This window comes from Stegostoma tigrinum, chromosome 3 (assembly GCF_030684315.1).
Source record: "Stegostoma tigrinum isolate sSteTig4 chromosome 3, sSteTig4.hap1, whole genome shotgun sequence".
In the NCBI taxonomy this organism is placed as follows: Eukaryota; Metazoa; Chordata; class Chondrichthyes; order Orectolobiformes; family Stegostomatidae; genus Stegostoma; species Stegostoma tigrinum.
The window spans coordinates 101,338,529-101,472,782 of record NC_081356.1 but is presented as its reverse complement, the minus strand read 5'-3'; the positions used below and the strand labels follow the sequence as shown (position 1 = coordinate 101,472,782).

General features: G+C 43.2%; 3 protein-coding genes across 8 annotated transcripts in view; all 3 read right to left on the bottom strand.

Moving 5' to 3' along the window:
- The window catches only part of smn1 (survival of motor neuron 1, telomeric), a 19,209-nt gene extending 15,789 nt beyond the window's left edge, over positions 1-3,420 (bottom strand). The window contains exons 1-2 of the mRNA XM_048527548.2: positions 3,291-3,420; positions 3,045-3,116 (exon numbers count right to left, since the gene is read on the bottom strand). Of these exons, the coding sequence (XP_048383505.1) occupies positions 3,045-3,116; positions 3,291-3,347 (129 nt within the window). The 5' untranslated portion in view covers positions 3,348-3,420. The remainder of the gene's footprint in view (positions 1-3,044; positions 3,117-3,290) is intronic.
- Positions 3,421-13,820: 10,400 nt separating this feature from the next.
- On the bottom strand, positions 13,821-76,006 carry gtf2h2 (general transcription factor IIH, polypeptide 2). 4 transcript variants are annotated; one of them, XM_048527795.2, is made up of 16 exons: positions 75,900-76,006; positions 67,658-67,744; positions 64,579-64,656; positions 59,085-59,121; positions 58,063-58,149; positions 55,254-55,304; positions 36,248-36,302; positions 34,214-34,319; positions 33,930-34,020; positions 33,031-33,118; positions 28,209-28,316; positions 26,999-27,062; positions 20,975-21,078; positions 19,251-19,353; positions 17,932-17,971; positions 13,821-16,953 (listed from the first exon to the last, which is right to left on the bottom strand). In XM_048527795.2, exons 2-16 carry the CDS (start codon positions 67,711-67,713, stop codon positions 16,840-16,842), a joined length of 1,182 nt encoding a protein of 393 aa, XP_048383752.1. In that variant the 5' UTR covers positions 67,714-67,744; positions 75,900-76,006; the 3' UTR covers positions 13,821-16,839. The 4 variants fall into 4 exon arrangements, with proteins under 4 accessions (XP_048383752.1, XP_048383754.1, XP_048383753.1 ...); XM_048527797.2 differs by having other exon boundaries at positions 13,821-15,263; XM_048527796.2 differs by lacking the exon at positions 75,900-76,006 and adding an exon at positions 75,716-75,737.
- Positions 76,007-88,964: 12,958 nt separating this feature from the next.
- Positions 88,965-122,292, bottom strand: oclnb (occludin b). Of its 3 annotated transcripts, none has more exons than XM_059644789.1 (9): positions 122,220-122,292; positions 121,848-121,973; positions 116,042-116,729; positions 114,618-114,779; positions 96,878-97,014; positions 95,405-95,614; positions 95,128-95,296; positions 92,861-92,902; positions 88,965-90,120 (listed from the first exon to the last, which is right to left on the bottom strand). In XM_059644789.1, exons 2-9 carry the CDS (start codon positions 121,904-121,906, stop codon positions 90,019-90,021), a joined length of 1,569 nt encoding a protein of 522 aa, XP_059500772.1. In that variant the 5' UTR covers positions 121,907-121,973; positions 122,220-122,292; the 3' UTR covers positions 88,965-90,018. The 3 variants fall into 3 exon arrangements, with proteins under 3 accessions (XP_059500772.1, XP_048383821.1, XP_048383820.1); XM_048527864.2 differs by lacking the exon at positions 122,220-122,292 and adding an exon at positions 122,073-122,213; XM_048527863.2 differs by lacking the exon at positions 122,220-122,292 and having other exon boundaries at positions 121,848-122,213.
- Between the last annotated feature and the right edge of the window lie 11,962 nt (positions 122,293-134,254).

The following is a 134,254-nucleotide window of genomic DNA, read 5'->3' as shown; positions in this document are numbered from 1 at the left end:
CTTCTATCTCATACTAAATTTCTCTACTCTGGATCATAAACTAATCCAATTCCAGTTCGTTTCAATGGTCAGTCAATCTACATGTACAAAATATTTCACAAAATAAAGACACTAAGGCAACAGGAACACACTCCACAAGACCAGAAAATGTACAATCATTGCTACAAAGATCAGTCACTCATTTCAATTACTGGTTTATAAATCCTATCCTCGGTTTCTCCTATTGTTATTTCTATTTCCCCTCACTAAGTCACTAGTCACCAAAATTGCATGCATTTTTGGAGGCTTTCTGCACCTTCAGCAGATGATTCCAAAAGATCATAAGATACAGGACCATAATTAGGCCAATCAGCCTCAGTCCGCATTACCATTCGATCATAGCTGATATCTTTCCCAATCCCACTCTTCTGCCTTCTCCCTATAAGCCTTGATCCCCTTACTAATCAAGAATCAATCTCTCTGTCTCAAATACACTCAATGACCTGGCCTCTACAGCCCTCTGTGGCAGTGAGTTCCACAGAGTCACCAGCTTCTGGAAGGGTCATCCCTAACTCTGAGGCTGTGCCCTCAGGTCCTCGTCTCTCCTACTAATGGAGAAATCTTCTCCAAGACAACTCTATCTAGGCCTCTCAGTATCTTGTAAGTTTCAAGTTGATCAACCTTCATGCTTCTAAACTCCATCACGTACATACCTAGAGTCCTCAAATGCTCTTCATATGACAAGCCCCTCATTCAAGGGATTATTTCTGTAAACCACCTCTGAACCCCCAAAGCCAAAACATCTTTCCTTACAAACATGGCATAAAACCGTTCACAATATTCCAAATTCAGTCGGACCACAACTTTATGTAGTGCCTACATTACATCTCTGCTGTTATATTCTAACCCTCTTGAAATGAATGCCAACACTGCAACTACCGTCCTAAACACCAAGTGAACCTGTATGTTAACCTTAAGAGAATCTTGTACTTGGACTTCAAAGCTGTTCCCCATTTAGAAAGTAGGGTGTACCTCTCCTCTTCCTATCAAAACATATAACCTCATAATATGATAAGTTTTAACTTTTAATCTGCAGTTTCTTTCCTTTCAGAATAGCAGGTAGTGACCAGTGGGGTACCACAAGGTTCGGTGCTGGGACCGCAGCTGTTTATGAGATACATTAATGATATATACAAAGGCATTAAAAGTAATATTAGTAAATTTGCTGATGACACAAAGCTGGGTGGCAGTGCAAAATGTGAGGAGGATGTTATAAGAATACTGGGTGACTTGGACAGGCTAGGTGAGTGAACGGATGCATGGCAGATGCAGTTTAACGTGGATAAATGTGTGGTTATCCACTTTGGTGGCAAGAACAGGAAGGCAGATTACTATCTCAATGGAGTCGTTAGGTAATGGGGAAGTACAACGAGATCTAGGTGTTCTTGTACATCAGTCAATGAAAGCAAGCATGCAGGTACAGCAGGCAGTGAAGAAAGCTAATAGCGTGCTGGCCTTCATAACAAGAGGAATTGAGTATAGGAGCAAAGAGGTCCTTCTGCAGCTGTACAGGGCCCTGGTGAGACCACACCTGGAGTATTGTGTGCGGTTTTGGTCTCCAAATTTGAGGAAGGACATTCTTGCTATTGAGGGAGTGCAGCGTAAGTTCACAAGGTCAATTCCCGGAATGGCGGGACTATCATATGTTGAAAGGTTGGAGCGACTGGGTTTGTATACACTTGAGTTTAGGAGGATGAGAGGGGATCTGACTGAGATGTATAAGGGATTGGACACTCTGGAGGCAGGAAGTATGTTTCCACTGATGGGTGAGTCCAGAACCAGGGGACACAGTTTAAAAATAAGAGGTAGGCCATTTAGAACAGAACTGCAGAAAAACTTCTTCACCCATAGAGTGGTGGATATATGGAATGCTCTGCCCCAAAAGGCAGTGGAGGCCAACTCTCTGGCTACTTTCAAGAAAGACATAGATAGAGCTCTTAAAGATAGTGGAATCAAGGGTTATGGGGATGAGGAACAGGATACTGGTTGTGGATGGTCAGCCATGATCATAACGAATGGTGGTGCGGGCTCAAAGGGCCAAATGGCCTACTCCAGCACCTATTGTCTATTGTATTTCATTTTCTGTTTATTTGCCCACTCACCAACATGTCTATGTCCTTCTGTAGCCTCCCCATTCCTCAACACTACCTGTCCCTTCACCTATTTTTGTGTCATCTGCAATTCTTTGGCTTTCAGGTAAATTCACTGAATCTGAGCCCCTTAGCAGTAGATCTGCTAAACAGATCTTTTCTTCTGAATTCAACCTGCTTCTGGATTCTGAGCCCCTTCTATAGGTCATAAGTTAGTAAACACCTCAGCAACAATCTTATCAGATACCTTGTGTGGTCACTTTAATGTTATTTTGACTCTGCTTACAAAAAAGGGAGTTTCTGAGCTTTTAAGAGAAAAAAAATCATCCTCACAGAACTGAAAAGCAAAAATCCATTCACCTCTACTTTAAAACCCATGTTTCCAAATAATATTGTAAAATTTCATTAGAATTTAGAAGTATGTTAGGTGATCTCATTGAAACATATGGTCCTCTTCAGAGGCTTCACAAGGTAAATTGTTTTGAGGTCAAAACACCTGAAAATGTTAACTTTTTCTCTCTTTCCTCTCTCAACCCCCAACTCCCTCCCCCATACAGTAAGAGAATTGCTGCGTATTTTTGGAATTCACTTTACTGGGAATTCACTGCCTCAAGAAGTAAACCCACGATCTCCTACTCAAAAATAACTTCCAATCTTTAACTGAAAACCCTAGTTAGAAACCGTCATACGTTGACCTTTTCCTAAATCATGATAGAGACAGAACTTCAGAACTGAACGTACGATCAGTTCTGAAGAAGGGTCGCCGGTCCCGAAACGTTAACTCTACTTTCTCTCCATAGATGCTGCCAGACCTGCTGAGTTTCCCCAGCAACTTCTGATTTCTTTGGGGATTTTGTGTTGAAACGTTTGATCTAAACCAGTTCCCTGTGACTTCAGTGCATGAAGCGAGCTTACTTTGAAGGAGGTCACCGCCTTATCGTAGGCTTTTATCAGCGCCGTGTCATCCCAAATATCCGAGTCGTCGCTCTGAAATGAGGAAAAGGACAGAATGAGCGGCCGGCTGGACTAGGAGGAAACTGAACAAGCAGGTAAGCGGGATGTCAGTCCCCGGGCTGAAGAGAAGACGGAGTCCCACCCGCCCCCGAAGCCCTGTCCCACTCAGTCACCGATCGCCAGGGCCAGGCCCAGAGCCGCCATTACCTGCCCACAGCCTCGCCTGAACACCACCTCTCCGACTCGACTTTCCTCCCCCATCATCGGCGCCCAGCTCCTGCACACGGCTCACCACCTCATCAAACTGCGACCGACACGCTGCTGATTGGCTCAAACCCCCTGTTTGTGTCATCTTCAGGCGACCTGGCGATTGGAACATGGCGTCCCTTCATTGCTCCCTCCAGGGGTTGAGACCCTCTTTCCCTGGTTTGCTGATTATTATTTGTCATTTTTTTGGTGCTTAAACCCCAGCCCAATTATTACTCTCCCTGATTCACATATGATTAGGTTTCTTTTCCCCAACATCTCCTCTAAGGCACTGTCATAACAGTTCGCCTTCAGCATTTGGTAACTTATAAACCTGTTGTGATTACTGTAGCATCAAACAGACAAGATGAAGGGTCTAGGCCCGAAACGTCAGCTTTTGTGCTCCTAAGATGCTGCTTGGCCTGTTGTGTTCATCCAGCTTCACACTTCGTTAACACTATTATGTATATCTGTTACACTCACAAGCACATCAAGTGTCGAGGTGACTATTAAGCAACAGGTGTAACTACAGAAGGGCGTGCTTGAAGTGACCTCACTGTTAAACGGAGTACCGGGTATTTATAAACTGAAAGAACTGCAGATGCTGTAAATCAGGAACAAAAACAAAATTGCTGGAAAAGCTCAGCAGGCATGGCAGCATCTGCGAAGGAGAAAACAGTTAACGTTTCAGGTCCGGTGACCTTTCATCAGAACTGATAGTGGCTTGGAAAAGGACAGTTTATATGTAGAAAATAGGGAGGTGGGTGGGGTAGGGAGTAAATAATAGGAGAGAGAAAGACCGAGATAATGGGAACTGCAGATGCTGGAGAATCCAAGATAACAAGGTGTGAGAAAGACAGTTGGACAGACAAAGAGTTGCCAACGATCAGGCTGGGAGGGTGAATAGTTGTTAACGGGGACTGTTAGTGATGAACAACAGGTGGTGTGTACTGGCAGGCTATGTGGTAACAAAGCCTGGTGTGTGGGGTGGGTTGGGGGACTGGGACAGGGGAGAATTTAGGTCCTAAAATTATTAAACTCAGTATTGAGTCCAGAGGGCTGTAGGGTCCCCAAGCGGAGGTGTTTCTCCAGCTTGTGTTGGACTTCACTGGAACACTCTAGCAAGCCAGAGACAGAGATGTTGGCCAGGGAGTAGGGTGGTGCATTAAAGTGGCAGGCACAGGTAGTTCAGAGTCTTTTTTGCGAGTAAAACGTAGATGTTCTGCAAAGCGGTTACCAAGTCTACACTTCATTTCCCCAATGTAGAGGAGACCACATTGTGAGCAGTGAATGCAGTAGACTAAATTCTGGGAAGTCGAGGTGAAGTGTTGCTTTGCCTGGACGGTATGTTTGGGCCCTTGGATACTGGAGGTAAATGAGCAAGTGTTGCACCGTCGCCCGGTACAGGGGAAGGTGCTGGAGGGCTGTGGGGAGGTGTTGGGGGTGAAGGAAATGTGAACAAGGGTGTCCCAGAGGGAACAGTCCCTGTGGACAAGGGAGGGGAGAGGAATATGTGACAGGTGGTGGCATCTTGCTGGAAGTGGCAGAAATGGCACCTGATGATATTCTGATTGTGGTTGCTGGTGGGATGGTAGGTAAGGATAAGGGGAACCCTATCGCTGTGGCCTGACCCTGAACTACCTGTTGCCTGCCACTTCAATGTACCACCTTGCTCCCTGGCCAACATCTCTGTCTCTGACTTGCTACAGTGTTCCAGTGAAGCCCAACGCAAGCTGGAGAAACAAAACCTCATTTTCTGCTTGGGGACCCTACAGCCCTCCGGAAGCGATATTAAGTTTAATAATTTTAGGGCCTAAACTCTCCCCTGTCCCAGCCGCCCATTCCACACACCAGGCTTAGTTACCACACCTGCTGTGTTCATCAAGCCTCACATTTTATTATCTTTGTTACCGCATAGCCTGCCATTACTCCTGTTGTTAGTTACTAACATTCCCCATTAACAACTATTCACCCTCCCAGACTGATCATTAGCAACTCCTTTGTCCGTCCAACTGTCTTTCTGTCTCTTCGGGCTCTATCCTATCGTTTACTTCCTACCCCACCTACTTCCCTATTTTCTGCAAATAAACTGATGTTTTCCCAGCCACCATCAGTTCTGAGGAAAAGTCACCGGACCCAAAACGTTAACTGTTTTCTCCTTCACAGATGCTTCCAGACCTGCGGAGCTTTGCCAGCAAATTTGTTTTTGTATCAGGTATTTATACCCTAATGTCATGTTATGACACAGTGATAATATCATGCGCATTTCTATTAATGATATCCCGACCTTGAGGCATGATGTATCCATTTTTTCTTAAAATGAAGGAAATTCCAAACAGTTAGTAAGTAATAAAGAAACAAACAAAGAAACCTACAGCACAGAAACAGGCTCTTCTGCCCTCCAAGCCTGCGCCGATCAAGATCCTCTGTCTAACCTGACATCTATTTTCTAACGGTCTGTGTCCATTTGCTCCCTGCCCATCCATGTACCTGTCCAAATATATCTTAAAAGACGCTAACGTGTCTGTGTCTACCACCTCCGCTGGCAACGCGTTCCAGGCGCCCACCACCCTCTGTGTAAAGAACTTTCCACGCATATCTCCCTTAAACTTTCCTCCTCTCACTTTGAACTCATGACCCCTAGTAATTGAGTCCCCCACTCTGGGGAAAAAGCTTTTTGTTATCCACCCTGTCTATACCCCTCATGATTTTGTAGACCTCAATCAGGTCCCACCTCAATCTCCGTCTTTCTCATGAAAATAATCCTAGTCTATTCAACCTCTCTTCATAGCTAGCACCCTCCATACCAGGCAACATCCTGGTGAACCTCCTCTGCACCCTCTCCAAAGCATCCACATCCTTTTGCTAATGTGGCCACCAGAACTGTACACAGTACTCCAAATGTGGCCGAACCAAAGTCCTATACAACTGCAACATGACCTGCCAACTCTTGTACTCAATACCCCACCTAGTGAAGGAAAGCATGCCATATGCCTTCTTGACCACCCTATTGACCTGCATTGTCACCTTCAGGGAACAATGGACCTGAACACCCAGATCTCTCTGTTCATCAATTTTCCCGAGGACTTTTCCATTTACTGCATAGTTCGCCCTTGAAATTGATCTTCCAAAATGCATCACCTCGCATTTGCCCGGATTGAACTCCATCTGCCATTTATCTGCCCAACTCTCCAGTCTATCTATATTCTGCTGTAATTTCTGACAGTCCCCTTCACTATCAGCTACTCCACCAATCTTAGTGTCATCAGCAAACTTGCTGATCAGACCACCTACACCTTCCTCCAGATCATTTACATATATCACAAACAACAGTGGTCCCAGCACAGATCCCTGTGGAACACCACTGGTTACAGGTCTCCAATTTGAGAAAGTCCCTTCTACTACTACTCTCTGTCTCCTGTTGACCAGCCAGTTTTTTATCCATCTAGCTAGCACGCCCTGGACCCCATGTGACTTCGCTTTCTCCATCAGCCTGCCATGGGGAACCATATCAAACGCCTTACTGAAGTCCATGTATATGACATCTACAGCCTTTCCCTCATCAATCAACTTTGTCACGTCCTCAAAGAATTCTATTAAGTTGGTAAGACATGACCTTCCCTGTACAAAACCATGTTGCCTATCACTGATAAGCCCATTTTCTTCCAAATGGGAATAGATCCTATCCCTCAGTATCTTCTCCAGTAGCTTCCCTACCACTGATGTCAGGCTTACCGGTCGATAATTACCTGGATTATCCATGCAGCCCTTTTTAAACAAGTGGAAAACATAGTTGCCATAGTCCTACCAGACCATAGCTGATCTCTCATTAGAGACAGACAACCAGTAGTGGTTTAATCAGAGGGGCACTACACCTCAGGTGAGAGAAGTTGAGGAGGAGCGTGTTCATGGTAATCTCAGCCAGGTTGGAGATTGAACTCAAACCCTGTTGCAATCACTTTGCATTGCAAATGAGTTATCAAGCTAGCTGATGCCCTTCATAGTTTTATGCAGGCACATAATATCAATTCAGTAATTATATAGACAGGTAAAACAGAGTTTACAAGACCAACATTTCAAAAGAACTCAGTGTAATGCTTTTCTCAGGAACAAAAGTGTCTGGGCTAGTATTAAGCTAAGTTTATCATAGAGTAGCATGCCTTGCTTCAAGTGATCCCATAAGATGGAGTACAATATCTTTAAACCCTCAGGCCATATGCTATTGATACAGTGATGATACAATGAGCATGTTTTTAAAGGCATACTGACTACAAGACATAACAACATCTCAATTCCATCTTCAATACCTGTCATTTCCCCCAATACCATTCCTACTTTTGCTCCCTTGTGTGAGGGTTGAAAATGTGCATTTACCACTGGATCACAACAACCTATTGCAAAAAGGGTCATCGGACCCAAAACGTTAACTCTGTTTTTTCCTTCACAGATGCAGCCAGACTTGCTGAGCTTTTCCAGCAACTTTGTTTTTGAATCTATTGCAAGGTTTGGATTGATGATGTTAGTTGCTTTTGCCAGAATCATTCACAGCTCTGTTGTCATCCCTGTTGAACCCTTTTTGAATCAATTTCTCTGCTCTCATGGTAATTGCTGTGGTGACCAGCGTGTCCTTGCTGGTTTTTAGCTGCTACTTGGATTTATTATCTTTAATGCAGGCGTCTCAATGTCTTTCTGTCTTTGCAGCGCAGAATCTAGAGCACCACTTCTTTTTTGACCTCAGTGATCTGTACAGATATCATTCACCGCTTCCGTGTGGTAGCTTATTTGCAGCTGGCCACCTTTGTTATAATTTTTTGCTCTCATCATGGGTGCCGTTCACAGTGCAATTTCTTAGATCTTTATCAGTCGTGTTGTGAGATCATATTAATGTTGTGAAGAGAGAGAGGAGTCAGTTTTCATTTCAGTGAACAGAAACTTTTTAACAAGTATACACAGATAATTAGGCAAAAGACAGCATTCCTAGAACCTTACTGGCTCCTAGTTCCAAATGTGACAGGATTCACTGGTGATGTATACCATTTAGGAGAATAATAGAGCTTGACAATTATCACAGAAACCATCATAAATTGCTTGCCCACCTCCATTAGTGACTCATCAAATGCTAAACTGACCAAATTCCTACTTCCTAACCCTTACAAATTCTAGCTCATCCAAAATTCTATCTGCATTTCTTTTGCACACTAAGTTCTATTGAACACCTGTTAAAGTTGGCTCAGCGATCTTGGGTTGTAAATTCAAGAGATTCAATTAAAAACCAAATATCCTTTGTCTCCTAATTAAATGTCTAAGTTGCAATTGACATACTTCATTATTAATAGCAATTTGATATGCATGGCAATTTGCTGGGCCATGTCACAATCAACTAATTGGAGATATGGATTTGTTTTTATCCATTCATTCATCCATCCATCCATTCAGGCCAGCATTTTCCGGCCCTCACCCCCATCCCCACCCGTTGATGAGAAGGTAGTAATGAGCTGCCTTCTTGAACTGCTGCATTTCATGTGGTAAACATATAGCAGTGGAATGCTAAAACCTTTGAGCCTGCTGCACCATTTGATATGGTCAACTGATCATCCAGCACAGTAGCCAGTTCCCACTTTCTCCCCAAACCCTTTGCCTCTTTAATGCTAAGAACTATATTTTGGGAACGTTCAATATTTTGGCCTCAACTGCTTTCTGCACCAGAGAATTCACAGGCACTCCACTCTCAGGGTGAAGAAAGTTCTTCTCATCTCAGACCTAAATGGCCTTGTATTCTTAGATTTGACCTTTAATTTTAGTCTTCAGATCATTGAAAACATCCTTCCTGTGTTCATCCTGTCCAATCCTGTTCAAATTTTATAACATGGAGGTGCCAGTGTTAGACTGGGGTGGAGAAGGTCAGAAATCACACGACACCAGGCTATGGTTCAATTGGTCTATTTGAAAACTCAAGCTTTCAAAGCCTCGGTCCTTCTTCAAGCGTTAGTGAGAAACAGAATTTACGAGTAAAACATCAAAAGGTCACACTACTGCTGAGGATATATTAAACAAACCTAAGATGCTGTTAAATCTTTAATCAGTTCGGAAGTTTTAATTGATTAATGTGTATACAAAATCCCCAAATTCCTTTCAAGTCACTGTCCTGAGAGAACTAAAGGTTTTGCCAGTCTAATAAAATGTGACATTACAGATCAGAGAATACATGTTAGGTGTGAGGCCTTGTTTAGAATTTGTTTGTGTTTTGGTTTGAAGGCAGAATGGTTTTATTTCTAAAGTAAGAATTTGTTAAATGCCACTGACTGTCCATAAATTGTGTGTTTTTTAAACTGTGTCTGTGTGTGTGTCTGAGAGAGTGAGCGTGAGTGTCAGGAGAGGGCGTGTTTTTGTGTGTGACACACACGCTGAGAGAGAGTGTGAGTGTTTTGGGGCTGGGGGAGAAGAGACAGTGAGTGAGAGAGTGTGTGTATGTGGGAGTGTGTGTGAGAGAGAAAGAGAGCGCATGTGTGTGTGTCTGTATGAGTGTGTGGTTGTGTGTGAGAGAGAGAGTGTGCATGTGCACGCGAGCGAGTTTGTAGTGCGCTGGAGTCACCTGTAGTGCGACATGGACCCAAGATGCTGGCTGAGGCTATCCTCATGGGTACCGAACTTGGCTATCAGCCTCTGCTCGGCCTCGGTGTTGTTGTCTACCCTAAGTCCACCTTGGAGGGCATTTACCCGAAGATCAAAGGCCGAATGCTCTTGACCACTGAAGTGTTCCCGCACTGGGAGGGAACATCTCTGGCGATTGTTGCACAATGTTCATTCATCTGTGTTTGCGTCTGCATGGTTGCGCCAATAATACCATGCCTTGGGGCATCCTTGCCTCCAGCATATGAACTACACAATGCTGGCTGAGTCACATGAGTATCTGCCGTAAATGTGGTAGCTGGTGTTCCCCACGTGTGATGGTAATGACCATGTCAAAGATCTGACATGTCTTGCAGAGGTTGCCATGACAGGGCTGTATGGTGTTGTGGTCAATGTTGTCCTGAAGGCTAGGTAGTTTGCTGTGAACAATGGTCTGTTTGAGATTTGGGAGTTGTTTGAGGGCAAGAAATGGAAGCGTGGAAGATCTTGGCAAGGTGCTTATTGTCATCGAAGGCTGTGAAGAACATGGCGTAGTTTCTCCACTCCCGGGAAGTATTGGACAACAAAGGCTACCTATTGGACATATCCTGTGTCTGTCTTCTAAAGAGGTTTTCTTTCCTTTATTTATTCATGGGATGAGGGTGTCACAGAGCAGGCAGCATTTATTGCCCATCCGTAAATTGCCCAGAGGGCAGTTCAGAGTCAACCACATTGCTGTGGGTCTGGAGTCACATGTAGGCCAGAACAGCTAAGGATGGCCGTTTCCATCCCTAAAGGACATTAGTGAAGCAAATTGGTTCTTCTGACAATGGATTCATGCTCATCATTAGAGTCTTAATTCCAGATATTTATTGAATTCAAATTCCACCATTTGCTGTGGCAGGATTCAAACCCAGGTCTCCAGAACATTATGTGGGTCTCTGGATAACAATCCAGCAATAACACCATGAGGCCATTATCGTTTTTTGCTGTGGAGGTTGGAACTGGCAACCGATGAGTTGAGCATCGTATCCTGTTCCTACGAGGGTGTCCTTTAACACTTGCAGGTGTCTGTCACGTTCCTCCTGACCTGAACAGATCCTGTATATATGTAGGGCTTGTCTCTAGGGGATGGCTGTTTTAATATGTTTAGGGTGGAAGCTAGAGAAGTGCAGCATCATCTGGTTATCTGTGGACTTGCAGTAGAGTGAGGTACTGAGGTGCCCATCCCTGATGGAGACACGTCCAAGAATGAGACTGATTCCAAAGACTAGTCCATGGTAAGTCTGACAGTGGGTTTCCATGAGATGCCCTATTCCATAAAACACACACAATGCTGTTAAAGCAGGAGTTCGAGGATTTTGACCCAACAGCAATGAAGGAATGGTGATACAGTAAATAAATCAGGATGGTGGGTGGCCAGTGTCACTAATTCTCATTCAAAGAACACTCTAAATGTTTCAGATCTGAAGATATATTATGTTAAGCAAGACAATGAGTCTAATAAAGAGAAACCAAAATTGGAACTGTGTTCAAGTCAGAAGGATTGAGACTACAGATTTGAGGTTTGGTTGCTTCATAGTTGACCTCCCATTATCAATTAATTGAAGTTTCAGAGAATAGAGTCTCAATTATAAGTATTTCAGTCCTCAAAGCCTACTAGAAGCTATGTGCATGCATTGGTGTCTCCAGAAATCGAGCAAGATACAATCCCACGTCCCTGAGATTATGGCTTGTAGAGACTGCTTATGTGAACTGGCTTGTTACTGGTTGTTTAGAAAATAGGAACCATTGGGGTCAATTTTGAGGGTCATTGAATGTTAATTTTATTACGACTACAGGAATAAAGACAACACTTGGCTGTCTGTCTGTGTTGTAACACTTAACTTAAAAGAAGACTGTGATAATGAAAACAAAGAGGGGAAAAAAACTCAGTAGGTCAGAGAGCATCTGTGTGGAGAGAAACAGAAATAACATTTCAGGTCTATGACATTCATCAGAACTGAGAAATATTACAGACGTGATAGATACTGAGCAAGAGGAGAATAGGCCAAGAACAAAAGGCAGGTCAATGACAGAAGAAAGGAGACTTGACTGACTGAAAACTTAGTCCTCCTGGTCCAATGGAACTAGAGATTGAGCAAGTATAGAAACAAATGTGTCTAGAGGAGGTGTGCTGCTAACTAAAAAAGGAAAGAAAAGAAAAAGAAATGGGTACAGAATTTACAACATGAAATTGTTGAAATCAAATGTCCAGTCCAGAGGACCATGCCTAAGTGAAAGATGAGGTGCTGTTCCTGAAGGTCACATTAAACCTAATTTTAAATGATGCAATAGGCCAAGGACAGTTCTGAAGAAGGGTCACTGGACCTTTAATGTTAACTCTGCTTTCTCTCTACTAATACTGCCAAACGTGCTGTGTTTCTCCAGCAATTTCTGTTTTTTGTTACGGTAATAAGACCGTAAGACATAGGAGTGCAAGTAAGGCCATTCAGCCCATCAAGTCCACTCCGCCATTTAAATCATGGCTGATGGGCATTTCAACTCCACTTCCCTGCACTCTCCCCGTAGCCCTTGATTCCTTCTGAGATCAAGAATTTGTCGATCTCTGCCTTGAAGGCATCTAATGTCACGGCCTCCACTGCACTCCATGGCAATGAATTCCACAAGCCCACCACTCTCTGGCTGAAGAAATGTCATTTCATTTCAGTTGTAAATTTACCCCCTCTAATTTTAAGGCTGTGCCCACGGGTCCTAGTCTCCCCGCCTAACGGAAACAACTTCCTAGCATCCACCCCTTCTAAGCCATACATTATCTTGCAAGTTTCTATTAGATCTCCCCTCAACCTTCTAAACTCTAATGAGTACAATCCCAGGATCCGTAGCCATTCATCATACGTTAAACCTACCATTCCAGGGATCATCCATGTGAATCTCCGCTGGACACGCTCCAGGGCTAGTATGTCCTTCCTGAGGTGTGGGCCCAAAATTGGACACAGTATTCTAAACGGGGCCTAACTAGAGCTTTATAAAGCCTCAGAAGCGCATCGCTGCTTTTATATTCCAACCCTCTTGAGATATACGACAACATTACATTTGCTTTCTTAATCACGGACTCTACCTGCAAGTTAACCTTTAGAGAATCCTGGACCAACACTCCCAGATCCCTTTGTACTTCTGCTTTACGAATTTTCTCATCGTTTAGAAAACAGTCCATGCCTGTATTCTTTTTTCCAAAGTACAAAACCTCACATTTGCTCACATTGAATTTCAGCAGCCATTTCCTGGACCACTCTCCTAAACTGTCTAAATCTTTCTGCAGTTTCCCCACCTCTTCAATACTACCTGCCTCTCCTCCTATCTTCGTATCGTCGGCAAACTTCGCCAGAATGCCCCCAGTCCCTTCATCCAGATCATTAACATATAAGGTGAACAGCTATGGCCCCAACACTGAACCCTGTGGGACACCACTCATCACTGGTTGCCATTCTGAAAAAGAGCCTTTTATCCCAACTCTCTGCCTTCTGTCAGACGGCCAATCCTCAATCCAAGCCAGTAGCTCACCTCGAACACCATGGGCCATCACCTTGCTCAGCAGCCTCCCGTGAGGCACTGTATTGAAGGCCTTTTGGAAGTCGAGATAGATAACATCTACTGGGTATCCCTGGTCTAACATACTTGTTACCTCTTCAAAGAATTCTAACAGGTTGGTCAGGCACGACCTCCCCTTACTAATGTCAGTGTGAGTGCAAGATGGAGAATTAAACTGACAGGCCACCTGAAGATTGGGATTGTCCGCCGAAGGCTAAGAAAATCAGAGTAATTTATCTTTTTATAAATAACCATTTACTTTTAGAAAGATTACAAAAAACAATACCAAATGTTCACTTTGCTCAAAGTGATGTAATAAAAATACAAATTGTCTCGAATACATTAGTTTTACAAAACTTAAGTTGATTTAGGAAGACAATTTTGTCACAGTTTACACAGTACTGGGCTGGTAAAACAAACATAATATTTAGCAACCTTACAAACTAATCTCTTGAAACTAACATAAACCGTTTGCAATTGCATCAAGAAACAAACTACTCCTAATAAATATTAAATGCTTCAAAAAGATGGGATCAACTTCCGACAAATTAACTTATGTGGAACATGTAATTTTAAATTTTCCAACGATCAATCTTCTCAAAGGTTGACTGCTTATACAGTTTAGACTTTAATGGTCCACCACAAAAATGTGTCCATTAAAGTGTAAGAATTGTTAGAATACAAAATATTAATTTCTAACATTCCTGTAAAATAAATCTTTTATTTCCTCACAAACCTAATCTAAATTAACATCCATGGGTAACAGATATTTTAAAACCGTCTAATCATCAAAAATACACTTAGATTTTGAAAACATTTCAATTCTGTCATAAAAGTGATTTCGATGACTCTTGATAAGTAAATTATATTTTCTCTTTCCTGTCCATTATTCCAATTATGTGGTGCTTATTTGAATTAAAAAACACTTCTATAGAATAAAGGATATGACACACAATAACTTATTAGATATTACCAATCATTAATATTTTCAAAATGTTACAGCAGTATTTCTATAAGATTGCATGAATTCCAATATGGTGAAACAATGAAACAACAAATTCACAAAGCTGCTGAAAAAGCTCAGTGGGTCTGGCAGCATTTGCGAAGGCAAAAAAAACAGAGTTAACATTTCAGGTCTGGTGACCCTTCCTCAGAACCTGGACTCAAAACGTTAATTCTGATTTTTCTTCACAGACGCTGCCAAACCTGCTGAGCTTTTCCAGCAACTTCTGTTTTTGTTCCTGATTTACGGCATCCACAGTTCTTTTGGTTTTTAAGCAAATTCAGTTTTCTTCATAATCTCTGAAAGATTAGAATGCCAAGTGCTTAAAAAGGGTGTCAAATTATAACTTCAACAAAGGAACCACATGTAAAAAAAGTAGCAGTTGTAACCACTTTTTCCTCAAACAAACATGGATTTTATGGTATTAAATTTTTAATAGCTTTCAACAATTTTTTTAATTTCCCAAATATGTTTTAAAATTTCAGAAAGCTTTAATTCCTGATTTTCTTATGGATAGAGGCATTGCCTTGTATTGTAGTAAAGCACACATATAACAGGTTCTCAGATTTAATTAGCACTCTGTCAATTTAATTAGCTAAGAGGTGCTACAAATTGGTCATGGGTACAAAGACTGGAGGAATTCCACTGTGGCTTTAATTCAGACTGCTATTCAGTGCTTTAACCGTATGTACACGTTTGTCAGTCCAGAACCACACTGAGTTCCATGGTTGCTGCAGCAGTGAAAAAAGCAAATTAAAAATGGTAAATTTAAGTGAAATTAAAATTATCCATTTCTCAGTGAAACTAATGAATTTCAACAAAAAAAAAACTTGCATGACTTTGTCACTGGGTAACTTTCTTATTCTAAAAATTAGAAAGTAGGACTACCACAAGGATATATTGTTTACTCTTCAAGGTACAGCAGAGAATAATGCAGCTGATGGGTACCAACAAAGAAAGTTTTTGATAAATTAGTCTGACTTTGATGTTTTGACTCACGCTGGGCTGCATAAATGCAAGGAGTTTTTAAACCTGCCCAGATCAATTTTTCTTTATTCATGGGATTTGAGCATTGCTGGTGGGGTTAGTACTTCTTGCCAATTACCAGTTGTCCCCATGCACTGAGTGGCTTGCTCAGTCATTTCAGAGGACAGTTATTAGTCAACCACATTGCTGAGAGTCTATAGGTCTGTAAGGACAGCAGACTTCCTTCCCTAAAGGACATTAGTGAACCAAATGGCTTTTTATGACCCAGATTGTTTCACAGTCGCCATTAATGAAACTTGCTTCCAATTGTGAGTTCATTAACTGAATACAAGTTCCACAAGGGGTCATGGTAGGTTTTGAACCTACGGTCCCAGAACCTGTGTGTGTCTGGATTATTGGTTCAGTAACATCACAATTATACCACCATCTCCTCTACCCACATGGCTATTCTCCATGACCTAAACAACTGCTGATCATTATGATTTTGGAGCACGAAAGCCAATCCCAGTTCTGTTCACTGCATGTAAATTCAAACAGAACTCACTGAGCAGGAAGACTAGCTGATCTTATTTCTGAGGTACACAGAAGCCATTTCTAAAATCTTTTCGTTGTTTCTGAAGCTACTCCAACCAAAATCAGCTAATTCAACAGTAGAGAGAAATTGTGGTCATCAAGTTAATAAGACATATAAGGAGCAGAAATAGGCCATTTGGCCCATCAAGTCTGCTCTGCCATTAAATCATGGCTGAAATGTTGGTCAATTACACTGGGTCAATGGCATTGAGAGTCAACCTACAGTAGGTGGACTGCAGCAGTTCAAGAAGGCAGCTCACCACCAACTTCCCAAAGGCAACTTGGATTGGGCAAGGAATGCTGGTCAGCCAGCAACACCCACTTCCCACAAATGAATAGAAAAAAAATATACAATGTTCAATGTAACATTGTGCAAAGTATTGACCAACTGATCCAACAGGTACATTCCAGCTCATTATTTTTCATGTGAAAATTGATTTTAAAAATCCAGAAAATAAATTTGTAAAATTATGAATGAAGAAGCAATAAAAACTAAAAAACAAAGCATGTTAACTTGTAGACCACGTATGTGAATGACAACGTGACCAAGACCAACTGACTTATGTAACTGATAGAATTGCAAAACTATTTATTTTGAATAAAAGCAGTAATTGTAAAGCTTCTTGTCAAAAATCACATTTCCCAGGTCGACTGTTGTACATACAAAGTATATTTCAGTGAATGAGGCTCTTAGCAATGGGTACAGCTGATATTCCTCCAGCAAAAGTTAAAAGATATATTTGATGGTTATTGAGGATTGGATTGGTTGTGAATACATCCAGGACAACAATGCAAGGTATCATGAACAAATATATCACATTCCACACAATAGATGTTCTGGCATGCATTGCATTTGTATACCTGCAAGTAAACAAAGACAATGTCAGATACTAATTGTAAAATTGTGCAAGCATATTGGCTGATTCATTTTCTCCTTCAATACCACACACCCATCTGTAAAATGAAAGGGCAAGTCCAGCATTCTATCACATTTGTCAGTAATATTATTAAGTCAACTGCAAGGATTCAAATACAGCCCATCCTCCAACTTCCCACCTGCAAGCACTTCTTTTAAAAGATGAATCATTTAACTGAATCTAACATTGAAGGAGAAGGAAACATTTGATTAAGGCTGCAGAACTGCTGAGGGCATGACACCAAAGTCCTCTCCTATCATCATCCACTAATCACAACATTCTTCCTGCAGGGAACACTAATTAGTGGCTAGAAACAGGTTCCTGGTGGCTTTTGCCTGCAACCCCCAAACAACTAACTATTACAGAAGTAACCACAGAAGCCAGTTGCTGCCTGGCTGAGATTAGCATAGTCTATATGTTTTGATGAAAGAGTGTTTTTGAACTTTTCCATAACCATTTTCTTTGAATAACTGGCTGCCGGAGATCCAGCATCAATAGATCAAACAAATGGTAAATACCTAGGCACATGATTTATTTGGTAAGGCTATATGCTCAAGACTGTCACAATGTCAAATAACAACTGATATCCTAACATTCAAAATTAGATCCAAAAGCTCAGCCCTGGATTGGACTTAATGATTCACGGCACATACTATGTTTGCGACATTCTACGTAATTAATTAAAAGTCTGTTTGTCCAAATTAAATAGATTCCATGATGAAAAAGTTACATTTGTTTGAATAAATTGCCAAGTCACACACATATATTAAAACACAAGTCAGTATCATTACTGAACAATACAAATGTATCCTAGGGAGGGCAATTTCTTCAATTCTAATATTAGACATGGCTGCAGCACTGACAGGGTCCAACTCCTTTCCAAATTTTGAATCTACCTTAATCTTTTATAAGTAATACTTACATTTATATCCTTCAGTTCTCCCTGGCAACCTTGGCAATACCTACAAAAAAAAACACAATTTTTTTTTCCCCCTCTGACAATCTTGTTTTCTTTCTATTCCTGTCCTGAAATCATGGATTCCTTTCTAAGATATGGTGTTAGAGGCCTTCAAATTCATTTCCCAAATGCCACTTCTTGCGTGTAACCTCAATTATTAGCATTGGCAAAGTATTAACATATCATAGCCAAACCTCCTGCTATCTGCCTCAAATGTGTGGTGTCCACTCTTCCAGTAAAGGTGCAAAAAACTGAGATGTATGAAGATCGGTTTGTAAAATTCCATTCTGTGAATACAAATTTGTTCATGTACTTCTAAACTAGGGCATGCATAAACACATTGCAGATTTTCACACAATACAATATACAACTTTTGTAGCAATGTGATAATAACAGATGTTGAATTCTGTGCAATCTGTAAATGATCTAGAAAGAGAAACAAATTTGCAGTTTTCTTAATTTACGTAAAATACACATATAGACAATAGAACTGTCCACCACTGGTTTGAGACCTTCAGCCCACGGTTCTGACTGTCAACCCTAACTATGCATCTCATGACTTTATAGACTTCTATCAAGTCTCATCTGAGCCTGCGCTGCTCAAGAGAAAACAACCTGAGTTTTCCTAGCTCTCTCCTTAAAGCTCATATCCTGTAATCCAGGCAGCATCCTGGTAAACCTCTTCTGCACATTCTCCAAAGCCTCCACATTCTTTTTGTAATATGGTGACCAGAACTGAACACAATACTTTAAAGGTGATCATTTAATTTCAGTTATTTTGTTAAGAATTCTATTATTGCACACAAAATAAAATCTACCGCATGCTGTAAAGTACCTAAATTGTGCCCTATCATATTGCGATCAGTTTTTTTTTAAGGCATTGTTGTGGAAGAAGTGCTAGATCTTCTTTAAAAGTGCCTTAGGAATACTTAAATGAACCTTAACAGGAAGCCAGAACTACAGTTTAACATTGCACTAAAGACTGCAATTCTATCAGTGCAGCAGTGTCTCAGCGATATGTTTAAACATCAATGTGGGCCATGCATTCAAATCTCTATTAGAATTTGATCCCACAACCTCCTGATTCAGAGGTGAGAACGTTACTGAGATGAGCTATCAACAGAGCCACACAGGCATGATTCCTGTATTACTGCAGTAAATGTAAAAGATGTTTAAAGAGTTTTTTCAGATAAATGATAACTGATTTTAGGAGGAGGAGAACAATACTAACCACTATTTTTTGCTGAACAAAACCACTAATTTTTTTTTAAATTACAACATACGTTTCTCCCCGAGTCTCCTCCAAGGATGTTTCTGTGAATGCTTCCAGTGGGAACAGGTGGTGGTAAGACCTGGCCAAGTGAGGAGCAGACACTAATGTAAGACCTAAAAGAAATGAAAGCAACTTAGTTATAGATAAGACCTTCCCTTCAGATACACAATGTCCATCTACAAGATTTATTATAACACAGAATGCCAAAAACAATTTGAACCATGTGTGTAACCTTCACTTATTTTTCAAAATATCATCACCAAAAAAGACAAGGGAACACACAAGAACACAGAACACCAACCAAACAGCAAATATATATCAGGAAGGATTTACAGCTGCATGAGGGCACGTCCCTACACATTCTTTTGGAATACAATATGATATAGATGAATATAGAACTTACTTTCTGTAATCTATGCTAAACATTCCCAATAAATTAGGATTTCACTGCATATTGCAGCCACAATTCACGGTGCAGCCCATGAAGCCTATCTGGCTAACAAAACGACCGACAAAGTCAAGTAATAATGCTAAACAGAGAAGGTTTTTTTTTAAACTTGAGATTTCTTAAATTGTGTTCCTTATTAATTGCTTCTTTTTCAGATCCATCCACTCCATTATTCAACCTACCGTCAGCACCATAATTAACCTCAAAGTTAATACAACTCTTGACTGTGACATACTGCCTGTTTTAGACTAATATCGATCACGTCAACTTTTTCTGCTATCACTCCTCCAGGGCATTGCTTTCCTCAAGGATTGATTATCACCTATGTAGCATAGTAAATATATAATCTCAGATAAACAATACGTTCTACCATCCTAACACGATCACCTCCCCAGGACTGCAGCTTTCCATGCTTGGTTTTATAAAGAACAATACCGCACAGCAACAGGCCCTTTAGCCCTCCAAGTTTGCGCCAACACATTTTGCTCTTCTAAACTAAAACTGTCTTCACTTACAGGATCCGTATCCCTCTATCTCCTTCCTACTGGTATATTCATTCAGGTGGTTCTTGAATGCTGCCATTGTATCTGCTTCCACCACCTCCTCTGGCAGTGCTTTCCAAGCACTCACCACCCTTTGTGTGAAAAACTTGCCTTGCACATCTATCTTAAACCTCCCTCCTCCTCCTTCTCTTCCCCCCTGCCAAAAGTGTCTCTCCTAATAAGTGACTCCTCCACCCTGGGAAAAAGCCTCATACTTCCCATGCCATTCATGATCTCATAAACTTCTATCTGGATGCCCCTCAACCTCCTGCATTCCAAAGAAAACAAACCCTGTCCATGCAATCTTTCTTCACAGCTAAAATCCCCTATACCAGGAAACATCCTGATAAACCTTTTCTTTACCCTATCCAAAGCATCCACATCCTTCTGGTCGTGTGGTCACCAGAACCATTCTTTCCCATTTGTTATTTCATATTACCAGTTTAACATCATCTACAAGCATTGGATTAGCTTGCATGTGTATACGCAACACCGAGCTCCATCTATCCAATTGGCTCCTTTGAGTGATTTACTCCAGCCTGAGGTTTTACCTCCACCATCTACACTTTTGATCCCCAGATTACTGGCCATTTCCAATTTCTTCTGTCCTACTAATAAAGCACAATGACTGTTGTTCATAGTTCATCCCAAAAACCACTTCACTTCACTATTCACTAGTCCACCTTCAGATATATAAAATAATCTGATTTTGTTCTACCATAGTTCAAAAGTGAAGGTACTCACCACATACTTTGCATTCCACGGGCAGCTCGGTATATTTGGCTCTGCACTGAGGACAATAATATCCACCAAGTGTTAAGATTGGTCCACTATTGCTATCTAAATGACTAAAAAGACGAGAAGGTAACACAGAAAATTTAAATTAATTTCCCTGTAATCATTACATTTAAATTACATCATAAAGTTTGTAAATTTCCAAAACCTTGAAGGAAAATTGCGATAACCAGCACAGTTCAAGGATGGATAAAGATTAATGTTCCACTCTAAGTTTGAGATCCCAGCTTCCATTGCATAGAGAAACACAAAGAGAACACAGCAACATGTCCCAGAAAGAGAAAGAAATAAGGAAATTTGCCCTGTTATTAAAGGGTGCAACTTGCTCAAATCCTCAGAGGCACATTTACTGGGCAAGTTGGAAATCAAATTACGGTCATAGAATGTTTGCAAAAAAGTGAAAGACGCCACATAACTTTTATTCCACATAGCTCAATATGTCTATGCCAGCCAACCCAGTCCAATCCTTCTTTCCAGCAATTCGCTGCGGTTATAGCACTCAAAATCTACCTCTGGACCCCAATTAAATAAACTGATGGCTTCTGACTGTATTACACTTACAGGCAGTGAATTTCAGTCCCATATCATCCTCTTGGCAGGGGGGGGGGGGAAGAATTTTCCTCATCTCCCCTCTAATCTTTCCAATAATTACTTTAAATTGACACTCCCTAATCACTAGTTGCCCTGCGAAGGTGAATGGGTCCTTGCCATCCATTCCACATCGGAACCACAGTTTCCAATCTCAGTCAAATCTCCACCTTTTCCATTTCAAGGAGAACACCACCAATCTATCCAAACTTTTGTCACAGTTACATTTTTGCAGTCCTGGCAAAATTGTCATAATTCTTCTCTGCACTGTCTCGTTCAATTGCATGCTTTTTGTAATGAGATAACCAAAACTGCACACAATTCTCAACTAACGGCTTTACACACATTCAGCACAATCCACCTGTGCTCTTACATCTTACACCATGTTTAACAAGTCTTATTCAGGAGACGTAGGAACAAAAACGGGAGTTGCTGGAAAAGGTCAGCAGGTTCGGCAGCATCGGTGAAGAAAAATCAGAGTTCATGTTTCAGATCCAGCTCTGAGGAAGGGTCACTGGACCTGAAACGTTAACTCTGATTTTTCTTCACGGATGCTGCCAGATCTGCTGAGCTTTTCCAGCAATTTCTGCTTTTGTTCCTGATTTACAGCATCCGTAGTTCTTTTGGTTTTTATTCAGGAGATATGGGCTTTGTTAGTTGGGCCAGCATTTATTACCCAGCCCTAACTGCCACTGGGAAGCTGCTATTGATCCACTGCAGTTTATGTGGTATAGGCACACAAGTCATTGTTGGGGAGTGAGTTCCAGGAGTTTGATCCAGCTACAGTGAAGGAAAAGCAATATTTAAGTATAATGTGGAGGCCAGGAGGCAACAGCATGACAGGTGTCTGAATCCTGAGCATGTAGGTAGCTTGTAAATGAATAATATGAAGGCAGGTCTCCAAGATGCAAGAGACAGCATCTCATTTTTCCTTGCTCTGTAGCGAAGTAATCAAGGACTGAGAGAAAGCTGACCTTTGCCACCGCTTGTTATAAACTGTTGCCTGTAAACAATGACTAAGAGACTGAACAAGGGTGGAACAGAGTTGCTAGGCAAAAACTGTTCCCACTCAAACAGCTGTAGAACCAATAGGCGCAGTTTGGAAGTGTTTTACAAAAAGAAGGAACTGCTATGTGTGAAAAGCAGCAAAAAGGATCCAGAATGCACAGTTTTGAAGCTGGTGGAGGCAGGCTGAATTGTGGCATTCAAAAGGACACTGGATAATTATTTAAATAGAAACAATGTACAGTATTACAGTGAAAAGGCAGGATATTGGCAATTGTAAAAACCACATCTTTCTACCTTACTTTATTTTGGATTATGGACCAAAATGGGAAAAGGACTGCCTAAAACTGTGGAATGAGTTGCAGTGCATTTTGAAAAACAAGTTACTGGAACTCATTGTGAGATGTGTTTCCATGTTACCTTGTTCAAGCAGGAGGGGATAATGTTTGAGACTCAGTGACACCATGGATGAATGTGTGTTCAGGGCAAACCTCACCCAAAGACAAATTGCTGATTTTTTTTTCCCCCCCCCCCGATTAAAACCAGATGGGGAGGCCAAGAGTCATTATCATGACATCAACTCTCTGGTCGGTTCCTGGACAAGTAGGTAGTTTCTGCATGGATAACACAGAGACAGCAGGCCTCCAGAATGTGATAGACAGTCTCTCTCTTTTTTACTCTCTCTGTAGTGAAGTAACAAAGAATTGAAAGATAGCTAATCTCTCTTACCGTTCACTGTAAGCTGTTGTCTCTAATCCTTGACTTATCAACGGAACAATTAATATGTCAAGCATGAATGTGTGAGAGAGAGATTGAAGGGGTTAGAGTTTCGGCTAGTAGAATTGTGTGTTTATATTTCATATTTATTTATGTTTGCCTGTGGCGTGAATTGATTTATTTGTAATAATTACAATTCACATTAAGTACTGACACCTAGTCAGAGTTTTCTGTTAACCAAGACTACCAGACTGACAAATTGGGTACTATGAGTAATTTGTCTAAATGTTTAATTTTTGTGACTGCGAGTAGTGGGACACAGGTATCAGTGTGCTTCTCAAGTCGGTCCTGACACATGACGTTAAAGTACTGAGAGAACGGATGTGAATATGACGGGCTGAACAGCCTCCATCTGAACTGTAACATTTCTATGTATTTGTGAAGGATTTATGAAAATTTGAAGAGGGTGAGAGCAATGCAATAACTAATTAACTAAATTATTTAGGTTTCTAATTCAACTTTCTTTTGTTCCTCAGAAATCAGGCAAGTCCCAATTTTTTTAGCTGGTCTGTTGCAATCTCCCGTCAGACTTCTGCCCTGCCACAATACCAATTGGGTCTTTTCAATGTGAAACAGTACCCTGCAAAAATATGTCAAGGTAAACTTTCCCTCCTCATCCTTCTCAACCTGTCTGCAGCCTTTGATGCAATTCACCATACCATCCTCCTCACATTCCTCTCCACTGACACCCAGCTGGAAGGAACTGCTCTCATATTCTTCCAATTGTATTCAGTGGTCAGAGAATCACTTGCCTTGTTCCCACGCCATTGCCTCCAATATCCCCCAATGGTTTGGTCCCCTCCTATTTCCTATCTGTGTGCTGCCCAGCTATGTAGTAATATCAACTGAACGCATGGCGTTAGTTTTCACACATATACCAATGACATTCAGCTCTAAATCACTACCACTTCTCTCAATCCTTCCGAATGATAAAACTGTTTATCTGACATCCAGTGTTGGGTGAGTAGAAATTTCCTCCAATTTGGTATCAGGAAGCAACTGTTTTTGGTCTCTTCCATTCCCTAACTACTGAGACAAAAAACAATTGCTCAGGAACAAGACATTGTTCAAAACTCTCTACTAATAATAAAATGATGAGACACTTTGCTTAAAATGTTTTTAAATCAAATTTAAAACTTTAGTATCTAAATCCCATGTGACTTTATTCGTCTAGTCATTTTTTTCCTTAACAGTGTGATGTCTACATCTTCTTCCTATTTGCCTCACATTTTTGTTCCAAATTTAATACCTAACTCCCCAATCTACAATTAGGTGTTAAAATTAAAATACATTCACTGGTCTATGTGGCTATTTATCATTCATTTGTTACTTAATTATTGCAAGAGAGCCATGAAGTCAAAGCTTTTAGCTTTGCCGCGGACAAGACCAAATCACAACAAAAAGCAACTCTGGAAGGAAACAAATCACTACAGCATAAGAGGATTCTAATCGGGTGGGCAATGGTTGGAATATGAATGAAGCAGCAATTGTTAATGGTTGTCATTATATGATTAAATTCAAATTTGATTTGTCAGGCCCTCACTATGGGGATGCAGCAAGAACTGGTTGCCTTAGAGTCATACAGAGAAACAGACCCTTCAGTCTACATTGGGGAAACCAAGCGGAGGCTTGGGGACCGCTTTGCAGAACACCTCCGCTCAGTTCGCAACAAACAACTGCACCTCCCAGTCGCGAACCATTTCCACTCCCCCTCCCATTCTCTTGATGACATGTCCATCATGGGCCTCCTGCACTGCCACAATGATGCCACCCGAAGGTTGCAGGAACAGCAACTCATATTCCGCCTGGGAACCCTGCAGCCATATGGTATCAATGTGGACTTCACCAGTTTCAAAATCTCCCCTTCCCCCACTGCATCCCTAAACCAGCCCAGTTCATCCCCTCCCCCCACTGCACCACACAACCAGCCCAGCTCTTCCCCCCCACCCACTGCATCCCAAAACCAGTCCAACCTGTCTCTGCCTCCCTAACCGGTTCTTCCTCTCACCCATCCCTTCCTCGCACCCCCAGCTACCTACTAACCTCATCCCACCTCCTTGACCTGTCCGTCTTCCCTGGACTGACCTATCCCCTCCCTACCTCCCCACCTACACCCTCTCCACCTATCTTCTTTACTCTCCATCTTCGGTCCGCCTCCCCCTCTCTCCCTATTTATTCCAGTTCCCTCCCCCCATCCCCCTCTCTGATGAAGGGTCTAGGCCCGAAACGTCAGCTTTTGTGCTCCTGAGATGCTGCTTGGCCTGCTGTGTTCATCCAGCCTCACATTTTATTACCTTCAGTCTAACTCGCCCATGTTGACCAGATATCCTAAAATGATCTGGTCCCATGTGCCAATATTTGGCCCATATACGTCTAAGCTCTTTCTATTCACATGCCCATTCCATTAATGTTGTAATTGTACCAGCCTTCACCACTTCCTCTGGAAGCTCATTCCATATGGGCACCACCCTCTCCGTGAAAAAGGTGTGCCTTAGGTTTTTTTTAACTCTTTCCCCTCTCACCTTAAACCTATGCCCTCTAGTTTTGGACTCACCTGTTCTGGGGAAAATGCTGACATATTGTTTTTGCTTTAAAGAACAGGGTGCTGTGTGTGATGAAATGTAGCATTTAGCACAGGCAAATGAATCACACTGAGAATCTGACTGATGATCCTGAATTCATCTCCAGTGTAATCCTTAGCAGAGTCAGGAGTTTTAAAAAAAAAATTCTGTTCATGGAATATGGGCAGTACTGGCTATGCCAGTATTGATTGCTCATTTGTAATTGCCCTCAAAGAAGTGGTGTTGAACCATCTTCTTGAATCACTTGTCATCCTTCCTGGTGGTGTAGATAGCAGAGGGAATTCTAGGATTTTGATCCTGTGACAGAAAAGGAATGGCAGTGGTGTACTTCCAAGTTAGAATGATGAGTGACTTGGAGGTGAACTTGCAGCTGGTGGTATTGTGGTGTTCCTGGGCATCTGTTGCCCACGTCCTTATAGGTGGTAGTGGCTACAGGGATGGTAGGTGCTGCCTGGAGTGTCTTGATGAATTTCTGCAGTGCACCTTGTAGTCAGTACACAATGTGGCTACTGAGCAGGAATGATGAATCGAGTGAATGCTTATGGCTGTAGTGGCTGCTCTAGCCTGAATGGCATCAAGCTTCTTGACTGTCATTGCAGCTGCACTCAACCCAGGTAACATGACAGTATTCCATTAAACCCCTGATTAATGCCTTATGGACAGACCTTGGGCAGTCAGATGGTGAGTTACTCACTGTGGACCCCAAGTCTCTGATCTGCTCTTGTTGATAAGAAGGCATATAAAAGAAACAAATTTCATTTACCTATTTGCCTATTAAGGAAAGCTGTGACCATTTAAAAATGACAAAAACTAGTAAATTGCAGAAAATTAGTGTTAGCCAACTGACTGACATAATCTTCAAAACAATGTGCAACAGCCTAATTTACCACTGTATAGTTAAATCTGCAGCGTCACTTCCTTTCATTGTTAATAACATACCAACTTCCTATCTAACCAAAATGCTTTGGTAAGCCAACTACCAAATTAACAGTTTACATTAAATAACATTTATTATACTTACGCCATGCTGAAACATGGCTTTGCATCCTGATCTGATAAGGATACCATTGTATGCTGGGGAAAACCTGACAATTGAAAGAAAATGAGCATTTCTATTTCATAATCAAAATATTTAATGCCAAACATTTTTTTTAAAAACTGAGTAGATTTATCAAGAAACCACTATTATCATCAATGCTGACACCAGTGTAAATGATATGCATCTTAATGGAATATCTGCAGCATTAAATAAAAAAGTGTAATTCTTTCTCACAAAGACAAAATCATTTATGGGTAGAGGGGCATTGCTTCAGCAAACTAGATATACAGACCGACATCCCCATCATTCTTTTAAGTTTGCAAAATTTTGCTCTTCATGCCCAAAATCCAAGGCTTTGTTGTATTGTTGTTAATCAACTTTCACAGAGTGTCAGTGTCATCCCAGTCCTTATGAACAGTCCTGACCCCAAACATCAACTCTCCTGCTCCTGTGATGCTGCCTGACCTGCTGTGTCCCTCCAGCACCACACCGTCTTCAGAGTGTCAGGTTTGCTAATACTATACGTATGTTTCATTTAAGAGTTTAGCTGGACAAATATTCTAAGCTTTCACTCAGCTATGTTTTAAAAAAATTGATAAATTGGAATGTCTCCTTTGATTCATTATAAACAGTTGAAGCATACAGGTTATGAACATCTTGGTTCATTGCCTGGTTTTAGCAGATTTCGCAAATTTAGCAGGGGGTCACTGTAGAAGGTTTCAACATCCTTGGATAGGGAGTAAGAATGAAGAGAGCTTCCACTTCTCATCATCATCCAGTCATTGAACACCAAGTGAGAGCAAAATAGTAGAATATTCAACAAATAGTTTTTAAACCCTTAGAAATAAAAATATTTGAATAGAATTGTTCTCAACCCCTACAGCAGATGACAACTATCCTCAGAATGCTTTTCTTCACTCAGAATACAACCTCAGCTGTCTGTTAAAATGACATCTGGCAATTCCTTCCATGGCTTAGCAATAAACTTCATATTGGTGTGGAAGTGTTATTAATGAAAAACAAATTCCCCAGTATTCAGTACCTTCCTTGTCAAACTTAAAATAGTCTGAATTCAACTCAGAAAATTACTTCATAATTATTGCATGCAAAAAATTCATATCTATATTCCAAATAGCAAAGAACATAAACAGCATCACATACTCAAGCACGAACTGACTAAAAATGTACTTACCCATACGAATGAGAGAACACTCTGAATTGGAACTGGCAGGTGGTGGACTCACATGATAATAGAGCAACTCTTTAAAATGGCTCTCATCTAAAATAACATGGTATGTACCTATAAAAGGGGCCACAAGAAAATAAAATCACACCAAAAATTCTACCTGTTTTATGAACTAGATCATTTTATTTTTAACTTTTATATTCCTGTGTCATTGTTGTGACTTCAATTTTGTCGCTGCCACTAAGAATTAGTTAGCAAAACATTCAAAGGGGTGACTTCACCCCCTCACACAAACTCCGCTGAGAGTGACATGACTGGTGCAGGAGTCAAATCCCAACCCAACGTTCACAAAATACATATGATACTGCGTTTTGGGTATGATACCATATATACTCGTATAAAAGTCCAAAGTCAAAGTCAATGTAGTGTAAAGTCAAATTGACTGAGCCTTTAAAAAATTAATTTTCATAACAATGGATTTTACACCACAAAATGGATCGGATCAAAGCTCTGCGGTCCTGTCACACCAGCTACTTCATCAATGATCATGCCTCCATTAAAAAAAAAGTTAGAAGTGGAGATTTTCGTTGATGATTACACAATGTTCTGCACCCTTCACAATTCCTGATACCTCAGCAACAGGGGAGCCCAGCACCTCAGTGCAAAAGTCAAGAGTGAAGCATTTGTATATAGAAGTGCCGATAATAAGTGCCGATAAGATAATAATTTTAACTTCTGCGCGAGATTGCTAGCATCACAAATGTCAATATTCAGCCCATTTGTTTCGCTGTATGTGATATCCAATATGACCAAAAGTACTGGAAACTGAAAGGGCAATAAATCTGACAATATTCCAGAAATAGTACCGAAGAGAAGTGCTCCAGAACTAGTCATGCCACTAGTTTAGTTGTTTCAGTACTGTTACAACACTCGAATTCAATCTAGTATTCTCCCCATCATTGTTTCAGAAAGCAACATTGTATAGCACAGCTCAACGTTATGTAGAACATTCATTTGCAAGTTTAAAACTCTCTTTGTATTTCAATTATATAACAGTCCAGCTTTCATTTCAGCTTTATCGTCCCAAATAAGAAAAAGTAGTCTCTTACAGTACAGCTAACAGTACAGGTCACAAGAAGCCACAGCTGACAGTGGTCCATCTTGTCTGGCACAAAATCAAAGCCAATGGTGATACTCATGTTGAAAGCTCTCCCAAAAAACAAATTTAACAAAGTTTTATTGTCTGTTTCTGGAATATTTTAAGGTAGAAGTGAGTAGATTCTCAGTAAGGGGGTGAAGAGTTATCAGGATCAGTGGGAATGAAGATTTGCAGTTAAATTCAGATCAGCCATGATTTTATAAAACAATCGAAGAAGTGTTGAGGGGCTGAATGGCCTACACTTGCTTCTTGTTTGCATGTTCCTATGTTCCATATTCACAAGAAAAGATAAATAGAAGGGGTGGTTGCAAGAAATTAACCAAAATTGCGTCTGGATGCACAGAATGAATTTGATCCCATATTTTCAAAAGCCATGTTTCTAAAATGAGGAATATCAAATGTGTTCAATGGTACCAACTAAAATTACTTTTGAAATGATGGTGCTGAAGTTACTGGTACAAGCAATGATGAAGACAATGAATTTTCATACGATGTATTCCAACCAAGCTTTTAGGACAAATTGTTCAGTCATAAAGTCATAGAGATCTATAGCACAGTACAAGAACCTTTGGCCCTTTGAGTCTACAGTGGTCCAGTGATCCGGCTGATTTTGAAGTATTTCATTGTGAAGTGTTATTGCTAATTTGTTATCATAATCTCTCACATACTGCACTGTATGGTGTATATATAGTTGACATTTTATGAAATAAGCGTTAGCGTTATGAATTCATTCGTGTTGTTAGTTTTAAAACTTAATTCCTTTGCGGCTGATTTTCTCGGGCCAAAGTCAAGCAATTCCTCATTACTCATGTAAACGTTAACCCCACAACTTTCAGCTTAAAGAACTAGTCTCAGAGATTTTATGCGGGTATATATGGCAAATTAATTTCCAAATGGCAATACTGACTAAATATTTTGAAGTGCACAATGAGATGTTGCACAATAATATCAGATCTACTGATTTGATTGGAAAAACTGTATTAGCATAGATAGAGATTTGGTTAACTAACAAGAAGCAAAGAATGGGGATAAATGAGTGCTCCTCTGGTTGGCGATCAGTGACTAGTGGTGTGCCTCAGGGATCAGTGTTCGGACTGCAATTGTTTGCAATTTACACAGATGATTTAGAGTTGGGGACCACGTATTACACTAAGATTAATGGTAGGGCAAAGCATGCAGAGGACTCTGAAAGTTTGCCAAGGGATATAGATAATTTGAGTGAGTGAACAAAGGCCTGGCAGATAGAGTACAATGGTGAGAAATGTGAAGTCTTCATTTGGTAAGAATAACAGTAAAATGGACTATTATTTGAATGGTAAAACATTGCAGCATGATGCTGTGCAGAGGGACCAGGGTGTCCTTGTGTATAAATTGCAGAAGGTTGGTTCATAGGTGCACCAGATAATTAAGACGACAAATGGAATTTTGTCCTTCATTGCTAGGGGATTGACTTTAAAAACAGGGAGGTTATGTTGCAGCTGTATGTGGTGTTTGTGAGCACTGGAGGAGGTGCAGAGGAGATTCACTCGGTTGATCACAGAGTTAAGAGGGTTGGCTTATGTGGAGAGACTGAGTTGACTGGGATTATATTTGTTGGAATTTAGAAGAATGAAGGGGAGATCTTATAGAAACATATAAAATTGAGCTTGTAGACTTGCTCGCCAAGCCGGTTTTGCCACCCTGCTAGGTAACATTGTCAATGAACCTCCAGTGAAGTATCGGTGTTCTGTCCCACTTGTTACCTATACGCCTTGGTTTGCTGGATTGGTTGGCATTACTTTTGGTTCCATTTCTCAGTGGTTTGTACACAGAGTCTAATTCAATGTGTTTGTCGATGGAGTTCTGGTTGGAATACCAAGACTTCAGAAATTCCCTGGCAGAAATGGCGTCTGATGATCTTCTGGATGTGGACACTGGTGGGATTATAGGTAAGGGCCCAAACACACGTACCAGGTGAAGCAACACTTCACCCGCACTTCCCACAATCTAGTCTACTGCATTTGCTGCTCACAATGTGGTCTCCTCCACACTGGAGAAACGAAGCATTGACTCAGTCATCGCTTTGCAAAATATCAATGTTTTGCCTGCAAAAGAGACCCTGAGCTTCCAGTTGCCTGCCACTTTAACTCACCACCCTGTTCCCTGGCCAACATCCCTGTCTCAGGCTTGCTGCAGTGTCCCAGTGAACGTCAGTGCAAGCTGGAAGAGCATCACCACATTTTCCACTTGGGGAACCTAGAGTCCTCCCAGACTCAATATTTAGCTCAATAATATTAAGGCCTAAACACTCCCATGTCCTAGCCCCCAACACCACAGACCTTGTTATCACATAGCGTGCCATTACACACTACCTATTGTTAATCACTAACAGTCCCATTAATAGCTATTCACCTCCTAGCCAGATCATTATCAACCCATTTTCTATTGAATTGCTCTTCACTCTCTTTGGTCTCTATCCCCGCCTATCATTCGCTCCTTACCTCCTCCCCCTCCAATTCTTCACATAAGCCATCATTTTCCTAGCTACCACCAGTTCTTTACAGATGCTACCAGACTGCTGAGCTTTTCCAGCAACTTATGTTTTTTCAACCCCTATTTATCCATGTACCCCTGCATTTCCTATGGCTAATCCACCTAGCCTTCACATCCCTGGATGCTATGGGTAATTTAGCATGGTGAGTCCACCTAACCTGCACATCTCTGGATTGCGGGAGGAAACGCAGGCATGAGGAGAATGTGCAAACTCCATACAGACAGTCACCCAAGGCTGGAATCAAACCCAGGTCCCTGGCACTGTGAGGAAGCAGTACTGACCACCGAGCCACTGTCTGCCCCAGTTAAATGCAATATTCTAAAAGTGGCCTCACTAATGTCCTGCACAGCTGCAACACAACATCTCAACTCCTCTACAAAATGCACAGACTAATGAAGGCAAGCATACCAAACGGCTTCTTCACTACTCTGTTTACCTGCAACTCCGCTTTCATGGAAGAATGCCCATTTCATGTTAAGAACTTTGCTTAAATATAGAGTTAAGTTGGTCATAAAAGGAAGGCAATATTACAGAGTTAAACAGTCCCTTTTGCATTGAGATAAAAAACATTATACAAACCACCTTTCGACATAATCCCACTTTTGATTGGTGGTAAAAATGAGTTAAAACATTGATCATTAACTGCCAGTTTAAATTCATCATAATTAGCTTTTTGTCACATAAGCAAATAGATAATAAAACAGATTCAACTTTTTTCCCCATTAGTTTTCCCATCCCTTCTTCTGAAAGATTGATTTATTGCTAGGATATTTGCCCTCAGAATCAATCACCTTCCAGGTTTGGCATACCATACCAGAGTCTAATTCTCCAATTATTCAATGTTCAGATGCAGACTTTTAACTAAGAGTTCTAAATCGCAACCAGAAGCAGGAAAACATTCCACAGTTCCCTTTCTTAATACACAGCACAAACAATAATTCTAGTACACTAACTGCTTCAGCAACAAGTCAGGACAGACCAAAAATCAAATCTAGGACTCTCTTAGTCTACACTGTTGAGCCACGTTTTGCCTTACGTCCACTGATTAAGAGAGATTTAAAGCAAAACTTAGAAAAATATTTTTCATTTTCTTTACTAACATGAACAGGATGAGTTGTATAGTTCAGATTACCTACCACCAGTCTCGCGGGTGAGAACAGTGCAAACTCGAACTTCTGCAGATAGGCCAATCACAGACACTCTGATTTTAGCAGCTTTCAAGCACTTCAGAAAGTAAAACAAAAACGAACAGATTAGCATAACTATATCAAAAGCCTTAGAACACCAAAAGTGAATATGTAACAAAATTAACATAAAACATTTTTCCTTCTTAAGTTTTCTGCCAATTCTTTCTTCCATCCACTCTCCAGTACTTCACAATCATGGTCATTATTCATGTGCAAAATCAACAAGCTGTTCAACCACAGTGAACATAACAGTTGTACAAACTGTACTTCCTCACTATCCATATTTACAACTTCCAGCAGACATATGTCAAATAGCAATTAGAAACAGAAACCTTGCTTGACTTTCTCCTCCATGACCCTTGGCACTCAAGTCAAAAGTAATATCTTTTCCATCACCCCAGGTATGATCACCAAATCAGCACAAGGCAGGCAATAAAGTCTCGAGAATTCCAATTATTGAAGAAATCAAAAAAGATGATAAATATTATAAGTGTATCTCTGCCTAATCTCAAAAGGACAATGCACAATCTCATTTGCTAGCCCATTCACCACATCACAAAATTACAACAATTGACCTTAAGCTGAGAGCAGAGTGCCAGATTTTGGAGGAGACGTGGAAAAATAGCAATTCGAACATTCCTTCTATTCAATTGGCCAATGAAATGTCCAATCCAGATAATAACTTCACTAAAAACAGCTGCTCGTAGAGAAACTATCAAGTAAATCAAAGGCTGGAATCCAGACTCTGAGGTACCGAAGAACAGGTACAGACATGTGCACACATATACCAGGCAGGTACACATGTGTTACCTTCTATCTCGTAGGATCAAAAAACATGAAGCATTTACCTTCACAAGGTCATAAATGTTGGATGGGTCACATGTTGTAAGACTGCTAAAAATGACAAGTATTTCACGGCTGGTGTGTCCTGGCATGTGCCTTTTGGGGAGAAGAGTCAAAACAAAGACTGTCATCTCTACTGATCTAGTCCAAAATCTGGTAAAATACAGCTCAAATCATCTCAGACAGAAAAAAAACAAAAATACAAACAGAAATAAAACCAAACAAAACAAAAGGATGGCATGGGCTGGGTTTGTTGAAAGTTTGTTGAAATCAGTCCAAAAACACTTACTTCAAAGTTTCCATGGCCAAACTGAGTGAATTGTAAAGAGAAGGTTCTCCACTGCATGACAAACCTACAGCTTTCTTTAAGGCTTCTTTATGCTTTTTTGGATTTCCTAACACAGAAACAATGACAAAACCAGTCTCAATTGGAAATAAGAAATAACCTTTATGCAAAGGAATGGAAAAACTGTATGTCACAAATGAAAGAAATAGTGCAATTTGCATACTGCATTTGTTTTAAATAGTTATGAGAAACAACATGACAGTCATGGATTCCAATTAGACTAAAAGGCATTGCTAGACTAAATCAAATTTCTTCTGGGATAAAAAGGGAACAAAATGGAGACAGCTTGCTCAAACAAATTTTGTTTTCCAATGATTCAGGTGTCCACCGTATGCTAAATAATAAAGACTAATACTATTAGGATTACCTTGTGTGAACCATAAACCAAAATAATGCAATGTACCAAACTACTTCCAAATAAAGAAATTATCAACAAGATTTCACTTTTTGTAACTTAGATCATAACTAATGAAAATTAAACAATAATTAATAGGCAATGATATTTCAAATAAAAAAACGTAAATTTCACTTTCATAGATGAAATAAAGATACATTTTCACCGACTGAAAGTACACACATCACCATTCACACAAATATGGTATCATGCACAATCTCTCAGTCTTTAAAACTCAATCCATTCAGCCCTCACTGACCAACCATATCTCTTTATAATCAACCAGTGAACATATGGCAACCTTCTCAGTTGGATGATGTCAGTGTCAATGATATATTTTTCTAGAATTCCTTTTCAACTGTCCACCAACAATGCTTGGTTCACAATCTGATTCCCTAATATAAACTCTCAACTTTTCTGCAGGCTTCCTTTTGCATACTACCTTTTAGGATTTGGTTCCTTTTAGCATGCTTGTTCATCACTTCAAAAATTCTGGGAAATCAATTTTTCTTACCAGGAAACACAAGCCAACCTTTTTAATGGAGCTTTTCTGACATTTATTTACACAAATTCATCGTATTGCTTTTTCTGTTTCTGTCAGCTTTCTATTTGTATCTGTAACTTTGTGCTGATGGCTTTCATCCTCCAGTTTTCCTGCTTATAGTTTTTCTAGCCATGTGGCCTCTGTCTTAACTTCCTTTTGGTGGCACTGTTTCCAGGCCAAGGGTACTCAGGTAAAATGAATTAGAGTTTTTATTATCCAAGAAAATTCCATTGATGCTTACAATTGAGGCAAAATCAGAAAAGTCAATTTCACACAAGTGTTGTTGAAAATAACTACAGGTACCAACAGACTATTTAAAGAAATTACAAATTTTCTTTGAGCAGTACGGCTTCTGGGTCAAAGGCTATCACAACACCACTCTTTGTAATTTTCCCTGATATCATTTTCACAGCATGCAAATACACTACACGTTATCATTCAAAATTGAAGACAGTGGGAAACATGACTCTGGGAATGCAAACAAGATGACTGATTTGTACAACGATCTTTTTTAAACAACATAGTTACAAAGTCACTCGAATGCTATGCAATCCACGAATAACATCCGAGAGATATATTACAAAGCTTCTTTCACAGTGCAAGCATGAATACAGAAATGGAAGAACGGAAGAGGTGAGATCTAGGTTCCAGTTCTTTTGAGTCCTTAGCTAGACTTTTTAATCTGACTAACAATAGGCAAGAATTTCTTGTGGGCTGCTCCACTCTAGCATGTGACTCAAACTGCAATCTGAAATCCTCAATCAGTTTCAATAGGCCTTTAATTACCTTAAATTGGCTACCTGCCACTTTCAGACAGGTAATCCCACTGCTCTTGCATCTTGTAAAATGGTTCAGGGACAGAATAGAGCAGAATCACTACCACGTATGCTGTCAATGGGAAATCTGGAGGGTGGAGCTGATCAAGCTGATTAACAGTTTGCTACTGAATGCAGTGTTATACAGCTGATTTCATACTTCATACAAATTGCTTCAATGTGGTCTTAAAATATAAAACACATATGGTACAAAATTATATTACCGGCAAGTTCAGTAAGTTTTTCTGCCCTTTTGTTTTTTGTAGTAACAATACCAATCTAAAAATAAAAGAAAGTGCAATTACCAACAGACATATTTAGCTGTCATGAAAAGAAAAACGAACAAAATACTTAATCCTTGGCTAAAGACTCATACGGAAATAAACCACCACCGGACTCAACGTAAGGCAGAAAGACAAAATACCTTACGAGTCCCACAAAACAAATTTCAAAGTGGTGCATACTGTTACATAAATTGTACTTGATTGGAATCCAGAAGAAAATGCATAGTAATAGTCCAATGTATTTATTCATATGGCAAAAGGAACAAGAGAATATGTTTTTGGAAGGGTCAGGAGAAACTAGGATTGCATTCATTACAGTAGAGGGGATTAAGGGGATCAAATGAAAATTTAAAATAAACTTTGCTTTACATAGTACCTTTCGTTACTTTGGACTTCTCAAATATTTCATCAGCTGTGAGATAATTGGTTGCTATTATGTAGAGAAATGCAGTAGTCAATTTATGCACAAGGTCCCAGATAATGACTAGACGATATGTTTTTAACTGATATGGATTCGGAATAAACTATTCACCAAGATTACATCTGGGCTAGGTTTAACTAGGTTGCACAATCTTGAGTGGTATTGCCTGAAGTTCTAAAGGCTGAGAAGAAGTGGATGTAATATATTTGGGTTTTTAAAAAGGTGTTCATTACACATTAGATTACTTAATAAGATCATAATAATAATAAGATTGTAATAAGGTATCGGACATAGTATGTTAGCATGGCTAGAGGACTGGCTAACTAATAGAAGTCAGAGTTGGGAAAAGGGGATGCATTTTCAGAATGTTAACTTGTAACTAGTGGTGTACCACAGGGATCAATGCAAGGACCACAATTATTTACAATATATATCAATGTCTTGGATGAAGAAAGTGCATGTACTATATGGAGTTTGCAGATGACACAAGAGTAGATGGGAAGGCAAGTGGTGGGGATAATATTAAGACTCTGCACTGATGCAGACAGGTTAAGTGAATGGGCAAAAATCTGGCAGATGGAATATAGTGTGGGGAAATGTGAGGTTATACACTTTGGCAGGAAAAATAGAGGAGTGAATATTATTTAAATGGACAAAGAGTGCAGAATTAGACGGATTTGGGAATCCTCATCCTTAAAATGCAAAATGCATGCATCCAAGCTTAGCAAGTAATAGGGAAGGCAACTGGAATGGTGGCATTAATTTCGAAGGGAATGGTGTATAAAAGTAGGGAGGTTTATCGAAAAAAAAACAAGTTTCTAGTCAAATGATGGCTGGAATACTGGGCTTCTTATCTAAGGAAAGATAAAATGGCATTGAAGGCAATCCAGAAAAGGTTCACTCGGCTGATAGCAGGTACGTAGAAACTGTCTGGTAAGAAGAGGTTGAGTTGATTGACATCTAGAAGAATAACAGGCAACTTTATTGAAAGATACAAGAATCTTTCAGGACTTGACAGGGTAGTTGTGCAAAGGTTATTGCCTCTTAGCAGGAAAGTCGAGGACCAGGTGACATAATTTCAGAATAAGGACTTGCACATTTAAGGCAGGGACAAGGAGGAAATTCATCTCTCAGAAGATACTGAATCTTTGAATTTTTTAAACATAGAGGGCTGAGAGACAGGGTCATTAATGTATTGAAGGTTTAGACAGACAGATTTTTAATCAGTAGGAGAATGTAGGATCATGGGGAAAAGCAGAAAGTGGAATTTAGTACTATCAGATAAGACATAACCTCATTGAATGGTGGAGATGACTAGCGAGTTTTGAGAAGATTTGTAACTCAGGTTGAGGTTCTGGATATGAGTTTGCTTGCTGAGCTAGAAGGTTAGTTTTCAGATGTTTCGTCACCATTCTAGGTAACATCAGCAGTGAGCCTCCGACAAAGCACTGGTGTTATGTCCCACTTTCTATTTATCTGGTTAGGTTTCCTTGGGTTGGTGATGTCATTTCCTGCGTTGGTGATGTCATCTCAGGCTATTTTCCTCAGGGGACGGTAGAGAAAAAGAACAGGAAATGACATCACCAACCCAAGGAAACCTAACCGGATAAATAGAAAGCGGGACATAACACCAGCACTTCGTCGGAGGTTCACTGTTGATGTTACCTAGAATGGTGACAAAACATCTGGGGACAAACCTTACAGCTCAGTGAACCAGCTTACATCTCGAACACAATAAAGACCCACTCTCTTGTGGACTGAGAGGACGAGAGTGCTGTCTTGGAGGTGAAAGGAGGACGTCGGGTTGGCTGTGCACCCTTGCGACCAGTGGATCTTAATGCTGGCTTCGGCCTAACGCTGGTTCAGGGGAGCAGCCAACCTGCAACGATGGCTGCGGCAAGTGCTCGTGCCCCAGGTCAGGGGGTCCGGAACACCATCCGTGTTTCTGTAAAGAAGGTGGATGAAGGTGCACCTGTGGACCGCACCTTCTTCGTGAAGAGGGTCCTGTTGGACTGTTGTGGGTTCGCTGCTGCGGACATTTACTGCCTGCAGGATTTCCCCGGAGGGGGTTTTTACGATGTGACCTTCCGGAGTGCCAAGCTTTGCGAGCGCTTCCTGGAGGTTTTCAAGGAGAAAGGAGGTGAGGGCCCCCTCTCTGTATTGACCGCTGTCCCACTGTTTGTGATGCCAGCACAGAGGAGCCGTATGGTGACTGTACATATGTACAACCCGCATGTGCCAGCAGTTGATGTCCTGACCTTCCTCGGAAGGTATGTGAAGGTGGAAGGGGACCTAACTGACATGGTGGACCCCTTTGGCATCTGGACGAGTAAGAGGCAGGTCAAGGTGACGCTGAGGATGGGCGCAGACGGGAATGTCGCACACCCACCGTCCAGCTTCGCGATCGGCGGGAGCAGGGGCTACCTGACCTATGCAGGGCAACCTAAAGTCTGCCATGCCTGTGGTAGGTCAGGTCACATGGCGGCCGACTGCAAAGTCACCATCTGCAGGAACTGCAGGGAGGAGGGACACCTTGCAAAGGATTGCCCACGAGAGAGAAGCTGCAACCTTTGCGGGGAAGCGGGCCACTTCTATAGGGCATGCCCGCGGCGGGGTACCACCTACGCCCAGGTCGCCGGCAGGGGAAATGTGGGGCCAGCCCCCCCGGAGGAGAGGAAGGCACCAGGGCCCAGCAAGGACCCCACTAATGTGCAGGAGGGCCAGGCCGTGCAGGAGGGCCCAGCCCTGCAGGATGGGCCCGAGGCCAGCAAAGCACCTCTGCAGGCTCCGATCCCCCCTGACAACCCGGAGCCAATGGAGGCGGCGACAGGCGACCCAGGGGAGTGGACTACAGTCCGGAAAGCGAGGAGGAAGGTGCGTCGACGGGCCCAGGAACCGCAACAATCAGGAGGGAAGAGACAGCTACAGGGGGGCTATAAGAGCTCCACTGACGAGGAGGATTCGGAGAGGGCCCACCCGAAGCAGAAGTTAAAGGTCTCGAGGGGGAAGGAAAGCAGCACCCCACTTCCAGGTGACGGGAGGCGTCCTGAGGCTCACTCCGACACCCAGTCAAGTGCCGCTGGAGCACTGGAGGGCCCCCCGGAACTTCCAGGCGGGAAGGGGGAAACAGCACGTCCCCAGCCTGATCCGGAGCCGGACCCTCCTGCCTTCGCACCCCTGACGGGGGGATGCCACCCGGAAGGCAGCACAGACGGTTTCCTGAGCCCAGAGAGCGTCCAGCAGTTAGCCCGGGCAATGGGCATGAAGGGACAGATGGAGGGGCTGGACCTTGGACTTGGGGAGGGTACTGCGGTCACTGCCCACAATGGGGGTACGAATTGCGAGCATTAATGTGCGCAGCGTCAAGTCAACCGCGAGATGTGTGTCCACGTTGGCCTACCTGACCACCATCAAGGCGGACCTCCTGTTTCTGCAGGAGTGCGGGATACCGCACCTCGGCAGGTACGGGAAATGGTCCGGCGCCTGCACCTGTGGGCCTTCGATCTGGTCGGGGGGTAACGACTGTCGCTCCTCGGGTCTGGCTATTCTGCTGCGGGGGCACAACTTCACCATCTCTCAAGTTCAGGAGGTGGTGGGTGGGCGCCTCCTAGTGGCTGACATCACCTACAGGAACGCTCCCCTGAGGCTGATCAACGTGTACGCCCCAGCGGTACGGAGTGAGCGGTTGGACGTCCTGCAGCGGCTTCCACCCCTGCTGGCTACGTCCAGGCCGGTCATCCTAGGCGGAGACTTCAACTGCATCATTGATGCAGATGGAAGATCCGGCGTGGGGACAGCGGGTGGGGGGAGTCAACTGGACGTCACGTCCAGATTCCTGATGGGCACGGTGAAGGACGCCAAGCTGCTCGACGTCTTCAGCACCCCTGCAGACGGAGCGCAGCAGAGGTACACCTGGTCGCGGCCAGACGGGTCTATCCGCTCAAGGATAGACTTCCTGTTTGTGTCACGGACGTTCTCGGTCAGATCCACTGGTGTCGAGCCGGTGTTCTTCTCTGACCACTGCCTCCTGTTGGCCGACTGTCACTTACAGGACGACCAGCCGGCCGGCAAGGGGACGTGGAAGCTCAACACGACTCTGTTGACCCCAGAGAATGTCGAGGAGCTTAAGAGGGAGTACACCGGTTGGAGAACCGTGAAACCCCTCTTTGAGTCTCCAGGCGACTGGTGGGAGACGGTGAAGGAGAACATCAAGAGGTTCTTTGTCCTCAAGGGTGTTCAGAAGGCAAGAGAGAGGCGGGGAAAGCTGTCGCGACTCCAGAAAAGGGTGCAGAACCTGCTCCTTCTGCAGTTGATGGGGGTCGATGTCACGGAGGACCTCCGCGAGGTGAGGGGCCAGCAAGCCTCGCTCTTCGCCGCGGAGGCCTCCAGGATAATCTTCCGGTCCAGGGTCCGCTCTGTGGAGCAGGACAAGACGTGCTCGCGTTTCTTCTTTCAAAAGGTGCACAAAGAGAGCTCTGTGCTTAGCCGGCTGAAGGAGGACGACGGCTCGGTGACGTCGTCTCGGCCCGACGTTTTGAGGATCAGCAGATCCTTCTATGCCGGACTGTACGACACGAAGCCCACGGACAGCACGGCCTCCGAGTCGTTCCTGTCGTCTATCACGGAGGTCTTAGACGACGGCACGAGGGAGTGGCTGGACCGGCCGATATCCCTGGACGAGCTGACCAGAGCCCTCATGTCCTTGCAGAGGAATAGGACTCCCGGAAGCGATGGCTTACCAGTCGAGCTGTATTCTGCTCTGTGGGGCCTGGTCGGCCAGGACCTGCTGGAGGTGTACGATAGTGCACTTCGGGCAGGGGAAATGTGCAAGTCCATGAGGAAGGGCATCATCACCCTCATTTACAAGAGGAAGGGGGAGAGGGAAGAAATTAATAATTGGCGTCCCATTTCACTATTGAACGTGGACTACAAAATCCTGGCCAAGGTCATAGCCAACCGGGTCATGTCTGTCCTGGAGTCGGTGATTCACCCTGACCAAACCTGTGCTGTGCCGGGCAGGAAGATCGCTGAGAGCCTCGCGCGCATCAGGGATACGATCGCCTACGTACAGGACAGGCGGGTGGACACCTGCCTCGTCAGCCTGGACCAGGAGAAGGCCTTCGACAGGGTCTCTCATGCTTACATGAGGGACGTCCTCTCCAAATTGGGGTTCGGGGAGGGCATCTGCAATTGGATCCGGCTGCTATACGCCAACATCGTTAGCGCAGTCTCGATCAACGGGTGGGAATCAGACAGTTTTCCTGTTAGATCTGGAGTCAGGCAGGGCTGCCCGCTCTCTCCTGCCTTGTTCGTGTGCTGTGTGGAGCCCTTCGCCGCCTCCATCAGGAAGGACGTGAGCCTGAAGGGCGTGACTATCCCAGGCAGTGGAGGCCTTCAGGTCAAGACCTCCCTGTACATGGATGATGTCGCCGTCTTCTGCACCGATCGTCGGTCGGTGAGTAGGCTGTTGGACATCTGCGGCCAGTTTGAACTGGCCTCGGGTGCCAAAGTCAATAGGGGTAAGAGCGAGGTCATGTTCTTCGGGAACTGGGACGACCGCTCCTTCATCCCCTTCACCGTCAGGACAGACTACCTGAAGGTGCTGGGTGTTTGGTTTGGTGGAGCTGGGGCATGCACTAAGACTTGGGAGGAGCGTATCTCCAAATTTAAGCAGAAGCTGGGCAGGTGGACGCTCCGGTCCCTCTCCATCGCGGGTAAGAACCTGGTTGTCAGGTGCGAGGGGCTTTCGGTACTGTTGTATGTGGCGCAGGCCTGGCCTATTACCTGGACCTGCGCCGCTGCGGTCACCCGGGCCATCTTCCACTTCATTTGGGGGTCGAGGATGGACCGGGTCCGCAGAGATACCATGTACAAAGACCTGGGAAATGGGGGAAAGGGCGTACCGAACGCCACCCTCACCCTGACGGCTACCTTTGTGTGTGGCTGCATCAAGCTGTGCGTAGATCCTCAGTACGCAAACACCAAGTGTCACTACTTACTGAGGTTCTACCTGTCCCCGGTGTTGCGAAGGATGGGCCTGGCCTCGTTGCCGCGGAAAGCTCCGAGTAGTTGGACCGTTCCGTACCACCTGTCCTTCGTGGAGAAATTTTTGAAAGGAAACACCTTTGACCACAAGGCCGTCAGGCAGTGGTCAGCACGTAGTATCCTCAGGACCCTTCGGGAAAAGGAGAGGGTGGATCCCGTCGTGTGGTTCCCCACGCAGACTGCCAAAGTCGTTTGGCAGAATGCCTCATCGCCAGAACTTTCAAACAAGCACAAGGACATTGCTTGGCTGGCGGTGAGAGGGGCTCTGCCAGTGAGATCCTTTATGCATGCCCGGAATCTCTGCACCACCGCACGCTGCCCTCGAGGTGGCTGCGGGGGGGACGAGACTGTCGATCACCTCCTTCTGGAGTGTGCCTATGCGCAGGAGGTCTGGAGGGGGATGCAGTGGTATTTGTCGAGGTTCGTCCCGAGCAGCTCCGTGACGCGGGACTCCGTGCTCTACGGGCTGTTTCCGGGGACGCACACCGAGACCAACATCAACTGCGCCTGGAGGACCATCAATGCGGTGAAAGACGCTCTTTGGTCTGCCCGCAACTTGCTGGTCTGCCAGCTGAAAGAACTGACCCCGACCGAGTGTTGCAGACTGGCGCACTCCAAGGTCCAGGGCTACGTGCTGAGGGACGCGCTAAAGCTTGGGGCAGCCGCCGCCAAGGCGCGGTGGGGAAAGACCACCGTATGAGCCCCCTCGTCCAGAAAAGGGAAAAGAATCCTATCTGGTAATTGGGCCCAGCTGGCGCCTTCCCCAACTGGTCAGGGGGCAAACTGGGACTGTGCGGGGTGACGACTGCCGGGGCGGTTTCTTTGCTTGGTTTCTTTTTTCTCTGTTTTGTTTTTTTTTCCCTTTAGTTGGTGTACGTACCCCCAGGTAACCCGGAGTGGCTTGCATGACTGGGTAGGTGTATAAATGTTTTATTTTTTGTACATTCTATGAATAAAGTATATTTTTTCAAATAAAAAAAAAAGGTGACAAAACATCTGGGGACAAACCTTACAGCTCAGTGAACCAGCTTACATCTCGAACACAATAAAGACCCACTCTCTTGTGGACTGAGAGGACGAGAGTGCTGTCTTGGAGGTGAAAGGAGGACGTCGGGTTGGCTGTGCACCCTTGCGACCAGTGGATCTTAATGCTGGCTTCGGCCTAACGCTGGTTCAGGGGAGCAGCCAACCTGCAACGATGGCTGCGGCAAGTGCTCGTGCCCCAGGTCAGGGGGTCCGGAACACCATCCGTGTTTCTGTAAAGAAGGTGGATGAAGGTGCACCTGTGGACCGCACCTTCTTCGTGAAGAGGGTCCTGTTGGACTGTTGTGGGTTCGCTGCTGCGGACATTTACTGCCTGCAGGATTTCCCCGGAGGAGGTTTTTACGATGTGACCTTCCGGAGTGCCAAGCTTTGCGAGCGCTTCCTGGAGGTTTTGAAGGAGAAAGGAGGTGAGGGCCCCCTCTCTGTATTGACCGCTGTCCCGCTGTTTGTGATGCCAGCGCAGAGGAGCCGTATGGTGACTGTACACATGTACAACCCGCATGTGCCAGCAGTTGATGTCCTGACCTTCCTCGGAAGGTATGTGAAGGTGGAAGGGGACCTAACTGACATGGTGGACCCCTTTGGCATCTGGACGAGTAAGAGGCAGGTCAAGGTGACGCTGAGGATGGGCGCAGACGGGAATGTCGCACACCCACCGTCCAGCTTCGCGATCGGCGGGAGCAGGGGCTACCTGACCTATGCAGGGCAACCTAAAGTCTGCCATGCCTGTGGTAGGTCAGGTCACATGGCGGCCGACTGCAAAGTCACCATCTGCAGGAACTGCAGGGAGGAGGGACACCTTGCAAAGGATTGCCCACGAGAGAGAAGCTGCAACCTTTGCGGGGAAGCGGGCCACTTCTATAGGGCATGCCCGCGGCGGGGTACCACCTACGCCCAGGTCGCCGGCAGGGGAAATGCGGGGCCAGCCCCCCCCGGAGGAGAGGAAGGCACCAGGGCCCAGCAAGGACCCCTCTAATGTGCAGGAGGGCCAGGCCGTGCAGGAGGGCCCAGCCCTGCAGGATGGGCCCGAGGCCAGCAAAGCACCCCTGCAGGCTCCGATCCCCCCCAACAACCCGGAGCCAATGGAGGCGGCGACAGGCGACCCAGGGGAGTGGACAACAGTCCGGAAAGCGAGGAGGAAGGTGCGTCGACGGGCCCAGGAACCGCAACAATCAGGAGGGAAGAGGCAGCTACAGGGGGGCTATAAGAGCTCCTCTGACGAGGAGGATTCGGAGAGGGCCCACCCGAAGCAGAAGTTAAAGGTCTCGAGGGGGAAGGAAAGCAGCACCCCGCTTCCAGGCGATGGGAGGCGTCCTGAGGCTCACTCCGACACCCAGTCAAGTGCCGCTGGAGCACTGGAGGGCCCCCCGGAACTTCCAGGCGGGAAGGAGGAAACAGCACGTCCCCAGCCTGATCCGGAGCCGGGCCCTCCTGCCTCCGCACCCCTGACGGGGGGATGCCACCCGGAAGGCAGCACAGATGGTTTCCTGAGCCCAGAGAGCGTCCAGCAGTTAGCCCGGGCAATGGGCATGAAGGGACAGATGGAGGGGCTGGACCTTGGACTTGGGGAGGGTACTGCGGTCACTGCCCACAATGGGGGTACGAATTGCGAGCATTAATGTGCGCAGCGTCAAGTCAACCGCGAGATGTGTGTCCACGTTGGCCTACCTGACCACCATCAAGGCGGACCTCCTGTTTCTGCAGGAGTGCGGGATACCGGACCTCGGCAGGTACGGGAAATGGTCCAGCGCCTGGACCTGTGGGCCTTCGATCTGGTTGGGGGGTAACGACTGTCGCTCCTCGGGCCTGGCTATTCTGCTGCGGGGGCACAACTTCGCCATCTCTCAAGTTCAGGAGGTGGTGGGGGGCGCCTCCTAGTGGCTGACATCACCTACAGGAACGCTCCCCTGAGGCTGATCAACGTGTACGCCCCAGCGGTACGGAGTGAGCGGTTGGCCGTCCTGCAGCGGCTTCCACCCCTGCTGGCTACGTCTAGGCCGGTCATCCTAGGCGGAGACTTCAACTGCATCATTGATGCAGATGGAAGATCCGGCGTGGGGACAGCGGGTGGGGGGATTCAACTGGACGTCACGTCCAGATTCCTGATGGGCACGGTGAAGGACGCCAAGCTGCTCGACGTCTTCAGCACCCCTGCAGACGGAGCGCAGCAGAGGTACACCTGGTCGCGGCCAGACGGGTCTATCCGCTCAAGGATAGACTTCCTGTTTGTGTCACGGACGTTCTCGGTCAGGTCCACCGGTGTCGAGCCGGTGTTCTTCTCTGACCACTGCCTCCTGTTGGCCGACTGTCACTTACAGGACGACCAGCCGGCCGGCAAGGGGACGTGGAAGCTCAACACGACTCTGTTGACCCCAGAGAACGTCGAGGAGCTTAAGAGGGAGTACACCGGTTGGAGAACCGTGAAACCCCTCTTTGAGTCTCCAGGCGACTGGTGGGAGACGGTGAAGGAGAACATCAAGAGGTTCTTTGTCCTCAAGGGTGTTCAGAAGGCAAGAGAGAGGCGGAGAAAGCTGTCGCGACTCCAGAAAAGGGTGCAGAACCTGCTCCTTCTGCAGTCAATGGGGGTCGATGTCACGGAGGACCTCCGCGAGGTGAGGGGCCAGCAAGCCTCGCTCTTCGCCGCGGAGGCCTCCAGGATAATCTTCCGGTCCAGGGTCCGCTCCGTGGAGCAGGACGAGACGTGCTCACGTTTCTTCTTTCAGAAGGTGCACAAAGAGAGCTCTGTGCTTAGCCGGCTGAAGGAGGACGACGGCTCGGTGACGTCGTCTCGGCCCAACGTTTTGAGGATCAGCAGATCCTTCTATGCCGGACTGTACGACACGAAGCCCACAGACAGCACGGCCTCCGAGTCGTTCCTGTCGTCTATCACGGAGGTCTTAGACGACGGCACGAGGGAGTGGCTGGACCGGCCGATATCCCTGGACGAGCTGGCCAGAGCCCTCAAGTCCTTGCAGAGGAATAGGACTCCCGGAAGTGATGGCTTACCGGTCGAGCTGTATTCTGCTCTGTGGGGCCTGGCCGGCCAGGACCTGCTGGAGGTGTACGATAGTGCGCTTCGGGCAGGGGAAATGTGCAAGTCCATGAGGAAGGGCATCATCACCCTCATTTACAAGAGGAAGGGGGAGAGGGAAGAAATTAAGAATTGGCGTCCCATTTCACTTTTGAACGTGGATTACAAAATCCTGGCCAAGGTCATTGCCAACCGGGTCAGGTCTGTCCTGGAGTCAGTGATTCACCCTGACCAAACCTGTGCTGTGCCGGGCAGGAAGATCGCTGAGAGCCTCGCGCTCATCAGGGATACGATCGCCTACGTACAGGACAGGCGGGTGGACACCTGCCTCGTCAGCCTGGACCAGGAGAAGGCCTTCGACAGGGTCTCTCATGCTTACATGAGGGACGTCCTCTCCAAATTGGGGTTCGGGGAGGGCATCCGCAATTGGATCCGGGTGCTCTACGCCAACATCGTTAGCGCAGTCTCGATCAACGGGTGGGAATCAGACAGTTTTCCTGTTAGATCTGGAGTCAGGCAGGGCTGCCCGCTCTCTCCTGCCTTGTTCGTGTGCTGTGTGGAGCCCTTCGCCGCCTCCATCAGGAAGGACGTGAGCCTGAAGGGCGTGACTATCCCAGGCAGCGGAGGCCTTCAGGTCAAGACCTCCCTGTACATGGATGATGTCGCCGTCTTCTGCACCGATCGTCGGTCGGTGAGTAGGCTGTTGGACATCTGCGGCCAGTTTGAACTGGCCTCGGGTGCCAAAGTCAATAGGGGTAAGAGCGAGGTCATGTTCTTCGGGAACTGGGACGACCGCTCCTTCATCCCCTTCACCGTCAGGACAGACTACCTGAAGGTGCTGGGTGTTTGGTTTGGTGGAGCTGGGGCATGCACTAAGACTTTGGAGGAGCGTATCTCCAAATTTAAGCAGAAGCTGGGCAGGTGGACGCTCCGGTCCCTCTCCATCGCGGGTAAGAACCTGGTTGTCAGGTGCGAGGGGCTTTCGGTACTGTTGTATGTGGCGCAGGCCTGGCCTATTACCTGGACCTGCGCCGCTGCGGTCACCCGGGCCATCTTCCACTTCATTTGGGGGTCGAGGATGGACCGGGTCCGCAGAGATACCATGTACAAAGACCTGGGAAATGGGGGAAAGGGCGTACCGAACGCCACCCTCGCCCTGACGGCTACCTTTATGTGTGACTGCATCAAGCTGTGCGTAGATCCTCAGTACGCAAACACCAAGTGTCACTACTTACTGAGGTTCTACCTGTCCCCAGTGTTGCGAAGGATGGGCCTGGCCTCGTTGCCGCGGAACGCTCCGAGTAGTTGGACCGTTCCGTACCACCTATCCTTCGTGGAGAAATTTTTGAAAGGAAACACCTTTGACCACAAGGCCGTCAGGCAGTGGTCAGCACGTAGTATCCTCAGGACCCTTCGGGAAAAGGAGAGGGTGGATCCCGTCGTGTGGTTCCCCATGCAGACTGCCAAAGTCGTTTGGCAGAATGCCTCATCGCCAGAACTTTCAAACAAGCACAAGGACATTGCTTGGCTGGCGGTGAGAGGGGCTCTGCCAGTGAGTTCCTTTATGCACGCCCGGAATCTCTGCACCACCGCACGCTGCCCTCGAGGTGGCTGCGGGGGGGACGAGACTGTTGATCACCTCCTTCTGGAGTGTGCCTATGCGCAGGAGGTCTGGAGGGGGATGCAGTGGTATTTGTCGAGGTTCGTCCCGAGCAGCTCCATGACGCGGGACTCCGTGCTCTACGGGCTGTTTCCGGGGACGCACACCGAGACCAACATCAACTGCGCCTGGAGGACCATCAATGCGGTGAAGGACGCTCTTTGGTCTGCCCGCAACTTGCTGGTCTGCCAGCTGAAAGAACTGACCCCGACCGAGTGTTGCAGACTGGCGCACTCCAAGGTCCAGGGCTACGTGCTGAGGGACGCGCTAAAGCTTGGGGCAGCCGCCGCCAAGGCGCGGTGGGGAAAGACCACCGTATGAGCCCCCTCGTCCAGGAAAGGGAAAAGAATCCTATCTGGTAACCTGGCCCAGCTGGCGCCTTCCCCAACTGGTCAGGGGACCAACTGGGACTGTGCGGGGTGACGACTGCCGGGGCGGTTTCTTTGCTTTGTTTTTTTTTTCCTTTAGTTGGTGTACGTACCCCCGGGTAACCCGGAGTGGCTTGCATGACTGGGTAGGTGTATAAATGTTTTATTTTTTGTACATTCTATGAATAAAGTATATTTTTTCAAATGAAACAAAAGTTGACAAAACATCTGGGAACAAACCTTCAAGCTCAGTAAACCAGCTTACATCCGGAACAAAATAAAGACCCACTCTCTTGTGGACTGAGAGGAGGAGAGTGCTGTCTTGGAGGTGGAAGGAGGACGTCGGGTTGGCTGTGCACCCTTGCGACCAGTGGATCTTAATGCTGGCTTCGGCCTAACGCTGGTTCAGGGGAGCAGCCAACCTGCAACGATGGCTGCGGCAAGTGCTCGTGCCCCAGGTCAGGGGGTCCGGAACACCATCCGTGTTTCTGTAAAGAAGGTGGATGAAGGTGCACCTGTGGACCGCACCTTCTTTGTGAAGAGGGTCCTGTTGAACTGTTGCGGGTTCGCTGCTGCGGACATTTACTGCCTGCTGGATTTCCCCGGAGGGGGTTTTTACGATGTGACCTTCCGGAGTGCCAAGCTTTGCGAGCGCTTCCTGGAGGTTTTCAAGGAGAAAGGAGGTGAGGGCCCCCTCTCTGTATTGACCGCTCTTTGTGATGCCAGCGCAGAGGAGCTGTATGGTGACTGTACATATATACAACCCACATGTGCCAGCAGTTGATGTCCTGACCTTCCTTGGAAGGTACGTGAAGGTGGAAGGGGACCTAACTGACATCACGGACCCCTTTGGCATCTGGACGAGTAAGAGGCAGGTCAAGGTGACGCTGAGGATGGGCGCGGACGGGAATGTCGTACACCCACCATCCAGCTTCGCGATCGGCGGGAGCAGGGGCTACCTGACCTATGCAGGGCAACCTAAAGTCTGCCATGCCTGTGGTAGGTCAGGTCACGTGGCGGCCGACTGCAAAGCCACCATCTGCAGGGAGGAGGGACACCTTGCAAAGGATTGCCCACAAGAGAAAAGCTGCAACCTTTGCGGGGAAGCGGGCCACCTCTATAGGGCATGCCTGCGGCGGGGGACCACCTACGCCCAGGTCGCCAGCAGGGGCAATGCGGGGCCACCCATCCCGGAAGAGAGGATGGCACCAGGGCCCAGCAAGGACCCCACTAATGTGCAAGAGGGCCAGGCCGTGCAGGAGGGCCCAGCCCTGCGGGATGGGCCCGAGGCCAGCAAAGCACCCCTGCAGGCTCCGATTTCCCCCCCGACAACCCGGAGTCGATGGAGGCGGCGACAGGCGACCCAGGGGAGTGGACAACAGTCCGGAAAGCAAGGAGGAAGGTGCATCGACGGGCCCAGGAACCGCAACCATCAGGCGGGAAGAGGCAGCTGCAGGGGGGGCTATAAGAGCTCCTCTGACGAGGGGGATTCGGAGAGGGCCCACCCGAAGCAGAAGTTAAAGATCTCGAGGGAGAGGGAAGGCAGCACCCCGCTTCCAGGTGACGGGAGGCGTCCTGAGGCTCCCTCCGACACCCAGTCAAGTGCCGCTGGAGCACTGGAGGGCCCCCCGGAACTTCCAGGCGGGAAGGAGGAAACAGCACGTCCCCAGCCTGACCCGGAGCCGGACCCTCCTGCCTCCGCACCCCTGACAGGGGGATGCCACCCAGAAGGCAGCACGGACAGTTTCCTGAGCCCGGAGAGCGTCCAGCAGCTAACCTGGGCAATGGGCATGAAGGGACAGATGGAGGGGCTGGACCTTGGACTTGGGGAGGGTACTGCGGTCACTGCCCACAATGGGGGTACGAGTTGCGAGCGTTAATGTGCGCAGCGTCAAGTCAACCGCGAGATGTGTGTCCACGTTGGCCTACCTGACCACCATCGAGGCGGACCTCCTGTTTCTGCAGGAGTGCGGGATACCGCACCTCGGCAGGTACGGGAAATGGTCCGGCGCCTGGACCTGTGGGCCTTCGATCTGGTCGGGGGTAACGACTGTCGCTCCTCGTGCCTGGCTATTCTGCTGCGGGAGCGCAACTTCACCATCTCTCAAGTTCAGGAGGTGGTGGGGGGGGGGGGGGCGCCTCCTAGTGGCTGACATCACCTACAGGAACGCTCCCCTGAGGCTGATCAATGTGTACGCCCCAGCGGTACGGAGTGAGCGGTTGGCCGTCCTGCAGCGGCTTCCACCCCTGCTGGCTACGTCTAGGCCGGTCATCCTAGGCGGAGACTTCAACTGCATCATTGATGCAGATGGAAGATCCGGCGTGGGGACAGCGGGTGGGGGGAGTCAACTGGACGTCACGTCCAGATTCCTGATGGGCACGGTGAAGGACGCCAAGCTGCTCGACGTCTTCAGCACCCCTGCAGACGGAGCGCAGCAGAGGTACACCTGGTCGCGGCCAGACGGGTCTATCCGCTCAAGGATAGACTTCCTGTTTGTGTCACGGACGTTCTCGGTCAGGTCCACCGGCGTCGAGCCGGTGTTCTTCTCTGACCACTGCCTCCTGCTGGCCGACTGTCACTTACAGGATGACCAGCCGGCCGGCAAGGGGACGTGGAAGCTCAACACAACTGTTGACCCCAGAGAATGTCGAGGAGCTTAAGAGGGAGTACGCCAGTTGGAGAACCATGAAACCCCTCTGAGTCTCCAGGCGACTGGTGGGAGACGGTGAAGGAGAACATCAAGAGGTCCTTTGTCCTCAAGGGTGCTCAGAAGGCAAGAGAGAGGCAGGGAAAGCTGTCGCGACTCCAGAAAAGGGTGCAGAACTTGCTCCTTCTGCAGTTGATGGGGGTCGATGTCACGGAGGACTTCCGCGAGGTGAGGGGCCAGCAAGCCTCGCTGTTCGCCACGGAGGCCTCCCGGATAATCTTCCGGTCCAGGGTCCGCTTCGTGGAGCAGGACGAGACATGCTCGCGTTTCTTCTTTCAGAAGGTGCACAAAGAGAGCTCTGTGCTTAGCCGGCTGAAGGAGGACAACGGCTCGATGATGTCGTCTCAGCCCGACATTTTGAGGATCAGCAGATCCTTCTATGCCGGCCCGTACAACACGAAGCCCACAGACAGCACGGCCTCCGAGTCGTTCCTGCCGTCTATCACGGAGGTCTTAGACGACGGCCGAGGGAGTGGCTGGACCGGCCGATATCCCTGGACGAGCTGAACAGAGCCCTCAAGTCCTTGGAGAGGAATAGGACTCCCGGAAGCGACGGCTTACCGGTCGAGCTGTATTCCGCTCTGTGGGGCCTGGTCGGCCAGGACCTGCTGGAGGTGTACGATAGTGCGCTTCAGGCAGGGGAAACGTGCAAGTCCATGAGGAAGGGCATCATCACCCTCATTTACAAGAGGAAGGGGGAGAGGGAAGAAACTAAGAATTGGCGTCCCATTTCACTTTTGAATGTGGACTACAAAATCCTGGCCAAGGTCATTGCCAACCGGGTCAGGTCTGTCCTGGAGTCAGTGATTCACCCTGACCAAACCTGTGCTGTGCCGGGCAGGAAGATCGCTGAGAGCCTCGCGCTCATCAGGGATATGATCGCCTACGTACAGGACAGGCGGGTGGACACCTGCCTCGTCAGCCTGGACCAGGAGAAGGCCTTCGACAGGGTCTCTCATGCTTACATGAGGGACGTCCTCTCCAAATTGGGGTTCGGGGAGGGCATCCGCAATTGGATCCAGCTGCTCTATGCCAACATCGTTAGCGCAGTCTCGATCAACGGGTGGGAATCAGACAGTTTTCCTGTTCGATCTGGAGTCAGGCAGGGCTGCCCGCTCTCTCCTGCCTTGTTCGTGTGCTGTGTGGAGCCCTTCGCCGCCTCCATCAGGAAGGACGTGAGCCTGAAGGGCGTGACTATCCCAGGCAGCGGAGGCCTTCAGGTCAAGACCTCCCTGTACATGGACGATGTCGCCGTCTTCTGCACCAATCGTTGGTCAGTGAGTAGACTATTGGACATCTGCGGCCAGTTTGAACTGGCCTCGGGTGCCAAAGTCAATCGGGGTAAGAGCGAGGTCATGTTCTTCGGGAACTGGGACGACCGCTCCTTCATCCCCTTCACCGTCAGGACAGACTACCTGAAGATGCTGGGTGTTTGGTTTGGTGGAGTTGGGGCGTGCACTAAGACTTGGGAGGAGCATATCACCAAACTGAAGCAGAAGCTGGGCAGGTGGACGCTCCGGTCCCTCTCCATCGCGGGTAAGAACCTGGTTGTCAGGTGCGAGGGGCTTTCGGTACTGTTGTATGTGGCACAGGCCTGGCCTATTCCCTGGACCTGCGCCGCTGCAGTCTCCGGGGCCATCTTCCACTTCATTTGGGGGTCGAGGATGGACCGGGTCCGCAAGGACACCATGTACAAAGACCTGGAAAATGGGGGGGGGGGAAAGGGCCTACCGAATGCCACCCTCACCCTGACAGCTATCTTTTGTGTGCGGCTGCATCAAGCTGTGCGTAGATCCTCAGTACGCAAACACCAAGTGTCGCTACTTACTGAGGTTCTACCTGTCTCCGGAGTTGCGAAGGATGGGCCTGGTCTCGTTGCTGCAGAACACTCCGAGTAGTTGGACCGTTCCGTACCACCTGTCCTTTGTAGAGAAATTTTCGAAAGGAAACACCTTTGACCACAAGGCCATCAGGCAGTGGTCAGCACGTAGTATCCTCGAGACCCTTCAGGAAAAGGAGAGGGTGGATCCCGTCGTGTGGTTCCCCACGCAGACTGCCAAAGTCATTTGGCAGAATGCCTCATTGCCAGAACTTTCAAACAAGCACAAGGACATTGCTTGGCTGGCGGTGAGAGGGGCTCTGCCAGTGAGATCCTTTATGCAAGCCGAGAATCTCTGCGCCACCGCACGCTGCCCTCGAGGCGGCTGCGGGGGGGACGAGACTGTCCATCACCACCTTCTGGAGTGTGCCTATGCGCAGGAGGTCTGGAGGGGGATGCAGTGGTATTTGTCGAGGTTCATCCCGAGCAGCTCCGGGACGCGGGACTCCGTGCTCTATGGGCTGTTTCCCGGGACGCACTCCGAGACCAACATCAACTGCGCCTGGAGGACGATCAATGCGGTGAAAGATGCTCTTTGATCTGCCAGCTGGAAGAACTGACCCCCACTGAGTGTTGCAGACTGGCACACTCCAAGGTCCAGGACTACGCGCTAACGCTTGGGGCAGCCGCTGCCGCCAAGGCGCGGTGGGGAAAGACCACCGTATGAAACCCCTCGTCCAGAATGGAAAAAAGGGCCCTATCTGGTAACTGGACCCAGCTCTCTCCTTCCCCAACTGGTCAGGGGGCCAACGGGGACTGTGTGGGGTGACGACTGCCGGGGTATTTTCTTTGCTTTGTTTTTTTTTCTTTAGTTGGTGTACGTACCCCCTGGGTAACCCACAGCGGCTTGCATGACTGGGTAGGTGTATAAATGTTTTATTTTTTGTGCATCTTATGAATAAAGTATATTTTTTCAAATTTAAAAAGAAGTGACAATATCTGGAAAACTAACCTTCCAGCTCAGCGAGCAATCTCACATCCAGGTGGAGATGACTGGATGAGCTAAATGGCCTAATTCAGCTCCCATGTCTTAAGGTCTTCTTAATCTCAAAAGTATTGTAAATTATAAAGTGAATTTAACAGGGTAAAATATGATAATCATTTTGTTTACTGAAGGAATATGTAAGAAGAGGAGAGAAATCTAAATTAAAGGTGGAAAAATTTAAGAGTTAAATTAATAAGTGTTTGTTCATACAAATAAATGCTTTGGACATGGTAAACTCTCTTCCTCAAAAGGTGTGAATACGAGGTCGACTATTATTTCTAAGTGTGAGATTGATAAGTTTTTTTTTTGTTTTTTTTTAACCTGATGGTTTTTTTTGAAGGATATGAAACAAAGACAGGTTTATACAAATGAAGTAAAGAGAAAACACAATCAAATAGTGTGGGCTCAAAAAACTGAGTTAGCCTATTCTTGTTCCAATGTTGGAATAAAGCTAAATACAAATTAAGGAGGCATTAATACGTTCAAGGATTTGAGAGGAAAGGCTCTTTGGAAGTTCAGCTGTGAAGACAAATGTTTTGGAGTGTGCTTTCTTCGAAGAGAAATTTAATGTCAAGTTTTAAAAGTGAGATTGACGTTGTATAGGGAGAGGAACCATTTACCATACAACTAGCACGGGTACCGGAAACAGAAGTTATGTAACCAACATTTTAATGCAAATGGAGCAAGATAGTAAGAAATTTGTCATATGAACAACGCCAAATTAGCCATTAAATGAGAAATTAGGAGAGAAACTAGCATGGGAAGGAGTAGACTTGTTCTGATGCATAAATGTTTGTGTTCATACCTGACTAATAGGATTTTGATCAAAATATTCTTCTACAAAGTATTCCAGCAACTGCAAAATGGAAGAAAGAAAAAGGAAGATCAAAACAAAGTATTACAGATGCTGAAAATCAGAAAGGAAGCTATATGCTCAGAGAATTAAACTTTCAGGTTGATGACCTTTTAAGAAATTTATATTCCAACGAACGGCCGGTGACTGAAATATTAACTTTGTTGCCCAAGGCACAGATGTTGCCTTAACTGTTGAGTATTTCCAACACTTTGTTATGTATGATTTATGTTGTTTGCTTCCTAAACTGTAATATAAAGCCAAATGTATGTGTAGTCAATCTAGCAAAACCACATGTCCGTTAATACTAATGTTGCTCAGCCTCATTGCAAACTTCTGACAACAGCATACAAACTAGTATGTTGACAAATACAGGAAAGAATATGTGACTCTAGATTTAAATGACCAGCCCTATTCAGAACAGAGCATTTTAACCTGGCCAGACTTCCTTAATAACATATAGTAGGCTGTACAAACCACAAATATCTAGTTTTGTTCCCTAGTCATGGGATGTAGGGAGAGTGTGGGAGTATGGTGTTGTGAGAGAGAATTATACATGATCATGATGAATGGTGAAATGAGCTTGATGGGTTGAACAGCCTACATCCATTTCTATATTCTATGTTCTATGTTTTCTATCCAGTGCATGCATATATATTATGAGAGGTCAGAGCTATGAAGCTGTCTTATTGTGAAGTAGTTTGACAACAAGCACCACAACAAAAGCCTATTTAAGTAAGGTACCTGGGGTACTGTATCTGATTCTGCAGAACTGGAGTTAAAACCTGCAGAAATAGAATGGCTGGGAAACAGTCAGCACCCTGAATTAAGATCTTCAAAATTTTCTGGAAATTGTTGGTCCTGCATCAAGTGCTGATCTTGTGCTAACTGTTGTTGCTTATCCATTGTTGCTGTTGGGAACAGTGGACCTCTGGGACCGATAGTCAGTTCTATGCAGATGGTGAGATCATTTCTTTCTGACCCACTACCTGCAGTGAAAGAACAAGTTCTATTCTTGTAGGTACATGGCTACAATTGCAACAATATATTGTATTGCTCATGTTTACTGCACATGATCGCAGTGAAACTGCTCTGAGTCTCAAGTTGTCACATGAGTTAACGTTTGTTCAGAACATTAAATATTTGTTCTGTGACTGGCTCCCCAGTGCTCTGCTCTAACAATGACAATGCAGTTTTACCAAATTTAAACTTGCCTGTCAATTCACTTTTATTTTATCAATCATCCTTATTACTGCTTCTGACTTTGGTAGCTTTTCACTAGAAGAATAGTTTGAGCTTAACACAACATTAGTCTTAGGAGTGGACTACTTTCTATGCCTTCAGTACTCAACTCCACTCAAGGACTGCCTTGTACAAATCCTGGATTTGCTTGACTTCTTTATACTTTTTTGCCACTTTTCACTGTTACCCCAGCTTTTCCATTTGACTGGGGATGGTGTGGAGATGCTGTGTATCGTTGAAGTTCCCAATATTTTAATGAAGAAGATGAACATTTCATGAGTTAATTGAGAGCCATTACCAGTCATCACAATGTCTGGAATGCTGAAATTACTGCACTTTCCAACATTCTACAATCTCACTGGAAGTCACTGAAGCTAAATGGTCTAACTCTCTAATCAGAACAGAAGCCAATATTGACAACATAATCGGTTCATGCTAAAGGAGAGTCTAGGTAAATCTTCACTCATTGTCTACCAGAGAGGTTTGCATCATTATGTGGCTCTTTAGCTGGCTTATCTCGGTATCTGTTACAAACACTAATGGCATGGTCCTTAAATTTCATAGCTCATATTTCGTTGACTGAGTACTTCTCTTGCCTTCCTCAGTCTCGACTCAATTCTTTCTTATATATTGCACTGATGCACTTCAACATCACTTTTCTTATCTCCACATGGATAATAACTTTATTTGCTTTGTACAAGGTGCCATCTTAGGTTGCCATTTCATCTCTGTATGCCTAATCTCTCACATAGCAACAGGCATGCCCTTGATACTTCTGGGGTATTCCTTCATCACTATGTCTGATACAGCTTGGAGAATTATATTTTGTTGCATAGTTTCATTGATTTTGAGCATGTTATTTTGTCTTTCAGATTCAATGTTACTGATAACTTCCACAGCATATTAAGCTGTTCTTCTCATTGAAAGTGGAAGATTTCACACACTGTCTTAGGATCCTCAACTTTCTAAACATGGAGTCCTGCCCTCAACACGATGTACATTGTTGACATCTGTTTCCCATGCTTGTACGTCATATCCAAATGAAGTAATTCTTTGCGGATACTTTGGAACGGAGAGAGACAGATGCAGGATGATACTTTGAAGTGGTTTCTGGTCATTGTCTCTCCCAAAGAGGCAATTAAAATACTCAGTAGCAAAGACAACAGTCAGGCACTTGTTCTCAAACTGAGCACAGACTTGTTCAGTTTGTGCTAACAGCCTGCATGCAGATGCAACTGGTTCCCTATGCTGCGTTAGAGTTGCTTTGAAATCCTTTCTTCCACTGCCAGGTGACTTCATTATTGATATTGTAGTATCTCTGGACAGGCATTGTCATCATTAGACGTTTCAGTCTCGTGGAAGTGGTGCATGTAGCACAGAACAAGAAACCAAAGTACATACTTAGTGGTAAGTTTCTGTAGAGGTTCTTACACTGCTTTCATATCTATGAAAATAATTTATGAAAACTTTCTGATCTGTCGAAGTTACAATGTTGGGAGGCAAGGTGTGTTTAACTTACCTTTAATGTTGAGGTAAGTCGGTTTGGTTTCAAGTCCTGATCTTCCATTGATCTTGACATGTCTATTATCACATACAAGTGTCGCATCTATAGATCAGAAGATAAATCCAAGGGCAAACAATATTCAGAATATTGTACAACTGTAACAACAAAACCATAAATGCAAAATACTGCATGTGCTGGAGATCTGAAACAAACAGAGAATGCTGGAGAAATTCAGCAGGTCTGGCACCTGAGGAGAAAGAAACTGAGTTAGGAGAGAAAAACAGAGTTTATGTTTTGATTATAGTTTAAATGATGCCAGACCTACTGAATGTCTTCAACATCCCCTGTTTGTTTAATAACAAGAACAAGTTTTATTTACACAGCATTATTAGCATAGTGAAACTTGCCCAGGTGCTACACAGGAATTACAAAACTAAGTCTGACAAGCTACATAAGGTGATGTTAGGACACGTGACCAAAATCTTGGGTGGCTAGCTAATTTTATCAATCATCTTAAAAGGTGTACAGAATAGCAAAGAGGTTTGGTTTGGAAATTTTAGGGCCTTTGCAGGTAAAGGCATAGCTGCCTAATGGTGGAGTAATTAGGGTTGGAGATATGAAAGAGACAAGAATTGGACGAATTCAGACGTCTCAGAGGACAGCAGAGCTTGATGTGATTAGAGATAGGGAAGACTGAAATTAAGAGAATTCAAAACCAAGGACAAGAGTTAGAAAACACAGGTACCATTTAACCAGGAGAAAATGAATCGGCCCACTTATACTTACAAATGGTAGAACACGAGAGACTGGCCAGGGAAGCATCAGTGTAGTCTAGTCTAGAGTTAATAGACACTTAGGAGGGTTTCAGTAAGCAGGTGTGCTGAGGTAAAGTGAATTTTAGCGATTATGCAGCTTTCACATGCACAAATGCGATGAATTTAATAAAATTCCATTTTTGCAGAAAAGCTGATGACAAGCTACTCAATTATCATTCTAATGTCTGCAAAAAAATTAGAAATCACATACAAAACACTTACCATTCCAAGTCTAACTTGTCCATGGTGCTCAAATACCCTACAAGGGAAGGCAGAATATGTAAAAGGAAACTTCAACGAATCAAAATCAGAACCATGCACCTGCATCTTGATTAAATAGAGCCATTTAAAAATTACAAAGGATTCAACAGGCATGAAGAGTCAAAAACAAACTCTGGTTTGTTGGAGAATCAATGAGGAAGAAGGTCTTGAGAGATTAGAACTTCACAACACAGAGTGAGCCCATTGTGCCTCCCTGAAACAGTGATCCAGACAGTACCATTCCCATGCCTTTTTTCCACATTCTTTTTTGCCTTTCTCAAAGATTCACACACTTTGAAAAACTATGCTGACATCTGGATCCCTGTTTCTGCGCTTTAGATTCCTGGGACACTGGGACTAGCTCTGGGGAAGACGGCACCTATACAAGCTAATCAGGTTACTTCTAAACAGAGCCAAGACTGACTTCCTTGTGGGAGTTTACTAGTGCTGTATTGGAGAATTAAACTAATTCAGTCAGGGTGCAGAGCAGGAGTGATTATAATAAAATAGTATTAAACAATAATACCAGGGTGCATGGAACACTGGGACGGAGAGAAAACACTAAAATAGAGAATATTAAGTTAACAGGAGAGAAAATAATGAAATCTAAATCAGAGTTACACTGCACAGAGTACAGCTAATAAGAAACAAAAACAGGAATTGGTGGAAAAGCTGAATAGGTCTGGGATCATCTGTGGAGAAAAACCATTTGGGGTCGCATGACCCTTCCTCGGAACTGGACATGACTCCAGTTCTAAACTGGATTTAGAACTAAATCCAGTTCTAAGGAAGGGTCATACGACCCAAAACGTTAACTCTGATTTCTCTCTACAGATGCAGTCAGATCCGCTGAGCTTTTCTGGCAAATTCCTGTTTTTGTTTCTGATTTACAGCATCCACAGTTTTTTTGCTTTGTACAGCTAATAAGATTGGGATCTACAGGCACAGATTGCCTTGAGGGTTTATGACATTGTGGTGATAACAGAGCCCTACTTTAAGGGAGGACCGATCTGTGTATTAAATATTCCTGGTTAAAAGGCATCCAAAAAACATAGGAGCGGGGTAAAAAAAAGTGGTAATTTTGGTTGAGGAGAATATTGCAGTGCTGAGAAAGAGGATGTTTCAGAGAGTTCTAGGATAGAAACAGTTTGGCTATTGCTAAGGAGTAAGAAGGTAATTACATTGCTTGATGTAATTTACAGACCACAAACTCGTTGGAAGGATACAGAGGAACAAATCTGCAAGGAAATTACGGAGAGGTGTAACTATCGTGTGGTGTTATAACAGGGGCCTTTCACTCCTCATATAACAAAAAAAGGTCAGTGGTAGTTGTATAAGCAGAAGGGAAAAGGCATTCTGAGACTGTTCAAGAGAATGTCCTACACAGTGTTGTATCCATCCAACAAGAAAGCAGGCACTGCTAGACCTGTTTGGGGAATAAGGAAAACCAAATAAATCAAATGACAGTTGCAGGAACTTTTAGGGGACACAGGGTTTAGGATGACAATGGTAAATGACCTTGGTCAATTCCAAACAACTGGCAGAGTACAGATGTTTTGCTTTCCTTCAGCAGTTGTTGTAAGCTGTGACTTGTTAAATTGATCAGAGACCTTTTTATAAGCGAAGCAGCCATGCTGGCCTTTTGTAAACCAGAGGAAGCATTTGGAAAAGGAAACCTTCTGATCAGTTTAAAACAAAACTGCTCAACAGACTTGTGAACAAAGACTATTGATCTGCTTTTCTGGCGTTCCCTCTGTTCATGTATTTTTGCCTGTCTGTGTTTATGTAAGGGGAAATTTATAAGGGGATTAATAATTAAATTTGTGGTGTTATCCACTGAGATTTAAAGCTATCTTCCAAAATCTACTCCTAGGTTCTCCCACAACAGGAGATGTCCTTCCACCAAATCAAATCCCCTCAGGATCTGTGCGTATTCCAGGTAGTAAACCCTTCTCTGAACTGCTTCTAATTCACCAATGTCCCTCTGTAGGTATGGTTTATAACTAACTAGAATCTAAACACTTGTAATAAATAAGTCTTGCTAAATGCAGCTTTCATAGAACATAGAACAGTACAGCACAGAACAGGCCCTTCAGCCCACAATGTTGTGCCGACCATTGATCCTCATGTATGCACCCTCAAATTTCTGTCACCATATACATGTCCAGCAGTCTCTTAAATGACCCCAATGACCTTGCTTCCACAACTGCTGCTGGCAACACATTCCATGCTCTCACAACTCTCTGCGTAAAGAACCTGCCTCTGACATCCCCTCTATACTTTCCACCAACCAGCTTAAAACTATGACCCCTCGTGCTAGCCATTTCTGCCCTGGGAAATAGTCTCTGGCTATCAACTCTATCTATGCCTCTCATTATCTTGTATACCTCAATTAGGTCCCCTCTCCTCCTCCTTTTCTCCAATGAAAAGAGACCGAGCTCAGTCAACCTCTCTTCATAAGATAAGCCCTCCAGTCCAGGCAGCATCCTGGTAAACCTCCTCTGAACCCTCTCCAAAGCATCCACATCTTTCCTATAATAGGGCGCCCAGAACTGGACGCAGTATTCCAAGTGCGGTCTAACCAAAGTTTTATAACTTTGGTCAGAAAATCAGGTAAATTGGGGCATTTTGCAAATCTTCAACATTTTTGACTAATCTGGGAATAGTGAGGCTTGATTTCCAATGTAATACCCCATCAGTGGTGACAATGTTTGGTGGCTCGTCCGGGATTGGATTTGAAATGAAGGCAATGAAGATTTGCATGTTATATTAGGAACTTAAACATATGAACAAAAGCACCAGATTCTGGTCTGTATTTAAGAAAAGACATTGAAAGCAGCAAAGGATTTCCTACAATTGGCTAGGGTTCACTTTGGTGGTCTTAAAGGAACTTGAAAGTCCAGGTTGATTGAGTTGGTGGGTAAACTGGAGGTTGCCCTGCCTGCACAACTAAAAAGGCAGAGATAACTGAGGGGCACAACACTTGGGTTATGAAAAAATAAAAGGAGGTTGAGTATTTTGGCTATGAAATGTTAAAATCAGGAGATATTCATTTACAAATAAAGCAGCTTGAGCAATCAAGAGCGAATATAGGAAAAAGTAAAAAAAAGGCAGAGAAAGACAAAGGGAAATGAAATTGAGACAAAGGAAATCAGAACTAGAACTAGAAGTGCAAGTGAAAGATATAAACATATGACCAAAGAACAAATGCAGGCCACTTGGCCCTTGATTCAGCTCAGCATTTGATTTAATTTGATTTATTATTGTCACATGTGCCAAGATTCGGTGAAAAATATTATTTTGCATGCTGACCAGACAAATCTTACCTTACATGAGTACATCAGCATAATAGAGCAGCATGTAGAATGTAGTGTTACAGCTACAGAGAAAATGCAGAAAAAGATCAACTCTAATAGATGAGAGGGCCTTTCATTAGTCTGAAAACAGCATGGAAGAAGCTGTTGTTAAATCTGCTGGTACACATTGTCAAACTTTTGAATTTTCTGCCTGATGGAATAGGGTGGGAAAGATTATAACCGGGGTGTGAAATGTCTTAGATTCATGTTGGCTGCTTTCCTGAGGTAGCAGGAAGTATAGATGAGGTAAGTGAGATGGAAAGCTGGTTATTGTGATGGTTTGGACTGCATTCACAACTCTCTGTAATTTCTAGCGGTCTTGGGCAGATTAGGTGTCATACCAAGCAATGATGCATTCAGAGAGGATGCTTTCCATGGTGCATCTACAAAAATTGGTAAGAGGCATTGTGGACATGCTGAATTTCCTTAGGCTTCTGAGGAAGTAGAGGCATTGGTGTATTTTCTTGACTGTAGCTTTGACATGGATGGACCAGGACAATTTGTTAGTGAAATTTACTCCTAGGGACTTGAAGTTCTCGACCACCTCCACCTCAACACCACTGATACCGACAGGGGCATGTCCTCCTCAGCTTCCCAAAGTCAATGACCAGTTCTTTCATTTTGTTGACATTCAGGAAGAGATTGCTGACTGATGCCATGCCACTAAGCTGTCTATCTCTTTCCTATACCCTATCTCATCATTGCTGTTTGAGATCTGACCTACTACAGTGGTGTCATCGGCAAATTTGTAAATAGAGTTTGAGCTGAATTTGATTTTAACCTCCAACTCTCATTCCCACATGCCTCAAATGATCTTTCATCCCTTTGGTAATTAAGAATCTATTTACTTTTGCCTTTAAACATATATGGAATTGCAAAGACTCAACCCTCAGAGAAAAGCTTTTTTTTTTCATCTGTCTTAAATAGGTTACTCCCTGTTTTTAAACCAAGACTCTGTTTTATTATTTTATTTATATATATTTATTTATATTTATATCCGCTTATTCGCAGGAGACAATGTTTATGACTATTTGGAAAAACACAGTTTGATTAGAAATAGTCAGCATGGCTTTGTGAGGGATAGGTCATGCCTCACAAACCTTTGAATTCTTTTGAGGATATAACAAGACACATCGCTGAAGGTAGAGCAGTGGATGTGGTGTACATGGATTTTAGCAAGGCATATGAAAAGGTTCCCTGCAGTAGGCTCATTCAGAAAGTAAGGAGGCATGGGATTCAGGGAAATTTGGCTGTTATTTTCCCTGAAGAAGTGTCTACACCCGGAATGTCAGTTTTCTTGCTCCTGTGATGCTGCTTGGCCTGCTGTGCTCATCCAGCTCGACACCTTGTTGTCTCAGATTTTCCAGCATCGGCAGTTCCTACTATCTCTGACTTTTTTTTCACCTGTGAAGAATAGGGCACCACGTATGATGAAATATAGCATCTAGCACAGCAAACGGATCGTACTGTGAGCCCGACTGATGATCCTAGATCTATTCAAAATGTGTCCCAGTTAACACTGGGCCCCTACTTACAAGATCACAAATAAGCATCATCTCGTAATATACAGGATTGTCGGAATTCTAGCTTATATATTAACTAATGAATGTAGACTTGCAGTGGGTAATAGTACAAAACTCCTTGGCAGCTTTCTCAACTTGTACATTGAAGAAATGGAATTGCTGCTCCTTTTTTAAGGTGATTTCGATTTTCTATTAAGATCATAGAATTCACATAATTATTATGGTACAGAAGGTGGTCATTCGGCCTACTGCACCTGCACCACCTCTATTCTCTACTGCCAGCCTCCTACCTTTTACCAATATCCCTGGAAACCCATCATGTCCCAAAAAAATAAACCAATGACCTCTTGAACGCCAGAAGTGAGCCTGAGATGCATAGGAACTGCTTTTTTGCAGCTGCAAAATCAAACATAGCAAACAAATTATCTACATATTGAAAGCACTCATTTGTTGTGTCATTTTAAAGTCTTGTTTGAATCAAGCACGCAGAAAATACTCAATTCTACAAACATAAAATGAATTCTCATACTGTTATCCATCAATGAATAAAAGTATAATAACTTGGACCTATGTTACCTTTTCCTTTTTTCTTTGAAGAGAAGGTCATCAACAGTAGCTTTAAGAGAACCTGTCTCATCTTCTTTCAGGACTTCCCTGTGAACGAAAGAAATAGACAGTTGGAAGGAATTTCTATCATTCAAGCAAGACATTCTATGAAAAGACAAAGCATTCAAATACTGCTGTGTTGAGAATCACCCGAGATGGCTACAAAACATTTAACGCGGGGGATATTAAATAAAGCAAATAGAGTCAATGTCTGAAGTTGACAAGCTATTTGCTAATAGTACTGCAATTATTAGCATCACTGCTGGAAATTTGAAGATTATCTTGGAGAGGCAAAGGCTTAATGGTATTATGACAAGACTGCTAATCTAGAGACTCTGGTAATGTTCTGTATTTGAATCCCACGACAGATAACGGATTTGAATTCAGTGATGAATATGCTATCAAAAGTCTAATGATGACCATGAAATGTTGTCACTTGTCAGGAAAAACACACACACACACACACACACACACACAAAATCTGGTTAACTGATGTCCTTTAGGGAATAAAATGGACATCCTTACCAAGTCTGGCTTACATACGAGTCCAGCGGGTAAGTGATAGCCTGTTGGTATTATTGCTAGAAATTGAATTCAGAAACTCAGCTAACATGCTGGGATCTGGGTTTGAAACCCACAGTGACAGGTGGTGGAATGTGAATTCAACAAAAATATTGAGAATTAGGAATCTGCTGATGACCATGAAATCACCATCAATTATCAGAAAAATCCATCTGACTCACTTACGTCCTTCAGGGAAAGAAGGAATCTGCCATCTTCACCTGGCCTGGCCTACATGTCACTACAGTGCAACAGTAATGTCCTTGACTCTCAACCATCCTCTGAAATGGCCGAGCAAGCCATTCAGTTGTATCAAATGCTACAAAATCTCAACAAAGAAATCAAACTAGAGGCCAACCACCTTCTCAAGGGCAATTAGGGACAAACAATAAACGCTGGGCAGCCAGTGATGCCCTTTTCAAATGGATTGAAAAGAAACACAACGTGGTTAACTCTTGACTATCCTGAAAGCAATTAGGAATGTGCAATAAATACTGGGTTGGGCAGTGGCTCTCACATCAATGAATACAGGTTCGGTATAAACTCAGGTACATAATACTGATTGACACTTCAATTCAATATTGAGGCAATGGTACATTCTTAATTTGCAGTAAGGATAGAGGCCACTCGGTCTGCTGTGTCTATGTCAGCGGTCCCTCAGAGCAATGACACTATCTCCACTCTACTAACCACGCATTCATCACTTTCAGGTAGGTAATAATTCAATTTCCACCTGAATACCTCGATTGAATCTGCTCCTACGATATGCTGGAGTGGCGCATCCTAATCATTCAATGCATGAATAAGTTTTCCTCATGTCTCTAATGCCTTGCATCAATTTATTTATTTCACATAAATTTGTGCCCTCTTGTTCTTGATCCATCCACGAATGGTAACATTTGTTTCCTATCTACTCTGACCACGCTGCTCATGATTTTGAATACTTCCATCAAATATCCTCTCAAACTTTTCTTCTCCAAGTCAAACAATCCCAACTTCTCCAATCTGTCTATATAACTTATTAACATAATCTATTAACATGGTGCCACCCAGGAATCCAAATTATGGTCTATGCAATTTTTACCCATTTTCTTCAGCAAGCGTGAAAGGATTACATCCTATCCTGCCTTTTTAACTTTTCAACCCTTAAAAGTGTCTGAATTATCTCCTGTTATACCATGATGTGTAGCATCTTGTTCATAAAGAATTAATTTAATAGCTCACCCATGCACTTTGCCTCAATGCATAAGTCCCTTTTAGGGGCCTAATAGACCCTATTCCTCTTTTTACCATGTTTTTATTATTTAAATGCTTTTTGGAAGACTTCATGACTGCCTTTTATGTTAGCTGCTTGTCCCTGTACATATCTTGTTGCTTATCTTACATGCCTTTTCACTTGCCCGCCAAACTTTCATACATTCAGTCTGATTCTCCAACTGATATGTCATAAACATACTTTTCCTCTTCATCTTAATCTGTTCTTTTATCTGTCAGGGAGCTCTGGATTTCTTTGCAAAGTAGTGTAGATGCTGGAGATGTGACAAATGGCTTTCCACACACACTCGGTGCTATACTTAATCTTCTCTAAAAGCAGACTATTGTTCAGATACTGTTTTGCTTGCCAATATTTCACTCTAATTAATCTGGGTCAGATCCTTTCATACCCCATTAAAGATGGCTTTCTCCCAGATAATTCCTTACATCCTGATTGTTCCTTGTTCTTTTGCTCAGCAAACCTAAATCTTATGATATAATGATCGCTGGTCCCTGAATGGTTCTTGACTGACACTTGATCCACTTGGCCCAATTTATTCCCAAGAACTAGGTCCACTAAAAAGGAGTCAGTACTAAACTTGGAAGAATACTGCTGTGGAAAATTTTGCTGAAGGTACTCGAGGAACTCTTGCTACTTTCTGTCCAGTCTATTTTTGGATAATCCAACTCTCCTATTATAATCCATCCTAAAATTCTTGAACATCTTGAATGTCGTGGAAAATTCGTTCCTCTACTTCTTCACCGCTTGTTGGCCAAAGACTACAGTATGCAACGTATTTGCACCTTTTGTGTTCCTGAGTTCCATCCAAACAGATTTTGAGTGACACATCTCTGAGACATCCTCTCTCTTCTGCACTGCAATGCTACCATTAATGATGGATGCTCCCCCTTCCTATTTTCTGATTTTTCTAGAATGCCTCATCTCAATAAATATTAATATTAAACCTTGCACTTCTTTGAGCCAGGTTTTTGTTACAGTTACATCATATTTCCACATGGCAATCTGCTCTTGTAACTCAGCAATCTTATTTACCACGTTCCCAACTATGCAAAGAAGCCTTAATTTTGATTAAAATCCCCAAGGTGGCATTTTTCAGATGAGGCATTAAATGGAGCCCACATCTGCCTTGTCAAGCTGGGATTTAAACATCACGAGGCAATATTCACAACAGCACAGAAATTGTTTATTCTTTAGCAGAACTAGAATACATACCAAGTGCGTTCATAGCCTCCTTCCCAACGTTTGGTTTTTTCTGCTTCGTCATACATTTTTTTTGGGAGTTTCTTTGACAGCTGTAGCCTTTAAAATAACAAGAAATTACAAACATTGCATTGTGGGTGATAAATAGACAAAGAATAATCATCATGCTCCCTCTATTACTCTGGACTCTAAAAACGTACTCCCATTCCCATCCACCCCTCAAACAAAATGTAAAAATTAACACACGTCTAAATTGCGAGGTCTGTGGCCTGCCCTCACACTTCCACTGACTTACGAACATTAGAAAGATTCTAAGAGCAGGATTTGTAACCAATACTGGTGAGATTTATTTATTTAAAAGCAAAATTCTGATCCAAGAAATGTATCCAGTAGCTTAGCCACCAGTTTCAAATTTGTGGAGCTGGATGAACACAGCAGGCCAAGCAGCATCTTAGGAGCACAAAAGCTGACGTTTCGGGCTTCACAAATTTGTGATCTTGGATTCGCCAGCATCTGCAGTTCCCATTATCTCTGTTCACAGTTTCAAATTTGTGCTGATTTACTTAAATTTAGATACCAGCTAAAAGCCTGGTAGAAAAGTCCATCACATCCCAGATTAGTCATCACACTCCAAAACCAAATCTCTCGGCAAATAACAGGGGATGGAAGACTTTACAGAGTTGTATTACTACAGTAAATGGCAGAATCCAGACAAAAGGATATAGGCACACAACTCCACAATTACCCGAAAGTGACAAAACGAGTGGATAAGGTGGTCAAGATGGTAGATAGCATGCGTGCCTTCATCAGTCAGGGCACAGAGTATCAAAATTGGCAAGTCATGTTACAGCTGTATAGAACTTTAGTTATGCTACATTTGAAATATTGTACACAGTTCTGATCATCACACTATAAGAAAGGAGGAGGGGTTTTAGAGAGGATACAGAAATAGTCTACCAGGATGTTGCCCGGTTAGGAGTATATTAGCAGCTATGAGGAGAGATTGGACAAATTTGGTTTACTTTCACTTAAATGTCGAAGGATGAGGAGCAACCTGATAGAAGTTTACAAGTTATCACAGGCTTGGATAGAATGGATAGTCAGGGTCTTTTCCCCAGAGTAATAATATCAATTACTACGAGGCATAGTTTTTGAGTAAAAGGGGCTAGGTTTAAAGATGTGAGAGGCGAGGTTTTTTGAGTAAATGCCTAGAACGCACGACCAGAGGAGTGATGTTGGCAGATACGGCAACGAAGAGGGACACGGGCCGTGTAGAGGCAGAAGGTTTTTAGTTTAAAAATCATTATGAATTAGTGCAAACTTGGTGGACTGAAGGGCCTGTTTGTGTGCTGTGCTGTTCTTTGTGTTCCATCAAGGAGTTGATGACCTCAATATAGCAAACAAAGAGGCAAAATTGGGGCAGAGATTGTCAAAGAATAAAAGTAAATATGGTTACATAGCAAATTGATCATATTGGCTTTCACTGCATATCAAGGACTTGAAGTTCTTGTCTTTAATGACTCAGAATTTATCTGGTACCCCAGTGACACAACTCACAAGATCCACATGCTCCATTTACTCCATAGCTCTTATGCCTACTCCCGGAAGCCGTACAGATCCTGACACCTATAGCCACCATACATCATCACAAACCTCTCATAAACCCACCCCTCACCCATAAGATGCAGTAACAGAAACTGGACATTCAGCCCATCGAGTCTGCTCTGCAACTTAATTTGATCATGGATGACCTGATAGCCCTCAACTCCATTTTCCTGCCTTTTCCCCATAACCGTTGATTCCCTTACTGGTTAAAGATTTTACTACTTTAGCCTTAAATATACTTAACATCCCAGATTCAACAATCTTCTGCAGGAAATAGTTGCACAGATTCACTCATCTCTGAGAATAGTTGTTCCTCTGCTTTAAATGGGTGACTCTTGATTCTGAGGGGCCCTCTGATCCTAGACTTTCAACACGGAGGACGCCTCTCCCCATCTAGCCTCACAAGCCTCACCAAGATCATTATATGTTTCAATAAGGTTTCCACTCATTCTTCTGTATTGTAAGGAGTAGAAGCCCAGCCTACTCAAACTCACCACATATGAAAATGCCTAGAATCAACCAACTGGAGCTTCATTGCTTTGTGTTCCCACCTGTTTTAACGTACATTTATTTGCATCATCCATGTTATTAATACACATTGTAAATTACTGTGGCCCCAGCACTGATCCCTATATCACTCCATTAGTCACAGATTGTCATCCTGAAAATATCCCCATTCTCCTAACTTTCACTCTTCTATTGGTTAGCTGACCACCTACCAATACTGATATACTACCCCAACTCCATGGGCTCTAATCCTATTCAGTTGCCTTATGTGCAGAAGCTTATAGAAACATAGAAAATAGGAGCAGAAATAAGCCATTTGGCCATTCTAGCCTGCTCAGCATTCATGATGATAACGGCTGATCATGCAACTCAGTAGCTTGCTCTCACTTTTCCCCATATCCTTTGATCCCATTAGCCCCAAATGCTACTTGCATCTCTTTCTTGAAACCATACATTGTTTTGACCTCAACTGCTTTCTGTGGTAGCAAATTCCATAGACTCACCATCGTCTGGATGAAGAGGTTTCTCCTCATCTAGATCCTAAAGGATTTATCCTGTATCCTTAGACCACGTCCCCAGGTTTTTGACTCCCCACCATTGAGAACATCCTTCTTGCATCTACCCTGGTATGGTCCTGTCAGAATTCCATAAGTTTCTGTGTGATTCCCCACCCATTCTTCTGAACTCCAGCACACACAATCATAAATCAATTCAACCTCTCCCTATAGGTTGATTTTGATTTAACTTATTACTTGTCACATATATCAAGATACAGTGAAAAGTATTGTATTGCGTGCTAACCAAACAAATCATTCCTTACATGAGTACATCTGGGTAACAGAACTGAATGCAGAATGTTCATCAATCAATTTGATGAACTTTCACTACACTTCCTGTACAAGAGCGTCATTCCTTAGATGAGGAGACCAAAACTGCACACAAAACCTCAGATGTGGTCTCACTGAGGTACCGTATATTTGAAGCAAGACATCCTTGCTCCTATACCTGAATCCTCTTCCTCTGAAGGCCAACATACCAGTTGTCTTCCTGACTACCTTCTGCAGCGGTTGCAGGGGAAGGTGCCGGGTGTGGTGGGGTTGGAGGGCAGTGTGGAGCGAACAAGGGAGTCATGGAGAGAGTGGTCTCTCCGGAAAGCAGACAAGGGTGGGGATGGAAAAATGTGCTACACTTGCCCCTACACCTCCTCCCTCACCCCTATCCCAGGCCCCAAGTTGACTTTCCATATTAAGCAGAGGTTCACCTGCACATCTGCCAATGTGTATACTGTATACCGACTAACCTCATCCCACCTCCTTGACCTGTCCATCTTCCCTGGACTGACCTATTCCCTCCCTGCCTCCCCACCTATACTGTCCTCTCCACCTATCTTCTTTTCTCTCCATCTTTTTTCCGCCTCCCCCTCTCTCCTTATTTATTCCAGAACCCTCTCCCCATCCCCCTCTCTGATGAAGAGTCTAGGCCCGAAACATCAGCTTTTGTGCTCCTGAGATGCTGCTTGGCCTGCTGTGTTCATCCAGCTTCACACTTTATTATCTTGGATTCTCCAGCATCTGCAGTTCCCATTATCTCTGATACATTTATTGCTACTCTTTGTTTCCTGTCTACCAGTTTTCTATTATCTCAATGTATTACTCCAATCTCGTGTACTTTAATCACTTTAAGCATGCTAATGTCATACGTCAGACTTTGTCAAAGCTTTCCAAATAAACCACATCTACTGGTTCCCCCTCATTAGCTCCACATGTTAAATCCTCAAAGAATTCCAGTAGATTTGTCAAGCATGATTTTTCTAACCATGCTGACTCTGTCCAATTCTGTCCAAGCGCTCAGCTATTAAATCTTTTCTAGTGGACTCTTATCATTTTCCCAACAACTGGTATAAGGAAGGCTGGTGTATAATTCCCAGTTTTCTATCTCCCTTTTTAAATTAGGGATACATTTACTACCCTGCCCAATCAGTAGAAACTGTTCAAGAGTCTATAAAATCTTGGAAGCTGACCACTACTACATTCACTATTTCTAAGGCCACTTCCTTACATACCCTAGGATACAATTTATCAGGCGTTGGGTGTTTATCTGCCTTCAATCCCATCAGTTGCCCCAACACTATTTCCCCCCACTAACACTGATTTTCTTCCATTTCTCCCATTCACTAAACCCCCTATTCCACAACATTTCTGGTGTTACTTGCGTCCTCCTTTGTCAACACATGTATGTATTCAGGTGGTCAGTCGTTTCTTTGTTCCCCATTATAAACTCTGCTCTTTTTAACTATAAGGAACCTACATTTGTCTTCCCCAAACTTATTTTCTTCACATACCTAAAGAAACATTTACATTTCATTTTATATGTCTCTGCAAACGTATTCTATTTTCCCTCTCTCAATCAATCCTTTGTCATACTTTCGTCAATTCTAAGCCACTGCCATTTCTCAGGTCTGTTACTTTTTATGGCCAATTTGTATGCCTCTTCCTTGGGTCCAGTAGTGTCTCCAATTTCCTTTGCATCCATGGTTTAGTCACTTTCTCATATTACCAAATATGAATAAACAATTGTTGTCATTCACCCATGCTTGCTTTGAATATCTCCCATGCCCTTTGCACTGTTATCTGTTTAAGGAACTTTCCACAATCTATCACTGCCAACTCGCGGCTTTTGAAAATCCAAATATATTACATCTACAACTGCTCCTTTAATTAGCCTGTTGCTCCTTCCTCAAATAATTCTAATAGGTTTGTCAGGCATGATTTCCCCTTCTTCGACCATAAGACATAGGAGTGGAAGTAAGGCCATTCGGCCCACCAAGTCCACCCTGCCATTTAAACCATGGATGATGGGCATTTCAACTCCACTTCCCTGCACTCTCCCCGTAGCCCTTGATTCCTTGGGAGATCAAGAATTTGTCGATCTCTGCCTTGAAGGAATCTAACGTCCCTGCCTCCACTGCACTCCATTGCAAGGAATTCTACAAGCCCACCACTACCTGGCTGAAGAAATGTTGTCTCATTTCCGTTTTAAATTTACCCCTCTAATTTTAAGGCTGTGCCCACGGGTCCTAGTCTCCCCGCCTAACAGAAACAACTTCTTGAAGCCACATTGATGCTGCTTGGTTATCTTCTGTATTTCTAAATGCTCTGCTATAACATCCTTTATAATAAACTCTAACATTTCCCAATGACAGATATTAAGCGACTTGACCGATAGTTACTTCACTTTTGTCTTATTTGTAAATAAGGAGGTTACATTAGCAGTTTTGCAATCCTCTTGGTCTTTATCAGAATTTAAGGATTCTTGGTTCTGGGGTACAGATGGTGTAGGAAAGGTAGAATGGGGAAGAGGGTGCAAGAGCGAAGGAGGAGAGGTGCTTTTCAGTCGGGATAAATTGATGGCTATACTTAGGGAGGATATTCCTGGGAATATGTCCAGGGAGGCTTTTTGGGTGGAACTAAGAAATAAAAAAGGGGTGGTCACCTTATTGGGATTGTACTCTCGACCCCTCAGTAGACAGCAGGAAATTGAGAAACAAATTTGTAAGATTTCAGTTATCAGTAAGAATAATAGGATAGTTACGGTGGGGGATTTTAACTTTCCAAACATAGACTGGAACCGCCATAGTGTTAAAAGCGCGGATGAAGAGGAATGTGTTAAGTGTGTACAAGAAAATTTTCTGATTAGTATGTGGTCGTACTTACTAGAGAAGGTGCAAAACCTGACCTACTCTTGGAAAATAAGGCAGGGCAGGTGACTTTGGGGCCGGTGAGCATAATTCTCTTACTTTGAAAACAGTGATGGAAAAGGATAGTCTGGATTTAAAAGTTAAAGTTCTAAATTGAGGAAGGCCAATTTTGACGGTATTAGGCAACCTTCAAAAGTTGATTGGGGGCAAATGTTTGCAGGTAAAGGGATGGCTAGAAATTGGGAAGCCTTCAAAAATGACACAAGAGTCCAGAGGCAGTATGTTCCTGATAGGGTGAAGGGCAACGCTGGGAGGTGTAGGGAATGCTGGATGACGAGAGAAATTGAGGTTTTGGTCAAGAAAAAGAAGAAGCATATGTCAGGTACAGACAGCAGAGATCAAGTGAATTCCAAGAAGAGTATGAAGGCAGTAGGAGTATAGTTAAGAGGGAAATCAGGAAGGCAAAAAGGGGACATGAAATAGGTTTGACAAATATTGTTAAGGAGAATACAAAACAATTTTATAAATACAGTAAGGACAAAAGAGTAACTAGGGCCCCTTACAGATCAGCAAGGCCACCTGTGTGTGGAACTGCAGGAGATGGGAGAAATACTAAACCAGTATTTTGCATCAGTGTTTCCTGTGGAGAAGGATGTGGAAGATATAGAATGTGGGAAATAAACAGCGACATCTTGAAAATTGTCCATATTACACAGGTAGTAGTGCTGGACGTCTTAAAATGCATTAAGGTGGATAAATCTCCTTGACCTGATCAGGTGCACCCTACAACACTGTGGAAAGCGAGGAAAGTGATTGCTGGGTCCATCGCTGAGATACTTGTATCAATCAATAACCACAGGTGAGGGGTCAGGACATTGGAGGTTGGGCAACATGGTGCCACTATTTAAGCAAGGTGGTGAGGAAAAGCCAGGGAAATTTGACCAGTGAGCCTGATGTCAGTGGTGGGCAAGTTGTTGGATGAAACCCTGAGGGGCAAGATTTACATGTATTTGAAAAGGCAAGGACTGATTAAAAATAGTCAACATGGCTCTATGCATGGAAAATCATGTCTCACTAACTTGATTTTTTTTTGAAGAAAAGTAACAAAGAAGATTGATGAGGGCTGAACAATGGTTGTGATCTATACAGACTTCATAAGGCATTCTACAAAGTTCCTGAAGATACACTCATCAGCAAGGTTGGATCAGATGGAATACAGGGAGAACTAGCCATTTGGATACAGAACTGGTTCGAAGGTAAAGACAGAAGGTGGTGGCGGAGAGTTGCTTTTCTGACTGGAGGCCTGTAGCCAGTGGCGTGCCACAAGGATCAGTGCTGGATCCACTGTTTTTTGTCATTTGTGTAAATAATTTGCATGTAAGCAAAAGAGGTATGGTCAGTACTTTTGCAGATGACACCAAAATTGGAGGTGTAGTGGACAGCAAAGAACGTCAGCTCAAGCGTACAATGGGATCTTGATCAGCTGTGCAAGTGGCTTGAGGAGTGGCAGATGGCGTTTAATTCAGATAAATAATGAGGTGCTGCGTTTTAGAAAGGTAAATCAGGGCAGGACTTATAGAGTTAATGGTAAGGCCCTGGGGACTGTTGCTGAACAAAGAGACCCTGGAGTGGAGGTTCATAATTCCTTGAAAGTAGAGTTGCAGGTAGATAAGGATAATGAAGGCGGCATTTGCTATGCTTTCTTTTATTGCTCAGTGCTTTGTGTTAAGGAGTTGGGAGGTCTTTTTGCAAGTCCACACAACATTGGTCAAGCCACTTTTGGAATACTGTGTGCAATTTTGGTCTCCCTGCTATTGGGAGGATGTTGTGAAACTTGAATGGGTTCAGAAAAGATTTACAAGGACATTGTAGGGATTGGAGGTTTAAACTCAAGGGAGAGACGGAATAGGCTGGGGTTATTTTCCCTGGAGTGAGACAGGGGGAGAGGTGACCTTATAGAGGTTTATAAAGTCGTAAAAAGGGGCAAAAATAGGGCAATTTGCTTTCAACTTAATAATATCCTTAACTTCCTTGGTTAACCCTGATGTTTAATTTCCCACCTGGAACCCACCATCCTCACTGGGTGTGAGCTGTGTTCATCCAGCCTCACATTTTATTATCTTGGAATCCTCACTGGGTTATATCTTTTGCTGTAAGTCACGAATTATTTTTAAATGTCTGCCACAGACCTTCGTTTTTAATTGTTAAACACTTTTCCCAATCCACACTGTCCCCATCACAGCGTAATTCCGCTTACTTACTTTCAGCACCGTTGATTCTGACCCAGGTCACCCCCCAGCTGGTTTCCTCACTAAGTCCATCCCTCACCAGAACCGTCACAGATTTCCCCCATATCCCCAACGCACAGCTCTCACCTCATCCCTGATCCAAACCTCAGTCCTATCTCCTACACTTCTCTAACCCTGAACAAATCTTTCTGCTCACCTTAGTTCCGTGCAACAGACTTGAATTTCGCATTCTCTGTCCCCTCCCCCACCCCGAACCGATTTTAAGGTCACACCAACCAGAAGCTCTCGGTGTCACACATAATCATACCCGTACTGACCTACCGGAGCAAGTCATAGGTTCCGGCTGGAGGGGGCAGATATCATCCAGAGGGAGCGATAGAGCTGAAGTCGCTTCTAGGTCTGAAATAATCCCTACGGGGATGTAAATAGATACGTTTTTTTAAAAATTACAGATCACAGGATTTAAATTTGTCTAAAAACTTGTGCCTCTACTCAGCGAATGACAAATATGAGGGAGAAAGGAATATAAATATATTTGAATGCATTGGGAGGAAGGATACTAACACAGAGCAGTTGCACTGAAAGATTTGCTTCTGATTCTCAGTTTTATTCTGATGTAAGCATTGACTCTGATTTTTTTTTTACAGCTAAAATCTTGGTCTAGTAAATTCTATTTAAGGCTAAGTGATACCTGAATCCAGTGTTTGGATATAACGTTCTCTGTGCACTTCAATCACTATCTTCAAGCACCATTTTATAAATCACTAATATGGTGCCTGCAGTGTTTCTCTTATTGGAAAGCTTGCGTTGAAATCAAGAATCATTAGTTTTCTTGTGTTCAGAATTGGGAAATCAGCGTGAGAAACTTAGAATAATTCATTCAATCTTCTGTTCTCTGTTCCCACACCTACAGCATCGTAGCTGTCTCATACTTGCCCTCTGAAATGACCCTGAAAGCCATTCAGTTCCAGAATAATCACCCTTACTGTGTAATTAGCCTTATTAATATTTAGCACAGTTGGTTCTGACCCATGTCATCCTCACACCCTCAAAAGTATAGCCATCAACATCCAAATCCCATGAACAAATCTTTAAAAACTTAAAATTTTAGGTCAACTGCCCTTAATAATGCTCTTGGAAAGCACGAAGGGATATCTACCTAGAATACACCTTCTCCCACCCACCCTCCTGCAAAAATTCCATCCCCTATTCCCAATTCCTCTGCCTCCGCCGCATCTGCTCCCAGGATGAGGCATTCCACTCCCGTAGAACCCAAATGTCCACGTTCCTCAAGGACCGCAACGTTCCCCCCCCCCCCCCCGCAGTGGTCGAAAACACCCTTGACCGCGTTTCCCGCAACACATCCCTCACACCCCGCCCCCGCCACACCCGTCCCCAGAGGATCCCCCTCGTTCTCACATACCACCCCACCAACTTCTGGATATAACGTATCATCCTCCGACACTTCCGCCGTCTACAATCCGACCCCACCACCCAAACTATTTTTCCATCCCCACCTTTGTCTGCATTCCGGAGAGACCACTCTCTCCGTGACTCCCTTGTCTGCTCCACGCTGCCCTCCAACCCCACCACCCCGGCACCTTCCCCTGCAACTGCAAGAAGTGCTACACTTGCCCCCACACCACCTCCTTCACCCCCATTCCTGGCCCCAAGATGAGCTTCCATATCAAGCAGATGTTCACCTGCACATCTGCCAATGTGGTATATTGCACCCGGTGTAGCTTCCTCTACGTTGGGAAAACCAAGCGGAGGCTTGGGGACCGCTTTACAGAACACCTCCACTCGGTTCGCAACAAACAACTGCACCTCCCAGTCACGAACCATTTCAACTCCCGCTCCCATTACTCAGACGACATGTCCATCATGGGCCTCCTGCAGTGCCACAACGATGCCACCCGAAGGTTGCAGGAACAGAACTCATAAGCCGCTTGGGAACCCTGCAGCCCAATGATATCAATGTGGACTTCACCAGCTTCAAAATCTCCCCTTCCCCCAGTGCATCCCAAAACCAGCCCAGTTCTTCCCCTCCCCCCACTGCATCACACAACCAGCCCAGCTCATCCCCTTCCCCCACTGCATCCCAAAACCAGCCCAGCTCATCCCCTTCCCCCACTGCATCCCAAAACAAGTCCAGCTCATCCCCTCCCCCCACTGCATCCCAAAACCAGCCCAGCCTGTCTCTGCTTCCCTAACCTGTTCTTCCTCTCACCCATCCCTTCCTCCCACCTCAAGCCGCACCTCCATTTCCTACCTACCACCTCATCCCGCCTCCTTGACCTATCCATCTCCCCTGGACTGACCTATCCCCTCCCTACATCCTCACCTATACTCTCTTCTCTACCTATCTTGTTTTCTCTCCTTCTTCGGTCCACCTCCCCCTCTCTCCCTATTTATTCCAGTTCCCTCTCCCCATCCCCCTCTCTGTTGAAGGGTCTAGGCCCGAAACGTCAGCTTTTGTGCTCCTGAGATGCTGCTTGGCCTGCTGTGTTCATCCAGCTCCACGCTTTGTTATCTTATGAAGGGATATCTTGCTATATTAAAGATACCATACCGATAAAAAATATCATTGCTAATATCAGTAAAGAAAATGTGCTAGAGCAATTAATATAACTAAAAGCTGACAAAGCCTTACACCTGATGGTGTACGTTACAGAGCTTTAAAACAAATGCTTGCAAAGATAGTGGTTACACTGATTAGATGATCCATGCCGCCTATTTCTATAATGATGGCATTGGAGTAACAGGCAACAAATTTACATTTCTATTTAAGAAGGGAACAAGAAAATGCCCGATTATCATGGTATCACAAAGCTGTTATTAGACAACGTAATACAGTGTATAAGGCACAATTCAGCCTCAACTGGAGTATTGAGGGGACTTGGGGATTATGTGTAGGCATTGGAAAAAGTACAGAAGAAGATTATTAGTCATTCCAGGAATGAGAATTTTCAGTTTTGAAGGTAGACTAGAGAAAATGCTACTAGTTTTCTTGGGGAAGAGATGTTTGAGAGAATATTGAAGTATTCTAAACCACGTTAAGTCTAGACAAACTAAGAAGAAATGTTCCTATTCCTGAAAGGATTGAGAACAAGGAGGGCACTAATTTGAAGTCATTAGTTAAAGAAGCAAAAGTGATGCCAGAATGATCTAAGGAAAGCACATTTGCAGCTGGAGCAGCTTTGTTTCAAAGTTTATGGAAACGTAGACACTAAGAGCAGGCATAGGCCATGCTGCCCTTTTTGAGTCTGTTCCATCATTCAATATGATCATGGCTGATTCTTTATCTCAAAGACATAGTCACACTTCCTCCCAGTCCCCTTGATGCCTGTAAAATCTAAAACGAATCTCTCTTTCTTGAATATATTCACTGACTTGGCCTGCTGTGGTGGAGGATTAACATTACATCAGAAGTGATTTTTTTTTACAAATGTATTACACATAAACAAAATACCAGCCATTGAGTAAACACATGGTTCTCTCCAAAACACACACAGTGCTTCCGTAGTAATGCTGGAATTGACTAGCGGGAACCAAAAATCGTTTTGGTTGATTTTCGTATAGGTGATTTAAGTGGGCAGGACAGTGTTTTCATTTTTAAATGAAATATGATTTGCTGAATGGATTATTGAAAGTATCCTTTGACCTCAGATAATACAGCAGGCTTTTAACAAAAAAAGGATACAGAATGGCACCATAAGGATATGAGTAACCACAACAAGGACCAGAGAAACTAAATAGTTCACAAGCAGTTCTCAATGGGTACAAATGCACAAGGAAGCCCTAAAAATATCAGACCACTTCTCACTCCAAATTACCGCAAACAGATCAAAGAAGTAGACATCTTGATCAGGGAAATGTTAAGTTTCAGAAGAAGGTCATTCAGCCCTCAATGCCTGCATCTATCTAAAGACTCTCTTAACTGTCTCAGTTGAACCACCACATTTCCAAGCAGTGAATTCCTTATCCTAACTATTCACTCTGTGGAAAGCGTTACCATTGCATATTTTGCCTATCACTTTCAATCTACACTTTCTTACTCCCTTTTAAGAGCAGGAACGGTGTCTCCCTATCTACTGTATCCGGCCCACTCATATTTTTGAAAACTTCTATTAAATCTTCTCGAGCATTTCTGTCTCCATTTAGAATAGTGCCAACCTTTTCAATCTATTCAATTAAAGTTAAGTCTTTTGACTTTTATCCACATTTAAATGTGACAAGAAAGGTATTTTCTTGGAGCAGAGACATCATACTCTTGCATTTAGGCAATTGAACATTGACTGGTTTGACACTTATGTAAAGCCCAGAAGGAATGAAAAGAAATCATAAGTTTTTTGTAAGTAAATCTATACTTTCTTCGCAATTTCTTGTTTGAATCTTTTGCTAAAACTGCCAGACTCTTAAAGTAGCTGCTATTATCACGTGACAGGAATTGTGGGAACCTTCCAGCACTTTCCAGCACAAAGTCACCTACTCCGTTCACACCTCTGTTACTCCCAGAAACTTATCCTGATATCTATTGTGACAAAATTTATGGTTGAGATGAAAAATTTCTTCACCCAGAGAGCAGTTAGCCTGTGGAATTCTCTACCACAGAAATCAGTTGATGACCAAAAGATTGAATGTTTTCAAGAACAATATAGTTCTTAGGACTAAAGGGATCAAAGTGAGAACAGGGTACTGAGTTGGATGATCAGCCATGATCATATCAAATAGCAGAACAGGCTTGAAAGGCCAAATAGCCTATTCCTGCTCCTATTTTCTATGTTCTATGGAACACACAACATAAAGGAACTACAAACTATTATTATAACGAAGACAAAATACTGTGAATGCTATAAATCTGAAGTAAATACATTCGAGAAAAACTCAGTAGATCTGGGAGTATCTGTGGAGAACACTAAGTTCTGAAGAAGTCATACCAGACTCAAAACATTTACTCTGTTTATCTCTCCACAGATGATGTCAGACTGCTGAGTTTCTCTAGCTGTGGCAAACATTTAAGGAGGTAACTCATGACTCTCAGCAAAATACATCCCAGTGAAGAGGAAAAATTCTAAAACAGAAATAATCAACTCATGACTAACCAAGGAAGTTAAGGAAAGTAGTAAGTTGTAAGAAAAACATAAACTGATTTCAAAGCTATTGATAGCCCTGAAGGCTGGGATAAATGCAGGATTCAGCAAAGGAGAACTAAAAAGATAATAAAGCCAAAGAAAATAAATCATGAGGGCAAACAATTAGTGCTGGGACTGCAATGGTTTACAAATATGTATGAATGACTTGGAGGAAGGAAGTGAATTTACTGCAGCCAAATTTGCAGATGATGCAAACCTAGATGGAAAGGCAAGATGCAAGAGGGATACAGTTTACACGGAGAAAGTGAAGTAAGTGGGCAAAAGGTTGGCAAATGGAGTATAATATGGAAAAATATGAAGATGTTCATTTTGGAAGAGAGAAAATAAAACTATTATTTACAAAAAGAAAAACTGCTGATAGCTGCAACACAACGGGACTTAGAGGCAGAGATAATGGGAACTGCAGATGCTGGAGAATTCCAAGATAATAAAATGTGAGGCTGGATGAACACAGCAGGCCAAGCAGCATCTCAGGAGCTCAAAAGCTGACGTTTCGGGCCTAGACCCTTCATCAGAGAGGGGGATGGGCAGAGGGAACTGGAATAAATAGGGAGAGAGGGGGAGGCGGACCGAAGATGGAGAGTAAAGAAGATAGGTGGAGAGAGTGTAGGTGCGGAGGTAGGGAGGGGATAGGTCAGTCCAGGGAAGACGGACAGGTCAAGGAGGTGGGATGAGGTTAGTAGGTAGCTGGGGGTGCGGCTTGGGGTAGGAGGAAGGGATGGGTGAGAGGAAGAACCGGTTAGGGAGGCAGAGACAGGTTGGACTGGTTTTGGGATGCAGTGGGTGGGGGGGAAGAGCTGGGCTGGTTGTGTGGTGCAGTGGGGGGAGGGGACGAACTGGGCTGGTTTAGGGATGCAGTAGGGGAAGGGGAGATTTTGAAACTGGTGAAGTCCACATTGATACCATATGGCTGCAGGGTTCCCAGGCGGAATATGAGTTGCTGTTCCTGCAACCTTCGGGTGGCATCATTGTGGCAGTGCAGGAGGCCCATGATGGACATGTCATCTAGAGAATGGGAGGGGGAGTGGAAATGGTTTGTGACTGGGAGGTGCAGTTGTTTGTTGCGAACTGAGCGGAGGTGTTCTGCAAAGCGGTCCCCAAGCCTCCGCTTGGTTTCCCCAATGTAGAGGAAGCCGCACCGGGTACAGTGGATGCAGTATACCACATTGGCAGATGTGCAGGTGAACCTCTGCTTAATGTGGAATGTCATCTTGGGGCCTGGGATGGGGGTGAGGGAGGGGGGGTGAGGGAGGAGGTGTGGGGACAAGTGTAGCATTTCCTGCGGTTGCAGGGGAAGGTGCCGGGTGTGGTGGGGTTGGAGGGCAGTGTGGAGCGAACAAGGGAGTCACGGAGAGAGTGGTCTCTCCGGAAAGCAGACAGGGGAGGGGATGGAAAAATGTCTTGGGTGGTGGGGTCGGATTGTAAATGGCGGAAGTGTCGGAGGATGATGCGTTGTATCCGGAGGTTGGTAGGGTGGTGTGTGAGAATGAGGGGGATCCTCTTGGGGCGGTTGTGGCGGGGGCGGGGTGTGAGGGATGTGTTGCGGGGAATACGGGAGACGCGGTCAAGGGCGTTCTCGATCACTGTGGGGGGAAAGTTGCGGTCCTTAAAGAACTTGGACATCTGGGATGTGCGGGAGTGGAATGTCTTATCGTGGGAGCAGATGCGGCGGAGGCAGAGGAATTGGGAATAGGGGATGGAATTTTTGCAGGAGGGTGGATGGGATGAGGTGTATTCTAGGTAGCTGTGGGAGTCAGTGGGCTTGAAATGGACATCAGTTACAAGCTGGTTGCCTAAAACACAGAAGTGCAGCAGGTAATCAGGAAGGCCAATGGAATGTTGATACTTACTTCAAGGGGCTAGGAGTATAAGAGTAGAGAAGTCTTATGCAGCTGGACAAGGTGTTGGTGAGGCCACATCTGGAGTAGTGAACAGTTTTGTTCTCCATATTTAATGAAAGTTATCATTTTACTGGAGGCAGGTCAGAGAAGGTTCACCACAATGATCCTTGGTCTGGAGTAATTGTCTTATGAGCTTTGGCTAAACAGGTTGGCACTCTGCTCGCTTAAGTTTAGAAGAATCAGTGGTGATCTCATTGAAACATATAGGATTCTTAAGAGGCTTGAGAGGGTAAATGCTGAAATGATGTTTCCCCTCATGGGAGGGTCTAGGACCAGTGCACACAGTCTCAGAATAAAGAGGTGCCAATTTAAGAATGAGGTGAGGAGGAATTTCATCTCTCAGACACAAAAAGCTGTGAGGACAGAGTCCTTGTGTATATTTAAGGTGAAGAAAGATAGATTCTTGATCGGTAGGGAAATCAAGATTTACAAGAAAATGCAGGAATGTGGGATCAGCCTCAATCCTCTGGAATGGTGGAGCAGGCTCTGAACAGCCTACTCATGTCCCTGTTTCTTATGGATTTTAACTACTGGTGCCAACAGTAGGGTCAGTAAAGTATTAAAATCTTGTATTAAATGTGGCTTGTCTAACACACCAAAACTGTATCCAACATTTCATGAAGTATGAAAGTATGTTCTCCACTGGGACACTGGTCTAAAATATGCAAGAATTTTGAATGCTTATAGTAACCCAAGTGCAACACCATGCTCCACAGAGGTATGTGAGGAAGAGTCAACCAAGGAACACGTCAAAAGACTTTTCTAAACTTCGATCCACGGCACCCAAGCAGATCAAGGAAGTCCAAGAGATATCTACAAACATACAGTTATAGACCCAATCAACGATTACATGGTCAATTTGGCACAATATATGGACACTCAGTAAATCAGGAGTTAACAACATGCACTATCTGCTAAATTAACATGGATACAAATAATATGCTATTACCCATCTTACATGAGATGTACTCAAGAATCCACACAGTTAATGGTAGGGCCTTGGGAAGTGTTGACATACGGAGAGACCTGGGTGTGCAGGTACGTAGTTCTTTGAAAGTGGCATCACGGGTAGACAGGGTGGTGAAGAAGGCATTTGGCATGCTTGTCTTCATTGGTCAGAGCATTGAGTACAGCAGTTGGGACGTCAGCTTACAGCTGTACAAGACATTGGTAAGGCCATATTTGGAGTACTGATTGCCCTGCTGTAGGAAGAATGTTGGAAAGAGTGAAAAGGGTGTTACCGAGATGGGAAGGTTTTAGTTCTAGGGAGAGGCTGGATAAGCTGGGACAGTTTTCCCTGGAGCATCGGAGACTGCAAATGACCTTACGGAGATTTATAAAATCATGAGGGGCATAGCTAAGATCTTTTCCTCAGGGTGACCAAGTCCAAAACTAGAGGGCAGAAGTTTAAGGCAAAAGGGGAAAGATTTAAAAGAGATCTGAGGGGCAACTTTTTTCATGCAGAGAGCTGTGCATGCATGAATGAGCTGTCAGAGAAGGTGGTGGAAGCTGGTACAATTACAACATTTAAAAAGCATTTTGATTGGTACATGAACAGGAAAGGTTTAGAAGGATATGGACCAAATGCAAGCAAACAGGACTAGTTCAGTTGAAGAAACCTGATCAGCACAGACCAGTTGGGGGTGGAGGAGTCGTTTCCATACTGTCTGATGCTATGACTATGACCCCATAACTTGCAACATCAACTGCTGAAGGCTGCAACATGGAGTCTATCCAGGACCTGACTAAGCTCTACCCAGAGGGGTTTGATGTTATTAATAGTTTTAAGACAACGCAGTATTACGTCTGAAATATGGTGCCCCACACAACATTAATCCTCCCAGTATGTTCATCATTCACCTCAGCTGTAACTGAATTTGGATCCCATCATATAATACAACCCTATCACAAAGTGGTAACATCATACTGAATTGTGCGATTCCATTATTTGTGTTTTGAAGAAAGATGGCACTATACTTGTGTGTTTAAAGCCAAATGCACCTAAAGATTGCATATAACAATGCCCTCACAAGATTCAGACCCTGGAAGAATTTAGTCCAAAGGTCTAAAGCACCAGCCATTTTACCAAACTCTAAACTGTGAATGGATGTTGGTCTTTCCTCAGTCAGAGCAACTTAGAACTTTCAGAATACCTTCCAGGAGATATTGTTTCTTCAGATTATATTTGAAATATCCTTCAGCCAGGGCATTATCTAACATATGAATCATATCATTGAGAATTCATTAGGCTGTTTCCACTTTGGAGATGACATCACAGCCATCAGGAAACAACACAAATCACTAGGATGAAGCAAAGAACAAATGGTTTTATTCTCCACAGTAAAAAAAAATCAGCATGAGCCAAATCAATTTCTTCAGAAAAATCTACTCATCAAACAATATTAGACAGGACCTGACCAAAATAGATGTATAGAACATGCATACACCATAATGAAGATAACTTACAAAAAGTCTCAGTTTCTTCAATTTTTTATCCCCAAATATTCCGAACTTTACGGCCAAAGTCTGTCCCTTAAAAGATCTTATCCACAAAGACACACCATACGTTTAGCGGGAAGATCACCAGCATATTTCTCAATCTCTCAAAAATGATTTATCATCCAGCTGTGCACTTCAGTATTATAAACCCTCCAAGCTCACCACATTGTAACTAGATCCATCCCACAAAGGCTTCAGAGCATGTTTATCACAGGATGACAACGACAAATAATTTTGCATTTTGCTCTAAAATCCTTACAACAGCTCAGGTAAAATATGCTAACATTGAATGTGAACTTCTTGCTGTAGTTTTGAGAATACAATGGTTCTACACCTATCTATTCAGTTGGAGATATCAAAAGCCACTTACAAAGGCTGACAGGACTACAATGTCTGCTAATGAAGATCTAAGAGTATGATTTAGATGTATAGTACAAACCACTTGCTTATAAGATGTTTTCTGATCATCTTAGCAATTTCCAAATTTGTCAGCTAAGAACAAAGATATCATCTTAATGGAATCATATAAGATCCCAAAACTTGACCAGGTGGACATAGAAAAGATGTTTCTCCTGTTGAGGGAAACTTTAGAACGAGGAGTTTCAGAGATAAGTGGATCAAGACTCAATAGGCAAGCAGAGGCAGTAGTAACTGCCGATGCTGGAGAATCTGAGATAACACTGTGTAGAGCTGAATGAACACAGCAGGCCAAGCAGCATCAGAGGAGCAGGAAAGCTGACATTTCAGGTCTAGACCCTTCTTCAGAAAACCAGAAGATTAATTGGAGGTGACAATTTTGACAGGCTGAGAACGGCCTCAGTAAATTGGAATCAAAGAACATCGGGCAAAATGAGAGCAGAGTAAAGGGCTGCCTTTAAAGAAGAAATCATTCAGGTACAGTCAAGGTGTACATTGAAGGGGAAAAGTAATGCAATCAAAGCCAAATCTTCCTGGACCTCGAAAAGAGATGGAGACACACACACACACACACACAGAGAAAGTGAGTGAGCAAGCAATATGAACGAGAGAAAACGTGTTAATAACATAAACTAAGTTAACAATACAAGTTGAGAATGAAGCTGAATAGAGAATGTTCAGGGGATGTGAAAAAGAAACAAAAGCAAAGACGCAATGTAAGACTGGTAGCTAATATAAAAGGAAATCTCACTTTCCTTAATAGGCATACTTAGTAAGAGTAGTAAAAACGGTGGACAGATTGAGACCTAAAAAGGGATATAGGCATTAGAGCAGAGGACACTGCTGACATATTTAAACATGTAGATCACATATCTCGTTACTAAGGAAGATAATACTGCCAAAGTTACGAAAAACAGAGCTGGTTGACATACGTGATAATGGGAACTGCAGATGCTGGAGAATCCAAGATAATAAAATGTGAGGCTGGATGAACACAGCAGGCCCAGCAGCATCTCGTGCTCCTGAGATGCTGCTGGGCCTGCTGTGTTCATCCAGCCTCACATTTTATTATCTTGGTTGAGATACGGATGGCCTTTAGAAGTTATAAATTTATTAGTTTGTAAGGGTTGGTTGTGCTTAAAGTGTGTAAGTCAGGAGGTACAGAGGGGATGCATCGGAGGATATTGTGAAGGAAGAAAATCATGAATGCAGTGGCCATAATCTTTCCGTCACTCCTTGTCACTGGGGTGGTGCCAGTGGAATGGAGGATTGCTCAGTCTCAGTAATGGGTGTTGGACCAAACTTTTTTTGGCAGAGAAGTTCTTCCTTCCATGAATCATCTGCATAAGTTTTCTCTGAACTGATCCTGATGCATTAATATTCTTTCTTAAGAAAGGAAACATCTTGCAGTATTCCAGATAGTATCTCACCAAGGTCCTGTACATCTGTAGCAGCATATTCCATATTTTTAACACTCATTCCTTGGACAATAAACGCAGACATTCTGTTTGCCTTTAAAATCATTAGTTGTACTCGCATACAAACCTTGGGAGATTCATGCGCTGGAATACCCAGATCTCTCTTTATCAGAGTTCTGCAAACTTTGTCCATTTATATAATACTGTTTCTCTAGTCTTAGTCCAAAATGCAAATTTTCCCACATAATACTTGACCAACTGCCCAACCACAATCTATTTAAAGAGATAACAAGGTGCAGAGCTGAAGAAGGGCCCAGACCCGAAACGTCAGCTTTCCTGCTCGGCCTGCTGTGTTCATCCAGCTCAACACCTTGTTATCCCAGATTCTCCAGCATCAGCAGTTCCCACTATCTCTCACAATCTATTTAAATCTGGATTTAGATCTTTTGTTATTTGATTAGCTTGAGCCTTGTTACCATGAAATTAATGGTGAACATCAGCATCATGCAGCTCCTGAGGGATGTGTACAAATCATGAATCAAAAACCTTAATATATCTTTGCATAGAAAAGGTTCAGCCAAGTACATAGTGATTTCCTGCATTAATATATTCTGGCCGATCATCAGAACTGTGTCCCATGCTGCATCTGTATCAGACTTCATTGAACTTCAAATTACTTGTTAACAATATAACCTTTGTGTGACAGTGATAATTCTCCAGATTCCCTATATACAAATAACATGAATTATTCTTAAGAACAGAAGCCTGACATTTGACTTTTAAGTTGGCGAGGAGGGCAAGACATTTGAGGGGAGTCTTTCTGCTTCTGTGACAGTGATTAAGTTAACAGTGTTGATGTGTGGTATTGCAAAATTAAAGTAGAACGAAAAATCAGTCTAAAATATGGAATAAAATGTATCTTTAAAGTTGTGTAGTGTAACGTAACATTCAGGTCTCTTATGAACACTCTAGCCAATGTCTGAAAGCTATCATGTACTACATAAGATCCTTTATTCAGGAACTTGTATTAGCCATGTAGGGATTGATGAGAAAACCCTGCATTGCTCTCCAGGTCATTTCAACGAAATCAAAATTGGATTTAAATATTAGGGCGAGTTGCACAGCTGCAAAGCGCAGCTTCTTTTCTCTCTCAAAACATATTCATAATTTATGTGGAAACTCAAGGCTTTGCCAACAGCTGCCAGATGACATTACCTTTCAGTGGATGTGAGAATATAATATATCCCAAGCGTTTGGTGACCGCCAGCATTGGGAAACAGAAAAATTAGCAAATGCTTCACAAGTTTCATTATGCCTACCACAGCTGAAAACATTCACCGTTTGCAGCATGGCTTCAACTGCTTCCAGGTTCCACCCTGCATAAATCCCCAATTCATCCACAAAGTCAAATGTTGCATTTATTATAAAGTGCTGACCTCAAGTGTTCTCTCCAGTTGCCACCCCTGCACACCACTGTACATTTCTTATCCACTTTTGCAAATTCCTCCAACTATTAGTGTCTCTTTTGTTGAAGATGCTCTGGTCCTTTCACTTTGACTTGTTACATAACTCATCTTTATTTCAATTCTCTCCCTAAAACCCCGGGAGGTTTTATGTTGCCCTCTCCTCCTTTACAAGACTGCACAAAATTATTCTTTCTCACTGCAGATTTGTCATGATCCTGTAACTTTCCACTACTTGGCATTTAGCTCCATACTATAAAATAGCTTGGATGTTCGAAAATTGAACGTTCTAGGTATATAATGCAAACTGTCATGCACTAACGAAAACGCTTCATTAGCGATTGCATTGAAAATCATTCTAACTTTTAAGTTATGATTAAACCATTGTAGTATTTATTTAATGGCTGTACAGAAATACAATTGTTGAAAAATGCACATTGCTACCAACATTTTAGCAACAGTTAAAAATATCTTACGTAAATAGAGTATTTGCAATTTTTTTTTAAAATTCAGAGGTCTCATTTTAAGACAATTTGCAATTTACCATAATTACCTTGAAATACAGTAAAACTCCTTGTAATGAAACATTAAAAAATGAATTTGTTATAGAAACAAAATATTTTATCTGTTGAGCAATAAAAAAAAATTTGCAATCAAGTTTCAGCTGTATTTGCTTGCAGTTATTTACCCTGGATATGGTACAATAGGTAGGTTATTTTCCAAGACAAAAACACTGGAGCCGTGATATTAATATCTGCCTGTTAATAATTGCAAAAAAACACCCAGATTCGTTATCCTGTATTAAAATATAATTAATGCATTTTTACACACGGTCATCAACATTAGACTGGACCATAATTGTGCTTCAATTTTCAACGACTTACATGAATAGATTGTTTGACTGATTGCTAATCTATGATGCATAATGTCACTTTCCCAAATTCCACATTTTTAATTACAATACTAGTGCTATTTGTGTTTAAAATAGCATCAGATACCTGGTTACAGAACAAGTCCTAGTTATTAAGACAAAGCCCTCAAAAAGAAATAATCATTGTACAGTATATAACAAATGAACATTGATCTAAATATAACTTGTTCTCTTTTAGCTAATGTACAGAGTTTTAGTAAAACTAAGTATAAAGAATCATTTCAAATAGCTTTTGCAAAAGGGGAACTTCTGTCCCTATTTACAACTCACATTAAAATGTTTTACAACAAAACAAATTATAGCAGAGGTTTCTCAAGTTCTAACTGTTTTAAAACTCTCATTATGCCTCAATAAAACAAAAGTGTTTGAAAGGCAGGAAAATAATTGAAATTATGTGATTATGTTTACTTTTGGCCTATAAAACTGGCATTAGATTTCATGTGTTACAATAAATGACCACACCGTAAACAAATGAACGGTCAGCTTTAATTTTGCACAGAACAGTTGACAGTAGCTTCAGAATTTGGCATTCAGGATCTCTGGCTGTCATAGTTGCTGACCATTTGCTTGATGTGAGATAATTTCAACTTAAGTTGCTTGCATTGCTTCTTCTTTGCCCTAAAATCAGCAGACTGAAGAAAAATGAAAAAATATCTGAAACATCTTAGAATAAAATTAACTGAAGATGATCAAGATCTTCCAAAAATCTTAAAGTATTCTAGTTACCTGTCAGATAATCAAATAATAAATCAAGGATGAACTGAATGCTTGAAAGCTTGGTTCAGTGTTAGTTAGAAAAATGCTTAGCCCAGATTCAGCTCATTCTGATGTTTTTGCTTCATTGGTTGCAGTCAATTGGGTTTGTATGCAAATATGCAAGGCTAAACTGCCTATACCACCACTAAACTGACAATCTTACTTGGAATAACAGAGTATTTCTAGTTAAGATAACTTGTTGAAGACAACAGGGCATCTTATTATATCTGACCCAAGCTTTGGGTAGTTCTTGTTGACATTCGGAAGTGGAGGAGGAGATGGGGATTCTAAAACAGAGTGAGAGGGGGAGGCGGATGGAAGATGGATACAAGGAGCAGATAGGTGGAGAGGAGACAGACACGTCAAAGAGACGGGGATGGAGCCAGTAAACTCACCGTTACTCCATCCCTGTCTCTTTGACCTGTCTGTCTCCTCACCACCTATGTGCTCCTTTTATCCATCTTCTATCCGCCTCCCCCTCTCTTCGTTTTAATTCCAAACCCTCTTCCCCTCCCCCATTTCTGAAGAAGGGTCTAGGCCCGAAACGTCAGCTTTCCTGCTCCTCTGATGCTGCTTGGCCTGCTGCGTTCATCCAGCTCTATACCTTATTATCTCAGATTCTCCAGCATCAGCAGTTCCTACTATCTCTCTATCCAGTATTTGTCATCTGTTTACTTTTCTAACCTAATGTGAAAAGACATGAAAAGAGAGCGACAAGAATGCTGCTTTTGGAAGCTTTGAACTAAAGAAGCACAGCAGCAGGAAAATGTAGCTCTCCCCAGTTTGACTCGATTTGGCACTTATTTGAAAGAAAACATGCATCAACAGGAGAGGCACACATACAAATAACATCTTCCTAATCTCTGTTCATTGCATCCCCCAGCCATTTTCACTTTAGGCAGTAATCTTCGCTATCTTGAACTAGAAAGTAATTTCAATGACATAACAAGCTCAGGAGGAACAGGCAAATTAGCATAAGGGAAGTGCCAGAATAGTTATTATTAGGTAGTTAAGGAACTTGAAGTTCCATAGCTGCCTTGCCATCAATTTTTTTTGATTGTCCTGGCTGATTTCAAAACAAAAAGTCTACAAGGTGGGAGCGAATGTGGTGATAAGCTCTTAGAGTCTTAAAGTCATAGAGATGTACAGCATGGAAACAGACCCTTTGGTCCAACCCATCCATGCCAACCAGATATCCTAAATTAATCTAGTCCCCTTTGCCAGCCTTTGGCCCATATCTCTTTCAACCCTTCCTATTCTTGTACCCATCCAGATGCCTTTTAAGTGTTGCAATTTTACCTGCCTCCTCTGGTAGCTCATTCCATACATGTACCACCCTCTGCATGAAAATGTTGCCCCTTAGGTCCCTTTTAAATCTTTCCCCTCTCACCTTCAACCTATGTCCCCTAGTTGTGGACTCCCCGACTCTGGGGAAAAGACCTTGGCTATTCACCCCATCCTTGTCCCTCATGACTTTTACAAACCTCTGTAACATCACTGCTCAGCCTTCCACGCTCCAGGGAAAATAAGCCCCAGCCTATTGAGCCTCTTCCTATAGCTTAAACCCTCCAATCCTTACAACGTCCTTGGAAATCTTTTCTGAACCCTTTCAAGTTTCACAACATACTTCCTATAGCAGGGAGACCAGAACTGCACACAGTATTCCAGAAGTGGCCTGACCAATGTCCTGTGGACTCGCTACATGATCCTCCAACTCCTATACTCAATGCACCAACCAATAAGGCAAAGCATACCAAATGCACTCTTCGCTACCCTGCCCACCAACAACTCCTCTTTCAACAAATTTTGAACCTGAACTCCAAGGTCTGTTTGTTCAGCAACTCTCCCCAGGACCTAACCATTAAGTGTATAAGTCCTGCCCTGATTTTCCTTTCCAAAATGCAGCACCTCACATTTATCTCAATTAAACTCCATCTGCCACCGCTCAGCCCATTTGCCCATCTGATCAAAGTCCCAATGTACTCTGAAATAACCTTTTTCTCTTGAGGTTGGTTGGCTCGCCGAGCTGATTTCTTGCTGTGCAGACGTTTTGTTACCACGCTGGGTACCATCCTCAGTGCAGCCTCCAATGAAGCTCAGTATGTTTTCACACCTGGTTTTTAAACTCTTAAAAGTTTAAAAACCAAGCGTGAAAACACACTAACGCTTCATCGGAGGCTGCACTGAGGATAGTACCCAGCACGGTAACAAAACGTCTGCACAGCAAGAAATCAGCTCGGCGAGCCAACCAACCTCAACACACACAACCCGAACTACAAATCTACTCCAAAACTTTAGAGGAACCTTTTTCTCTGTCCACTACGCCACCAATTCTGGTGGCGCCTGCAAACTTACTGTCCATACCTCCTGTATTCTATTCCTAATTATTTATATAAATGACAAAAAGCAGCGGACCCAGCACCAGGTCTCAAAGCGTTCCTTTACGAAGTAGTTATTTGTTAGAGAGGTGTAGCAAGGAAAATTAACTGATTACATAAAATATTGTTCTAGTAAAATACTAGAAGCGTGAATATTCTATGTAGAGTGTAATAGTAAATCCAATATAATAGAACTTTTATTTAAAGCAGTAATGGATTTAAATGTTAGACTACTCACGTTCTTCACTTCTTTTAGTCTATTGTATTCAGCAGCAACAATCTGAAGATAAAAGGTGGAAAAACAACATGAGCAAACAGTAATAATTAACTAACTATCTCACTGCACAGCTCCAGATCTAGTAGAGACTGACCTCCGGCAGCTTCAGAAGGTGCTGTTCTAAGAAAATATCCTGAAAACATTTGATGAACTCCATACAGGCCACCTATGCACATCTGACTTTTTCAGTCTATATGTAATTAGAGCTTTTTAGAAAGATATAGCAATAATAATTACTTCCATTATGCACCATTCTATACAGTATATTTTTGTTTGTGGGTCCGTACACCACTCCCCAAGTGGCCCCTTACCTTAATCATTTCTTATTTCTATTTCTTGGGTTCCCTCCACTTAGTTTATTAGCTCAATAGAGAGAAATGTCCTAACAGCCAACATTCCACCATTTCCTGGTTTTGACTGTTATTTCCCCAAACCCTTCTGAAAAGTATACAATGGCATCAGAAGAGAGTGTGATTCCTAAATATCCTCTACCCATCAAGATTCAGTTCCTACTCCATTTCATCCTGCAGCCATGACTCTGGAATGACCTTGTGGTCAATTCTATTCATGCTTTTAGTCATTGTTTTGTTTTGAATGTTACATGCATTCAGATGCAGACCCTTCAGTTTTATCCTTTCGCTGTTGTAAATTCTAGACTTATCTGTTTATTCTTTCTGATATTTCTCTTTGGCATTAACTCTTAAGTTTTTTTTGGTGTCTCTGACAAGGCTGCATTTATTGCCTATCCCTATTTCCTTGTTCTTCTAGATAGAAGGGGTCATAGGTTTGGAAGGTATAGAAGAAGCCTTGGTGAATTTCTGCAGTGCATTTTGTAGATGGTACATACTGCTGCTCCTGAACATTGGTGGTGGAGGGAGTGTATGTTTGTGGATGTGGTGCCAATCGAGCAGGCTGTTTTATTCTTAATGGTGTCAAGCTTCTTGAAATGTTGTTGGAGCTGCACTCATCCAGGCAAGTGGGGAATATTCCATCACAACACCTACTTGGGCCTTGTAGATAGTGAACAGGAAAGGGACAATGTATACTTACATTATTGTGTTGCGTCATGGAGTGACTTCCACATGTTAAACTCCTGTTCAAGTCCAAGTTTCATGAATATGGTTTCATTTATAAGAATTCTCTGGATCCCCCACTGGTTTATGTAACAAAGACAGTACCATAACAAGTTTGATCCTCTATTTCAGTGTGGTACTCAGTTTCAGATGGGCCAACAACAGGGGTGCTACAATCGATTGAATCAGCTCAAATTTGTAAAGGAGTTCAGTGGGGGAGAAAGTAAAAATCAGGTTCCTCGTACTGGAAAGAATGCATTGAAGTCAGGGGAGGATGGGATTGAACTTGGTTGTGACTTAGCCGCCTACTCCCATGTTCTTAATTGAACCACATGGATGAAGAATAGCAACTTAAGCACCTCATGTTCATGTACCCCAATAAATTTGCATCTTCTGGACAACTTCTATTTCCACAGGAAGTCCTTCTGTTAATACTTTGAGATGCATTGCAAATGTAGCAGATCAATAGATCTCTCTCTCTCTCTCTCTCTGGAATTAAGTATTTCCATCACTACTACTTCACCTATATATGTTTATACACACATACAGACACTATTCCGTTTCCCTCTTACAAAGAGCTAAGCAATTAAATACAACTGAGGAAAGGCAAGTGATCTCCTCTATAGTGCAAGGTAAAATACCACCACCATTTAAAGTGTGGAAAAACCTAAATCAAACCATGCGAACAGCACTTTTTTTTAAATTACAAGGCTTTTGTGTATTGTGAGGTGTGCCTTAATTTGATGCTTCTATAAAGTGAGCCCTACAAGCCTTTTCTCAAGACTCAGTTTAAAAAGTTACTCATACCTCTAGCTGCGAATGGTATGTCGCAAAAGTTTGCTCTCAAGCACAACTGGAATTGACTAGAAAATATACTACTCCTTTCTTGTACATTACAACAGCAGGCATACTTAAGATTATAAAGACTGAGGCTGAAAGTCATAGCACAAATCATCCAAGCAACAGCTAAAAAAGTGCATTAGTACTGAACAGGTTACACACTAGTCTGTCAGTCATTAGATGGAGTGCCTTCTGAGGGAACAGACACATGAACTTCCTTAAATTTAGCAGTACTACACTAATTTAAAAAAAGGAGAATTTCTTTTAAGTACCCCTGGACTTTTTTCAATGCGTCAGCTCAGATTGAAGACATACCTGGTACTGCTCATCATCCTCAATCTCGTCAATCTCTTTGTCCAACTGGGAAAACGTTTTGTTAATTTCATCAATTTCAGCCTGTAGACGTTTGTACTGCTGATGATCAATGTCAAACTCCCTTTTGTAATCCTGTCTCTGTTGGTCTGAAGAGATAGGTGGGTATTGACTGCAAATGAAGTTTAATATTTATTAATACAACTGTTTCATGGATATCGGGAATGAAGATAAACTTGGAAAATGGCCTCAAAAATTTTTGTTTTTTTTAAAAAAAAACCTTTCCAAATCGTCCTCATCTAATTCATCACAGGATTCTGCGCCAGTAGTGTAGTCTGTATCACAGTCCTCATTCTCTGGTCTTTTTGATCTTCCTGGCCTCCTCTTCCTAGGTGGCCTCCTTTGTGATGGTTTACTTTCATCAGACTCTCTGCTAGATGAATGTTGACCTGGCTTCTCACGCATGAGCGGAACTGAAACTTCAGGGACACTGCAGAAAAAGATGTAAAATAGACCAATGAAACTTTACGCCAGCCGATATTTTTGTCCTTGAACAGACTGGTTTGCAGCACCCAACGTGCTATGTTATTTGGAATCAATGGAGTTAGATGACAAAATGATCTCTGCATAAAACTTGTTCCGAATTAGATTCGTCAGACTCTAAACGTTAACTACGTTTATTTTGTCACAGCTGCCGCTAGACCTGCTGAAGTTTTCCAACACTTGCTGTTATTATTTTGTATGATATGCTGCCTTCAGGAAAACAAATGACTCACAAAGGGTTAATAATTCTATACCCATATCAAGTCATCAAGGCCATACTAGTAAACTGCACTACAATATCAGTTGCACGCAAGAGATGGTGAAAGAAAGAAAAATGACTCAGCGATGGTATTTACAAAGTTCTAAGGAACAGTTTATTATTGTGTGGCCAGGATATATATGTTACAGAAGTATATAATTTAGCAACACAAGGTCTCAAGAGAGAAGTGGATTAGATCATCTTGTTTATACTTCTGAGCATTTCAAACAAGCCAGTGAAAATATGATGTAAGAAGAATGGATGAAAATTACAGACAGTGCATTGTAATACTAACTAAGGAAAATGAAACCATAAGACCATAAGACATAGGAGTGGACGTAAGGCCATTCAGCCCATCAAGTCCACTCCACCATTTAAATTATGGCTGATGGGCATTTCAACTCCACTTCCCTGCACTCTCCCCGTAGCCCTTGATTCCTTCTGAGATCAAGAATTTGTCGATCTCTGCCTTGAAGGCATCCAACATCCCAGCCTCCACTGCACTCTGCGGCAATGAATTCCACAAGCCCCCCACTCTGGCTGAAGAAATGTGGTCTCATTTCAGTTTTAAATTTACCCCCTCTAATTTTAAGGCTGTGCCCACAGGTCCTAGTCTCCCCACCTAACGGAAACAACTTCCTAGCGTCCACCCCTTCTAAACCATACGTTATCTTGTAAGTTTCTATTAGATCTCCCCTCAACCTTCTAAACTCTAACGAGTACAATCCCAGGATCCGTAGCCATTCATCATACGTTAAACCTAACATTCCAGGGATCATCCGTGTGAATCTCCGCTGGACGTGCTCCAGGGCTAGTATGTCCTTCCTGAGGTGTGGGGCCCAAAATTGGACACAGTATTCTAAACGGGGCCTAACTAGAGCCTTATAAAGCCTCAGAAGCACATCGCTGCTTTTATATTCCAACCCTCTTGAGGAAACAATCCGTACTTACTGAGTTGGTCGAACATTATCAGACCACGTCCTGTTTTCTCCATTGGGCTCATAGTTTGGTCCATTCAGTGAGCCGTTTGGTTTGTAGGGGTATCCTTCTTCTACTAATTCTTCAGGAACCCCAGACACATTATTCACCTTTAATGGACAGGGAAATAACATCCAAGTTAAAAAGATACTACATTGATATTTATAGAACATTTAAGTTCTTTTATATTTAGTATTTCCTTGATCACAACTTATTTTTGATAGATTCAATGGACATCCTAGTACTATAGTGGCCTGCCATTTGTGACTGCTCAGGTTAGAAAAAAAGCAAGTGATTATTTATTCTCACCTGTACTCAAACCACAATATTATTCATTGGGGCAGGAATTAAATATGCTTCCTTTTACAATGGTAGACACATCTTGTGTCTGCTCTGGAATGCAACTCATCCTTTTTATCCTCAACTTTTACAAAATTGTGCTCCATTGAATTGAAGAGCTGGGATAATTTAACAGATCTTTATGTACAAATAGACAGTCTCCAGGTTGCAAATGAATTTTGTTCTTAAGACCATTTGCAAGTTACTTGTATGTAAGTTGGAACATAATGCAGGACAATACAAAATACAAATAGGAAACAGAGTGTGTTGGGATCTTTAAAATTACACACCTGTATGGAATCATGTTTGTAAGTACAAGTGCCCATAAATCAGGGACCCCTGTATAAACATGCACCCACGCACATTTTCTTACACACTTCCTTAGAATCAGGGATGACCTGTTTCCATTCTGGTTCAATGGACCCAGAGATGGTCAAAAAGGGCAATGTACAGACTCTATCACATGTGGGGCTAGGTGATATTTGAAAGTTTGGGCAGACAGGTTAGTCAGAGGTTTATGCACTCCCTCCAAAGTCTGGGGTGTCCTCCTTCTGCACATTCCCAGTCTCTCAACCTGTTGTGTTCAGTTCTGGTCACCTCATTACAGGAAGGATGTGGAAGCTTTAGAGAGGGTGCAGAGGAGATTTTCCAGGATGCTGCCTGGAATGGAGGTCTAGTCTTATGAAGAAAGGTTGAGGGAGCTAGGGCTTTTCTCATTGCAGCAAAGAAGAATGAGAGGTGAGGATAGAGCTGTACAAGATGATGACAGACATGGATGGAGTGGATAGCCAGAGACTTTTTCCCAGGTGAAAATGACCACTACAAGTGGGCATAATTTTAAGATGATTGGAGGAAGGTATAGGGGAAATGTCAGAGGTAGGTTCTTGACACAGAAAGTAGTGGGTGTGTGGAATGCACTGCCAGTGGTGGTGGTGGTGGAGTCAGATACATTAGGGACATTTACGTGGCTCTTGAATAGGCACATGGATGCTAGTAAAAATGTAAGGTATGCAGGGTAGTTTGATCTTACAGTAGGATAATAGGTCGGCTCAACCTCGTGGGCCAAAGGGCCTGTACTGTACTGTTCTGTGTTCTATTTGGTATCTTCTTGGCTGAGCCTTATCCATTTTGGTCACAAACCAGTCTCCCATCAGTCAGTAGGTGTGCTCAATCTTTTTAAAGAAATGTTTTGAGTGACCAGAAAGTATTTCACAACAGAATAGCTCCTTTGGAAGTCTAGTTTCAGATATCCAATTTACAGGTCTTGGCTAGCAGAGCTGGTGTTGAGTGATTAATATCTCCATGGTGTGCAAGTTGTTCTGGGAGAAGTTGTTGCAACTGAACTGCCTTTGAGTGCTTTGAGGTATCTGTTACAGGAGTGTAAAGAAGTGAGGAAGTCACTACTGCCCACTGAACCATGATCTTATATGTCTAGTCATTAAATGCTGTTGTCTGCACTCAACAGTTGAGATGTCACACTGGATGAATTCCCTCATTTTTCCCTGCTTTGTCAAAAGGAAACACCCAAGCTATGGAATTTGGTCCACATTTTCCAACATATTGCTGATGAAGAATTGGTGTGGAAGCTGATTGAAAGGTGATCTTAGCTTTTCAGACAGGCTTTCTCCAAACTTTGAAGACAATGATTTGGAATTCAGTTTTTGAGTGCCCAGATGCACAAAGGGCATCTGCATACTGATGCTCTCCACCTGAATTTGGTGAGAGATTGGAGGCAAGATAACAATTATAGCAAGAAAATCAGAAAAGTTGATGGGTGCAATGACATCCCCTTGTCACCCCACCTTTCTCGGAGGTAAGATTTGTGGTGATCTATTAATGAGCATTACAGATTGGATAGCATGGTTGAGTGGCAGATAGTGACAAATTTGAGGAGGACACTCCAAAAGCCTTTACAGTTTAGAATTAACAGCTTTTGCGGTCAAAAAGATGGCATCTACAGCAGTTCCTTGCACTTTATTCTTGAATAATGAATAAAAATTGTTGACATGAGCAGCATTGATATATTTAACAGGGAACCAGGTAATTACATCAGTGAAAAATGAGCAATAGACACTATGTTGGTTGGAATTAGATGAAGGAGGATGGGCAGAGGGGAATTCCATATGGAACATCAGCACTGAGGCAGACCATCTAGGCTGAGTGTGATGGAAATCTAAAGTAACATAAGCAACTCAGAAATTTGACCTTTTTGGAGATGCACAAATGTGTACATGCGTACACAACTGAAGCAGTTGATGGGCTTCAGAACATTCTACAATCCTAATTTAAAGCCAATCAACAGTTGCGAATCCTCTGGATTCCTTTCTTTCAAAAGAATACACTATTAAATCACGTTGGAAGGCCAACTCCATTGTACAGAATACTAGAGGTTATACTTTAAGAAATAGGTGCAGAATTCGGCCATTTGGCCCAAGAAGTCTGCTCTGCCATTCATTCATGGCTGATATGTCTCAATTCCATTCTCCTGTCCTTTCCCTGTAATACCTGATCCCCTTACTAATCAAAAACCTAATTGAAGATACTCAATGACTTGGCCTCTACAGCCTTCTGCAACAAGGTGTTCCACAGTGTCACCACCATCTGGCTGATGAAATTCCTCTTCATCTCAGTTCTAAGGTGTTGTGCCTTTACTCTGAGTTTGTGCTATTGGGTCCTAGTCTCTCCCACTAATAGAAACGTCTTCTCCACATCCACACTATCCTAGCATCTTGGTATTCTGTACATTTCAATCAGATTCCTCCTTGTCCATCTAAAGTCCATTGAGTACAGACACACAGTCCTCAACCGTTCCTCATATGACAAGCTCTTTGCACCCAGGATCATTCTAACCTCTTCCGGACTTCGTCCAATGTCAGCACATCCTTCCTTAGATACGGGTTGAAAGATGTGGAGAAGTAATTCAGAACTAGTGGTTAGGTGACACCAAGCTCTTTTTCCACACCATCATGTCAGAGATTAGAATTTCAGTAATATGAACTGAAAGTACAATTGCTTCGGGGGGTGCCGTGTAAATGTAACAATTGTTTTCCGGTTGAGGGGCTGGGGGTGCACAGACAAGAATGGAGAGAAGGAATAAAGGGAATGCGAACTGCATTTTAATTCCTCCTTCCAATACTTTACAGTGCTTTGTAGCTTTTAATTCTGAAATCATTTTCTTTAAGGATTCATCCATAATTAAAGTTTCAACAGTACACAAACAACATGAAACTCGTACATCATATCCATGTGTTGTTGTAATCTACAGCACAAAATGTCTTATAAATTACAGGCCTTTTCTCTTTCAGGACTGCTAAGCTTGGTGTACTCACTACAAAAAGATACAGCGGCCACAGATAAAATGCAACAAGGGTCTACCAAACTAAATTAAAACTGAAAGAGCTGTAGATCAGAAACAAAGCCAGGAATTGCTGAAAGGGTTCTGAGGGAGGGTCACCGGACTGAAACATTGACTCTGGCTGCTCTTCACAGGTGCCACCAGATCTGCTAAGCTTTTCCAGCAACTTATGGTTCTTTTTCTGCCAAACTAATTTCTGGAATGGAAGAATTCTCTCTATCAGATAGACAGGGTTTTCATTCTCTGAAGCTTAAGAAAATGAGAAATGACTTCTTTTTATTCTTTCATGGGCTATGAGCATCAGGGGTTCCCTTAAAGGTGAATGGTTGCATAGCTGCTCCAAGGTTCTGCACACACCAGAATGATCGGTGTGCCAGTGTGTTGACTTCTGGTTTCGGAAAACGCTGCGTACACAGACCTTGGAGGTCCACGGACAGAAAAGGAAAAAATTAGAAGGAAAAATTTACTGGTATCACTGACAAAGCCAGCAGTTATTGACCATCTCCAATTGATTTGCTAGGTCATTTCAGAGGGTGGTTAAGACACTGCTATGGGATGGAGTCACAGTTAGACCAGACCAGGGGAGGAGAAAAGATCTCTCTCTCAAGGACATTACATACATAATGTTTTACAGGCAATGAAATGCTTTAAATATAGTTACCACAAATACTGGAAACACCAGAGTCAATTCACATACTGCAAGTGCCCCAAAGCACCAATAATGAACATATAATCTCTAGGAATGTATATTGAGAGATAAATATTGGAAAAGACACCAGGAATAAATTCAATTTAGACTGATTACAGAATACTACACCTGAAAATACAAACGTATAAAATAGGAGCAAAAGTTAGCCATCTTGCTGTTCAGGCCCGCTGCACCATTTAATAAAATTACGGCTCACCAGTGTTACGAATTCCACATTTCCATCTACCCACAATAGTCTTGGCAATGCTTGCTGAAGAAAAATCTTTAAAATATTTAATGATTCTGCTTCCACTACTTTCCATGCTAACAGCTCTGAAGTTATACAATCCTTAGAAACAAAAACTTCTCCTTATCGCTACCCTAACAAGCTGACCCCATAATTTTAAAACACAGCCCCAAGCACTGGACAGATCCACCACAGGAAATACTCTTTCACATGTCCACCTTGGTAAAACTACTCAGGATTTCATGTACTCCAAGTTTCTCCTTGCCCTTCTAAATTCCAGTGGAAACAAGCCTAGCCCATCCAATCTATCCACATTGACAACTAGAATAATATGGTTTATCTAGTTGTCAATCTGGTAAACCTCATTCTTGCTTAAATAAGGAGACCAAAAACACACAGTGTCCCAGATGTGGTCTCCATAATGCTCTGTATAACTGAAGCATGACCTCCTTATTTTTATATCCCATTCCTTTCATTATAAAGCAAATTTTGATATATATTCTTGATTACATGCTGTACCTGCAAACTAATGTTTTGTGATTCATGTATTAGAACACCTTGATCCCTCTGTACCTTACAGTTCTGCAGTTGTTTTCCATTTAAGTAATGTTCTACATTTTCATTCTTTCTTCCAAGGTGAACAACTTCACATTTTACTAATTATGCTCCTTCTGCCAGAATCTTGCCCAGTTACTCAATCTATATTCATCTGCACACTCCTACTCTTCTTCACAACATATTTATCCATCCACCGTGATGTCATCTGTGACCTTAGCTACAATGTTTTTCACTCTCCTTGTCTAAGTCATTGATATAAATAGTAAAAGGTGGGGGACTCAGCACAGGCCCCTGTAGAACTCTACTTGACACATGCTGCCAATCAGACAAAGACCCATCGATGCATACTGTATTCTGTCAGCTTACCAATCCTCTATCCGTATGAACATGAGAACCTCTCCACTGTGAGCTTTTATTTACTACATTAAACTCTGATGTGACACCTTAGAAGATTCTGGAAATTCAAGTCCATTACACCTAGATGCTCTCCTCTATCTACAGCATGTCTCATTCCTCCGAAGAATATAATAAATTGGTTGAACTTCTATGGATCTAAGTTTCTTGACTGAGGATCAGATTTAGTATTGTAAAATATCCATACAAGTATACATACACAAATTCCCTGAACCAAACCATAAGACTATAACATACAGGAGAAGAATTAAGCCATTTGGTCCATCGAGTCTTCTCCACCATTTGATCACAGCTGATATGTTTCTCAAACCTATTTTCCTGCATTATCTCCATGACCCTTGATCCCCTTGCTCATCCAGAATTGCTCTCTGTCTTAAAGACACTCAATGACTTCACCACCACAGCCTTCTGCAGCAATGAGTTCCACAGATTCACCACCCTCTAAGTGAAGAAACTCATCCTCATCTCAGTTCTAAGCGTCATTCCTTTCTCTCTGAGGATGTGCACTCAGTTCCTAGTCTCTCTTACTATGGAAAGATCATCTTTCACTGCACCGAGGCCTCTCAGTATTCTGTAAGTTTTAATGATATCCCTCCTCATATTTCTAAACTCCGCAAACCAACCCAGAATCCTCAGCCACTCTTCATACAACAAGCCTGTTATTCCCAAGATCATTCTTGTAAACCTCCTCTGGACTCCCTCAAAGGCCAGCACATCCTCTCTTAGATATGGGGCCCAAACTGTTCAGAATATTCCAAATGTGAACTGACCAGAGACTTATACAACCTTGGGAGTATATCCCTGCTGTTGTAACCTAGCCCTCTCTAAACAAATGTTAACGTTACATTTGCCTTCCTAACTGCCAATGCAACCTGCATATTAACATTAAGAGAATCCTAAACTAGACTCCCAAATCCCTTTATACTTCAGATTTCCAAAGTCTTTTCCCTTAGAAAATAGTCTACAGCTCTGTTCTTCCTACCAAAATGCATTACCTTCCACTTTCCCAGATTGTATTCCATCTGCCACTTCTTTGCCCACTCTCCCAGTCTATCCATGTCCTTCAGTAGCACCCCACTTCCTCAATACTACCTGTCCCTCCACCTATCTTTGTGTCATCTGCAAACTTAGTAATAATGCCCTCAGATAACAAAGTGTGAAGCTGGATGAACACAGCAGGCCAAGCAGCATCTCAGGAGCACAAAAGCTGACGTTTCAGGCCTAGACCCTTCATCAGAGAGGGGGATGGGGAGAGGGAACTGGAATAAATAGGGAGAGAGGGGGAGGCGGACCAAAGATGGAGAGAAAAGAAGATAGGTGGAGAGGAAAGTATGGGTGCGGAGGTAGGGAGGGGATAGGTCAGTCCAGGGAGGACAGACAGGTCAAGGAGGCGGGATGAGGTTAGTAGGTAGGAAATGGAGGTGCAGCTCGAGATGGGAGGAGGGGATAGATGAGAGGAAGAACAGATTAAGGAGGCAGGGACAAGCTGGGCTTCCACTTCAAGCCCACCTCCATTTCCTACCTACAAACCTCATCCCGCCTCCTTGACCTGTCTGTTCTCCCTGGACTGACCTATCCCCTCCCTACCTCCCCACCCAAACTCTCCTCTCCACCCATCTTCTTTTCTCTCCATCTTCAGTCCACTTCCCCATCTCTCCCTATTTATTTCAGAGCCCTCTCCCCATCCTCCTCTCTGATGAAGGGTCTAGGCCCGAAACGTCAGCTTTTGTGCTCCCGAGATGCTGCTGGGCCTGCTGTGTTCATCCAGCTTCACACTGTTATCTTGGATTCTCCACCATCTGCAGTTCCCATTATCTCTAATAATGCCCTCAGTTCTTCATCCAGATTGTAAGTGCATAACATGGCTAGTATATTCCCAACACTGATCCCTGCAGAATTCCACTAATCACTGGTTGCTATCCTGAAAACAACCCCTTTATCCCTATTCTTTACCTTCTGGCAGTCAGCCAATTCTCTATCCAGTACGTTGCCCCTCACACCATAAGCATCTTATTTAGCAGCCTCTTGTGAGACATCTTTTCAAAAACCTTCTGGAAATCCAAATAGATCACATCCACTGGCTCTCCTTTATTTAACTTGCTTGCTACCTCCTCAAAGAACTCTAACAGTTTTGTCAGGCATGAGCTCCCCTTGAAGAGGCTGTGCTGATTCCACCCTATTTTACCAAGTACTCTGCAATCTCATCCTTAAGAATGAACTCTTAAAAACTTACAACGACTGAGGTCAGGCTAACTGGCCTGTAATTTCCCATCTCTGTCTCCCTCCCTTCATAAACAGGGGTGTTACATTAGCCAATGCAACAGCAGTTTTACCTTCCCATCACAAGGGAATTTCTGATAGCTCCACGATAAAATTGATTCAACAAGAGAATCAATTTTTTGGAAAACTAAAACAAACATTTAAAATGGCATAAAGCGTGCAACAGACCGAAAAAAATAACAGCATAGATACTTTGATACAAAATACCTTGCAAGAACTGTGACAAACACTACATTGGACAAACTGGCAGAAAGCTAGCCACCAGGATACATGAACATCAACTAGCCACAAAACGACATGACCCACTATCACTCGTATCCTTACATACAGATGAGGAAGGACACCACTTTGATTGGGACAACACATCCATCCTAGGACAAGCCAAACAGAGACATGCACGAGAATTCCTAGAAGCATGGCATTCCAACTGGAACTCCATCAACAAACACATTGATTTGGAACCAATCTACCATCCCCTGAGAAAAAGAACTGGAAATGACATCACCAACCCAAGGAAACCTAACCAGATAAATAGAAAGCGGGACATAACACCAGCGCTTCGTCAGAGGCTCACTGATGATGTTACCTAGAATGGTGACGAAACGTCTGAAAACTAACCTTCCAGCTCAGCGAGCAAACTCACATCCAGATACTTTGATTACGATCAGGTCCGATCCAACTGATGGCAATCCCATCATAGATTTTTGTCTGCCAGTGATCTTTACGTTCAAACTGATTTGTTTCAAAGTGATTTGTTCTGTATACCTCAATTATTATAAAATGTTTAAGGCTTCCAAAGCCACTTTGATCATGACAAAGACTAGTCAAACTGCTAAAGGGTGGGTGGGGGACTGGATGTCAAGCGAGTGGGTGAAAGGGCAGGCAGGGTCAGAAGTCAGGGACGTAATCAAAATCAAGTGTGAGGCCAGTGCGCGCGATCACAGGGTCAGTGAGTGATTGGGCAGGGGAGCACGTTATACTGTCAGGACTGAAGAGTGGCTTTTTATCCCTCTATCTTTTCTTAGCTACCTACTAAGGTAAGTCAGTCAGAATCCTTTGAAATCTCTAACTCAAACCCTGGGATGGAGACAAGTTATAAAAGGTGTCCGTACACTGGGCAACTGCAAGTTTCAATTTCCCAGGCAATTACAATTACTAGCCAGAGGGTCAGGATTTACAGTAGGTTCCTAACGGACATCATTCTGGGTAAGTCCAGCCTCGAATGATCTGGTGAGATCCAGGCTCAGCAGGCCTGACAGCATCTGTGAAGAAATACATCATAGTTAACATTTCAGGTCCAGTGACCCTTCCTCAGAACTGAAGGAAAGGTCACCCGACCCAAAACATTAACTCTGATATTTTCTTCATAGATGCTGCCAGGCCTGCTGAGCTTTTCCAGCAACTTCTGTTTTTGTTCCTGGTTTAAAACATCCGCAGCTCTTTCAGTTTTTGTTACACGTCTATGTTGCTTTTGTTAAAACACTGTTTTGAAACTTGAAATATTAACTCCACCTCCCAAGCTGCTACATACCAAGCATTTTCCAATTTTCATTACATTTTATTTAAACACATTCAGATTTAACAACCTTCCAAATTCTTGCAAACACAATTGAGTAGAAATAAGTAGCACACAGCAATTTTTTAAACCGCACAGATGGGGGTCACTAGCAATTACAAATTGCTTTTCAACATGCTGGTTTTAAACATTAAGACACCCAGCTATAGCCCACAAAACCAGTTTCTCTAGTTTTCCTTCCAAGTGTTTGAAATGCCACCAGAAACTATTTCAGGACTGTTTTCAAACTGCATTTGGGCAGAGAATTTAAAATGGCTTCAAATCAGCAAGAATTCCTACCTTCCTTTGTTGGGGGGGGGGGGGGGGAACAATCTTCTGGTTGCCATGATCGAATAGTAATTGAAATGTTCTATTCAATCAAGCATTTGAAGTGCATCTTCTATATGCACTGTCACAGCATACTCACTGAGACACACTTGAAATTGGGCAATACAATAAAACTTTAGACAAATTTATAATTATATATTTTATTCCTCCAAGTACTTCTCTCAAACTCTGCAGTAAGGAACAGAGGAGAAGCGGGAAAGTTAATTAGGCCTTTTTTTTTGCATAAAATCAACAAAACACGTTCAGTTCCAACTCGGGGACTAACACCCTTTGTCTGAGTTCAGTTAACAAGTTCTGCAAATTTCCCAACTATCAGGTTTGTAACAATTACTGTTTTAAACTATTTATGATTTTAAATAAAGTTAGTTGGAAATTGACCAAAATCTAAGTCAAAATACCATCACAGATAAATGAATGAACCGAAGTGAGAAAAGACATTAGTCATATACAGAAGAGAAGAATTACAGGAATGAATATAAGGGGCAAAGATTTTGCGCTAAGTTTCTGTCTTAGCAAGAGTGACCAGACAATGACCATCTCCAACAAGAGACAATCCAAGCACCAACACTTGACAGTCAATGGCATTACCATTACAGAATCAACATCCTGGGAGTTACCATCAGCCAGAAGCTGCAATGGACCAGCCACAGAAATATTGTGGCTAGAAGAGCAGGTCAGAAACTAGGAGTCCTGTAGTGAGTAACTCAACTCTTGATCTCTGCAAAGCCTGTCCATATACGACATTCAAATCAGGAATGAGATGTAATACTCCCTATTTGCCTGGATGAGTGCAGTTTCAACAATGCTCAAAACACTTGACACCATTCAAGACAAAACAAACCACTTAATTGGAATCACATCCAAAAACATTCACTCCATCCATCACCAATGCACAGAGGCAGTGAGTGCCACGTACAAGATGCAATGCAGAAATTCACCAAAGATCCCTAGACAGTACCTTGCCAAATGAACGACCACTTCTATCTAGAAGGACAAGGGGAACAGATACGTAGGAACATCAACATCTGCAAGTTCCCGTCCAAGCCATTCCTTGACTTGAAAACATTTGGTCTTCCTTCACGATCACTGAATCAAAACCCTCAATCTCTCTCTATCGGTATTGTGGGTCTACCTATAGCACAAAGGCTGCAGCAGGTCAAGGTGGCAGCTGAACACCACCTTCTCAACGACAATGAGGGATGGGTAATAAAGGCTGATCTTGCCAAAGGCAACCATTCCTCCTGAATAGTTCTTTTTAAAAAACAGGACTATTTGCCATCTGAAGGAGGGAGGCGGAATCAGGTGACATGACAAATGTACATTCCTGACAAAAATTCAACAAGCAAGTTTTATTCTGCTCAGTGTTTGATCAGAATATATTATGCCTCGCTCCATCTGGACAGGCAGTCTGATAACAGAGGTAAGTGTGCACTTCTGGGAGGTGATTCAGCTGGTGCATCAACAGCAGACAGATAATCAACTTACTCTATTCATTCGGTTAAAGGTACCAAAGGACAATACACAAATCAGTAAACGAAGAGAAGACGAAACTTCAGGTACAAAGTATACGTCACGTGTACTAGAAATACAGATTGCAGGATACATGCAAGATCAGTCCCATGAACGTAAGCCAGAGAAGGGGTCGGCAGCGCAAATGCAAGATTGACTACATTAAATAGTGGGACAAGAAAATATATTAAACTGCACACACAGAAGATAGCAGAGATAATGGGAACTGCGGATGCTGGAGAATCCACAATAACGAAAAATGTAGAGCTGGATAAACACAGCAGGCCAAGCGGCATCTTAGGAACACAAACGCTGACATTTTGGGCTGAAACATCAGCTTTTGTGCTCCTAAGATGCCGCTTGGCCAGCTGTGTTCATCCAGCTCCACACTTTTTGTTACCTCACCGAAGATAGCATCTGGTTTTTAAAACAACAGACAGAGAGAGAAGTGGGCAGAAACCAGAATAACAAGATTCAAATGGGGCAGATTGGGGAGGAATAATGATGGAGTTAGGATTGCAACAATATCTAGGAAATTGGCTGAATCTTTGATTTTCCATGAATGTTATTTTTACATCAAACAGACAATCTTTTTAATGCTGAAATTTGGCCTGCATGAGGTGACTAGCCATTTTGTTCCTTTTTTCCTCTTACAACTTCATTTCAACTATATTCACAAGTCTTGTTGAGAACTAAAATAACACTGAATGTGGGAAGTGAAAGAAACGTGAACAGATATTCCAACAATTTGAGTTAATACAGGTAGTTTAAAAATTTTCATTTAGAATGTACTATAGATGACCTTAGATTTCCACAAGCATGTGAATGCAACAGAAGAAGTTCCATACCTAATATGGGCATTAGTCACATTACGCTAAGAAAACTTTTAAATATTCCTCATCTATTGCAGACCTTCTTGTCAACAGGGTAGTCTTCAAACCTGAAGCATATATTGAGATTGGTTGAGGAAAATGACAATGATAAATCTGACATTTTACAATTCAATAACTCTTTCAAACACTATGCTAGACTAAAAAGCCCTGAAGCATGCATGGATACAGAAAAAAAAAATCCAAACTAAAGGAAGAAACATTAGGAGTTGCAACTAAAGCTTGGTAAAAGGAATAATTTTCAAGGAGAATGTTAAAGGCCAAGTCACAAAATGATTATGAAGGATATTCAGAGGTTAAGGCATTGATTGCTGAAGGCATGACAGCCAAGAATGAGGCATATGAAACAGAGAATGCCTATTTCCCCAGAGATTTAGATGGAGACTTAGATGGCTACACTGCTTGAAGGAGGTGGTGTAACTACAGATTGTCTGCATAAGACAGGAGAATTTTAAACTTCAGGCAATGATGGGATGTGGACAAACAAGCACTATAGTGATGGGCACTCGAGATTAGTATTATGAGGAGATCAGAACTTTGGGTGAGCTCAAGTTTATGGAGGGTGCAGGAAGAGATTCTGGCCTCAACAGCATTGAAGCAGTCGAGACTGCAGTTAACAAAATAATGATTTGGGGCTACACCAGTAAGTGAGCTGAAGCAGAAGCAGAAGTTGAAACAACAATGTTTGAGGAAGTGGGCTTATTTTGTGATGGAGAGAGTATACAGGTCAGAGGTTCAACTGAGTATTGGCAATACCATAGTTTTTGACCCAAATCATTGTTTAAAAAGTCTGAAAAATACAATTGACATATAACTCAATTGTATAACAACTTTTACCAAAAGGTGAATTTATGATGAATTGGACTAATTCATTAATTTGATGTCAACAACTACTGTTTTATGGATTGAAAGAAGTCAAAAGCATTTGTTCTGTCTATGTAATTTACTATCACTTAGCATATGAACACAGCCAAGTAGAGATGGGTGTTAACTGGTAAATTATAATTCATTTCAACCTGTTCCTTCAACCTTTCCAAATGTAATGTATTGTCAGACTTAAAAAGGCAGGTAAAACAAATACCAAAGCAAAAGACTTGTAAATTAAACTTTGTATCAAGAAGTTATACAAGGACTTTAATTTCCTATGCATAGGATTCCTTTGAGGTATAAGGGAAGACCATGCAAATAAACACTGGTGTCAGGTTACAGATTCATCCTCCGAAACTTACTCTCAGACACACCCAGAAACTAGCTCCCTGAAACCAGTTCAGGCAGTATTGCACAAAAAGTTATTTCATCCAGGAACAGATGTCTATATTTCAACATTGCCACATTAGCTAAATACATCAAAAATAGCATCCACTATTCATGTGCCAAGTACTCCCACGAAACAATTCTAGAATCAAAATATTTTGGACCATTTTGATAAAGGAATGTAACACTTCAGCAGCAATATGCAGCCCTCCATTTCCTCCAAAAGCTTTGAAAAAAGAAGTCAATACATTTAATCAAACAATATCCTATTCCACTGATCCTCTCCTAGATCAACTGTTGGACCAAGCATGACCTATTCTGGACAGAAACCATGACGGCGTACGTCTCCAATTGGGACTTGCTCCCTCCCTCACTCTGACAGTTACCTTCTCTGTGAAGAGACCACTGTCTTGGGGAGGAAAGGAAAATGCTGCATGAAGTTTGATTCTCCAGCATAAAATGATGAGTGAAAATTTATTTGCATTCTGCATGGATTCTCTCCCTCTCCAACAGAAACCAGAGGCTCTGGGCCTTTATCTTCATTATTTTTTTCCCTTTATGCCATAAGGTCTGCTGTCCCAAACTCAAATATTCAGAAAAACCCCACTAAATGTTTTTTTGTCGAATTACTATTTTAGTTTCCATGATTTTTCCCCAATACTGTAACCCGAAATGCAGCATAGAGAACTTTCAAACATTCTGCTATCTTTTAAGTAGATTCACTCTGCATTCCCTTTGCCCAACTGGTTACATGCTTCAACATGAAATGATGTATTCTCTGTATCATATCTTTCAAGAAGGTCATTTTTAAAAAAATCATTTTTCAGGGGCACAAAAGCCAAACTGTTTCAGTCTTCCCTCAAATAAAACAAAGAGTTGCGAAAGCTGAAGATGTGAAATGACAGCATCTGTGGACAAGTTCTGAAGGAGGGTCACTAGACTTTAAACATTAGCTCGATTTGTCTTTCGACAGATGCTGCCAGACCCGCTGAGTTTCGCCTGCAATTTCTGCTTTTGTTTCAGTTATCCCTCAATTCAGTTCACTGATTTGAAGGACCACATGCATGACTTTTATCTGTATTTCTTCATTGTATATGATCTGATCAGAACCAATTACATCCAAAGAATTCTAACAGGCATTTACCAAACATCTACGGAAATCTAAAATGCCAGTTGCATTTTCTTCTCCCTAACAGAGTGCCAGACTTCAACCATACCATTCTGTAATTTCTCCGGGTGAGCACGACAATAGGATTTCCAGGGAGTCGGGACCTTTAAGAATGTTGGAGATATGAATACAGAAGTCATCGCAACCCACCTCCCATTTATTGGGGTAAGGACTGAGATGATTTACACTGGCAGCAAATCCAAACAGCAACTATTTCAACTTTGTGCTTTCAACAAACCCACTGGATGTTAAAAGGCTGTAAACTACAGCATGGGAGTCACAAATTGACAGATCAGACGAATGCTCTTGAAGTTCTCCCTCTCAGTCTGAAAAAGTCATGTTATACTTGAAACGTTACTTCTTTCAGCACATCTGACAGCATCTGTGGCAAGTGAATTTCCCCAACATTTTCTGTTTTTATTTCAAATGCTCTTTAATGCTGGGCTAGAGCTGAAATGTTTTCAATTGCAATGCTGAAACGAACATTATGCATTCCAGGCACTTTTACCAAGGTGGCTTACTGATTCAGGAATTTTCCAAACTCTTGCCACCCACCTCAGTGAAAGAGGTCAAACTATCACAAAGGCACAAAGTCAAGGTTAATTTTAGATGGTTACTATGGCATGGCATTTATGTATACTGTACAAATTTCAATTTAAACTGGTGCATGCTAATGAACCAATACAGTAACCATAGAAACATTCAATGCAACCATAGAAAGTCTTAAAGATCTTCGAGATAAGCCTTTGAAAATAACTAGTCATAGTGCACCATGATTGATATCCCTAACTGTTACAAGTCAACAACATTGCTGTGCATCTAGAGTTACATGTAGGCCAGACCGGATAAGGATGGCAGTTCAACTCGTAATTCCAGATTTTTATTAAATTAATTTTCTACCATCTGCCAAGATGGAATTCAAACCCCATTACCCAGAATATTACCTAGGTCTTCGGATTTCAGTCTAGTGACAATATTACTAGGCCATATAGCATCATAGAACATTAAGCACATCTACAAAAGAAAAAAAACACAAACATTTCTGCTGAATATTAAGGATGCAGAAATGAGTCAAATTTTTGGAATGTTCGCAATAATGTCAATACAGAGGTTTTGATTGTTTTGGAATTGTACCATGGATGTTTGTTGAAAAAACATGGAATTTTTCACCTCCGTGTCAATGCCATTGGAAGCATAAAGACCCTTTCACAGGGAGAGTTAACAAGATAAATACCCAACAGCTGTTAAGACGTGCATTTGGAATTCAAGTTTGCTCTGACTGCTACCAGGCTCATTTCTCAGTTGCTCCTATCTGACCAGCAATGCTATGGGTTACAGCCATAGAAGACTTGCTTCTCTCCTTTACTTTTTATTCCTGTTGAATTCTGGGAAGGTCCTCGAGTGTCAGAGTCATGATGATGACTTTGTCAAAGTCAATGTTTCTTGGTGAATTCACTTTCAAATTACATGTACAAACAGAAAACTGCACAAAGCATCACTGTCACCTACATTCACGTCCAGCATGAGCTACTCAAAAAATTGATTTCGGGCTTCTTGCTCTCACCTTAAAAATCAATTGCCGGCCTAAGCCCATGCCATCTCAGTAAGGTCCTCCATCTGTGTCCTAGCAAAGCAACCACTCTTCTAATAACAAAAATATAAAGTACTGGAAAACCTCAGTAGGTCTGTGAGCATCTCTGGGGAGAACCCAAAGAGGAGTAATTGGACTCAAATAATTAACTCTTTCTCTTCCCAGATGCTGCCAGACCTAGTGAGATGTTACAAAATTTTCTGTGTTTATTTCTGATCTCCAGCATCTATGGTACTTGGCTTTTCTCATTCCTCTAACATTTTCCTACTTTCTTCTTGCCCCACCACTGGTAACTATGTTCCTCTTCTCTGCAAACACCAACATCTTGGATCATACCACCCTTATACCATCTTTTCCATCCCACAGTTTTCCTGTCTGTGCAGTGTTCAATAGACATTAATGTATATCTCCCAATACAAAGTGACACTGCATACCACATTTTCCTTTTGCAGATCACTAACAAATTAAAAGAATAGCTACTTACTTGTGTTTCTAAAAAAAAATTAATCACTTGATTATAACAAGGCATTACACAACATCATAAGGGAACTAAAGAAAAGAAAAAGACAATTACCTGTTCTACATATATTTGATAGACATAATATTATGGTATATACGTTCCCAAAAGAAAACTGTGAAATATAATTTTACAAGGAAACAATTACTTTTTTAAAAAAACTGTTGGGAGTGCAATTTCTCAATGCAGAGCAAGACAGGTTTTCTGAATTCCTTTATCCATAACTCTATGTAAAAGAAAACTTATTGCAGGAGGCAATAGCCTCGTGGTATTAGCACTGGGCTGTTAATCCAGTGACACAGGTAACGTCTTGGGGACTTGGGCTCCAAAGCCACCACAGCAGATGGAGGAGGGTGAATTCAAAAAAGAAATCTGGAATTAAGAGTCTAACGATGACCATGTTGATTGTTAGGAAAAATCAAACTAGTTCAGGGAAAGAAACTACCATCCTTACCTGGTCTGGCCTACATGTAACTCCAGACCCACAGCAAATGTAGTTGAATGGGCAATAAATAGATACTGTCTGCAGCACCCATATCCCGTGAACAAATAAAAAAAGTCTAACCTGTTTATAGCTGGGATGACAGCAGTGGATGGACTAATGACTGTTATGAGTATTCTACATATTTTCTTTAAAAATAAAAAGTTCTTACAGGAAAATTTCTTTAGATCATTTAAAAAATTTAACACATTTGCAATTATTGGCACTAAAAAAAGTGAACTTCTGTTACACCAGAAGATAAACTATGTATCTCTTTTTTTGTGGCACAGAAAATCAAAATATTATTGGAAATCCTAAAATATGATATGAAATTGTGGGAAACATTCAAGTCAGTGAGTAACTCTGGAGACAGAGCAGATGGAACTGTTAAAACAATTCTGGTAAAATGTCAATGATCCGAACACTACGTGTTTCAGTCTCCAAAGCTGCTGCCTGATCTGCTGAGTATTTCCAATGTTTTACATCTGTAATGTCTGACTAAATGCAAGAGAGACTTACCCACTCTTCAACATTAGGAGGTGCCTCATCGTTCATACGTTCCTTATTCCACAGGACGTTTTCTTTACCATATCTGGTGATCTTGCTTCGTGTTTTATAGGCAAAGAAGATGATTAGTCCTAATGCTATAATAATCAGGAATCCCATCACAATTGCAAGGGCCTAGCAAGAAATCAAAAAGTAGTTAATGATGACCAGTTCTGCATCAGTAAAATTTTAATTGTTCTTTATTCATTCACAGGATTTGAGTGTCACTGGCCAGGCCAGACATTTATTGAATTCAATTCCACCAACTGCAATAGCAGGATTTTAACCTGGGGCTCTGGATTAACAGTCTAGCAATAATACCACTAGGCCATGACCATTCCTTTGAGCTGACACTGCCGTGGTGTTAAAGAAAAATGGAAAAACAAGTCTATGTATTAACAACTTCAGTACTTTAGGGAGGTTAACATCTGAGAAATGTAGGTCACATTTTTTTTTAAAATCAAACATTTTAATTATTTGCTGCAGAAATGTGGTTTGACCACCAGTGTAAAATATTCTACATAATTTCAGATGAAAATATTGTTTAAGAAATCACTGCCTTGTTTTGAAAAGAACTCTGATCAAAACTGCCAAATAATGCTAAGCACACACAGCATAAGCATTTGCATTATTGATACATATTGAAGAGCTTTCAAATTGATTGGCAAGAGTTCAACTGGAAATGGCTGTCTATTTTGTACAGATTATTTTGGCCGCAAATTAACCTTTAATTCAAAATTTTCCAAAATACACATTGCCAATTTTTATTTTTGTTGCTCAGTTTAATATCTAACATGTGTAGGTGCTCATGACACTACAAACCACCAAAGTCAAATCAGGCGCAGCTGAGTGAATCGTTTTCAAAGAAGTTCATTTTCTATACGTGCAACAGTATCCTTCTAACCCAGAATGTTTAAAAGGAATGGATGTATATAATTTTCATATTCTGTCAACTTTGCATTATTTACAATAGAGCTCAGAGTTTACATTATTTCACATTAATCATGCCGAGGCCTGTACTTTTGTAGAGGTGACAAAATTTAATTCTAATATTGTTTTAAAGTCAACAGACACACCATTGTATCACAACTGATTGTAAACTCCACACACTGCAGCAGCAATTTGTTTACTTGTTTAGAGAACCATATGTCACAAATTAATATTGTTCCTAACAGTTTTGGCACAAGAACTGTTTATCTTAAGTGCTCTAAATGAAGGGATCCTTTCCCAACTTCCTAGATTACTTCACCAAGTGTAAAGAATAATCCTATGTATTTAGACTCCAAGGTATTTCAATTCACACCCAATGCCAAGTATGAAATACACCTTAAATATATAAAACAAATTTACTTGAGCACATTTACTAATCATATATGAAGGACATGTAAAATACTTGCCTCTTGTGGTTCTACCACACAGTAGTGATAGAGGTATTGATTTGTGAAGACACCAGTGGTGGATGGGATGTAGAACTGGTTGCAGAGAGTCAGTAACTGATTGTAGAATACTGATCCAGCAGCCTGCGCTGTTGGATTTACTCCCATGATGTAGACTATCGTAGCCACAAACATTATAAAGCCAATGACTGCACACAAGATCATCAGAATTAAATAGAACTTCCTAGTTCTTGAAAGACCGGCCCTAGAAACGAGGATAATAAAGACAACCAAAAGTGCTATAAAACTGACAGCAGCTAGTGCGATCATGAAGCCTTTGGCAGCTCGTGGATCAGTGTAGCCACCTCCATATCCATACGCTCCAACTCCAGCACCATACCCATAGCCTGTACCAGATCCATAGCCTGTACCAACACCCCCATATCCTCCATAGCCTCCATATCCCATGCCATTTCCTACTCCCATCCCTCCTCCATAATAGTCCATGTCCCAGGGTAAAGTTGATGCCACACATGCAAAGATTCCGATGCTCATCACAATGATAATGATGGCTAAAATTTTGATAATTCCTGGAGGGGAAGTCCATTTGTAGAAGTGTTGTGTTTCATCTGGATAATAGGAGCCAGCTGGCTGGGACCGTATCTCACCATCATATAGATCCTTGCTGGGTGCATAGACTGAACCATGGCTGTAACGTAATTGGAAGAAGAATTAATATAATGCAGTCAAAACATACTCATAACAAAATGGGCACTAATTCTATACAAGTGTTTATTTCAGCACAGTATAACCCTTTTTTTAAGTATTCAAAGATCTGGCAATGGATCAGTCAATCAGGAAGTTCAATATTTAAAAGTGGAACTCTGAAGTCTGTACAGCTGCTGTTCATCATGCAGTAAAGGTAAAATCGCCACAGTTTATCTGCCCCACTTCTGCAGTTATGTTTATAACTCTGTCCTTGGAGAGGGAACACTCAGTGTCCAAAGTTCTTGACTCCTTTATAGAGAGGTGGGCACTGTAGGGGATTTAGTGCTTTATTACCCCCTCAAACTCCATTTTGATTCAGCCCCTTGCCCCTCTCTCTGTACCTCTCCCATACTTTTGATGGCGTGCACTGCCTTTAAACAGGCTTTGCATGTAAATATTAAATGTAAATATTAAATTGGCTACCAGATGCTTTTACTGGTCGTGTACAAGACAAAATGTGCCCAGAAACCATAACCACTCTCCCCTACATCAAAGACATTTTGGAAATGACTGCCAGACGACACGAACCTCTTGGCATCAGGGTAACCCACAAACCTACCAACACACAAACAGCAGCTAATGAACTTAAAAGACCCTATACAGACAACAAGCAAAACGAATGTCATCTACAAAATACCTTGCAAGAACTGTGACAAACAGGCAGAAAGCTAGCCACCAGGATACACGAACATCAACTAGCCACAAAACGACATGATCCACTATCACTAGTACCCTTACATACAGAGGAGGAATGACACCACTTTGTTTGGGACAACACATCCATCCTAGGACAAGCCAAACAGAGACATGCACGAGAATTCCTAGAAGCATGGCATTCCAACCGGAACTCCATCAACAAACACATTGATTTGGAGCGCATCTACCATCCTCTGAGAAAAAGAACAGGAAATGACATCACCAACCCAAGGAAACCTGAACAGAAATAGAAAGCGGGACATAACACCAGTGCTTCACCGATGATGTTACCTAGAATGGCGACGAAACCTCTGAAAACGAATCTTCCAGCTCAGCGAGCAAACTCACATCCAGTGTTTAGTAACACAGAGAATCACAGAATCTGTGTAGTTGAGATAGAGACCTATCGGCGTTTTGAGTTTGCAACAATTTTCCAAGGAGCATTCCACTCTATACCCACATTTACCATGGTTAACCCACCCAGCCTGCACACCAAAGGGCAATTTAGCATAGCCAATACACCTAACCCATACATCTTTGGACTACAGGAGGAAACCCATACATACATAGGGAGAACAGAGGAGAGGTGGCTTGATAGAGGCGGACAAAATGATCAGCGTTATAGATACAGTAGACAACCAGAGGCTTTTTCCTAGGGTGGAGGTAGCTTTTACAAGGGGACATAGATGTAAAGAGAAAGGAGATAGATATTGGGGAGACGTCAGAGGTAGGTTGTTTACTCAGAGTGGCAGAGGCATGGAATGTATTGCCGGAGAGGATAGTGGAGTCAGCCTCATTAGGGGCATTTAAGCAGCTATTAGATAGGCATATGGATGCTAGTATAAGGTAGGGGTGGAGATTAGATAGACCTTAAGTTTCAGTTAAAATTCAGCACAACATCGTGGGCTGAAGGGCCTGTACTGCGCTGTACTGTTCTACATTCCACACTCCACACAGACTGGAATCAAAGCTGGGTCCTGGTGCTGTGAGGCAGCAGTGTTAACCATTGCGGTTTCAGTAGTGTAAAAAAAATGGTGATTTTGGTTGTGGAAAGATTGCTCAGTTGCAAGTGATAATACTTAAGTAAAAAATGAACGCAAAAAAAGAAAAACTGCCATAGTCCAAGCAATCCATAGAGCTACTCTGGAAAGAGAAAGAGAGAAGAGAGATGATTGGTGGAGGTTTAACAAGAAGGTCACCATACCTCAGGTGAGGGGCAAGCTTGAGAAAGGACCTTCTTGGTAACCTCAGTCAGAGCAGGAATTGAACCTGTGATGTTGCCACCATTGCATGTTGTAAACCAGCCAATTGAGCAAACTGACCCCTGTTGTCATCATGAGGGCATTTGTACAAAGACCAAAAAAAATTGAGAAATTTTAACCACCTGAAAAGTGGACTACAGCTATATTTGTGTTAAATCATATCAAAACCTAATCAAATTGTGGATTTAGAATAATGTACACTACAGAAGTACAGCTCTTATCTGGCCCATAGATATGCTCTGTGGACATAACCCAGGAAAGTAATGGGTTCATTTACTGGTCTGTGGTGAATTAGTTGGCTCCACCAACAAATACACCAGGTGTGGTCTCAGAGCTCTGATGTGGCAGAAATCCACGTGCTCCCATTCACGCTGCATTTGCATGACTGATCTATATTGAACAGCTTTCAATTGATTAGCAAGAGTTCAACTGGAAATGGTTATCTATTTTGTGTAAAATGTTCCAGCTGTGAATTTACATTTAATTCAAAATTTTTAAAAATACACATGGCCAATTTACTTTCTGTTGTTGCTCAGCTTAATATCTAACATGTGATGGTTCTCAGACCACCAAAAAAACAATCAGGTGGAGCTAAATGAATTGTTTTCAAAGACCTTTATTTTCTATGCATCCAACAGTATGCTTTCTAATCCAAAGGAATGGGTGCACATAATTTTAATATTCTGTGAGCTTTGCACTATGATGCAGAACAACCAGAGTTGCAATTATCATAGATAATAAATGTGAGGCTGGATGAACACAGCAGGCTAAGCAGCATCTCAGGGGCACAAAAGCTGGCGTTTCGGGCCTAGACCCTTCATCAGAGAGGGGGATGGGGGGAAAGGAACTGGAATAAATAGGGAGAGAGGGGGAGGCGGACCGAAGATGGAGAGTAAAGAAGATAGGTGGAGAGAGTATAGGTGGGGAGGTAGGGAGGGGATAGGTCAGTCCAGGGAAGACGAACAGGTCAAGGAGGTGGGATGAGGTTAGTAGGTAGCTGGGGGTGCGGCTTGGGGTGGGAGGAAGGGATGGGTGAGAGGAAGAACCGGTTAGGGAGGCAGAGACAGGTTGGACTGGTTTTGGGATGCAGTGGGTGGAGGGGAAGAGCTGGGCTGGTTGTGTGGTGCAGTGGGGGGAGGGGACGAACTGGGCTGGTTTAGGGATGCAGTAGGGGAAGGGGAGATTTTGAAACTGGTGAAGTCCACATTGATACCATTGGGCTGCAGGGTTCCCAGGCGGAATATGAGTTGCTGTTACTGCAACCTTCGGGTGGCATCATTGAGGCAGTGCAGGAGGCCCATGATGGACATGTCATCTAGAGAATGGGAGGGGGATTGGAAATGGTTTGCGACTGGGAGGTGCAGTTGTTTGTTGCGAACTGAGCGGAGGTGTTCTGCAAAGCGGTCCCCAAGCCTCCGCTTGGTTTCCCCAATGTAGAGGAAGCCGCACCGGGTACAGTGGATGCAGTATACCACATTGGCAGATGTGCAGGTGAACCTCTGCTTAATGTGGAATGTCATCTTGGGGCCTGGGATAGGGGTGAGGGAGGTGGTGTGGGGACAAGTGTAGCATTTCCTGCGGTTGCAGTTTTTCATATATATATTTCATCATATCGGTATATATTATATATATTATAAACATATATATATATAACACATTAAATTCAAAACAAAAAGACAGTTCCACACCATCCATAACAAAAATATATAATGTATGCACATAGATTAAAGTGAAATCCTTTTACCATCCCTATTTTAATTTCAGTGATGTCCAAGTAGACCAACATACTGCATTGTGTGGCATTGAACAATTCAGATCAGCATCCTCCCAATTTTGATCCCTACTCTACGCAGTTTGTCAGTCAGCTACAAATGTTCCATTTACAATGACATCATCTGGGGCAGTAGACCAGACCTTACAGAGCGCAGCAAGATTCTAGCATTAGATCAGAGGTTTATTTTGAACTTTATAATTAACCTGTTCAGTGATGTGATGTGATTACACACCTTTGCAGCAGGTGGGACTTGAACTCGGGTCTCCTGCGCCCTTATCAGAGGATTAACAGCGATTACAGAACAGTACAGCACGTGAACAGGCCCTTCAACCCACCATGTGCCAACTATGATTCCATTCTAAACTAATCCCATCAGCTTGTACATGGCCTGTACCTCTCCATTTCCTGCCTGTTCATGTATGTGTCTAAATACCTCATAACTGTTGATATTATCTCTGCTTCTACTACCTCCCAAGGCTGTTCCATGTATCTACCATTCTCTGAGTAAAACAAAACCTGCCTCACACATCTCCTTCCAACTCCTTCTCCCCTCACCTTAAAGCAATGCCCCCGAAAATTTGACATTCTCATCCTGGGACAGAGGTACTGACTATAAATACTATCCATGGCTCTCAGTTTTATACACTTCTACCAGGTCAAGAGGATTATTATTAGTTACAGGTACAACATTTGTTTAATATTATTACCACACAGAATATGGTGGAACTACTTTGTTGCTTTTGGTTGTATTCAATATTGAGAATGCTGAAATGCCCCTATTAGTTAAATTTCTGTGATAATAGCAACGTACTGAAACGAATTAATTGCTGGTGGAATTAAAGTTCACCCCATCTTGCTTTTCACTGTTAAAAAAAACTCCAACCTTTCCTTGTGGTTTAGTCGATTATTGTAACGACAAACCATTTCTGAGATAGTGAATAACTAAGCAACACTTACCAGGAAAATCCCAGATTGCACTGAGTGTGGATTCTAACAAATTGGGAAGTGTTCCCGACTGAGGAGAGGGTTGGGATCAGTCACCGTACACAGACAACAGGTAGAAACAGGAGGTAATGGTGGACACCGTCTTCACCTCTTCACACAAAATTGAGCCAAGTGAAAACTGCAGCTGAGATCAGTGGGAGCTCACCCCAGCACATTCAGGAGAATGAGGAAAGGGAAGGCAACTTGAAACATTTCATTCACAAGTCTGATTTATCCTACCTTAAGGTAGAACCGAAGTTGATCTTAATAATTATAAATTACACGGAAGATAAAGAAATTCTCACAAAGAAAAGCCGAGTTGTGTGACTGGAGAGATACTCACTTGTATTCGCTACCAGGGTGGTAAGGAGGTGGGCTGTCGTACATTCGCCCCGACGACATGTTGACGCTATTAGGTTTAAATCCTCTGTAATCACTTATCTTTTCCAAACTCAAATCCCGCTCAAACCTTAACAAACACCAGACATACAACATCAGAATCAAATGATCGAAGCTCCCTAATTTACACAGACAGAAATTTCCAAATCAAGAATTACTGATAACTGACGTTTGTCTTTAAAAGTTGAATATAAAACCACTGATAGGCTGGAAATAGGCAATATTAAAGCATCGAGATATCAATCCTATCTCTCCTCAAAGTCTGTGTTTCGGCAAAAGTTGGGTGGAATAGTTGCTGCTCACTGTGAAACCTGACCTGCCGTGAGAGTGAGAGCAAACGTCCCCGCCAAACCCTCCCGACAATAGGCTGCACAGCCGCCAGCACCTCCCTGGAGGGGGGCGGGAAGGTGAAGTAACAGGCAGACCTCACCCTCCTTCACCTCACTACACACCAACATAAACAACAATGCAATCCTGTTGAGAGCTTCGTCTGATTCGAAACTCGCAGCTTTATCAAAACAAAATTCAGTTGTCAGTAATTGTGAACTTGGAAATTGAGGTTAGGCTTTTTTTTGGTATGTGTGTAAATTGGGGAGGCTTCGTTGATTTGCTATTTGATCAGATATCAAAAACAGAATCAATTTGTCGCATATTCTTTGTAAGTTACCTAACAGCCACGTTCACACTTATGCCGGTTTGACGTATTTTTGGTCATTCAATTGCCGTACAACGCATAGAAAACATTCAGTCTTGTTATTTAAACTGGTGTTTCCATCATCTTATTTTGTTACTTCCCCTTCAGTGGCATTTATTTCGCAAGTTTGAAGTTGCTGCAGTACAGGTGATGCGATGAGAAGGTATTTTCCCCACAACAGACAGACAGAGTGTAATGCCAATGACTCAATGGTTTGGTGAAGTATTTGTCAACAGAAACTAAGCGGCCTGGAAATCCACGTGATGAGTGCACGCCCTACCCTAATGATCAATGTCTGTTGTAGACAATCACGGTCCCCCATTCTAAAGAACAGTTGTTGCTGGACCAACTAACTCCATCTTGCAAAGGCTATGCATGCAAATACATCCACCTGTTCAAGATAAGAATCTATCGTAGTGTCAACAAGGATATTATATGGGATTGCTCAGGTCAAAAGGCAAATATTCATATGACTGCATTCAGGGCAAGGATGGCCAAATAAAGTCAGTGAATTAGATCAAATCTGAGTCTTATTAAAATTGCACTATTGCTCTACATTATGGAGTGGGGAAATTGTCTAGAGTGTTGTCACACCACTCAGACTATATTAGATTAGATTCCCTACAGTGTGGAAACAGGCCCTTTGGCCCAACAAGTCCACACCGCCCCGAAAGCATCCCACTCAAACCCATCCCACTATAACCCACACACTCCTGAACACTACGGGCAATTTAGTATGGCCGATCCACCTAATCTGCACATCTTTGGACAGTGGGAGGAAACCGGAGCACCCGGAGGAAACCCACGCAGACGTGGGGAGAATGTGCAACCTCCACACAGACAGTCGCCCAAGGCTGGAATTGAACTTGGATCCCTGGTGCTGTGAGGCTGCAGTGCTAACTACTGAGCCACCGTGCCACAATTATTCAAAATTGGTCAGTCATTAGGGTCAGGAGGGTGTGACTCCCACTGAGGCATGTATGAAGACCCTGGGGGTTGCACTTGAGGAGCCTTGGCCCCTTGCAATACAAGGTTCTCGGAAGCTCTGTTGACAAGAGTACGGATGCCAGGAAGCTGAGAAAACTGACTGCGGCAGATGAATTATGAGGTGTGACCTCATAGATGCTTATAAAATCATGAGCGGCATGGATAGGGGGAATAGTCAATGTCTGGTTGTGCAGTTTTAATCTCCGAGTCTGAGGAAGGACATTCTTGCTATTGAGGGAATCTAGTGAAGGTTCACCAAATTGGTTCATGTGATGGCAAGACTGAGGAAGGACTGGATTAACTGGGCTTGTACTTGTTGGAATTTAGAAGAATGAGGGATGATCTCATAGAAACATTAAAATCTTGATGGGACTGGACAGGCTAACTGTGAGAATAATGTTCCCAATGTTAGGGAAGTCCAGAATGAGGGGTCACAGCCGAAGAATAAGGGCAAGCCATTCAGGCCTGAGATAAGGAAGAATTTCTTCACTCAGAGAGGTGTGAACCTGTGGAATTCTCTCCCACAGGATGTTGATGGAGCCAGCTCATTACTTATATTCAAGAGGGAGCTGGACATGGCCCTTGCAGTAAAGGGATCAAGAAATGTGGGGAGAAGGTGGGAATGGAATACTAAGATTGCATGACCAGCCACAATCATATTGAATGATAGTGCTGACTCGAAAGGCTAATTGGCCTAATCCCGCACCTAATTTCTATATTTCTATGTCTTTTTCCCAGGGTAGTGGATCCAAAACTAGGGGGCATAGGTTTAAAGTGGGAGAAGAAGGATATAAAAGGGACCTAAGGGGCAACTTTTTTCATGCAGAGAGTGGTGCTTGTCTGAAATGAATTGCCGGAGGAAGTGGTGGAGGCTGGTACAATTACAACATTTGAAAGGCCTGCCAATAGATAGATGAATAGGAAAGGTGTGGAGGGATTTGGGCCAGGTGCTTGCAAATGAAACTAGATTAATTTAGGCTATCTGGCCAGCATGGATGAGTTAATGGAAGTGTCTGTTTCCATGTTGTACAACTCTATGACTCTAGGACTGTACACTTTATAAGAATAGGTGAGAAAGAATGGAAAATAGGTGTAGCATTGTGGCATCATGAATAAATCCATGAATCACAAAAAGCTATGATTCCAAGTTCAGTGGGTAAATGGGATGGCAAATGCATTGTTGGCTTTTATTCACGAGAAATAGTATATAACAGTTTGGAGGTTTTGCAATAACTGTACACAGACTAGTTAAGCCTCGTCTCAAATATGTTAAGCAGTTTTGGGCCCCTTATCTAAGGAAAGATGTAATGGCATTGGAGGCAGCCCAGAGAAGGTTCATTAGGCCAATACCAGAGATGGATGACTGTCTTAGGAGGAAAGGTTGAGTGGATTCGGCCTTTAATCATTGGAGTTCTGAAGAAGTGAGACGCAACCTTGTTGAAATATAAAAGAATCTTAAGGGACTTAACAGGGCGCATGTGGAAAGTAGTTTTCCCTTGTGGAGTAGCATAGGAGCAGTGTCATAATCTCAGAATAATATGTTTTACAATTAAAACAGAGTTGAGGAGGAATTTCTTACCCAGAGGATAATGAATCTGCAGAGTTGCTTACCACACAGGGCTGTGAAGGCTGGGTTGTTATGTATAGGGAACACTGAGACAGACAGATTTTTAATCAGTAAAGGAAGCAAGGGTTATATGGTAAAGGTGGGAAAATGAAATTGAGGATTGCCAGAATGAACACAAAGAACTGTGGATGCTGGAAATCTGAAACGAAAACAATATGCTAGCGAAACACAGCAGGTCTAACAGTACCTGTAGAGAAAAACAGGGTTAATGTTTCAGGACTGGTAACATTTCATTAAAACTGGAATTTAATGTGGGAAAATCTGAGGTTATTCACTGGAACAGGAAGAATAGAGGAGCTTTTTAAATGGGGAAACTTTGCAGAAAGCTACAGCACTGTGGGATTAGGGACTCCTCATCTATGTTTCACAAAAAGCTAGCATCTGAGTTGAGAATGATCAGATCACCCATGATCTCATTAAATGGCACAGCAGACTCAGTGGGCTGAATAGCCTGTTTCTCTGTCTTTTGGTTTTATTATCATTGATTGATCAGACACTGCTTACTTACAGGACCAGAAATACAACATTAAACATTTATTTCCCAGACCATCATGGACCCCATATCGCTGTAAACCTACCTCCCACGTCTCCAATCTTATGGCCTTCCAACTCCAGAAAGCCCATTTTTTTCTTCCTCGACGAAGAGGAAAACCATGGCAGACCGAAATGAAAACAGAAAATGCTGGAAAAACCCAGCAGAGCTGCCATTTGTGGAGAGAGAAACAGAATTAACATCTCAAGTCTAATGACTCTTATTCAGAATCGTGGTAGACGCTTCATTTCGTCAACATCTTAGCTCTTTCTTCTTGCCATTTTGACTATTTTCCTGTTTGTATTGTCTTCCCACCTATCCCTGCTACTCTTCAAATTCCCTCTGCCATTGTAAAGATTTCCAGTTCCTAACCCTGACCATTGCCATTTCATCATGGAGGAACAGCCCCTCTAAACCTTCCTCGACATGCGAGCAGTTCAACTAGTTTTCATACACCACTTCCCTCCTAGAGCACCAGCTGAGCTTGTTTATGAACTTCTCCTTAAACTTCACTCACTTCCTCCAAACAAAATATAGAACATAGAACATAGAACAGTACAGCACAGAACAGGCCCTTCAGCCCACAATGTTGTGCCGACCATTGATCCTCATGTATGCACCCTCAAATTTCTGTGACCATATACATGTCCAGCAGTCTCTTAAATGACCCCAATGACCTTGCTTCCACAACTGCTGCTGGCAACGCATTCCATGCTCTCACAACTCTTTGCGTAAAGAACCTGCCTCTGACATCCCCTCTATACTTTCCACCAACCAGCTTAAAACTATGACCCCTCGTGCTAGCCATTTCTGCCCTGGGAAATAGTCTCTGGCTATCAACTCTATCTATGCCTCTCATTATCTTGTATACCTCAATTAGGTCCCGCCTCCTCCTCCTTTTCTCCAATGAAAAGAGACCGAGCTCAGTCAACCTCTCTTCATAAGATAAGCCCTCCAGTCCAGGCAGCATCCTGGTAAACCTCCTCTAAACCCTCTCCAAAGCATCCACATCTTACCTATAATAGGGCGCCTAGAACTGGACGCAGTATTCCAAGTGCGGTCTAACCAAAGTTTTATAGAGCTGCAACAAGATCTCACGACTCTTAAACTCAATCCCCCTGTTAATGAAAGCCAAAACACCATATGCTTTCTTAACAACCCTGTCCACTTGGGTGGCCATTTTAAGGGATCTATGTATCTGCACACCAAGATCCCTCTGTTCCTCCACGCTGCCAAGAATCCTATCCTTAATCCTGTACTCAGCTTTCAAATTCGACCTTCCAAAATGCATCACCTCGCATTTATCCAGGTTGAACTCCATCTGCCACCTCTCAGCCCATCTCTGCATCCTGTCAATGTCCCGCTGCAGCCTACAACAGCCCTCTACACTGTCAACGACACCTCCGACCTTTGTGTCGTCTGCAAACTTGCTGACCCATCCTTCAATTCCCTCGTCCAAGTCATTAATAAAAATTACAAACAGTAGAGGCCCAAGGACAGAGCCCTGTGGAACTCCACTCACCACTGACTTCCAGGCAGAATATTTTCCTTCTACTACCACTCGCTGTCTTCTGTTGGCCAGCCAATTAAAAATATGTTGCTCAGTTCTCTTTAACCTGTGGGCTAAAGTGCCACATGGCACCCTGGAAGTTCCCACACAGACTGAGCATAAGTCAAACTCTTTCCATACTTTCCTGTGATTTTATAGCTGTGCAAAAGTTATTTAAGAGGCCTGTGCACTTAAATGCATAGGCTGTGCAACGCAAGAAAGAAAAGCGGAAACTTTGGCCACTTTAGGAACCTATATAGGTTATGTCTCATAATGTGTTCACTTCAGACTAAGAGAAATGGTAATTTGTTATGTAAAAGTTTGGACTAACTACCTGAAATGTGGGTCTTTAACCTCTCTTATTTCTTTCCCCAAGGACTTCAGCGATGTATGTCTAATCTTTAAAGCAGTTAGTGTGGTCCCTGCTATAGCCCTTTTATCTTTGCAGTACCTCAGATCTTGCCATATTGCTTGCCTCTTCTTAGTGTTGCCTTCGGTGGAATTTATGCACCGGGATGGCATGGTGGTTCAGTGGTTAGGACTGCTGCCTCACAGCGCCGGGGACCCAGGTACAGTTTCACCCTTGGGTGACTGTCTGAGTGGAATTTGCACATTCTCCCCATGTCTGCATGGGTTTTCTTCGGGTGCTGCGGTTGCCACTCACAATCCAAAGATGCGCAAGCAAGGTGGTTTGGCCATGCTAAATTGCCCGTAGTGTTCAGGGATGTGTAGATTAGGGGGATGGATCTGGATGGGCTCCTTTGTGGGTCAGTGTGGACTTGTTGGGCAGAAGGGCCTGTTTCCACACTGTAGAGATTCTATGATCTGAGATCTTCAATTTTTATGAGTCGAATTTGGATCTCATTCTGCCTGTAGATCTGTAGTGAAGTAGGTAGACTTATTTCTTCCTCTTGCATGTTTTTGTCTTCCTCCTCCTTTCTTAGTGATTGAGTTAATAGTGAAACAGTTTGTTCACTTTGTCAAATGGAGATTGCTGTTGGAAATTGGGGGTGGGGTGGTACGGTCAGATATTTTGCTTGAATTTGGCCCTTCCTAATCACCTCAGCCCCTAGAACTTGAACTTGGGGCAGATAATTGTTTAATATGTAATGTGGCAATGTGATTCAATACAGCTTTGATAGCAGACAAAAGTATTTCAACTAAATCACTAAAGTCATATTGTTCCATCTCATTAATATTTAATTTGTTTAATCTCTTCCACCTCTGTTTTAGATTGAGGTCTCCTGCACAGGAGTGAATTCTTAGTTGTGAAGCCCACATAGGTTTTCTAGGAAGGGTCACCAGACCCAAAACATTAACTCTGATTTTTCCTTCATAGCTGCTGCCAGACCTGCTGAGCTTTTCCAGCAACATTTTTTTTTTGTTCCTGATTTACAGCATCTGCAGTTATTTCAGTTTTTATTTAGTTTTTTTTGGTATTTGGTGTTACCTGTATTGGAGAGTTGCTTGTAGTATTTGTTATAGAATCACAGAATTGCTATGGTGCAGAACCAAGCCATTCGCCCTAATGTGTTTGCACAGTTTTCCAGATGAGCATCATGACATAGTGCTATTCTTCTAGCATTTCCCCCACATGCTATTTAAATTTCAATAATCATCTCATGCACTCCTGAATGCCTTGATTGAACTTGCATCCACCATTCTTCCAGACGGTGTATTCCGCTGTATTCCTCACATTATAAAGAAGTGTTTTCTCACATCCCTCACACCCCGCCCCCGCCACACCCGCCCAAAAAGGATCCCCCTCATTCTCACACACCACCCCACCAACCTCCGGATACAACGCATCATCCTCCGACACTTCCGCCATCTACAATCCGACCCCACCACCCAAGACATTTTTCCATCCCTACCCCTGTCTGCTTTCCGGAGAGACCACTCTCTCCGTGACTCCCTTGCTCGCTCCACACTGCCTTCCAACCCCACCACACCCGGCACCTTCCCCTGCAACCACAGGAAATGCTACACTTGCCCCCACACCTCCTCCCTCACCCCTATCCCAGGCCCCAAGATGACATTCCACATTAAGCAGAGGTTCACCTGCACATCTGCCAATGTGGTATACTGCATCCACTGTACCCGGTGTGGCTTCCTCTGCATTGGGGAAACCAAGCGGAGGCTTGGGGACCACTTTGCAGAACACCTCCGCTCGGTTCGCAACAAACAACTGCACCTCCCAGTCGCAAACCATTTCCACTCCCCCTCCCATTCTTTAGATGACATGTCCATCATGGGCCTCCTGCAGTGCCACAATGATGCCACCCGAAGGTTGCAGGAACAGCAACTCATATTCCGCTTGGGAACCCTGCAGCCCAATGGTATCAATGTGGACTTCACCAGCTTCAAAATCTCCCCTTCCCCCACCGCATCCCAAAACCAGCCCAGTTCGTCCCCTCCCCCCACTGCACCACACAACCAGCCCAGCTCTTCCCCTCCACCCACTGCATCCCAAAACCAGTCCAACTTGACTCTGCCTCCCTAACCTGTTCTTCCTCTCACCCATCCCTTCCTCCCACCCCAAGCTGCATCTCCATTTCCTACCTACTAACCTCATCCCACCTCCTTGACCTGTCCGTCTTCCCTGGACTGACCTATCCCCTCCCTACCCCCCCACTTATACTCTCCTCTCCACCTATCTTCTTTTCTCTCCATCTTCGGTCCGCCTCCCCCTCTCTCCCTATTTATTCCAGAACTCTCACCCCATCCCCGTCTCTGATGAAGGGTCTAGGCCCGAAACGTCAGCTTTTGTGCTCCTGAGATGCTGCTGGGCCTGCTGTGTTCATCCAGCCTCACATTTCATTTTCTCACATTATATTTACATGCGAGTCTCATTATTGATATTTTACAAGTGGAAATGGTTTCTCCTTGTCTATTAGTTCCAAAGCACTCATGCTTTGGCAAACTTCAATCAACTTATACGTAGCCTTCTCCTCTCCAAACAAAACAGTTTCAACTTCTCCAATCTATCTTTATGGCTGAAGTTTCTCATCCCTGGAATCTTTTGAATGTCTTCTGCATGATCTCCAATGTATTTACGTCCTTCCTATAGTCTGGCACACAGAATTGTACACAACACTCTAGTGGAGGTCTAACTTGGGGTATCTTATATAAGTTTAGCATAACCTCACTGCTTTTTTACTCCATGCCCCTATTAATAAGGCACAAGATACTGTATGCTTTCTGAACAACTCTCTTCACCTACAGATAGTAACAGCTGCTGATGCTGGAGTCAGAGATAACACAATGTGGAGCTAGAGGCTCCTGTAATGCTGCCTGACCCACTGTGCTCCTCCAGCTCCACACCGTGTTATCTCTTCACCTATCCTGCCACCTTTAATAGTTTATGGGAAGATAAATTCAGATTTCTCTGCACCTGAACCGGCATATGGATAATAGTATAAGGTAGGGGTGGAGGTTAGATACACCTTAGGTTTCAGTTAAAAGTTCGGCACAACATTGTGGGCCGGAGGGCCTGTACTGTGCTGTACAGTTCTATGTTCTAAGTACTATGTTCTATGAACACCCTTTAGAGCAGTACCCATTATTTAGTACCATTTACTTCTGTTCTTTTTACTGAAGTTTATAACTACGCAGCTCTCCATATTGAACTCTGCCACCTATCTACCCACTCCACCAAGTTGTCTTTTTGAAGTTCTGCACTGCCCTTCTCACAATTTACAACGCTTCCAAATTTTGTATTAACCACAACAATTGAAATTGATCCATGCAATCTATGTTCAAAATCATTAAATGAAATTAGGAAAAGCATGGGACCCAATATTGACTGCTCGGGAACTCCACTACAAACCTACCTCCAGCCTGAAAAATATCCATTAATCATTGCTCTCTCTTTCTTATTAATTAGCCAATTTTGTATCAATACTACTACCTTCCCTTTTACTCCAAGAGGTCTAACTTTTCTCACAAGTCTGTTGTGTGGCTCTTTATCATCAAACACCTTTTGTAAGTCCAGCTCCACACTGTGTTGTCTCTGATTCCTCCACCTGCAGTCATACTATCTCTGGAAGCTCAGGAACTTCTTTGCAGGTAGAACGTGGATGTTCTGCGAAGCGGTCACCCAGTTTATGCTTCATTTCCCCAATGTAGAGGAGACCACACAATGAGCAGCGAATGGAATAGACTAGATTCTGGGAAGTGAAGATGAAGTGTTGCTTCACCTGGAAGGTATGTTTGGATCCTTGGATACTGGAGAGGGAGGAGGTAAATGAGCAGGTGTTACACCTACAGCAGATGCAGGTGAAAGTGCAGTGGGACTGTGAGGGGGTGTTGGGGGGTGAAGGAAGAGCGGACCATGGTGTTCCAGAGAGAACAGTCCCTGCAGAAGGCAGACAAGGGGAGGGGGGAATATGGGTCTGGTGGTGGCATCTTGCTGGAGGTGGTGGAAATGGTGCCTGGTGATCTTCTGGATGTGGATACTGGTGGGATGGTAGGTGAGGATAAGGGGAACCTATTGCTGTTGCAGGAGGGAAGGGAAAGGGTGATGGCGAAGTGCGGGAGATGGGTTGGATCTGGTTGAGGGCCCTATCGGCAGTGGTGCTGGGGAAAACTCGGTTGAGAAAGAAGGTGAACTTTTCAGAGGCTCCCTTGTCTTAATTGACCTCTTCAGAACCTATGCAACGGAGACGGATGAACTGAGAGAATGGAATGGAATCTTTACAGGAAGCAGGAAGCAGGGTGCAAGGATGCATAGTCCAGGTAATTCTGGAGTTGGTGGTTTTATAGAGGACCAGTCGATCCCCAGAATTGGAAACAGAGATATCGAGTAAGGGAAGAGAGGAATCAGTGATAGACCAGGTGAAAGTGAGGGCAGGGTGGAAATTGGAAGTGAAATTGATGATTTTTTCCAATTCCAGATGAGAGAGGGATATCATTGATGACATTGGCATTAGAGTTGAGGGTCGAATGAGACTGGAACAAGGAATGTTCCATGTACCCCCACAATGAAACAGGCATAACCAGGGCCCATGCAAGTACCTATGACCACCCATCTGACCTGAAGAAAATGAGAGGAGTTAAGGGAGAAGTCATTGAAGGTGAGGATGGGCTCGGCCAAGCGGAGGAGGGTGGGGGTGGTTCAGGTTTTTTTTCCAGGAAGAAGCAGAGAGTCATGAGACCATCCTGGTGGGAGATGGACATGTAAAGGGGTTTCACATCCATGGTGAAGAGGAGACAGCTGGAGCCTACAAACTGGAAATTTTGAAACTGGCGTAAAGTGTCAGGGGAATCACGGATGGACCAGGGAGCGATTGGACCAAGGGAGAAAAGATTGAGTCAAGGTAAGAAGAAATGAGTTCTGTGGGCAGGAGCAGGCTGAAACCCAGGGTCTGCCTGGGCAGTCCTGTTTGTGAAATTTTGCAAGGAGTTGGAAGTGAGCTCTGAGTGGCTGGGGGACTATCAGCTTGGAGGCAGTTGGGGGTAGATCAGATAAAATGAAGTCGCTTACTGTTGACACAATGGCCTGATGCGCCATGGTAGGTCATGGTCCAGGGGAAGATAGGAGAAGGTATCTGAGAACTGGTGCTGAGCCTCTGCAATATAGAGGTCAGTACAACAGACTTATTGGCAGGCTTAGTCACACAGCCAGGGTCAGATCTAAGCATGTGTTCGGTTCAAAGGGAGATAGGGTGGATTGGGTGAGTGGGGCAGAGAAGTTGAGATGAGCAATGTCTTGCCCTCACTTTCACATGGTCAATCTCTTCCCTTCCTCAACATCCTCGATATCTCTGTTTCCATTTCTGGGGATAGACTGGCCACAAATATCTACTATAAACCCACTGACTCACACAGCTACCTCGACTGTATGTCCTCAAACTCTGCTTCCTGGAAAGACACCATTCAATTCTCTTAGTTCCGCCGTCTCCGTTGCAAATGTTCCAAAGAGGCCAACTTCAACAAGAGAGCTTCTGAAATGTCCACCTTCTTCCACGACCACTGTCACTGGGGCCCTCAACTGAGTCTGACCTATCACCAGCACTTCTGCCCTCATGCCTTGTCTTCCCTCCCACATCAGAGAGACAAGTTTCCCCTTGGCTTTACCTACCATCCCATCAGCATCCACATCCAGAAAATCATCACCTGTCATTTCTGCCACCTCCAGTGAGATGCTACCACCGGACAAATATTCCACTCTCCTCCCTTCTCCGCCTTCCACAGGGACCATCCCTCCAGTCTTCTCTACACTGGGGAAATGAAGTGTAGACTGGGTGACTGCTTTATAGAACATCAACATTCTGCCCCCAAAGAAGACCCTGAGCTTCCAGTTGCCTCCCAGTTTAATGAACCACCCTGTTCCCTGGCCAACATCTCTGTCTCTGGCTTGCTACAGTGTTCCAGCGCAAGCTGTTTGCGCTGGAAGAATGACACCTCATCTTCCGTTTGTTGAGTTCAATAGTGTTAGGGCCTGAACTCTCCCAAGTACTAACCTCCTACCTCATACACCAGACCTTGTTATCACATAGCCTGACATTACACACTACCTATTGTACCCTCGACCCTGTTCTGCCATTTGCAATGTAATGAAAAGAATGACTCCTCTCTTCTCCCCTGCATACTTTCAACTAATCTATTTGGTTTCTTTCTCTTTGTTGACTCATTCCATTTCCATTAGCTTGACAATGTCTCTCAAATCCTCAGACTGTCGAATCTGAACATTGACTATCAACTCCAATTAATGGTTGTGACGTCAATTGATTTATCTTAATTAAAGGCCCTGATTTATTTTGCTGTCCTGTTGGGATTCAGGTTGCTGGAAAAATTTCGGTTTCTATTTGTCTTTTATTTGTCTTCTGATTCCCACTTTGGACTGCAGAAGGAATTTGATTGTTTGAGGCTTCTTCTGTTCTTCTATTTATCAGATTGCCTCTTCCAACCAAATGATCTACATACACTGAGCGTCTCTCTGGTTTTCACTGGATACGTGA

Excerpts from the sequence above, each read along its gene's own strand:
- gtf2h2 (XM_048527795.2), bottom strand. The coding sequence starts at position 67,713 with ATGTATGACGAAGCAGAAAAAACCAAACGTTGGGAAGGAGGCTATGAA. Across the intron at positions 59,122-64,578 it reads TTCAAAGAAAAAAGGAAAAG|GGTATTTGAGCACCATGGAC; the intron begins GTAACATAGGTC and ends CTTCCCTTGTAG. Across the intron at positions 55,305-58,062 it reads GACTTACCTCAACATTAAAG|TTGCTGGAATACTTTGTAGA; the intron begins GTAAGTTAAACA and ends TCCATTTTGCAG.
- oclnb (XM_048527863.2), bottom strand. The coding sequence starts at position 121,999 with ATGTTGTATGTCTGGTGTTTGTTAAGGTTTGAGCGGGATTTGAGTTTG. Across the intron at positions 116,730-121,847 it reads CACCCTGGTAGCGAATACAA|CCATGGTTCAGTCTATGCAC; the intron begins GTGAGTATCTCT and ends ATTACGTTACAG. Across the intron at positions 95,297-95,404 it reads GATGAGGACGATTTGGAAAG|TCAATACCCACCTATCTCTT; the intron begins GTTTTTTTTTAA and ends CTTCATTTGCAG.